Here is a 142,639-nt window from a genome sequence, read left to right as displayed (position 1 = left end):
TTGTTTCTCAGGCTTTTAGCTAAAATCCAGTGTAAAACTTCTCCCACCTTCTATTTCAATTCTATACTGAGGGCTCTCCCCTACTGCACTCCCTTTCACAGCTGTCTGCCTCTGTTTCTCTTTGACACCACTGGTGAGAGGGGAACTCGGTCCAATAGGAAGCCATGACCTCGGAGGAAGGAGGCCCTGGGAATTACCCAAATGGTATGAATCTCTGCCTCCCAGTAAACAGTGGAGGAAGAAGGTAGTGGTGCTCACTAAGCAAAAACCAGCTGAACTGTGCATAAGTTTTCCTTCCCCATTTCAACATATTAAGAGCTCCTTTCCTGAGTACTTTGCAAAGTACTGGGAAATGTGCTAAGCTCTCAATTTACTGCATCTTATGAAATCCTTAGAGCAATTCTTATGAGATAGGTGCCATTATTTTCTTGGAATCGAACCCTCAGGAAGCTTATGAAATTTGCTCAAGGTCACACAGCTCGTAAGTAGCAAACCCAGGTGTCACACTTGGTGTCCCTGTCTCCATGAGCCTTTGCACAGCTGAGATAAAAAGCATGGTAGTATGCACATGAAGGACAGCTTAAACTCCCTGTTTATTCTGGAGGGTTTTCTCTCTGTGGAAGTTAAACTTAGTATGTGTAATCACGAGATGGTCTTACTACAATGATAGCAGCAGCACACATCTCTGTGGTAAAATGCTCAGCCTTATTCCCTCAAAACTGGGTTTCAGGCCCTGAAATGGGTGGTCATTGAACAGAACACAGAACCCTCCCTTCTTCTCTTCATAGAACCTACCTGTCTCTGAAGTGTCATCTACTGTTTGGATCTCACTCTCCAGCTAGAATATCAGCTCCCCATGGGCAAGGATTTTGTCTCTTTTGTTAACCTATCTATCTGCAATGTTTACGACAGTGCTGGGCTCATGGACAGCGCCCAGTAAATATTTGTTCAAAAAAGGAAGAAAGGGGGGGTGCCTGGGTGGCTCAGTCGGTTAAGCCTCCGACTTCGGCTCAGGTCATGATCTCACGGTTCATGGGTTTGAGCCCCACGTCGGGCTCTGTGCTGACGGCTCAGAGCCCGGAGCCTGCTTCAGATTCTGTCTCTCCCTCTCTCTCTGCCCTTCCCCCACTCGCGATCTGTCTCCCTCTCTCTCAAATGTAAACAAATGTTAAAAAAGTTTTTTTTAATTTAAAAAAAGAAAGGAAGGATAGGGAGAGGAAAGGAGAAATAAAGGAGGGAATCTGAACTGGGATTTAGAAATATACTGTCTCTAATTTAATCCCCACCCTCACCTATTTTTAGTATATGTGCTGCCGAAGCGAGCACAATCCCCATCCTCACCTAAACTGAGCAATGAGGGGCTGTGGTCAGCCAGGTGAGGGACTGGCCAGTGGGAGCAGGTCTCTCCACTCCTCGGCCAGGTTGGTGGTGGTGATGGTGGAAGAGAGGCCCAGCTTTGAGAACAGCTCAGATATCGCAGGGTTTGTCAGCCTCAGCACCATTGACATTTGGGGCCAGAAAATTCTTTGTTGCAGACTTTCCTGTGCATTTCAGGTGATTAGCCACATCCCTGGCTTCTGGTAGGAGGTGATGCTGGTAGCACTGCCCCCCAACCCCCACCTCTGAGTTATGACATCCAAAAAAGTCTCTAGACGTTGCCAAATATTTTGGGGTGGGGAGATGGGAGCTGGGGATGGGCGTGGGGATCAAAATTGCCAGGGTCAGGAACCACTGGATCAGAAGATAATGTAAAACCTGGCTACTAACTAAGTAAAAAGGGGTAATGAAACTCCGGTGCTTAAACGGAAGTGGGGGACACTTCAGGCTTTTGGGGGGTACTCAAAGCCATTGCACACACTGTGAAGAGAGCAGGAATCTTGGTATCTGCTAGGATTCCAAACTCCAGAGGCAGAGGGATATTCATCAGCATTGTGACTCAGGAAATGAATTTCCTCATGCACTGCCTGCCGTTTCAGGTAAGAATTTAAGAAATTTAATAAGAACATCGCTCTGTCCACACATGGTGAAAGAGAATCTAATGAGCATCAAGCCAGGCAGATTCAAAAGCCTCAAATTATTCTCTCTCTAATACCGGCACAGCCATCTCTGAACACAATTATGGCCTTGAAACCCCGCAGGGGAATTCAGTGGAAATCATTTAAATATTTATTTGATAGGAAACCTCTGACCCAGACAATTCATAGAGCAATTAAAGAAGGAGGGCCTGGAAGATTTGACGGAACATGGTTTTGAGTTCTGCTGACAAATGGTCAGTGCAAGTAACAATTAGTGGCATCTTAAATTAGATCTGAATGTGACTGAGAATCAAGGGTCCATGGGCCTCAGTGCAGGAAGCTGTATTATCCAATATACGGGGCTCATTAACAACCAGGAGCAAAAAGCAAATCTGACTCTCGATTTAGATTAAATTTGCGGATAATGCAAAATGAGTGACAAATGGCAAATACTAAAAATACATTAAAGTCAAAATCACCAGAGGAACTGGGCATTTGAGAACCCTGGTCAGAGCTAAATAAGATGGTGGTGAAGGGAGACTGGGCTTTCCTCCAAAGTACTTCGGAAGGTTGGCTTCATAACTTAGTGTATTGTGGTTTGTTTGTGTTTTTTTGAGAGAGACAGAGAGACAGAGTGCAAGTGGGGGAGGGGCAGAGAGAGAGAGGGAGACACAGAATCCAAAGCAGGCTCCAGGCTCTGAGCCATCAGCACAGAGCCCCACGCAGGGCTCGAACTCACGAACCACGAGATCATGACCTGAGCAGAAGGTGGACACTTAACCTACTGAGCTACCCTGGGGCTCCTGGTGTATTCTGTTTTAAGGAGATTTTGCAGCAGGAGAAGTGGGAATGGCAGATACAAACCTGCTGTCCCCGTGGTCCGCATTTAAGGGGGTAGAGTTTTGCTAAAGGCAAATGGAACTCTGGTGAAGTCCAGACCCTCATCTAGGTACAAGGTGATCTGGTGACATTCTGTCACCAGCATTGCCATCATCAATGCCATCAACTCTTGGGTTCCTACAGATCACCCAGACTTTGGCAGAAGAGCTTTATTTAGCAAAAATTTGTAACAAAAGGTAGTAAATGTCTATCTGCTACTTTAACACATGCATGCTGAAGAAAAGAGTGCTGGAGAGAACATAGGACAAGAAGATAAAGATTGGTATAATGAAAAAGATTTCTCTTTTCCCAATAACTGAATAACCTAAAAAGCACTTTAAAATGCTTAAGTCATAGAGGACACTTATCCTGATGAGCACTGAGAAATGTGTAGAATTGTTCAATCATTATATTGGACAACTGAAACTACTGTACACCTGTCACACTGCATGTTAATTAAGCTTCAATAAATTAAATAAAATAATATGCTTAAGTCAGGATTTTTTTTTTAAAGGCCCACAACAATCCTTACAAATGAGCAAACAGATGCAGAGCAGACCTGTATTTTGGCCAAAGTTACACATAAATGGGGGAGAAGGGATTAACCACCCATTTTCCTTGGGGGACAAACTGCACCAGGAGGAAATCAGTGAGAAAACCTAGAAGAGTCTTAGCAAATTTGAGAAAAGAATGTGATTCTATTTGTAGGGAAATTCTATTTGTTGGCTCTGGTCAAAAAAACATGACATTTGCCTTAAATATACTCTTATCTCCGTTTTCAGGATCTGACTGTGTTGGCGACCGATGTATCTGGCTGTCAGAAGAACCTTATTAACAGTGGCTTAAACAGATAGGGTTTATTCGTCACATGTAACAAGGAGACAGAGGTGAACAGATGCTGGTGACGACGTCCCATTTCAGCAATGTCAGGGCTGACGTCTCTGTATTTCTGGGCCTTTCCGGTCATGGTTGCAAGATGGCCGCCAGAACTGGGTGGAACAAGGCAGGAAGAAGGTGGAAGATCGGTGCTATCCACATCCGTTCCCTTTCTCATGAAGGCAAAAGATTTCCTACAGCCACAAGCTGACTTCCACGTAAGTCCCATTGGCCAAAATAGGTCACTCCTGCCCCTGGAGAGACTAGGAAAGTAGGAAGCAGTACTGCTATGATTGAGTTAAGCAGCCGAGTTCCATCGAGGAAGGATGGGGATAGCAAGAAAGAAGGAAATGGCCATTGGGAAGTGAGTCAGTGGATCTACAACAGCCTCCTTCTCTCCTCTCTTCTCTTCAGTCAAGCAGCTGGATTCCTACTGTGCCTCGATCTGAGTAGCTGACGTGCTCTAGCTAAAGTGTGAGTCCGTAGGGAGCTAAGCTGTGCCTGTTCACAATAGTTCATTTTCGGTAGAGTGTTTTCGAAGGAACGTAAATCACAAATCTGTAGAAATGGGTTCTAGAAATCCATCCCTTTGCAGGGGCAAACACCCTTGGAGAAGTTTGAGTGTTCACTGGAATAAAGCTCTGGCAGGCATTTATTTCTGGGCAATAAATAAAGTAGAATTAGAGGCACTTCAAACACAAAGGAATAACTTGATGGATCACTCAAACAAGGAGGATTGGCTTTTGTATCAGGAGATGATGCTGGGGAGTTTTATAGAACCTTAAACATATAGTTACCTAGTTACCATACAACCAAGTAATTCCACTCCCAGGTACTTACCCCAGAGAAATCAGAACATATGTCTACTAGACAAAGATAGAAGTGTTCATAGCAGCTTTATTAATTACAGTTAAAAACAAAGAACAGAGCAAACCAAACCAAAACAACCCCCCCCCCCCACATCGGAAACAATCCAAATGTCTGTCAACTGATGAAAAAGGAAACAAATTGAAAGACAACCGCAAGATGGAAGACTATTTATCAGAAGAGAGGAACATCTGATACATGCAACAGTGTGTCTAAATCTCAAAAGCGTTATGGTAAATGAAAGATACCAGATGCAAAAGATTATTGACTGTAGAATGCCATTTATGTGAAATTCTAGAAAAGACAAACTGATCTGTAGTAAGAGAAACTGCAACAGTGATTTACTGAGGCTGGGGGTACATTTGGACTTGATGGGGAAGTTCTTGATTGGGGCAGTCGTACACATCTGTCAAAACTCAACTAAGTGTATCCTCGAAACAGGTGCCTTTTAATATGTCAATGATATGTCAATAAAGTTTGTTTAGGGGTGCCTGGGTGGTCGATTGAGGGTTTGACTCTTGATTTCGGCTCAGGTCATAGTCCTAGGGTCTTGAGACTGAGCCCCACCTCGGGTTTTTCACTGATTATAGAGCCTGTTTAAGATTTTCTTTCTCTCTCCCTCTGCCACTTTCCCCCACTCGTGTGCTCTCGTCTCTCTCTCTCAACTTAAAAAAAGTTGGTTTATATTTTTAAAAAAATCCAATCCAAGTCTCCATTTTCATGTTTTCGTTTTCTTTTTGTTTACTTTGTTTCTAGCCAAGCTCCTTTGGAAAATTCCAACTTTGGCAGAACTCCAGGGGGAGCAGTATTTGCCCAATACCTATAGGAAATGCAGAGTGCCTTCGAGATGACGGTGGCAGTCATGGTAATGGTCCAAATTTGACAAGACAGTATGATGGTTAATTTTATGTGTTAACTTGGCTGAGCCCCAATACCTGGATATTTGGTAAAACATTATTCTAGATGTTTCTCTGAAAGTATTTTTTCAGTAATATTAACACTTTAAATCAGTAGACTCGAAAGTAAAACAGATTGCCCTCCATAATATGGAAGCGTCTTAGCTAATCAGTTGAAGGCCTTAGTAGAAAAAGACTCACCTTCCTTAGGTCAAAGGAATTCTACCTGCAGTCTGCCTTTGGAGCCTGCAGCTCTGCCCTGAGTCTCTAGCCTGCTGGCCTAGGCCATCAGATTTGGGACTTTTAAGTCTCCAGTATTGCTTGAGCTAATTCTTTAAAATCTATAGCTGTTGGTTCATCTCTCTGGAGAACCATGACTAATGCAGACATGTAGAAATTAGATGTGAAATTAGATAAAGTTCTTTACCTAATACTCAAGGTAACACTCTTTAATTTAAAGCTAATACTCTTTAAAGTACAAATTGCTACACCAGGGTCAGCAACAAAGAGCTATGTTTTAACAGGGAGGGCCTGCACCATACAGCCAGGGCTCTAATGCCCGCTACTTGACCGTGGGTGCGTGTCTACATTTTCTAAAACTCTCCCTCCCCAAGAAAGGGAAAAATAAAATCATCTACTTGTTAATAAGAGCTAAGTGAGATATCAATACAAAGCAACTCTTCCTTTACCAAAAATACTATGACTACGAGAGGGTCACACAGAGTTAAGCCTCCTGACGACTTCTGGAGCACTTCTCTTTTCATTGTCTCTGCATACCTATGTAGTGTTCCCTCCTTTGTCTTAGACGACGACCAAAGTGGCCCCACTTTGAACCTTAAGAGGACCAACACTAGTTTAAACTTGAATTTGATGATTGTGGCAGAAAGGATCATCACACTATCATAATATTAGGTGCTGTGATCAATCATTTTAAGAAGCTTCTATCTATTTCATCTGAGCTGATGTTATTCTCCTCACAACTGTCGTCAGCAAGCTTCGAGAAATACCACGCGTGTGGCAAGACCCTGCCACAGTGGGTAGGACCCACTCCTTTGCCAGCATTCCCAAGAGGCCATGTGGTGAGTCTCCATGTGTGCACTTGACCCACCAGGCGCCCTTGTTCCCACTGTAATGTGATATATTGGTCTGAATACCTGGGTGCCGCAGAGCTAGGCGCCATTGAGAAGGAGTGAAAGAGAGACAGATAGATGTACCTTGATTTGATAAGTCAAATCAGATTAAACTAATAGCATTTCAGAGACTTTCCTGAATAATACTTTTCTTAGGAACTCACTACTAAACTCAGTTGCAACTTTGCCTGGCTAGAGTTGGGAGACTATGGCCAAGAGAAGCCAGCTGGCAGGGGCTGGGAGGGAAGTGGTGGGGATGATGATTTAGAGATAACCATGCTTCACATTGATGTGGTCAACTTCTCACATCGTCTAGAAAGTGCTTTCACATTCATGGCCTTTTTATTGCTGTCCTTACAAATTTCCCAGGAGAGAGGCAGGGTGAGGATCATAGCCTCTATAGATAAGTCCTTAAAAGAAAGAGTCGGAGTTGCTCAGGCTCAGAAATATGCCTCCTACAGCCTCAGTGCTCACCTCTGTGCAGCCTGAGGTGTGGGGATAACGTCTGAAGCCTCCCAGCCTTCCAGCCAGAGTTGACCTGAAACAGGCAACAGCCCATACACCGGCTTTCATTTCCCTAGGAAGCCAAGAGACATCAGCATATATCTGTGGAAAGTTCTGGCAAATAGTGCCTCTTGTCCACCACATCCCTTGACCAATGCTCAGTTTCCTCTGGGGGGTGATCGAAGCAAGTGATTCCTTTGTGGTTACCCTCAGCAGTACCTCTGTCTGTCACTTTCTTAAGTTTAAAGGGGACACAGTCACCCTGGAGGATGTCCAGATCAGTAAGGATTAGGAAGAGGAGGAACAACCATCTGAGGTGTACTTATGGCACAGGGAATATCTAGGGTAGAGGAGAATTAGGGCAGACATGATGGGGTTTGTAAGCACGCAAGGGTGTGTCAGATGGACTGGGCAGGGCAGAACAGGACCACGTGATGGGGGAGCTAGAAACCTTCACTCTAAGGAAGAGTTTTCCAATGTCAGGAGAAGCATGAGCTCTCCAGTATTGGAGGTGTTCCAGTGCGAGCACAAATAGCACCAGGTGAGGAAGCAGTTAAGGAGGATGAGCAGTTAGGTTAGGCCAGAGGTTCTCAGCTGGGGATCACTATCCCCTATGAAGGGGATATTTGCAATGTCTGCAGATATTTTGGTTGTCACACTGAGGAATGGTACTAGCATCTCATGGGCATCTTACCATGCCCAGCACAGCCCACGCAACAAAGGGTGATCTGGCCCCGAATCTGAATGGTGCCGAGGTTGGGAAACCCTGGAGCAAATAAACTGTAAGTCTGGAGTCTAGGTTAATGGCCCAATCTGTCCAGTTGCTCGGAAGGCCGCGGAAGATAACCAGTGAAATGCCAGGAATATCTGGATTTCAAGGAAGATCGCTCAGTGGTATGTTCCAGTAGACAAATCTCAGGAACATATTTTCGGTTTCAGACATCATGGGCTATATTTTGAGACTCCGGCCTTCCCTGCTGTAGCCAAAACTCTAAGCCTCTCCAGAAAGCAAATTTGTACGTTCCCACCGCTTCTGCCTACTTCCTCGTGTAAGTTGGAAGGCGATGTGCAAAAATCTAGAGGCCGGGTGTGTGGAGGGAAGGGGGGATGGAGAAGAGCTGACAAGCAGAGGAGTCTGCAGTGAGACTTCACCCAAGGGCCTCTAAAAACTCCCCCCAGGATGTCTTCTAACATTATTTTTAGTATCCTGTTTACGCCTTCTGGGTGGTGAAATTTATCAAACCCCAGGAAAGTTCTGGAACTACACAGAAATCCATTTTTACCAGACTTAGCACACTTAGAGCTTGGGAATCAGATGGATCTGAAGTCGACTCTTGGCTCTGCCAATTACCATCTGGTCATTGAACAAGTCATTTAAGTCTTCTGGACCTCACTTTCCTCATTAAAAATGGGGTAAGTAACATCTCTGTCAGGACAGCTGTGAAGACCACACGAGTCAATGTACATACAGCCAGTCACAATGCCTGGTATATCATAGCTGCTCACTAAGCAGCACCTATTAGTGATAGGATTACCTACCTCCTCAGAGGATTTAAATAGCACAGGACATCGGGTGAGGCACTGAACAAGGAAGTTATGCTACCTCGACGCTCACAATGTAAGCTAAAAATTAGCTTGCCCTAATTATATTTCTCCATTATTAATTAAAATAAATAAGCAGCTGCCAGTTGATAGATACACATGACCTCATTTAATCCCCTTAACAACAACTCAATTTATAGATGAAGAAACCGATATGCAGGTGCTGTTGACTGACCTGAGGTCACGTAGCTGCTCCTACGTGGCTGAGGCTGAATGAGAAGCCACGTACACCGGGCACACAACTGCCCTGTGCGTGGCCATTTCCCCTCTCAGCCTTCTTCCATTTTTCTGTCCTGGGCCTGGACATCTTGGGGCATCTCACCGCAGCACGACATGCCCTCAAAGCCTGCACAGACACCAATATGTAAGTGACCCGTTATAGAGAACATAGCCCTTAAACCTTAAGAAGAGACTCCCAGTGGGACGTCAATGATAGAGATGGGACCTATCTCCATGTTTCCAAAAGTCACCCTAAAAACATACATTGACTCTTGATGAAGCTGAAAAGATTAACTAACAGTCAATGTTGCACTGATTTAAGCTGGAATTACATTGATTCTGTGTGGTAATACTATTTATTTCAACATGATTAGAAATTCTGATGGACGCTTCCTACGTTTTTGATGAGTGAAAATGGGAAGTCTTAACAATATGGTCTGTTTTGCAAGAAAAGCCCATGAAAACCTGAATTCAATGGGAGAAATTAAGAAACAATGCCCATGGTGATGAAATATCTGGGAATCACCAAGCTAAAAGGAAAAAATGCAAATCATAGAATATTAGGCACAAGACAAGGTGTATCTGAGCATCTGGGGAAAAGGGTCGTGGCACATAGCACACTGGGTGCTAATCTTCCCTTCTTTTCAGAGAACACTGCTGCACTCCAAGCAGACACTGCCACATATGCCCCCGTGTGTTCCTAGCCCCTGATGAGAGTTGACTGGACATTCTGGACACAATCACCTATAAGTGGTGTGGCTGGGTCAAAAATAATGAGCCAACTTGATCATATTTCTCTCTTGGAAATCAGGAATTCGCAAACTGAGAGATGGAGTCGGTTTCCAACAGAGGTGGGAGACAGGAGGCCATGTGAAAAGTTGTGCTGGGAGGTGGTGGTGTGGGGAATAACTCCCTCATAGCGGGTGGAAGTTGCATGGGAATGGTGGCCCATGAGCGGGCAGGAATGTCAGTCCAGAGCATGGAGAAAGGAGCAGATGTGGAGAGGAGGAACTACTTCATTGGCAGTGACTCTGGGAGTGGGGTTCGTCCCAGCTCCCATGAGACCTGGATGTATATTCTATCCCCTGCGGAGTAGAGGGCCCACTGGGGGAAAACAGCCATGGAATTTCCTGGAAAATGCCACCTGGGAGTGGAGAGAAGAGCACACAAGGGTGTGGCCCTGGACGTCTCCCGTAGGAATACCAAAGTAAAAATGAACGAACACCATTCCGTTGGGCCAGATTATTTTGCTGGTTATTACTCTTTGTATTATTTTCCCTCTATTCTCTGTACTGTGATAGACTGAAGGATTGGTCCTATGTTTTAATTTTTTCAAGTTTATTTATTTATTTTGAAAGAAAGAAAGAGAGAAAGCAAGGGAGGGGCAGAGAGAGAGGAAGAGAGAGAATCCCAAGCAGGCTCGGCACCATCATCCCAGAGGCCAATGTGGGTCTCGAGCTCACAAACCATGAGATCATGACCTGAGCCGAAACCAAGAGTTGGATGCTGAACTGACTGAGCCACCCAGGCAGCTCTGGTTCCATTCTTTACTGTTCCCTGCATCCGCACTCATACCACTGCCTCATAGGGAGCAAGACTTCCCTGCCTCTGGACCTTGAGCATGGCCATGTGACTTGCTTTGGCCAATGGCGTGAGAGGTACATGAGAGTGTATGAGTTCTAAGTGTAGGCATCAAGAGAGCTTGCATGTTGTGTCTCATCCCCTGCCAGGAGGCGAGCATGCCCTGGTAGCCCGCTGGTATCACAGGGTGAGAAACATGGGGTGGAATTAAATCAAACCTTGGCCGGAAGCCAAGACCAGTAGAGTTGACATGGGGTCAGCAGCGCCACCCCTGCCCACCTGCACACACAAGAAAAATTAACACCACTGAAATGTTCCTGTTGTTTACATAAAACTTTTGCGGAAGTAGCTAAATGGTAAGATCCCTTTACAAAGATTAGATTAAAAGTTCCTAATTTGGGCCCCAGTGATGAGAGTATAGCACCCCATTGAGCCTAAAGGGTGCTGATCACGGTAGATAGCAAGAGATTCCCTAAGGGATATAGATCTTTGGGGCAGAGGAGCAGGGCTGCGGGTCCAATCTTTCCTGTCCACGAAGAGATTCCCGTTTTTTCCAGCCTTGTAGGATTTCATTTTACTTTATTAAACACAGTTGGTAAGGACCTCCTCATGCCTGAGGTACACTGGGCTGGTTCTGATGGCTGTCCACAGAGGTGACCATCAACGCTACAACTCCCTGTCTCTTTTACACTTACCTGCCACCTTGTGGCTGCATTTTTGCTGATGAAACAGGACAGGAAGAGAGAAGCGCTACATTTGGGCCCATGTATTAAGAGAGGGCCATGCCTCCTCACTTTCCCCTTCCTGCCACCTTGACCATGAAGACAAGGACACTTCACTAGACCAGTATAAAGTGTGGTTTGTGCCTCGGCTGCTCATCCTTGACCCTTTTGTTACACATCTACAACACGATAAAGAGCTCGTGCCAGAATGCAAAACAACTACATCACTAACACATTGTTTAGCTTGGCTGACATTTTTTTCCCCCACAGTGAGATGTTCTCCACGAAGGAAGCAGTGCATTGATTTACATTTTGGTGCAAGCTCCTTGTCTCCTTGCAGAACAGCCTTTTGAGGAGCGACACACTAGGGAACGGGAGAGGTACAAGATGTAATAAGCCCGGATTCCTGAATGTCCATGTGGAACAGAGCAGCTTTCCAACGGCCAACACCTGCTCTGGGCTATAACACAAAAGAGAAACAGACCTGTCTTATGAACATGGCGTTGCATTGTGAGATGTCTTTCTCTTTCTCTCAATACCATTTGAGCTAAGCCAGTGGAGTCAATCGTCTCTACTTGGCAGGGCTGTGGTGAGGATTTTCAAAGGCAGAAGAGCAGTTACTCAGCCAAGAACTGTTAGGTCTCATTCAAGACTCACCAAATCAAGTGTGCTACGGTTTCTTTCTCTAACTGGTAACAATCCAGTCTTCTCTGGGCAGGAGATTGGCCTCAGGCTCCTCTACCTGCAGGACAATGCATCTGTTCACGTTTATTGGATCTGCTCTTGTGCCCAGGAGTGGGCCAGACACTGTGGATGCAGCCCTGAGCAAGACTGACACAGTCACTGCCCTTATGAGTGGCAAAGCAAGTCACATGTCCAAGCCCAAGGCTGGGCACAGACAGCCTGTGCACTGGGATGCCTAGCGGAAGGCCAGAAGTGAATGGAGGGACCCAGGTACTTCCTGGCCTGCGGGAGACACAAGCAACAGTAGTTTGGCCGAATCAGCAGAAGAGTTGCACTTTTAGTACCAGCGTTCCTACACTTTAATGTATTTACAGTGTTTTCCCGTGGTCTCATGGGAGAAAAGCATCATTTAAAGATCATTTAAATAATCTTGATTAAATTAAGAAAAGGCCATTTTTCTACAACCTAATCTGGAAAGATGAAAGTTTAATGCTCCCCCACCAAAGATCGAAGATTGTAGAGGGCATTTAGACCTGAACGTTCCTTAGGTTAGTTGTTCATGAACCAAATACATACTGAACACCGCTATGATCCAGCGTCTCTTCAGGAACACAGGGGGATAAAACCAAGTCCCTGTGTTTACGGTAAAGTTCAGAGCCAAGTGGGAGGTAGCAAGTCTATGGATGATCACCTGACAGTCGTACCTCTGCTTACTGATGGGATGAAGAGACTGGGAAGCCAGGAGAGATGGAGTCCTGGCCAAGACCGAGTGTGGACCTTTCCTCCTGATTTTCACTGGCTCGTTCTCTCAGGAGAGTAGTACGTCTTTCCTCCGCTAATCGCTGTGATCTTAAAATTAGCATTTTTTTTTTACGTTATAGCCAGACACATGCATGGAAATACTCTTTCAAGCCCAAGGATGGTCAGTGGTGCAATGTGCACACGTAGCCCTCCAAGAATAGCACAAATATAATGAACCACCGGACAGTGGAGAAAAGTGTAGGATTTCAACTTCAACAGTATCAACACCAGAGCTGAGGAGGGACACCTGCACTTGGTGAGGAGTCACACAAATAACCCCTCAGCTCCTGCAGCCCTAAACGTGGAACAGTATTCTACCAGCTTCTGCCCCCCCCCCCCCCCCCCCCCCCCCCCCCGGGCATCCAGGGCATTGGGACTGGGGAGCGTCGGAGTGCTGCCCTTAACCATCCTTCACATCTGAGACCCTGAGGAGCAGAGTGGAGTTGAGCACCTCTGGAGACGTGTGTGCCTCGCAGTTTAGGGACCCTTTGAGCTTTCTGGTAGATCCAGCCTAGGGACATCGGCGTAAAAGCAGCTTCTTCATGGAAGCAATATGCTCATGAAAGAGGCCAGGTGTATGATAAAATTACTGTTAGCTCGGTTCACGTAACCTATCCTTCCCGCTGCTTCCTGCAGCTCTTCATACAAGCGAGCAAGGGGGGCTCTGAAACCCCAGGTGGGGTGAGGCTATTGCTGGTGGTGGTGAGAAGGGGGGGGGTCTGTAAGAGGGGCTGCGAAGAGGGAGCTGGTCCACGGAGGGGGAAGGGTGTGAGAATCAGAAGTCCCTCGCTCTCCCGGATCCTACCCACTTCCAGTAAAGCATCCTCTGGGCTTACCCCCTCCACCCCAACCCCGCCCCACCCCTGCGACCCGGCCTCGGGGTCGCGGCTCCCCCCCCCCCCGCCCCTGCAGGGTCCGAGGGCAGCTAGCACCGCGCCCCCGGGGGCGCGGGGGAGGAGGCCCGGAAATCGCGGCGGAGCGGGGGCGTCGAATGTGGGCAGAATGACTCCCGTGCGGGCCGGGCGGACGCGACCCCGAGGGGAGGCGGAGAGCGCCGAGTGCACATCGCCCTCCCCCGGCGGGAAGACGGATGGGCTTCGGGGACGGCTGCCCCCGACGCCCCTGCTCGCAGGGACACGTCAGAGCGCCCGGGGCCGCGGCGGCGGAGCCCCCCGCCCCCGCCCGCGCCGCCTATAAAGTCGGGGGCCTGGCGGCGGCGGCGGCGGCGCGCTCCGAGTCCCGGTCCTCGGCCGCTCGCTCCGCGGCCAGCGCGCCCTCCGCCAGCCTCCCCGCGCGCACCATGCGCCGCCGCCAGCTGCCGCTCGTCCTGCTGGCGCTGGTCCTCTGCCAGGCGCCCCGGGGCCCGGCCGCCCCGCTGCCGCCGGGCGCGGGCACCGTGCTGGACAAGATGTACCCGCGCGGCAACCACTGGGCCGTGGGTGAGTGTCCCGCGCGCGGCAGGACCGCGGCCGCCGGGGCCCCGGCTCCCCGGCTCTGCGGGTGGGTCTGCCCCGACCTCTCCAGCCCGGCTCTGCCGAAGCTCCAACCCCCGGCCCCACCGCCCGCCGCGGCCCCGGGAAGACGGCGGTCCCCGAGCGGCCTCCGGGCGGGCCGGGGCCCCTGTCCCGCGCGCCCTTCCCGCTGCCCGCGGGGAGCCGGGCCAGCGCGCCGCCCAGCGCTCCCTCGGCACCCGGCTCACGCCTCCTGCGAGGCGCGCGATCGCGGCCTCGCCTCGCGCGCTTCTGTCCTCGAACGACGTGGGGAGCCGGCTCCCCGAGCGTGTCCCGGGGCCCTGGGGGGACCCCGGCCGCCGCGAGCGGGACGCGGGCTGCGCGCGGGCCCAGAGCACGGCCACAGGTGCGGGAGCGCGTCCCGGGGGCCCCGGCTGCTGGGCGGGCGGGGCCGGAACGCCGCCGCAGGTCTGTGGGTCTCTCCAGTGCCCTCGGTCCGCTCGCCCCGGCCCTTCCTCCTTCCTCCTCCGAGGCTCCGGGCTCCCGCTCCCCGCGCCGATCCTGGCCTCTCCGTCCCCGAGACCCCGCTGGCCTCCGCCTCCCTAGACCGGCGACCTGGCCCTGTCCCCGAACTCCTTCCTCCTTCCCGCTGCCCTCTGGTCCCGGCCTCCGGGTCCGGGCCGGGAGTGCGCTGTCCGGCCCCGGACGCCAGCGGCGAGGACCGGGCGCCACGGTGGGGACGGCGACCTCCGGGGTCGGGCGGCGGGGCGCGCACCCACAGCTTTCCCGCAACCGGCGGGAGGGTAGCGACCCCTCAGCGTCGCGCTGGCCCAGTGTCACCCCGGGGGGGTCTCCGCCGCGCCAACCACAGCGTCCAGCTTTCTCGGGGACGTCCCCCTATGGCCAACTCCGACTTCCCGGGAAGCTGGTCCATCCCGAAGAGATTTAAGGGGTGGTGGTGGTGATGTGCGTTTCCCTACGTCTTTCGCCATCTACTCAGAGTGTGGGAAGGTGTGTTGGAAAGATACTTACTTGCTAATCCAAATATCAGCCGATTCACAGATGGTGTCAGGACCAGGACGAATTTCTGGAAAGAGGTGAGGCTGGAACTGTCACGCCCTCAGCGGCTCTGTTGCATGTGCCCTGTCAGAGAAATCCACAGCCGGGCGTGCAACAGGGCAGTTAGTTTGCACCGTCGCCAGAAGCACAGTTCGCCAAGTTTTGGCAGCCCCGAGGTGAAGGTATTTGTGATCTCTGAGGGACACCCGGAACCCAGCAGGCATGGAGGGGAGAGGTTGGGCCCAGTGAAGATGAAAACCCCTACCCTTGAAGAGGGAAGGATATCTGCAAGGTATTACAGAAGCCAGACCTAGAATGGATACTTTAAAGGGGCTTCTGGGAATTTAGAGGGAGTGGCCATTGTCCAGTCCAGCCACCAGCCAGTGGGCTGGAAAGGTGGAATGAAACTCTCAGATTTCCAGTCTCCTTTTGCTTCCTCCATATTTTTGTACTAAAAGGGTTTATTATTAGGTAACTCTAACCACTAAAAGCAGGACAAAGAGAGTTATCAGGGAGGCTAGAGCCATGTTGTTTCTGATGCAAGCCAACCTCCATGGCTGTAGTTATAGAGCACATCTGCCCCCCCGGGGATTTAGTGAGCCTGGCATTTAAACGCCCTTCCTTCATGGTGGTGCTGGGGCATTCCTAGAGCACACCGACCAGTTGGCAACCCCAAATTTTCTTATTTTCCTATTCGTTCTCGAATTCTCTTTTTTCCCTTTTTCTCTCTTGGCTGGCTGGGCAGAGTTGATGAAGAACAAGAGACAGAGGGAGGTGAAGTAGAAAATCACAGTTGGGTCTAAAATAACATTGTGAATGAGAAAAAGTTTGCTTTGGACAGGCGTGCTCTCTGTGGGGATCTGAGCACTCATGAGCATGAATGATGTTAGATTTTTAAGCCTAGCTCTCCACTACCCTAAATAAACGCCTGGCCTCCTCAACCACTGAAGGCATGCAGTTTCATGTTAATTCCATCAACGGAAGCCTACATATTGCTGTCCATGAGGAAGCTGTCAGCACACATTTGCAGGTTTGTCAAGGGAACTGCTTCTTGCAGCCGAGAGAGGCATGGTGTGGCAATGGAAAGCAAGTTAACAGATGGAAAACTTAAATTCTTCTCTGGCTTGACTTTTATGGAAATGTTTTGTTTGTGCAATGAACACAGAGGTCAACACTGATACTGGTACCTCTCTCTTTTGCTCCCACGAAACGCTGCTGGTAGTGGCTCTAATGTTGATGCCCAAGCATGTCCTGGAAGGTTGAATACTGAAACGCCAATGGTCAGCCCCAGATGCCTTTCATTATGGTGCTGCCCCAGAAACTGTGAAGTATAGCTGACGAATCACTCCCAAACACCCAACTCTTAGAAGTGCTCAACACCTTATGTCTTAACGGATAGTTTCCTAAGTTGAGGTGATCTTCAAATGTGGAGTTCAAGAAAATTGATTTATGTTTCAGATCTGCTCTTTGAGTGGTATTTTTAAGCAATTCAAAGAGACAAAAGCTTTTTTTTTTTTTTAACTTCAGGACAAGGTTGTATTTTTTTCAAGGGCCTGTCTTTTGTCTATGCTGAGATCTCTATTACTGTGATATGGACACATAACAAGTGATGATGGGAGAAGTAGAGGTGGACAGATCATCTGTGTTCATGTCGCCATGGATACGATGATTGTGTTGGTAGTCACTGGCTCCACAGTGAAATAGGACCCAACGAGTGTGTGCTTCCCTGGGATGTTATCGATGGTGCATTTCCAGTCTTACTAAGCAGTCCGTGGATCTGGGGTAGGAGTCTGAACTCCACCCACCCACCAAATATGCAAATGTGCAAATATGCACACTGTCACAAAGATGGATGGTAAATCAATCACAGATGGAAGATTGCTTTATCTTCCCGTTTTAGAAAAGCCCACCGAATTCTTCGGGCCTGACAACAGTGAGGTTCCTATTTGTAAAAACATCTCCATCAGCCCTCTGCTTTGTTGGCAATACCACCTTTCTCATTTCTAGCATCCTCATGAGAGCAATAAGGGAAAGCAAGAGGGCCGGCGGTCAGCACTGGGGCATCAGGTTCTAATCCTGCCCTTCCCATTATCATGATTCAATTTCCTCCATATAAATAAAGCCAAATGCTTCATTGCTTCCTGAGAAGTTGTGCAACATAATCACTGTTAGGGCTAAAAGCCAGGTTATTTTGTGGATATCCAGGCCCCCAGTTGACAAAGCAGGCAGGGGAGGCGTCACTCCTTCAGGACTGCAGTCCCTCAGTTGGGAGCATGTCCCAGCTGTGTGAGGTATCGTGTCATAAGTGACTTGGCAAGGGCTCAGACGGCAATGCAGTAAAAACCCCATGTTAAGGCTCCCCGAGACCCACCGAATTAATTTCTCCGAGTCACATAAGGAGTCACGATATACTGATATATGATCCCTATTCCTCTTTATAACATTAGAAAGCCTTTTGTAGGCCCTTACCCTTATCTCCAGACACCAGAATCATTTCTACCTGCCTTATATTTTCAGGAAGTTCAAAGACACTTCGGAGCAGTGTACTATAGTAGAGCCTGGACTGTGAGCTGGTTTTAATCCCAGGATTTTTGCTGACACGTGGGTGACCTTTGGCAAGTTGCGTTTTCATCCACCTTATTTAGTGGAGTAGATCAAGTGAAACGTCTGTAAACATGCGTCTGCAGTAAGGTCACACAAGAGCTTCCCTGTTGGTGGACGGAGCTCTTGCCATCTTAAGTGACTGAGGTCTGTTAAATATTATTCCAATGCCGTTTGCCTTAAATGCTTCTAAGGCTGGGCAACATGGGAACCACCGAGAGCTTTCCTTGTGACCTTTCCATCAAAGGCATCACTGGTTTACTAGTATTAGGAGTTTAAAAATACAATAAACTCCAATTGCAGAGATGGGGGGGGGGAACCATCTAATGAAATTAAATAAGATAATGTGAGTGTTATTAGCAAGGGGCTAAGGTGTTAAGAGTGCAGACCTTGAATTCCATACCCACATTGGACACTATGGCTATCTCCACGTGCGTCCATGAAGTGCCACATTTTTAGTGGCCTGGTCTCCTTTTATCCATTTATATGGCAGGAACATCATCCCTGGAGCCATTGGTAGGCATTCACTGACTCTGTTAGACATCTAAGAGAAAAATCTGCATTTATGTGGCTGATAAGTGTTGCTCAGAACTTGTTTCAAATCCTTTTCATTACATACACAACAAACGAATGTCTAAGTGACATTCCCTAGATTCAATCTCAGCTAAAATTCTAAGAAAGTTTAAATGAAAAATTCCTTTGGTACATTCATATTAGAGATAAGAGGAAAGAACATCGTTTTCAATCCCATGAGAAAAAGCATCAAGGCTCTTCTTTTCAGCAGCAATTCAGAATCGACTGAGGAGGATGTTTAACCTCCGTCATTCAGTTGGGAATAGCATTCGGCGCACACAGGATTGGTGGTGGCATTTTAGATACGGAAGCTTCCCTAGGTTTCATCTAGTCCAAACTGTTCATTTTATAGTTGAGGAAATTGAGCACCGAGGCGGCTCAGTGGCTTGGCAGAGGTTACCTAGCTGGTTAGCAGAGGTGCGGGGACCAAACCAAGGCCCCCCAAGTTGCAGTTTTAAATTGTGTCCCAATGATTGCACATTTTGAACAGGGGACAGAATACGCCAGTCATTTGGGAACTAACTCCTGATAATAAAATGCTGTTTATCCTGCACTTAGGCGGATGTACTACAAACCTAATGGGTTTTTTTTGAAATGTCTGGTTTCTTCCTTCCCCTGGGCTCAGTTGGTGGCATTCTGCTTTTGTGTTTGTTTTTACAGGGCATCTGATGGGAAAAAAGAGCACGAGAGAGTCCCCGGATGTTTCTGAGGGGGGGAGTCTGAAGCAGCAGCTGCAGTACATTCTTTGGGAAGAAGCTGCAAGGAATTTGCTCAACCTCATTGAAGGAAAGGGGACCGGAAGCCATCAGTCCCCCCGGAGGGAGCTCCTGGCCATGCGACAGTCTGCTTGGGATTCCCAGGATGACAATGACTTTAAAGTTGTAGGTTCAAAAAGTAAAGGTATAATGGGCTGCTGGAGTAGGGGTGGGGCGGGGTGGGGTGGGGTGGAGGTGTTTGGGGAGAGTCAGAAGGAGGTTAGGTGTGAGCAGAGAAGAATAAAATTGTTTTATTTTTATCTTTATTCTGCAGGCCTTCACAGCCACTTAATTAGACAGATACCAATACACGCTGAGAACTGGGCAGACACTTCCATGTTATTTCTTTTCAACATAATAGAGGATTTTTCCTCCTAGCATCTCAAAAGGGTGTTGGTTCCACACTCCAATTTAGGAGTTTTTTTTTTTTTTTTTTTTTTTTTATTTCTAGGAGAGAGAGAGACAGCGTGAGCAGGGGAGGGTCAGAGAGAGAGGGAGTCACAGACTCTGAAACAGGCTCCAGGCTCTGAGCTGGCAGTCAGCACAGAGCCCGATGCGGGGCTCGAACCCACGAACTGCGAGATCATGACCTAAGTGAAAGTCGGACGCTTAACCGACTAAGCCACCCAGGCGCCCCCAATTTAGGAGTTTTATTAGTAACTGGGTTTAATAGCGATTGTGCCTTGATGAGATTTTTTAAAATCTGCCAGGCCCTCCAAGAATATTTTGATGGTGAAGCCAGAGATTATTTGAGTCAATTCCTACGTTTGTTTTTGATGAGCACTAGTGGGAGGGGCGATTCACATATGCTTTTATTTATTTATTTAATTTTATTTTTTAAACTTTTTTAATGTTTATTTATTTTTGAGAGACATGGAGAGACAGAGCATGAGCCAGGGAGGGGCAGAGAGAGGGAGAGAGACACAGAATCTGAAGCAGGCTCCTGACTCTGAGCTGTCAGCACAGAGCTGGATGTGGGGCTCGAATTCACGAACCATGAGATCATGACCTGAGCTGAAGTCAGATGCTCAACCAACTGAGCCACCCAGGAGCCCCCACATATGCTTTTAGAAGAGAGAATTCTGGTTTGTGACCTTTTATGCAAAATAGCACTTCTTTATACTTGTTCTAAGATTACCTAGTTCCAGTCTTCTACTAGTATTTCACAACGTGTTGAACATATCTAATCAACTGATTTGTCCTGTGTGTGGTCTTGTCGAAGAGAAGGACAAATAATTATACCAAATTGGCATTGCTTAGATACAAAGACAGTAAATGGGATGAAAAGGAAAATAAAATTTATAGAAAGAAAGCCAGGCAATTGAAAACGAAGTGATTCCCATTAACCTTTGAGAAGTTTCCATGAAATGTATATAAAAGGCAAAAATAATAACTGCAGTTCTTATAATACTAATGACAGGCCACTTGTATCAAGTCACTACTTTAACTAAGTACTGGCCTAAGCAGTTTGCCTCCATTTTCTCTGTGAATGCTCACAGCTGTCTTAGGAGGAAGATTCAAGAAAATTCTACCATTCTCTCCATTTTAAAGGTGAGGAAACAGAGACAAGTCGTATAGCTCTTCAGCGGCGAGAGGTGGGCAGGTGCTTGCACTGTGTCCCTTGGACAGTGTGCTGCCATGGGAGACGTCTCCTGGGGACCCGCTGGTCCTCGCTGATCTCAAATATGAAGGACACACCTAAAGAGAAATCTGTTCATTCAGAAAGTACATCTGGATTAAATCAACAAATACAGAAATAAGTTGCAGCTTCGCACAAAGTCCTGAGTGATTCCCTTGCTCACATCTGTGGTCTAGGTATCACGACCAGCTTCCTTCTTTGTTGGGGGCTTACATGGCTCTGAGGGCTTGGGGGATTTGTGACTGACTCCTCGGCCCCTGGCTGAGTCCTTTTCTTGGTCAGGTGACTTTATGGACTTCCTGTGGGTGGCTGTCCAACAGCAGTGCCTTCTCCTTTGTCTGAAGAGTAATGACAGTTGCTAACCACAAAACCCTCCAAAGCAATTTTACAAACACTGAAATGGACTTATACTCATAGCTCATTCATTTTTTTAAATTTGATTTTAATGTTTATCTAGTTTTGAGAGAAAGAAACAAACTCTGAGTGGGGGAGGGGTAGAGAGAGAGGCAGACACAGATTCCAAAGCAGGCTCCAGGCTCTGAGATGTCAACACAGAGCCCAAGGTGGGGCTTGAACCCATGAACCATGAGATCATGACCTGAGCTGAAGTTGGACTCTTAACAGACTGAGCCACCCAGGCGCCCCTTACACCTCATTCATTTTTAAAAAATTCTCTTAATGCTTATTTATTTCTGAGAGAGAAAGCAAGAGACAGAGCACGAGTGGGGCAGGAGAACAGAGAAAGAGGGAGATGCAGAATCTGAAGCAGGCTCCAGGTTCTGAGCTGTCAGCACAGAGCACAATGCAGGGCTCGAACCCACAAACAGTGAGATCATGACCTGAGCCAAAGTTGGATATTTAACCGACTGAGCCACTCAGGCGCCTCTTAGCTCATTCATTTTCACAACCCTTTGAATTGCTTTATTCCTCCAAACCTGGCCCTGCATAACCTTAGAATGTTTTCAAAAAATTCGGCTCTTTACTTAAACGTCAAAAATTTCCCATCATATTCAGGAGAACATTCTGTAAGCAGCGAAGCCGATTACAAAAGAACAACTCTGGAGAGATGTCTGAGGGGTCGTAGTATAGGGTGGGTTGAGTGGGCAGCCACAGACCATGAGTGTTTCAAGGGGACAATGTTTATCGGCATTCCTGTGACCGGAGGGAAAAAAGTCATCTTTGTAGAATCAGGCCTCACTTTCCTACTACATCTTTTTATGTTTTGTCTTCTTCTTCTTCTCTTTTTTTTTTTAGTGTTTTATTTATTTCTGAGAGAGAGAGAGGCAGCGTGATCAGGGGAGGGTCAGAGAGAGAGGGAGACACAGCATCTGAAGCAGGCTCCAGGCTCTGAGCTGTCAGCACAGAGCCCAACGCAGGGCTCAAACCCACGAACCGTGAGATCATGACCTGAGCCGAAGTCGGACGCTTAACCAACTGAGCCATCCAGGCGCCCCCTTTTTTACAAGTTTAGAAAGCCCATCCCATTTCATTCCACCTTAGGTTGAATAATTAACTATTGTACACGTGGTACCATTCTTTTGGATACATTTCCCAGCAATATAAAAAAATTCAGTGGTTGGAGTCGTTGTTGCATAGACCGAAAGAGTTCATTACTCTCCTTGCTTTGGAAATTCCATCTTAGTGAAAGAAGGTGAATGTGTAAATTGAAAACACCTTACCATTATCTTATTCACAAAAAGGGAGCACCAAGAGAACAGACCTATTAGGAATCCATACATCTCTCAGTGTTAGAAGGAAGTTTAATAACTAAGCCAAGCATTGCCAGAAAGTAGCAGCAGGAATTTTCAGAGACTGAAGGACTTTAAAAAAAATTTTTTTTAATGTTTATTTTTTGAGAGAGAGAAAGACCAGGGGAGGGGCAGAGAGAGGGAGACACGGAATCTGAAGCAGGCTCCAGGCTCTGAGCTGGCAGTCAGCACAGAGCCCGACGTGGGGCTCGAACCCACGAACCGTGAGATCATGACCTGAGCTGAAGTCAAACGCTTAACCGATAGAGCCACCCAACCTTAATCTTTTAACCGTACCCTTATTTCAAAATATTAATGGAACTTTTACCCTACGGCACGTAGCACATGAAACAACGTTCAGATCAGCCCCAGGGCCTCATCTATAACTCTGGATGTGGCTCTGGGTTGTCCTGGGTTTCAGTGAAGGTTGAAGCTGGCCTTAGAGTTGCTGTCGTAATTTGGACCTACAGCCATGCTCTCCACAGCCTTCGTTTTTTCCTCTTATTTGGCAGACACGAAAGGGCCTGTGAGTGCATTGCCGAGGGCATTATGGGAAGGAAGTAAATGTGCAGGTTTGCCCTTCCTTTTAAGGGATGACTCCCACTGTCCCATCGAATCAACATAGAGAACAGAAAGGTTGTATTTTTCAATATGTGAAACGCTCCAAAGGAAGTTCCAAATACAGGAAAGGCAGCAACATGTCATGAAGAATAACTAGAAATTTTCTGATTACCCCAACAGTTGCTATGAAGGAGCAGAGTGAAGTGACCCCCACCTCAAAGATAGCGCCCCCCACCCCAATAAGGGACCCCCTCCTGCCTCCAGATCATAGATCTTCCTAGGTTACTAATTCCTCTTTTCCTTGCAGCTTTACTTCCGTCCCCTTGAGCCAGACAGCTCAGATTCAATATTTTGAGCCAATGCGGGGGCTTTCTGAACTCTTTCCCACGTCTTCCGCTGGCCCCTTTTATGAGCGGTGCCTCATATTCAAGATGGATGGTAGCATCGTCAGGCAGGCTGGCGAACCCTTAATAGTGCAGCCCGGGCGTGTGGAGAAGAGCGAAACTGATTGGTCTGTGTAGGAATTGAACCCCAGGCCCTGGCCTCATTAACACCTGGTCAAAACAGTTGAGCCACAGCGCAAGTAATAACTGGCCTGAGAATATCAGTAATTCCTTTATTAGAAACAAATGGCTGCTCGAACCACTGGGGAGCCTGAATTGCCAGAGAATCTTGGAAAGTGTAATGAGCTCTACTCCTTTTGAAAAGTGTTTTCTCATCTCAGCATATAGAGGGCGCTAGAGGGGAATAAAGACAGTATTTCAAAATTACAACCACTCATTCCTCCTTCCGTCTAAACTTGAACAGGAGCCACGACAAGCGAACCACAAGAAATTTAGAACTGGCAGAAATCCAACTTAGCTCCCCTTGCCAAGCTGCCCGCACTCCTACCACTTACAGTCATGGCTTTGTAATATGTAATTGTGCAATTCGTAAGCTAGGAGTGGCAATGAGGCACTGCCAAGGTAAGCAAAGTAAGAATTATGATTCCACATTCGCCGATGCCCCCCCTTCCCCCCAGCTGACACTTCAGTAACAAATTCCTGGCGATAATACATTTAATTTCCAACTTTGGCCCAAAGACACCTGACTAGTCCTATCAGGATACAAGTGAAGCTAACAGAACAAAAAGAGCCATAAAGGTAGGGGCCCCAGCAAAAGAGGAAGTGAGTCTCTCTCTTGGAGGGGATGGCTGTCGTTCTCAAGCATGAATGTGCTCAGAAGATTTTGGAAAGCCGAGATCACTGGGCTCCACTCCAAGTTTCTGATTCAGTAGGTCTGGTGTAGACCTGGGAATTTGCTTTTCTAGGATGCTCCCAAGTGATGCCGATGGTGGGTTGGGAATGCCTTTGCTTCCAGCATTAGACTTCAGTATCGTTAACTATGTTTGTTTAACTCTTTTTAATATTTTTTAAGCTGATGGACTCTCTGCTCTAGGTTCTCAACGTGGCGGAAGGGACCCCCAGCTGAACTGACAGACAGCATCAGCCTCTCTCCAAGAAGCAAAGCAAAACTCTTAAGAGACTGCGATCTGCTGGTATCAATGCCACTGGGTCATCAATGAGATTTCCTTTGTGCAAAACACTTAACTATTCCTGTATCTTTCAACCTTGACTAAATTCACAATTTTCAAGTGACATCTTCTGCTTTGAACTTGTTGGCTGTGAATAATGTCCATTAAGAGTCTTCCAAATAATGCTCTTTACGTCTAGGCTATTTGTCCATTAGAGTCTAGCCCCCAACCTGTTACCACTCACAATAAAAATGTAATCACGTTGTCCAAAGGGCAGGTAGTTCTCTTATTTCAATTCTGAATGAAAAGATGTGGCTGTGATTAACAAACAGCTTGGTAATGAACTTGCGTGCTCACTGATGAAGGCAGGCTGGGTTCTTAACTCTCTCCTCGGAAGGCCACTTACTGAATCCTTGTAGTTGGCTGATAGCCTTTCTAGAGGCTTCAACTAGAAGCTCTCATTCCCTGGCCCTTACCATTACATGGGTGAGGCTGAAGGTAGAGGCTTATTGTCCCTTAATAATTCCCATTTCTTCAGCCTTTTCCATGACTGGGTATTTTGCCAGTGTTATCAGTATTCTCTTTATAACACTTTTATAAGCTGAGAAGGAGCATTCTCACTAGATGAAGAAACAGAGTATTAGAGAGGTCAAGTGACTTGGCCAAGGTCACATAGTAGATAGAACTAGGATTCAAACATCTAAAGTCACCAGATTTTCTGCAGCGTTTAACATTGTCCACATTGCCTCATTTTTTAACCTCCCCTTCGGTATATTTAAGCCTGGCAAATGGGGCTCTTTCTTCAAAACTTCATTGCCAATCTAGAGGAAAGTGATCCCCACAGATAGATTTAGTCAGATCCCCAGCAAAAGGAGAGGATGAATTTGAGAGATTCCCTTCCATTTCCAGAGAACATGGCCCGGTGGTTGGTAACACTCACCGGTTCCAAATTTATCATGACATTCACACATGAACAGATTTTAAAGCTCTCTGCCATATGTTTAGATTTCCTTCATTTAGGGAAATCGCATTTGAATCAGTAAAGAGATTTGTCTTGGTCTTGTTTTGATTGTCAAAGAACCACATAAGATGTGATGTTTTCTTTTTAATTCTTTTAAAACCACATTGACTCACAACTTACACAGAGCCAGATCTAGGGGAATACGTGAAGTGTGTTATCAACATCCCGCCACCTTCCTCTTCCTGAGGCTTTTCTGGTGTCTTTCCCAAGAACTTGATCCTAAGCTGTGTCAGCTAAAGTCTGTCGTGCAGCTAATGATCACGGGGTAAAGTCCTGTCACAAGGACTTGCCCTCTGACAGGACTCTCGTGAAGATGAAAACAGTGTTCCAGACCCAGGGGAAACTTTCTGTAATGGTGACCTTTCAGGCAGGGAGAGAAAGGGAATACTCCAGGAACCACCCCGTCTAGACTGTCCCTTCTTTGCTTGTGTCGTCAGAGTAAATGTGATCCTCTGTTTTAGCGGCAATTTTTTTTTTCTCTATGTGTTCTGAGAGACAAGAACAGCTCCCTGAAATCTCCTGACCCTTGCAGGGCTCCTCTGTACCAAGGCCAAGTCAGCATTATAATCCATTTAGTTTAGACATATACTTTGGGGCGCCTGGGTGGTTCAGTTGGTTACGTGTCTGACTTCAGCTCGGGTCATGATCTTGCAGTTCATGAGTTCGAGTCCTGCGTCAGGCTCTGTGCCGACAGCTCGGAGCCTGGACCCTGCTTTGGGTTCTGCGTCTCCCTCCCCCTCTGCCCCTCCCCTGCTCACCTCTGTCAGTCTTTCTCTCAAAAACAAATATACATTAAAAAAAATTTAAAAGAAGATATACTGTACTAGAAAAGCTTTCTCCTCCTCCTCCTCCTTCTTCTTCTTCTTTTCCTTCCTCCTCCTCCTCCTCCTCTTCTTCTTCTTCTTCTTCTTCTTCAAGTTTATGTATTTATTTTGAGGGAGAGAGAGAGAGAGGGAGTAGGAGAGGGGCAGAATGAGAGGGAGAGAGAGAATCCCAAGCAGGCTCCATGCCATTAGCACAGAGCCCTACTGGGGGCTCCATCCCATGAACCGTGAGATCATTACCTGAGCCAAAATCAAATCAAGAGTCAGATGCTTAACAGAATGAGCCACCCAGGTGCCCTTAGAAGAGCCCTTAGAAAACGTTCCTTTGCAAGTACAGTCCTATCACATATCATAGTGTCTGCCTGTTGGGTAGGGTAAGTTTTAGCTGCAAATAACACCATCCTTCTTCTCAATCTGTTTTAGTAGGAAAGGAAATTTAGGAGAAGATAGTAGACAGGGAAGACCAGAGAAATGGGCTCAAGGCTCAACAAGGAGATTCAATGGCCAAAGCCACGCCCCTGATCGAGGTGATGAGGTGGTCAGTGCATGCCCTGCTACCCCTGAAGCCTGCTCAGGAACTGCCTGAGTTTGCACTCTCTTTGCTTGAAGTGATACGTGCCGGCTCCCCAAAGCTTCTTTAAAGCTTTTTGGCTTACTTCCAAGTTAGAGTTTTGCATGTCTGTGTCTGATTGGTGGAACCCAGATCACATGTCTGGATCTAGCCACAAGGGAAACTGGGAAATGTAGTTTTAAAGATTATATTTTGGGAAAATGGGACGAAAACTACGGAACTCTATCAAAGAAAGGAGCGGGTGTTCAAACAATATGGTCAGAAACAGATAACATATCCCCCTTTCCTTTCTTTCTCAAGAAAAAAAGAAAAATAATTTCCTCTTTGATTTCTGCCCAGCCCCTTCTAGAGAACAGTTAATACCTAGCCCGGGAATCTGGGGACACAGGAGCCCGGGGACTGTTTTCTACAGCACACAGACCAAGTGTGTGTGCACAGGGCAAGAAGAGAAGATCGCTTTTAAGAGGTGACAATATTTAAAAGCCCTTGCAGAAAAGCAGGATAAATAGGAGGAAGAATCCTGAAGGGAAGAAAGCAATAATCTCCTTCAAATTTGTTCTTTTAAAAACAGTCTTTTTTTTTTTAAGTGCTACAGGGTAGATTGCTCAGGCAATTTGGTGGTCTTTGCTTATGATCCGAGGTTCAGTAACACACTAAGCAGGCATTTCAAGCTGCGTAGTACAATTTCTAGCTCCACGATGTCCACCTTTCGGCCCCTACTGGGGATACTTAATCATCGCCGAGCATTTTAACCCAGCTCAGATGAGGAGGCAGTAATCCAAGTAAATTGTGGAATTTATGTTATTCACTTCCGCAACCACAGGCTGCTTCATTCAGACCCTGTGAAATAGCTCTTCACAGGAAGCCCACAATGACAGGCCATTGCAATTCCCAAAGCAGACGCACCATGGTCATCACGTGCGCTGAAAGGGCTCTTACCTTTGCCTCTTGGGGCTCTGTGTTTTCCAATGAATCACCTCCTTAATTAGACCCAGATGAAACACAGAACCATCCCTCTGCCTCCTCTCTCATTTTCCTACCACTCTCCCCAGCCCACATAATTTATGGAACATATACCAACAGAGGTGGCTCTACCCACAGGTGGATGGGGACCGTGTCTAAGAATAGAATGAGAATGTTCTCGGTCCTTCCACTCAGCTGCTGTAAGCATGCCCTGCTCTTGCCTTACTCTCCCACCAGAGACCCCAGAGGGGTGGACTCTCCTCCCTGGATAGGACTATGCTCTCGCCCCAGATGCCACTCTTCCACGCTTCTGCAGTGGCTGTGATATTAGGGTACAAAACACACCTGACCTACTATTTGAAATCTTCAGCCTTTGTCCTTCGGTTGGAACTGACCAGTTCTAGGGGCGCCTGGGTGGCTCAGTCGGTTAAGCGTCCGACTTTGGCTCAGATCAAATCTCATGGTTTGTGGGTTTGACCCCGCATCGGGCTCTGTGCTGACAGCTCCGAGCCTGGAGCCTGCTTCGGATTCTGTCTCCCTCTCTCTCTGCCCCTCCCCCACTCATGCTCTGTCCCTGTCTCAAAAAAATAAGTAAACTACTAAAAAATTAAAAAGAAGAAGAAGAAGAAGAAGCACTGACCAGTTCTAGTCACAGAGGAGGCTGAGAAATGTAGTTTTTCCAGCTGGGGACATTGCTACCACCGACCCTACCCACCCACACCTTCCCCACCCCCAGTAGCCACATTTTTCTTAATATTCATAAAGAAAAGAAGAGGAGGGATGTTGGGTAGACAGTGTTGGCCATGTCAGCTATGACGAGATTGAATTCTGGGAAGGAACCAAGCTGGAATTAGTGGGTCGTGACATGACGTGACTGGAAGACTTCTAGACAACAGGTCTCCGGGTTTAAGAGGAGATCACCCTGCCCCGTGTCTCTTTTGAACGTTAACTGCCAGAGATCCATGGTTTCCAGACTGTGTACTTTCTCTGTGGCCCGACCTATATATCCTTCATCTTTGAAAACAAGGGGCTACAATAAGCATCGTGTGTTGTGGATTGGATGTTGCCTTTAATTGCTAACAGTAAACCTAAGATGGGTCCTTTCCAAATACCTATTAGCATGGAAAAGCCCCTTCCAACAGCCTCGCACCTGTCTTTATACATGGATGCGTGTGTCTCTGTGTATGTGGGTGGCAGATTTGCACTCTTCCACCCACATCCCTTCAGGAACAGAAGGACTTGGTAAACAAACGGGAAGAAGGAAGGTCCGTTTGCCTTTTTGTTTGTTTTATGTTTCAGCTTTCTGGGGGTATAACTGACGAATGAAAACTGTGTCTATTTAAGGTATACAATATGATATGTTGATATGCATGTACATTGTGAAATGTTTGCCACGGTCAAGCCAGTTAATACATCCGTCACTTCACATCACCTTTCCTTTTCTTTTTGATGCAGAGTTAAGATTTCCTTTCCGCAAATCTCAAATATCCAATATGGATTTATTAACTAGAGTCACCATGCTGTGCATTAGATCTTTAAATTTTTTTTTTAATGTTTTATTTATTTCTAGGTCTAGGAGAGAGAGAGAGAGAGAGACAGCGTGAGCAGGGGAGGGTCAGAGAGAGAGGGAGTCACAGATTGAAACAGGCTCCAGGCTCTGAGCCAGCAGTCAGCACAGAGCCCGACGCGGGGCTCGAACCCACGAACCACGAGATCATGACCTAAGCGAAAGTCGGATGCTTAACCAACTAAGCCACCCAGGCGCCCCGCGTTAGATCTTTAGAATATTCATCCTGCATAACTGAATGCTATGCCCTTTGACCTACATCTCCCCATTCCCCCTCCAGCTGCTGTCCCTGAGCCCTGACAGCCACCATGCTACTCTGCTTCTTGGAGTTCCACTTTTGTGGGTTCTTCTTCTAAGTGTCCCCATGCAGTTTTTGTCTTTCTGTGTCTGGCTTGTTTCACTTGGCAAACAGACCTCCAGTTTCATCCCTGTCAACCCAAATGATAGGGTTTCCTTCTTTCTAAGGCCGAAGCATATTCCATTGCTTCTAAACGCTGCATTTTCTGTATCCATTCATCCATCGACAGACATTTCAGTTGTGTCCATGTCTTGGCAATTGTGAGTAACACCACAATGAACACGAGAGTGTAGATATCTCTTGGAGATACTGATTTCCCTTCCTATGAGTGCCCAGAAGTAGAATTGCTGGATCACCAGGATCACAGGTTGAAAACCCCGTGGCCAGGCTTTTCTTGGCCCTGTCATCAGACTCATTAAACCAATTAATGGGTGATGAATGAATGATTCCACCCGACTCTAGGTGGAAAAGAGACTTTACCGTAAACCTTTAGGAATGAGCATTGTGCCAGTTAGGCTATGTTGGCTGTTAGTAACAGAAACTCTTTAATCCAGAGTTGCATAGAAGATAAAAAGGTTTATTTTCTCACATACAAGAACTCCACAGGGAGGTGGGATTCAAGGTTGTTTAGTTCAATTTTTTAAAAATTTTTAAATGTTTGTTTTTTGAGACAGAGAGACAGAGCATGAGTGGAGGAGGGACATAGAGAAAGGAAGACACAGAATCCAAAGCAGCTCCAGGCTCCGAGCTGTTGACACAGAGCCCCACGCAGGGCTCAAACTCATCAACCACGAGATCATGACCTGGGCTGAAGTCAGACACTCAACTGACAGAGCCACCCAGGCGCCCCTGTTTAGTTCTATTTAATATAGTGACTCAAACAGATGCCAAGGATGAGGGTTTTTCCATCTTGCCACTCTGCCACAAGCAGTTCAGATTAGTTCGTAAGCTGCCTTCTCCCATGATCACAGGATGGCTGCTAGAGTTCCGGGTGTCACATCCACACATGACAACGTCCCAAGGAAGAAGAGAGGCCATCTCTTTTTAGGCGGCACATTATTAATAGTGATACATCCTTTTCCGGAGGTCTCTAATCCCTCACTCCAGTGACCAACTGGGTCACATGCTTGCTCTAACCCTGCCACTAGTGAAGAGAATCTGACCACTAGGGTTGATCTCCCCTGACTAGGATTTCCCAATGACTCACGTGCCAGGAGGGGCAGGAAAGCTTAACAAAACCAAGACTCGCTCAGTGAGGAAGGAGGATGGACGTGAGTTGGGATGGACTTCCAACAGTATCTGCAACAAGCATGAACTTCACCTCTCATGAACTCACCCAACCCTGGTTGGATCAGTAGAGTGATTTCAGAATGTAGTCACTGCTGTGAAGTACAGACTTGCTGGTTCAGTCCATTCTCAAAATGCTCATGTGAAGTCCTTTCAGTGGCTTTATGACCATGAGTCCTTAAAAGCAGGCAATAGTCCGTCGCTCTTGCTTGAAGCACTGATGTCGTGATTGCGGTTGACAGGCTGCTCCTGGCTTTTGTCTGGGCATCCCTCAGCCTTCACTGCTTGCTTTGCCTGGCAAGAAAAATGGCGATCACAGTAACAACATAATTACTCCTCTGACTCCACCACTGAAATAAACAGAAATGAAAAGGAAATGGGGAGCTTCAAATTGTGGTTCTGCCACTCAGCAGTTTCCCGAGATTCCTCAGCTAGAAGCACAGGCAGGGGGTTGATCTTGGGTTTTTTTTTTAAAAAAAGGAAAGTCCAGACAAGATTGTAGAGAGGGCTCCTTTCTTTCTACTTAACTCCTGGGGTTGAAGGGAGAAAAGAAAAGTGAATAAAGTAAAAAACAATTTAGTTAGTAGTCAGGAACTGGAACTGGCAGCCTGCTAGTCAGATGCTACCAGAGAGGTGCTATCTGCCTGGACAGTGTCTTTAAAAATGAGGATTTGTAGCACAGATTTAAAAATCAAGGAGTTTCATGTATCGATCCAGGTTGCAAGCTCTCGCAAATCCCGCTCTCCCTGAAGACCATCAGCACCTGGTGCTGTCCATGGGGATGGGGCTTGTCCCCTTGGCCACAGTCCCCATCGCACGTTAGTGTCCAGCTTATCTGGACTAAGTACACAGTTTATCTGTGTACGTTACCTGCCTACCCACTCTAGGCATTGAGTTACAGTCCCAGTTTAAGGTGTGCTGGGGGCAAGGGAACTACTGCACGCCTTTTTCAACAATATTGTTCACATTCCTGTCCCTGCTTGGAATTCTCCAGTTGTGTGCACACTGTTTTGAAAAGATTTTAGCGCATAGGATTTGCTCTCCCGACCGATTCTGAAGATTCACTTCCTTCCTAGCTGGTGGCTGGAATAAGTAAAAAAAAAAACCAAAAAACAAACAAAAAAAAAACCACGCCTGTTTAAGAAGAGGCAAAATCAGGGCACCTGGATGGTTTAGCTGGTTGGGTGACCAACTCTTGGCTTTGGCTCAAGTGGTGATGTCATGGTTCATGAGAAGGAGCCCTGCATGGGGCTCCGCTACAGCGTGGAGCCTGCTTGGGGTTCTCTCCCTCTCTCTCTCTCTCTGCCCCTCCCATGCTCATACTTGCTCGCTCGCTCTCTCAAAATAAATACATAAACATAAAAAGAAAAAAAAAAAGAAAAGGTGAAATCAGTAGACGATGCCATTCACTCTGAAACCTACTGGTAAAATGTTCTTGATAAGTAAACCGAGCTGGAAACGAATCTTATGGAGAACTCAGGACTAGGCCACCTAATCCTGGAAATTCTTCTGTGAGGCTCTCAGTGTACCTGGAAACAAACCAAACAGCAGCCCCTACATGGAATCCCGATGAAGAACTATGGTCTGTGCGGCACATGCCTTGTCTCATCTCCCCCTGCTTCACCTAGTCTTGTGGCTCTTCGTAAGTGTGTGAGAGATGGAGGGAGGGAGGGGACAGTCCTCATGGCACCAGCCAGTCATTACTTAGAGAGTTTAGTGCCACGAATAGAACTTATTATTGGGTAAGGAGCCTGAAAGAGGGATTGGATTTGCACAAAGACTGCTAGAGATTCCCTATGATTTTGACAGGTGAAGTGTTAAAAGAGAGAGAGAGAGAGAGAGATAGTCATGTAAAGTGAGAACGTCTCCCCTATTTTGAAGATATCAGTAAGTGTCTACATCCGGCTTCAACACTGGTGGGGGGGGGGCAGTGGAGTGCGCTGACTCCCCTCCATCCCCCCTAACTCGCTGAGAGGCTGAGACCTGGACTCTGCATTTGACTTATTCCTTCTCCTTTGGGCTGACTTTCTTCATTTTGGGATGGCCAAAAGCAAAATATGCTATCTCAACCATCTGCCCCGACACAGGAAACAATGTACTCGTTTACACTTAAAGGAAATGCGTTACAGGCGAACCAGCCAAGGCGGGTGACAGTAAGATCCCGCCTGTGGCCCTGGTGCATTACCAGAGTTACCCCGAGCCTGCTGCATTTCTGGCGCCTCTGGGCAAGCACGTGGCTTCCAGAGTAATCGAGGGACGAAATCTACAGCATCGCCTGGTTGCTGAGGTGACTTAGGGATTTCGTTGCTGGTAGACCCTGGCCAGGATCTGTCAGTAAGTTTTATATATCCTGCTGCACCAGAAGGCTGACACCCCAAAGGAGCCCTTTATCTATTAATAAACCCCACGGTGAGACATAGTTTTCCTCTGCACGGGGCCTCCCAGTGAGCCCAGAATGAACCTCATCCTCCTGAGCCTCCTTCTTAATGGATATTCAAATAGGTTTCCTATTGCCACATGGCCCCCATGGTCTCTCTGTGTGCATCCCAACCCATGTGTATAAATACACAATGACAGCAAGTCCTCAACGCTGTTACCTTTCGTACATCGAAGTCCTGACCCCTCAGTGCCTGAGAACGTGACCTTATTTGGAAATCATGTTAATTATTAATGAGGGAACTCAAGATGAAGTCTTACTAAAGTGAGGCAGGCCCCTAATCCAATATGACTGCGTCCTTATAAAAAGGGGACATTTGGATACAGACAGACACAGACACGCATGCACACACGCATGGAGAGGGCCATCTGAAGATAGGGGTTATGCTCTCAAAGCTAACGAATTATCAGTAGCTAGAGGGGCACCTGGGTGGCTCATTCGGCTAAGAGTCGGACTCTTGATTTCGGCTCAGGTCCTGCTCTCACGATTGGTGGGTTCGAGCCCCATGTCAGGCTCTGTGCTGACAGTGTAGAGCTTGCTTGGGGTTCTCTCTCTCCTTCTCTCTCTGCCCTTCTCCTTGTCTCTCTGTCTCAAAAATAAATACATACATACGTACACAAATAAATAAACCTAAAAAAAAAGAAAGAAAGAAAGAAGGAAAGGAAAAGAATTACCAGAAGTTAGAAAAGAAGCCTGGAAGGGGTCCTTCCCTTGAGCCTTCAGAGAGCATCGTGATCTCAGATTTCTGGCCTCTAGCGAAGTGACAGAATAAATTTCTGTGGTTTAAGCCACACGGTTTGTGGTGCTAACAGCCCAAGCAAACTAATTCAGGTCCTCTGTCAGGGCGCAGGGGAGGGTTGTTTGTACAAGTGAAAAGCCGGTGGTGGTAAATTCACTTTTTGCTCCTGAGGAAAGTTAGTTTCATTTTGGAAAATAAAGAATTGTACTTTAATAAATTTTTGCACATCAGTATTTATTTATTTATTTGGGGGGAAATCAGCATTTTTACTTTTCTAAGATGTTATTAAATTTAGGGGTGGTCTGTTAAGCGTCCGACTTCGACTCAGGTCCTGATCTCACAGTTCATGGGTTCGAGCTCCATGTCAGGCTCTGTGCTGACAGCTCAAAGCCTGGAGCCTGCTTCGGATTCCGTGTCTCCCTCTCTCTTCCCTCCCCAACACGTGCTGTCTCTCTGTCTCTCTTTCTCAAAAATAAACATTAAAAATTTTTTAAAAATAAATTCAAGGTAGTTAACATATAGAGTAGTATTGATTTCAGGAGTGCACATCAGTATTTAAAATTTGTAATTTTGACCCTTCTATGCAAACAACAAATAATTAAATTTTTTTAAATGGCCCTTTTTGCCAGCCCAGTGGGGAAGTAAGCATTGCAGTAGGGAAACTTCTAGTGCATGATCAGCAGGTGAAGTTCTCAAAATGGCCATCAGATGGCACCCTCAGCCAAATTACTGAAATAAGTGTATTAGCCGGGCACGATTTTGCAGCCAGGAGGACAGTGGAGGCCCTGAGGTCTGGTCTCTTTGTTTTACAGCCCAGGAACTCCAGCCAGACTGAGACTACTTTGCCTGAAGCCACACATCAAGTTGGTGGCAGAAAAGAGGCTCCCGTGACCTCCTAACAAGAAATCCAGTCATCTATGATGGTCATCTGAAAGCAGTGCTCCTCACCCCAAATAAAACAAAATATACAAAAGACAGAAGAGGGTCGTCTGAATACTCACACGGCCCTGTGAGTTTGAGTACAAAGCCTTGCAGGCTGACGCTTGAGCCTCGAACAGAGGCTTTTTTGGGTCCAAGGCTAGGCAGTCACATTAACAGAGCTTGTTTTCTTCCTTCCTTCCTTCCTTCCTTCCTTCCTTCCTTCCTTCCTTTCTTTCTTTTCTTTCTTTCTTTCTTCTTTCTTTCTTTTTGTTTAATGTTTTATTTATTTCTGAGAGAGAGACAGCATGAGCAGGGGAGGGTCAGAGAGAGAGGGAGACACAGAATCTGAAAGAGGCTCCAGGCTCTGAGCTGTCAGCACAGAGCCCGACGAGGGGCACGAACCCACGAACCTTGAGATCATGACCTGAGCTTAACCGACTGAGCCACCCAGGTGCCCCAGGGCTTGTTTGCTTTAAAAGGGGGTGGGGGGGGACAAGGGAGGGAAATTCATAGATACAACAAGACAGACTGGTCCTGGGGAGGTAGGAAGACTGTGGCCAGGGAAACCAAAGAGAGATGCCCGGAGGAGATGAGCTTTGAACTAGGGTTAGACCCGAGGAGAGGAGAGAAGGCGACACACAGGACAGGGAGCGTGCACCTGGGTGATAAAGCAGCGGCAGTCCTACACGGCGGCAGGCCTGGCCCTGTGCAAATGGCATGTGACTCGGGTTCCCGTGGGCCACAGGGCTCGCTCTTTTCATGCTTATTCCTCCCAGGAACCCATGGCCCCCTCTCCATCTCGCTGAACTGTCGCGGGCAGAAAAGCTTCTCTCCTGACCAAGCTTTGACATCACAGAATAGATGTAAGGGATTGCTCTTTCCCAGGAGAGCTGGCCTTCTAGGTGGGTCTGTCATCTTGGATGAAAGGGTATCGCCCACCTTGAGTAACAGTGTGGAGAAGGAATCCCTGTCCAGGTGGCTTGTTTCGAGCCAAGGGTCTCTCTCACTGAGAGGGGTCGCTGGGAACGGAAGTGGGTGAGTGGGGCATGCAGGGTGAGCCTTGGCAGGTGGGGGGGTTGGGGGGGGGGAGTTGAGATGGGAAATTACAGGAGCTGTGGGTGGGTGTCACCATGCCTGGGGCAGCGGCAGCGGGCGCTCCCACTGTGTTAGCTGAATGGCTACATCTTTATTGACCCCAAAAAGGCTCACCCGGCAAGGGAGCAGCATAATGAAAATGGCATTTAGGAAAATGATCCCAACACAAGTACCTGAAGTGGATGGAAGCAGCAAGAGCTCGGCTGAGAGATTGTTTTGTGTTTTTTTAAACAACTTCAAGATACAATTCACATACTATACAATTCACCCATTGAAGGTGTGCTGTTCGATAGTTTTTAGTATATTCGAAGACATGCCCAACAATCCATAATCGAAGCCATCTTAGAACATTTCTGTCATTTCAAGAATTCCTTTATCTATCACCCACTCTGTCCCCGTCCCCCAGACCCCCAGCACTAAGCAGCAGCAAATCAATATTCTCTCTATGTAGATTTCCCTGTTGTGACTTTCCTGTGAATTTCCATTTATATGGTATGTGGTGTTTTGTGACTGGCTGCTCTCACTTAACATCATGCCTTCAAAGCCCACCCATGCTGTAGCGTATATGCACAGTATATGCACACCTCATTCCTTTTCATGGCTGGATAATAGTATCACGTGCATATACCACATTTTATTTATCAATTCACCTGTGAAAGGACATGCGGGGTTATTTCCATCTTTGGGCCATTATGAAGTAAGGTTTCTGTAAAGTTTCATGTAAAGTTTCTGTGTGAACATACATTTTCAATTCTCTTGGCCAGAATGGACGGGTCCTATGAAACTCTGTATTTAATAATTTGAAGAACTGCCAGATTGTTCTCCAAAGTGGCTGCACCATTTCAAATTTCCACCAGCATCGTACAAGGGTTCTGATTTCTCCACATTCTCACCAATGCCTCTTGCTACTGTGCTTTTATTTTTTAATGTTTTATGTATTTCTGAGAGAGGGAGAGAGAGCATGAGCAGGGGAGGGTCAGAGAGAGAGGAAGACACAGAATCCAAAACTGGCTCCAGGCTCTGAGCTAGCTGTCAGCACAAAGCCCGACACGGGGCTCAAACCCACAAACTGTGAGATCATGACCTGAGCCGAAGTCGTACACGTAACCGACTGAGCCACCCAGGCACCCCAACTACTGCGTTTTTGATTCTAGCCATCTCAATAGGCATGGTGGGGGGTCTTATTGCACTTTTGTCTTTCATTCCCCTGATGACTCATCATATCAAATATTTTTCATATAATTTTCTCTATTGCTTTCTAGTCTCCATTTCATTAATTTCCCCTCTGATGTGTGTTACTTCCTTCCTTCTCAGGTTTTGTCTGACCTTCTTTTCTAGTGTTTTAAGGTGGATGCTTAGGTTGTAGATTCCAGATCTTTTTTTTTTTTTTTTTAATGTAGGCAATTTGCTGCAAAGCATCATTCAAACCACTGCTTTAGCCTTATTCCAGAAATCTGGGTATATTGCATCTTAATTTTCCTTCATCCTAAAGCATTTTCTATGCGGAAAGACATTCCAGGTAGAAGGAAGAGCTTGGGTAAAGGCAGAGGGGTGGGGAGGCTCAGGACAAGTTCAAGGGAGAGCTGAGTTTGGCAAGAGGAGAAGGCATGTGGAGAAGAGTGTGACAGAGAAAGATAAGTTGGAGCCTTAGGGTAGAAAGGACTAAAAAGTTTATACTCAGTGAGTTTCAGATCATCCGGTACCACCTCTAGGACATCGGGTTATTTCACTTTCTTCCTAGATATGGAACGAACATGCTGGTGAGGGGTTAGCCCCCACCGATTATTTCCCAGGCAGCAGGAAATACTGGCAACATTTGCAAAGTAGCAGCGTCCTGGCCCCCTGTAGGAAGCAGGAATGAGGTCTTATTTTTTTCATCACTGGCTAATTTTCAAGTTTTGAAATTAATAGCAATTTCTTCAAGTTTATTTATTTATTTTTATTTTTATTTTTTTTACAACTAGTTTATTGTCAAGTTGGTTTCCATATAACACCCAGTGTTCATCCCCACAAGTGCCCTCCTCCACGCCCATCACCCCCCTCCACCCCCCACATCCATCAGTCCTCAGTTTATTCTCAGCATTCAACAGTCTCTCATGGTTTGCCTCTCTCCCCTTCCCCCCACCATTTCCTCCCTTCTTCTTCCATACGGTCCTCCGTTAAGTTCCTCCTAATCCTCCTATACGTGCAAACATATGGTATTTGTCCCTCTCTGCCTGACTTATTTCCCTCAGCGTAACTCAAGGTCCATCCATGTTGCTACACATGGCCAGATTTCATTCTTTCTCATTGCCATGTAGTATTCCGTTGAGCCACATCTTCTTGATCCATTCGTCCACTGATGGACACTTAGGCTCTTTCCATGATTTGGCTATTGTTGAGAGTGCTGCTATGAACATTGGGGTCCATGTGCCCCTATGCATCAGCACTCCTGTATCCCTTGGGTAAATTCCTAGCAGGGCTACTGCTGGGTCATAGGGGAGTTCTATTGTTAATTTTACTTATTTATATTTGAGAGAGAGAGAGAGAGTGAGGGAGGGAGGGACAGAGAGAGGGAGACAGAGAATTCCAAGCAGGCTTCAGACTGTCAGCACAGAGCCCGATGTGGGGCTAGAACTCACGAACTGCAAGATCAAGAGCTGAGCCGAAATCAAGATTTGGATGCTTAGCCGAACTGAGCCACCCAGGTGCCCCCAATAATGGCAGTTTTTGTTGCCCATTCTTTCTCTTTTGGAACTCTCTATCCTCAGTTCCCAAAGTCCCCACACTTTCCTTCTGTCACTCCTCTGGTTCCTCCAACACCTCACCAAAGGCTGCGTTTCTCAAGGCTCTGACATAGGTGCCCTCTTGCTACCCCTGGCTCCCTCCCCCTGGGCAACCTCCTGTATGCCCAAGGCTTCAGTTATCTTCTGTTCCCTGATCACAGAGGTCGGATCCTTTCCCTGAGCTCCAAACCAGTACTTGGAAATGTCTTCCCTCAAACTCATTTGACCAAAACTGAAATAAAAACAAAAATCATTTCTCAGCCTTTTGGCTAAGATCAAGTATAGTGTATGTTCTTAGCAGTTTGACATCTGATGGGTCCTGTATCAGAAGACAATATACTCAGTGGATGTGGGGGGCAGGGAGACGGAGTGGGAGTTGCTCTGGCTGCACCCACCAGGACCTGGTATTGCAGGAAAGGTGCACCTCCCCCCTCACACACACACCCCCACCCCCACCAGGGGCAGCAACAACAACAACCTGAACTCACAATCTCCTCATTCAACTTCCAACCTGGCCACCTTGTCATTACATGAGGCGAAGCTTCCGTTTTCCCTCAGTTTCTACTAATAACTTTCTGATTGGTCTTCTAGAATCCTCTCTTACCTCTTTCCAAGCTCTTCTCCACGCTACAGGCAGGATGATCTATAGGACGTGATCATGTCACCACCAGCAGTGGACATGAGTTAGTTTTGGGTTCTCCTACGTTGCAAAATTCCCCTTCTTATGAGTCTTGGTAAGCCCTATACTTTTTCTCGAAGTTGTCCTATGGCTCCCACCAGACCAGCCTAGTTTGAGAAGCTTGGACAAACCCTGTTCCCTCCTCCTTTGCGGGTGTGGTGACCTCCTCTAGCCCTCAGGACCTCCCTGTTTTCCCTTCAAGGTTCAGTTTGTCACTTCCTTAGGGAAGTCTCCCATGATTTCATGATTTTGTGACTTCACAGGCTAAGGCAGCTTTCTTTGTTATAAGCTGTTATAGAATGTGGTGCTTTCTCTGGGGATCACATACCCCTCGTATTAGTTACTGCTCATCAATTACTGGGTGCTTCCACGGGGTCAGGCCCTGAATATGCCGAGAAGAATCTGACAGCTGCCTTTAAGGCCCCTACAGTTTCCCAGGGACGATAGACAACACTATGGGGTAAGTACTCCAGGAGCCCCCTAGCGGACATCAGCAAAGGGCTCTTGGGCATGTGCTACAGAGGGAACAAGGAACTGACTGCTGCAGGAACGCAGGTCAGCTGCACGGAGCGCAGTGGGCATCTGGGCCAGGTCCTCACAGAGCCTGCCAGGAGCGGGAAGGTGGGAAGTCCTTCCAGGCAGAAGGAAAATTGGTGCTCAAAGCCACAAAGTGAATAAGCACATGGTGGGCCAGTGACATGCAGAGTACTCTGGTGTCACTTGAACAGAGGGCAAGAAAGGAAAGAGGGAGAGAGGAGGGCAAGGAGAGGGGAAGAATGCCAGAGAGGAACCTGGGAAGATGGCTCAGGGTCAGATTCAAAAGAGCCTCAGATGCCCTACTCACCAGGAGCTCAGCTTTTGCCCTTTAGGCCTTAAGAAATTGTTTTAAGCAGAGGAATTGTTTGAGATACCTAATTCTGGCTATAGTGTGAAGGATTGATTGAAAATTGAATGACAAGCAGATCCATATGGAAGCCATATCTTTATAGCTCCAGAGTCTAGCAAAGAGAGAGAGAGAGAGAGAGAGAGAGAGAGAGAACTCAATAAATGGTTGTAAATGAATCTGAAGAAACCACCATAACACAGGAGCATATGTGGTCAGTGCCACGAGAGAAACTCTGTACGCCACGAGCAGCCATGCATGAGGGGAGAGATAACACAGCCCTGAATTAGAGCACTGGCAGAGAAAGTCAAGGATAGATAAATTTAGAGGCGTTCTGTAGTAAAATCAATGCGGCTAAGTAATTGCATGTAGGTGTTGAAGGAATGAGTGAATTAGGTCTAGGTGTGGCTGACAGTGACACAAAATAGACTTAAAATAGCCCAGAGAGCAATGCAGAGCTAGTGTGGTGCTCCAGTGTCAGGGATTTAGCACATATGGTCCCTTCTGTCCTGTTACTCGACACCCTCAACACATGGCTTCGTGACATGGTCCAAGATGGGGGGGTCCAACCCCTGCCTTTCACACCTGCCTTGTGGGCAACAGACTGCAGGAGGGGGTTGGCCAGGGCACGCTGGTCACTTTTAAGAACTTGCTTCCTAGAACTGATTTCCCTTCTGTGAAGTTGGTATATATTTAATCATATCTAATTGATAGCGAGGCTGGGAGGTATCTTTCTTCTGGGCAGCTAAGGTTTGGAAGCTATGTGGCTGAGAGAAGAGGCAGAAAGGAAGCGGAAAGTAACTTGTCTCAAGACTTCAAGAATGATTCTCATATCCACTGGGTGGCTAGGAAGGAAGAAAGAGAGAAGGGTGTTAAGGAGGTTTATTGTAAGCCATAGAGTTAAGATGAATGAATCTGTTTTGTTTTGCACGTAATCTATTTTGATTTTTTTAATGTATACTCATTTTTATTTTTGAGAGAGAAAGACAGAGTGTGAGTTGGGGAGGGACAGAGAGAGAGGGAGATACAGAATCCAAAGCAGGCTTCAGGCTCAGCAGAGCCTGACATGGGGCTCAAACTCACTAGCTGTGAGATCATGACCTGAGCTGAATCGGCCACTTAACCAACTGAGCCACCCAGGTGCCCCAAACATAATCTATATTGGATGGCCTATGGAACACCAAATGGAGAAAAACAATAGGTATTTGAAAACATATGTGGAAATGTGTCATTTCCTCTACTTAGACTATGCTCCTTGAGGGCGGAGATCCTTTTTTTCGATCTTTATTTATTATTTTTATCAGAGAGAAGGATCATGTGTGTGGGGCGGGGGTGGGGGGGACAGGAGCAGAGGAAGAGAGAGAATCTCAAGCAGGCCCCACGCTCAGTAGGGAACTCTATGGGGGGCTCAGAACCTGACAGAGCGGAATTACTGGGTGCTCATGAATTACTGGGTGCTTCCCCTATGGGGGGCTGTGACCTGAGTGGAAATCAAGAGTCAGATGCTCAACTGACTGAGCCATCCAAGGGTCGTTGGGAGGGTGGGGACTCCTCTTTGTCCATCGTTATATGCCTGCCGTGCCTTAAAAGTCTCCAGAAGGGATCAAGATTGCAGGAAAATTCAGAAGGTGAAAAAAACGAAGGCTCATTAAAAAAAAATAAAAGTATAAATGGAGAGACTATATATAGAGTCCAGCTACTGTTAGCACTGGAAAGAACTTTCTCAGGTAACTTTTGAAGGAAAGCACCATTGTGTACAATTCATTCAAAATCTAGTGTGAACACACACCCATGTTAAATACTGAGCAGAGGAAAGCTTCTAAAATGAGGTGTTACGTCGCAGGCGTGTTGGGTAGCTGCTGAGGGAGGAGGGGAGATCTTGGAGATCCAGCTCTGTCGTGGGGTTGGGGGGGAAGGTGTTGAAGGTCACGACCAGGCAATGTCACAGCCACGCTGACCCACAGATCGCCCCACTTCCAGGCTGAGGGACGCCGTTGCACCTGCTTTTAAGAAGCCGACCCGCCCAAGCTGGGGGGCACTTGGCGTTCTCCTAGCGTCTTCCAGGGCTGGGAGAGACGTGGCCAAGGATCCAGACGATTTAATCCAGTTTTACGAAAGGGGGTTTACACTGAGTAATTAAGGCACAGTTAAAGAATTAATCACTAATGAGTCATTAACTCTGCCCACTATTGTACAGTTAACAAGCCGAGGCCAGATTATTAGAGCCAGTTCCCAATTAAGGGGACGACTTTGGCCGCAAAGCACACCATCCGCCAGTTGAAGGGTCCGGCGCACCCGCCGGGCGCTGCGGGGCCGCCGCTTTCCCAGGCGAGTTGGGGCGCGGGCGGAGCCCCGCGGCTGGTGCGCGGCTCGCGCTTGCTGTGCAGACAGGAAGTGCCGGCTTTTTCATTATTTTTATCTTCCCCGGAAATCTTTTCCTGCTGGCCTCCTGGAGGCTTGGATTCTATTCGTGTATTAAGGTTCTGTTGGTGGAAAGGAGCGCCTGGGTTGAGACCGAGAAGCGCCAGCGGCGAGGCTGGGGGGGAGGGAGGGGCGGGGCGAGGAGGGGGCGGGGGCCGCGAGGCGTGAAGTCCAAAGTTAAAGTCGCTGGGGCAGCCCAGTCCACACTCGCCGTGTCCCTCCCAGACAGACCCTGCCCGCGGGACTGACGAGTTCCTGGCTGGGGCGTCCTGGGCGGCCCCCGCTTCCAGAATCTGGCCGCAAAGACTTTCAATTAACCGATGAATTTGGCGGAGAGAGCGGAGGATTAGGATTTCCTGCCTTCGCCCTTTGGATTCTGGATTCACTGGAGACGGGAGTGGGGGACGGGCAGGGATTTCCCCTCTCCCAAACTTGAAGTACCTGTTTAAAATAAGTAAATACATCGGGGCCACCCCAGGCCCATTGCTGACCCCTGGCCGAAGCCTGCCGCTCTTAGGGGGCCTCTCCCAGTGCTCCCACCCTGTGTCCCCCACACCGGTCCCGATCACCCTCCTGGGCAGCAGGGGTCGGAACTCGGGCCCGCAGGTCGCAGGGCGGCGCACGCAATCCACCCAATCAGGATGAAAGCGTGGACGCGCCCGCAGCGCGGAGGACACGGACGAGGAGGGCCCCGGGGGCCGCGGCCGCCCCAGGACCCCGTGGCTCCAGACACGGGCGACCCTCAGTCCCCTGCGTCCCTGCGGGAGAGAAAAATCGCCACCCAAAGTCCGGAGACCAGGCGCGCAGTATCAGCACGGCGCTCCCATGGGCAAGAAGAGACTCCTCCAAACTGGGGAAAACCGGAAAACTGAAACGCTCCCAACACTGGGGCGTTGGCCGGGGCGGGAGGCAAGGCTGCGCGCGTCCGGGGTCTCCAGGTTAGCCCAGGGTCTGTGCAGAACTCCCTCCCGGGGGCACCCAGCTCCCCAGGCCGCGCCTGACTCCGCCCTCCTCTCGGAGTGGCCCAATCCGAGGCGCCCTGCCCCGCCCCGCCCCGCCCCCGGCCTGGAGCCCCGCCCCGCGCGGCTCAGAGCCGGGTACCCGGAGCGAGCGGCTACAGATGCACCTGCTTTCCTCTCGCGGCGGGTCACGGCCTAGGTCGCCTTCTGCGGAGGAAGCTCCCAAGGCCCCCCCACTTAGACTGACTGGACGCGTCACCTGAATCCGCGCCTGCCTTGAGATCCGGGTCGCTGTGCTTGGGCAGCAGTGTCTTTCCTCCGCGAACCCTGTAGACTCACTCCCCACTGGTTCTCGCTCCGCTTCAGCGGACACTGGAAGAAGCCCTCCGGGGCCAAACCCACAGCCTCATTACGGAGGACCCGAGAGCCATTTTTCAAGTGCAGGAGACCATTAACCCGAATCCCGGAAAAACCTGCGACCACCCCAAATCACAGCCAGCAGAATCTCGTTTCGGAAGCCACCTTGACCAGCGCCTCTGCTAAGTGCTTTCTGTAGTCATGAGCTTGCGCAGCATCCCTTGCGGCAGGGTCGTCTGGGGCTTAATGTCCTTTAGCGCAAATCATTCTCACCTCCAGCCTGAGTTAAGTCCTGGCTTCCCGCTTCTTCTGCACCTCTACTCCTGGAGCTGGAGTGGGGGGAGAAGGGCGCTGGGGCTGACGGAAGCCCGGGGAAGATGGAAACCCGGGAAAGACCGCTGGCACTTCAGGATCTTAATTCCCAAAGTGGCCTAATGAGTTGTTCCTGGGAACTGAAATAGAGCACTTACTGGGCAAGTGTTTTCCGAACAGCGCCCTAGGGTCGTGAACTGACCAGAGCGTCCGGCTATTCCACTTACAAGCACTATTAATTGGGGCAATCTCTCTGTGCCTCAGTTTCCTCATTTATAAAGTGAGACTAATTGTATCTTCCTGGCACAGTCCCCGTGAGGCTTAACTGAGTCAATAGATGTAAGCTGCTTGCAGGAGAGCCAGCCGGTGACAAGCTTTCAAGGGTCATTAGCTGTTCGTATTTTGATCAGTTTCCAAGGATTTGTCCCTGAAGTCAAGGTATGGCTCGCTCTGTTGGTGTCTCAAGAGAGGGCTTAGAATATTCGTTTTCAGACTAAGTAGTAAAAGAGGAGAGAGAAATGATGGAAAGGTGCGGATGAAAAAAAGCATAGGAGGGAAAATGGCATAAGGAGGCAAAATGAATAATCATGGAAGTGATCTAAGGGAAGCAAGGAAGATGCTTGTGGTAGGCTGGACGGGGTCAGAGGTGCCAAGGCCTGCGGGAAGGAGAGGGAGACAGAGCCAGCACTCACCAGGGAAGTTGGGAGTACTCTGAATAAATCATTCCCGGTTACCCGGGGGCATTAAAGAATGAGGAGAGGATCCTCCACACTGAAAGAAATTTACTGACACATTCATTGTGTTTACCTTTTTTTTTTTTTCATGCCAATGGTTGGTATCGCTTGGCCAATGCATCCATCCTCCCCCATCCCCCCCAAAGTTCAGGTATTACTTCTTAAGTCTTGGGGGGGGGATGCCAGATTCAACAAAACCTTACTGAGCAGCCTGCTGTATGCAAGGCACCACAGGAGGGTCAAGGCGTACCCAGCTCTGATGCTGCTATAGCCTCTCAGGACCCTCGAGGCAAGGCCTGAATCCTGCGACGACACCCCCACCCCCACCCCCGCCCAGGACAGTCATCCGCTCTCCGGGTTGGTTTCAGGAGCCCAAGAGCACGGCTACTGTGGGATCGGAGAAGCGGGTCGCACTGTGTGTCGCCTCTGGTGGGGTCCTCGGCAGTCACCCAGAGCCTTACAGTAGATCTCACTGTACCTTTCCCACCTCCCAGGGCTCATTTCAACAAGGAAAGGCGGCTGGGGTGGCTCACTACCGGGCTAACGAACGACAAACCGCAGTGCGCTGACGGCGCTAGGGCTCCGGCCGCGTCTTCTCGGCGGCGCTCACAGCGAGGAGGCCGGAGGACCCGCGCTCCGGGAATCCGGGTCGTTCCGAGGCGGCCGGCTTCCAGGATCGCCTGCGGAGACCGCGGCTGCTCCGGCGGGGAGTCCCGGGCTCTCCTTCGCGGGGGACTCCCCGAGTGCCGCGGGTGCTTTGGAAGCTGGGCGGGGCGGGGGGGCGGGGGGAGACCTCTGGGTTCCCTCCTGCCCCAGAGCCGGCGCCGAAGGACAGCGGACGCGGCCGGGATGTGCCAGGGACACCGTCCTCGAGCGCCGCAGCTCGCTCCCGGGACGGGCACTAAGCAGAACCGCGGGGGCTGGGGGCTGAGGGGCGACCTGGGGAAGCGAGAGAGGCGCCAGGATCCGGAGAGCAAAAGTCGCTTTGCCCCCAGTCTTTGGAGGACTAATGGCATCAGTCCTGGGTAGCAGGGGCTGGCACCGAGCCCGTGACCCGGACAGCGATCCGAGAGGGGTCCTGGGGGGCGGCGCGCGGAAAAGAGAGAGGCGGGGCCGGCACGGGCTTCGGGACTTTCACCCGTACACCCTGGGAGAGGCGATGTAGACGCCTCTTGGGCGTCGAGCCTTGAAAGGAGCAGCCGCAGCTTGGCTATTGGGCTACAGGTAGAGGCCTAGGAACGCGCCGGGGGTGGAGTCTTGGGCTACGAACACCAGGCACCGCACACACTCGCGGCTCCCGCACGCGCCTGGGCCGGGGGGGCGCTCTGGTGCCCCGCGCCGGGTTTCCCCAGCAGCACAGCGCCCCCGGCAGGGGACGCAGGGGGGAGTCCCAGCGCCTGCGCAGGCCTCCGCTCCGCGACCCACTCGGTGCGTCCCCGCACCCCCCACTCGCACACGCGCCGCGCGCCGCGACCCCGAGGCCTGAGCGCCCTTAACCAGAGTCAAACCAAAACAAGGCAACTTTTAATTCTCCTCCCCAGGACTTCAAACTACGCGTACAAACAGTCCCTCGAACTCTATTTCTCGGCCTTTCCGTCCGCCCAGCTGTCGTTTCCCGGGGGGTAGCCACGTCTAGGTCAGGCGCTTTGAGTCCCCCAAACCCCGAGGGGCCGGGCCGCCTCTACCCCTCCGGCACCAGGGCCAGGTTGGCCATAGGGCCCCTGGGGGCCGGACGGTGAGCCCTCCCCGGTGCGCCGGGGGCCCAGCCTGGCTGCGGCTTCAGACGGCTCGGGAGGGTGACCGAGCGGGGGGGGACCCCAGGGAGGGGAGGGATGCGCGCGTGCGGCTCCGGGGCGGCTCCCGGGACGGTGGTCCGGACCGATGTGGTCTCCGGTGCCCCTACAGAGCCTGCCACGGCTTCCCGATGGCCTGGATGTGCTCCTTGGCCTTGAGGCGCAGCGCCGCGATGCTGCTGTTGCGCGGGTCCGCCTCGTCCAGCGGGAACTTGTCCCCGAAGCCGGGCGCGCACGAGTAGGCGGGCGGCGGCGGCCCGAGGGGCTGCAGGCCGGGGCCCAGCGGCGGAGAGTTCAGGAAGGGCGGCGGCGGCGTGTAGCTGGCGGGCAGGCTCTGCGCCGGCGGCCCGAAGCCCGGCAGGCTCTGCAGCGCCGTGGCGCCCCCGCCCGGCAGCGGCGACCCGAGCCACGACTCGAGCGGCAGGGCGCCCCCCGCCGGCCCGCCGCCGCCGCCCGGGCCCGCCCCAAGGGGCGCCAGAGCCGCGGAGGGCGGCGAGCGGCTGAAGGAGAGGAGGGGCGAGTCTTGCAGCTTCATGGACGACACTTCCAGCTTCTCTTGCCGCCGCCACTTGGCCCGTCGGTTCTGGAACCACACCTGCGGAGGGCAGCACAGCGGCGGTCGGGCTGCGGCGGAGGCTTGGGGACGCATCCCCGCCCTGCGCCAGGCTGGACGACCCCCCTGCCCACCCCGTACCCACGAAAATCTCCACCCCTACGCTCTCCTTTCTTTTGCACCCCGTTTTCTCCTTTTTGCCTCCCCCTCGTCTCTGAGTCCTTGTCCCATCCGTGATCCACTCGTGTCCCTGTTTACCGCACCCATAGCTGTGGCTGTATCTGTTCCCCACTCCTGGCACGGAGCAGGGGCTCGGGGCGAAAAAAAAGTGAAGTTAACCTTGGGAATCGGACCTAGGATTTCGGAAACCACATCGCACCAAATTTTGGTCACCTGCTGGTTGGCACTTTAGTTTAGACTCTGCTTCCTCCCGGACGGCAACTGCTCTCAGTGGCTGGTTTTGGCTCAGGCGTTCTGTGCTTCACCTACCTTTTGTCTCTGTTATAAGCATGTGTATAAACAAATACTCTAAGTGCCCCAACTGGCCACCCTGGGTGTTAAAATACAGCCATTTCCAGGAATTACTGCTTACGGTAACTGGTAGAAGCAAGTGGGGGTTATTTTATCCAGAGCTTATTTGAGTTGCTGCTTTAATAAGATCTTCATTCTTGTTTAATTGATATCCGTTTAGTATTTCTGATGTTTCTTTTAAATGGGTTCCAATGATTACAACAGCTCAAGTTTGTTATATTTACGTTGACTTTTTGGAGTCAATTTTGACATTAAGAGGAGTTCAAGTTTTTCTTTCTCTCTTTCTCCTCCCTCCCTCCCTCCCTTCCTTCCTTCCTTCCCTCCTTCCTTCCTTACTTCTTTCCTTCCTTCCTTTCCATATGGAAAGCCTGCACCAAGAGTGAAATCTGGTGTCTTAATGATAAAATGTCTATTGCTGATTCAGTAAAAGCAAAAGGAAAGGTGTGACAAACATGTCACCACCACGTTACCACCCTTGGACACAAAAGAGAGAATAAGCTGGTCTAGTTTAGTAGAGAATCAGAAAGAACTTTGGCCAAACTGGTGGCTTTAGTGTTATATTTATGGAGGGAAATAGGAGGAAAGCTCGGACCTTAGAAGGGAGAAAGCGCTTTGAGTCAACGGGGGAGGGGTCCTCCTAGAAGCACCGAGGAAACAGTCCCCCAGCACCTGGCCAGAGCAGAGCAAGTGTACACAAGGGTAGGATTTAGGGGGGGAAAGAGAAAAAGAAGAAAACTGTAAGTACCCTGTCCTCTTCCCACAAAGGATTCGTCTACATAACTGAGGCCCTAATTTCCCCCAGAAACAAGAGATATTTGCTGATAATAGAGAGAAGAGAAACATCAGCATGGGGAGGGCTCCCATCCTACTAATTCCCTGCATGCCCTACTCCAGCCCCCAAAACATCCGCTCTAATCTTCCACCCAGTATGCAGAGTCAGAGAGCTAAGGATGGGACAGTCCTTTCTTCTAGGGCTGTATTCCTGCCCTTCACACAGCTGAAGGCCCACAGTAGATAGACCCCCCCCCATCTGATTACATCATAGCCATGTGTTAAGAACCCGCCATATGTTGGGCGCTGTGCTGACCCTGTGGTCCCAGAGAAGTCGCAGACACTGTTCTCAAGAGGCCGATGACTTAGAGGAAGAGCCCAAATCCGTGAACAAATAAAGAGGGAGGCAGGAAGGTAGAACAGAGGTGGTGTCAGATGTGAAGGCGGCCCCTGTGGCTGGAAGGCTTTGTCTCTTCCACTGCGTTCTTTTCTTCCCCCACCCCACCCTCTCTCCCTGAAAAGCAGGTGCTAAAATGTCTACACCTTCAGTGAAACCACTCCAGCATCTAATGTCCCCAAATTAAGAGAAATGGAACGGTCCTTGCCATCCTGAGTCACATGAGGGAACTAGTTTTAAAAACCATGATATTTACTCGTTACTTTAAACTCCTAAATAAGCAGAAGGGACAGAAGGCAAATGCTTGTCCCCTTTTACTTTTAAGGTCAGGCTAAAAGCGCACCCGAACGTCTGAATATCTTCCCTTCCTGGAAATCTAATTCATAGGACACACACACAAGCCTCATCTTAGTTCCACCGCCTTTCAGATGCAATGAAATTTGTTCCCAATGACTCCCTTTCAGGCCTCTGCAGAGTCTCCTAATTTGGAAATCCTCCCAGATTTTTCACAGATGACTAGCAAATATTTAAGGCTTTCAAATATTTTAATGATCAGGGATTAAAGATAATTCAGCTTTAATTAAAGCGAAAACCCCTTTGAGAGAGAGGGTGGGGAGGGAGAGAGAGAGAGAGAGAGAGAGAGAGAGAGAGAGAGAAGTTCTTTGCAGCAGCAGCAGCAGCAGCAGCAGCAAGTTTGGTTGGATGTACACCAAAGAAGCAGAAGTCAGTTTCTTAAATCCACCAAAACCTTCAACTGCAGGCGCCAGGGCCCTTGCGAGAAGACGGGGTTTTCGTTTCTCAACAGGGTGAACGCAGTTAGTGAGCGGCTGGCATCGGGGCCCCAATCCGGCTACCCCCCCACATGCTGCCTACACCCCCTTTCTGCTCACCGCGCACCGCCCCAATCCCAGGGGAGTCTAATGAGCTGCCGGTCTTCCGCTAGCCGGCCGTTTCTAATTCCTCTCTTTAGGTTAGAAGGGGGAGAACCCCCAACCTCCAACAGGAAGATGCTACTACAAATTGGAACCGAATGTCCCGGGGGCGGCCGTGGGGGCACACGGAACATCTGGACGCTCCTTCGAGGTTCTGGGCGAGCTGGGTCGAGGAAGACCAATGGGAAGCCTGTGACCTTAAATGCGTAGACGCCGGGACTCAAGGGGGCACCGGCGGCAGCCTGGGCCTGGGACCCTCCCGGGCCCGATCTGGGCGCTTTACCTGGACCCGGACTTCGGGCAGGTTGACCTTGCCGGCCAGCTCCTCACGGCTGTACACGTCGGGGTAGTGAGACTTCTCGAACGCCCGCTCCAGCTCGTGCAGCTGGTAGGTGGTGAAGGTCGTGCGGTTCCTCCGGTGCTTCTTCTTGGGCTGCTCCTCCTCCGACAGCTTCGCGTCGCTGGTGGCGGGACCGACCGGCAGCCCTGGGCTCGGCCGCGCCTCCCCAGGCTCCTTGGGGCAATAGGGTCGAGGGGCTGGGACGAAGACGCCCCAGAGGTCAGGGACACTCCCCGGAGGACCCGTGGGCCCGCTCCGCCTACCCTCGGGCGCCGACAGCCGGACGCGGGCTCCTGCGGGCGTTGGACCTGGAGGTCGGGGGTGAGGCTGCGCGGGGCCTCTAAGCTTTCTCTGAACGCACATTGGAAGCGCATATACACCCCCAACCCCAACTGCGCGCCCAAACGCCTTAATAAAAATTAAGGTTTGGGGCTCATTCCTCTTGCAGAGCTCCTAAGGTTGGGCACCCCTAAGGGCCCCGCAACGGCCGGCGGGGAGCACTCACCTTCGTACTCGGGAGCAGGCGCCGGGGCGGACGGCGGGGACGGCTCGGCGCCTCCCCCGGGCGCCTTGGGGCAAGCGGCCCGCGCGCCCGGCCTCCTATCCCGCTCCTTGGCGCCCCGAGAGCCCGGCTCCGCCGAGAAGGAACCGAGGATCCCGTCGTCCTTGGTAAATCCCAGGATGGCCTCGATGCTGTGCAGCCGCGAGGTGTTGCCTCCCGCGCTGCGGAGCAGGTGGCCGGCCAGCGAGAAGCTGCCGTCGGCCATGGCGGGGGCGCAGCCGGGCAGGTGCATGGGGAGCGCCCGGAGGCGGGAGGGCGCGGCCCGCGCTCTTGCAGCGCAGCCTGCTCCGGAGACGGGGAGAAGAGGCTCGAGGTCGGCGCTTCCCGGGTGCCGCCGTCCCACCCGCAGGGGCCCGGCCCAAGGTCAAGCTCGGCGGGCGCCGCGGGCCCCGGCTGCGCGCGCCGGCGGTGGGCGAGCGCTCGGGCCGCGGCCGCCGGGGTCGCTGCAGGAGTCTGAAGTTCGGACTCGGGGTAGCCGGGGCGGCGGGTGCTGAAGGCGGCGAGCCCGCTCGCCCTGGCTCCTCCCCCGCCGGCCCCGGGCTCTTCCCTCGGCCCCTCCCCCCGCGGCGAGGCGGGCCTTTCCCCCGCCCAGCCTCGGGGGCCTGGTTCCGCCGCTCCTGGCGGGGCCGGCCCTCGGAACGTTCCACCCTCCACCTCTCGACGGGCTGCAAACACTCCAAACAGAACCCCGAGGGAACAGCGGCGGGTAGTTTGACAGGCCCGGGGCCCCGCCCCTGGGGCCCGCCTCCCCCAGGCTGGCCTCAAAGGGGCCGACGCCCTTTGCCTCGCCTTCCCCCACCGCCCCGTGGGCTTGCCTCGCCGCTCGGACTTACCTCCCCCATCACTTCCCCCGACCCCAGACTCGCCTCTGCCTTCGGGCGCCCTTCCTCCGCCAGGCAGAGTGCCCGGGGCGACTTTGGAAAGAGCGAGCGTACTACGTCCAGGCTCTAAGGCGCAGGAAGGCAGGCCACGCACACTTCTCAGTCTCAATGTTCCCTTCTCTCGCCCTCTTTTTATTCCCAAGGGCACACTCCTCTTTCGTCTCCGTAGGCCCAAGCCTCGGACTTTCGGTTTTGGGTTTATTTTGTTTGTCTATATATTTTTAACTACTTCTTCCTGACCCCTCGGACTCCCTCACTCCATGGCCAAGCCCCAGGAGGCGGTGGGGCCATCTGTGCCTGGACGCCCGGTGACCTCAAGTGCCCCACCGCCCAGCAGGAGGCTGGGAGCCCCCCACTCTGCCCTCCAAGTCAGACCCGCTGCCAGGCTCAGGCCCGGTGGAAGACTTCACCAGGGGTCCCTCACCTTCGTATACTGTTCCTTGAAAACCCTCTCCCCACCAAACGATTTGCAGGCCAAGGAGGTGGGCCAGCCTCAGGCTGGCTGGGAAGGACCCTTGTCTGGGGTGAAGGCCTCTCACGTCCCTGGGAAGGGGGGTAGGTAGGTTATAGGTGGAATCTGCTGTGTGCATGTCTTTCCACTTGAGGAGACCCACGGGCCTTCCGTGGCGCAGAGTGACAGAGCCACAGACTAAGTGGAATGATGGTTCCTGCAGGCAAGCGTTTTTTCACATCCGCCAGGGCTGTTATCAGCTCTGATAAGGCTGTTGTTTCTCAAATCTGATGCCAGACCCAGCGCCCGTCCGCATTCATCAAACTGTTGGCAGGAAACGAGAACCAAAATCTTTTCCTAAAAATCTAAGGACCTAGGGATTCCTTTTCTTTTCCCCAGTTTTATTGCGATATAATTGACACGCAGCTCTGTGTAAGTTTACGGTGTACAGTCTCATGATTTGACTGACCTTTGTTGTGAAATGATTGCCACAGTAAGTTTAATTAACATCCATTGTCTTATATAGACAAAATAGTTTCTTAAAATCTCCTCTGTAATAGGGGCCCCGATCTCCAAGCAGGGGCGTCTCCCCCCGGCCCCCACCCTCACCATTAATTTCTTCTTCCATTCAGAGGAGGGTTTACTGCCTCCCTTCTGAAGGTCCTGCACTGACCTAGGCCATCTAGCACCTCAAAAGAAAGGCCAGCCGGGCTTTGGCCTTGAGGAGTTTAACATCCAGCCTGGGAGATAAGACAGAGGAAGAAACAAGGGGTGGGGGGGAGAGAAACGCATATTTCCCGATCCCCAGCCTTTATTTTATTTTTTAAAATTTATTTAAGTAATCTTGACACCCAGCATGAGCTGCGAGCTCTTCTAAGTGAGTCAGCTAGGGGCCCCCAAAGTCACACTTTTAAATCTGTGTTAGAAGGACATGAAAAAGGATGTGTGACTCCATTAAGAATCGTAGGATGATGAATTCTCTCTGATGGGCATATAGAGGTGCTCATTACACAAATCGCTCTATTTTTTAGTAGACCTATAAAAAGGTAAATTAAAATAGCAAGCAGGGTGACTTTGCAGTAGATAGAAATTGAGCTTCAGATTCAAGTGAGAAGTTGTGGTTTAAGAGAAAGCTACATCAATGATAATTAATATGCACTTTATATACATCAATGATAATTAATATGCACTTTATAGTTTCTGCACAATTCTGTATAGTTGTCAGAGCCTTTTCACACTTCACATCACAGGATCCTTGAAACCTAGTGAGGTGAGGGGGACGAATGTGCTTGCCTCATTTTATTTTATCATTAAAAAATATTTTTAATGTTTATTTTTGAGGGGGGAGGGGCAGAGAGAGAGGCAGACACAAAATCTGAAGCAGGCTCCAGGCTCTGAGCTGTCAGCACAGAGCCTGGTGTGGGGCTCGAACCCAGAAAGCGTGAGATCATGACGGGAAAGAAGTCAGACACTCAACCGACTGAACCACCCAGGTGCCCCTGTCCCCGTTTTATAGAAGAGGAAACTGAGGCTCAACACGATACAGCTATTAAGTGGAGGGGTGGGGACTAGAACTCAGACCACCTGACTCCTTGTCCCGTGTGTTCTGCCTACAGCTCATTTGTAATAAATGTCGGAGGGTGCCATGGTTATGAGAAGAATGAAAGCACACCTTAGCCCACAGTCTCCATCCATCTGTAATCCTTCCTGGAGGCAGCTTAGCCTTCCAGGGAAATGAAGTCAGAGCCTGTAGACAGGCGCTGGTGTCCAGGACTAGCAAACAAACCCTTAGGAGGTTTCCACCACAGTCCAGGCAAAGACCGCCCTGGGGCCCTCAGGCCTTCTAGGCTGCCCAAGGCAGTGCCCTCCCAGTCTGGTGGCCCCCCACAATGACCCACAGGTCAGTTACATAGACCGGGTGGCCGAGGTGCTGATGCCTTGGCGACTAGAGGACAGCCACAGGGATAGGTGATTGGTATTTGCTGCTTCCCCGATGACCACGAACGCTTTTTATGTGAACTCCCCCAATAGTAAATTGATCTCTATAATCGCTGGTAGACAAAGATGGGCAGTGTTTTCTTAAGCTTCTGCCGACACGCTAAGGGGCTTATAGCCTTGTTTTCCAAAGTTAATTCTCTCCGGGACTGCCCAGCTCTCCCTTGTAGGTCCAGGTGAGGTTAGCTTTTATTTACTGTTTATTTCAGAGTCCTGAGAGAAAAGCAGAAAAAGACTTCAACAGCCACTGGTGAGGGACTTCAGGGGAAACAGGGCAAAGCAGGGCAAGGGGAGGTTGGGGCTTCCTTTGTGCAGGACATAAAGAGCTAGTCAATACCATTGTGGGCACGGTGGAGGGTACTCCAAGCAATCAGCCGGGGGTCATTGTTAGGGGCTAATCTACATGTGTGTTTCCCAAGAACTCGATTAGGGAAGATGAATGGACTCGGCCATGTCCCTAATTCTTCTAGCATGAAGCTGCATTTTTCCAGCAGTTACGCCAGCTCAAAATCAGCCCAACTTCAGCAAAAGTAAGGAGGCTGCCTTCTGAACTCCATCGCTGTTTAATTCATTAATTCATTAGGTGGATCAAAGAAAAATCCCTCCTCCCACCTCCCCCCACCCCCCAATACAGACTGGAACTGAAACAGATGATAAAGCCCCTTTAGGCTTGGCATGGCCCGGGGAAACATTTCCAGAAGCGAGGAGAGTGAGGGTGGTCGGGGCTTGGGAGTCTCTTCGGAGCGGAGGTTACGGGTGATGTGGGAAGGACAATATCGAACTATAATTGAAGTGGGAGGGGGGAGATTTTGAGGAGAAAGGGAGTGGGGACAGGCTAGCAGGAAGACAATGACATCTAAACGTAACCAGCAATTATGGGAAGTTGTAGCGCAACGTGGCTCCTTTATTTTGGATGCATGAGGGAAGACTGGTGTCTGGAAGATTCTAGATGGACTGCTTCCCCCGGAACACTCTTCCGAGAGATGAACATTTGTAGAATGGAGTCCCTGTGCGCTGGGTGAACAGAAGGCATGTTCGCAAAGTGAGCCGAGGGCATTTGACAAGAGCCTCTAGCAATTTCACCTTGAAGCCATGTTTTAGGTTTTGGCGGGAAAAAAAAGTTTATTTAAGGGCCTATGTGATAGCACTTTATAAAGTGTATGAAAGCACCTCTATCATCTGAATGCTGACACTTCCCTTAGTGGATGTATTTTTATCCTAGAATAACCCCACTTGACCACACGGGAGGACCATGTCTTCCTGCTTAGCTCATATATCTTTCAGTGAAGGCAACTTCACTTTAATTGTAGCCAAAACTCATATAAACATGAAACACACACATATACGCAACACACACTGAAATTCAACAAATTCAAATATATATATGTATAAATTCTCTCTCTCCCTATATATATGTATATGTATGTATGTATATATATATGTATATATATGTATATATATTTATATATATATAAAACAGTTACTATTTTTTGAATACTATATGCCACTGGACACTCTTCTGAGTACTTTATATGGATTACCTACACAATAACCCTACGAGGTAGACAATATTATTATTTCCATTGTATAGACAAGGCATCTGAAATACAGGTTAAATCACTTGCCAAGGTTGCACAGTTAGTTTTGGGTGGAATCAGGACATAAGTGTGTGTTCAGTAATATGTCCATCTAACCACCGTGTGTACTCCCTCCCAATAGGGTGCGCTTATATGATAAGCACTGCGAATCTTCCCGTGGCTGTAAGAGAACTAGCAGATAAAAAAAGAACATTTCGTAGTCAGAGGACATAAGAATACTATAGTTTGGATGACGTGTGAGTTAAAAAAGTTAAAAAGTTTTGGAGAATTTTCTCTCTGTTCCCATAGTTCCAATTCACTCACAGTGTTTGGTGAACAATATATATTTTATTTTGTTTTGTTTTGTTTTTTTATATTTTTATTTATTTCTAGGAGAGAGAGAGAGAGACAGCGTGAGCAGGGGAGGGTCAGAGAGAGAGGGAGATACAGACTCCGAAATAGGCTCCAGGCTCTGAGCTGGCAGTCAGCACAGAGCCCGACGCGGGGCTCGAACCCACGAACCGTGAGATCATGACCGAAGCGAAAGTCGGACGCTTAACCGACTAAGCCACCCAGGTGCCCCTATATTTTGAGCATCAACCTGTGCCATTTATTTTGTCCGCCTTTGATGTTGAGAACTCTCCTCTGTACAGTACTGTATGTTGTATGTCATGGGCTGCTGACGGCTGAAAAAAAGACAACGACTAAACTCTTTAGCTCTGACGCACTGAGTCAAGGATACACCACACAGTGCTTGTTCCTCTCTCCCTGCCAAATCTTCCTACTCAATGAAATATTTTCCTACCTGAAACACAACAGAAGGAAAGTCAGGAAAGTGTTCTTAGAGGTGCTTATCGGAAAACCCATTTTTACAAGTAGACAACCAATAATGAATATCGTTGGCCACTTTTATCAAATTGGCACAGATGATAAACATGCTTCCCATGTGTCAGTTGACTGCTCAATATGGCGATCTGAATATCTTCCATGATTTTCAGACTACATTGAAATGAATGTTAATATCAGCATCCTGCAGTGAATAATAACTCCTTCATACAATTGTGGCTCAAAGACACACATCAATGAAGAGATGGGCATCATCTAGGCATTTCTGGCTGAATTGAGAGCCACTCAGATGGGCAGATGGAAACAGACATTTTAGGGGCGCCTGGGTGGCTTAGTCGGTTGAGCGTCCGACTTTCGCTTAGGTCATGATCTCGCGGTTTGTGGGTTCGAGCCCTGCGTCGGGCTCTGTGCTGACTGCCAGCTCTGAGCCTGGAGCCTGTTTCAGTCTGTGACTCCCTCTCTCTCTGACCTTCCCCTGCTCACGCTGTCTCTCTCCTAGAAATAAATAAAACATTTAAAAAAAAAAAAAAAGAAACAGACATTTTACCTAATCACAAGATGAAACCAAGGGCAGTTGGGAGCTGTTGAGTTTCCCCGGTGGTAATAGGCTGTTTGAAAGACTTCCTTTTGTGTAGACACAGAGACCCTGGCTCTCTGTAAATCATCCGTTAATTAGCAAGAAGGCTGTCCTTTGCCATTCCCATCGTTTCCCAATTACGATATTTTTAGGACCACCGGTACTTAAAACTAGTCTCGGACCTAGTTTTCTGATATTTCAGAAGATCATATGTTTAAGACCTAGAAGGAAAAGCTTAGTGATTACCTTGTCCCCTCTCTCACTCCTAGCCCCAAAGTTTCCTTTGGAGATGCGGAAATCGGGGCCCAGAGACAGGAATTGATTTGCCCAGGATGAGACAGAATGGTTGTGGCAAGGCTTGGACAGGGGGCCAGTCTCCAGACTCCATGACTCTTCATGACTCTCTAAAGCTCTTAGGGTTCTACGCTAGGAAGTCCCACGCTTATAGTTGAGTAAGCCTGTGCATCAATCCTGGGGGAATATGTTTATTGAACGAATACAAGGAAGTTACTCTTCATACCACTCCCTAATCATTTACCAACCCAATTGCCTTGGCCTTGGTCCTCAGCTTACTTTTGCAGCTGATGCCAATCCAAGTGGCCTCTACATAAGAGAAAAAATTCCCTTGGCAGTCAATTTGCAGGGCATTTGGGCAAACAACTAGCCACTGGTGTGCTGGAATCAGTTCTTAGTGGCTTGTGAGAGCAGATGGTTAGTATCCCTTCCCAGCCCTGAGTTCACTGATGTCATATTAGTGGCTTGAAATGAGTCATAGTGGGAATATTGTCACCGCAGAGATTGGCAAGCACTGAAAATCGGGCATTCTCCCTCTTCCCCCAGCCCCCATTAGTGGTTTAAAAATATTCGCTAACATACCAATGTTCTTACTTCATTAAAAAGTGAAGAAGTCAGAAAGTATTATTAAAGCTATTATATGACCTCTTGGGTAAGAGATGTCCACCTTCTTTTGCCGGCAACATGGGACATTTGCATCATGATCTCAGAATATGTAAATAAAAGAGGATTTTTGGATTTCTGCCAAAGAAGTGGGCCTTTTTTTTTTTTTTTGAGTTGTTAGGAGCAAAGCTATATTAGGATAATTCCTCTTTACTTGTTTTCTAATTAAACTAATTGAATTCAGAGTGTCTAGGGGAAGCACAAGAGACATTTATCTCAAGAGGATGATGGTCTGGGAGCCCATCAATCCTCTTTAGAGTGCTAGGAAGGCAAATCCGAAGATATCCGTTCTGCAGCAGCCTTGACCTACCCCACACACAGATTTTTGTCCGTCTCCAGGATGCTCTTCCCCTCTTCTTTTTGAAAGGACAGTTACCAGGAAGTCAATTCTCATTTCATTTTCACAGCACCCTATGGGGTCAAGATTTACCCCTTCCCCACTTCTTACATGACCTCATCAAACACTTCTGGCCACTCTCCTATCTGCTCTGACTTGCTCATGGAGCTACAGCCACATTGGTCTTTTTCTCCTCTTGAAACCCTCCAAGCCCCTTCCCGCCTCAGGACCCTTGCACTGACTCTTCTCAATGTCTGAAATGCTCTCCCCCAAATGTTCACATGATCCTTCTTGTCATCTTATTTTTGCTCATAGCACCTTCCACTCTCCAAAATGTTCTTATTTATTATTTAATTGTTTGTTACCGTCTCCCCTCATTAGAATCTAAGCTGCATGAGATTAGGGACCTTGTCTATTGGAGTCCTAGCATCTAGAACATGTGCTACACATGGTGGTGGTTGATTTAATGAATAACAGCAAGGAACTATATTTTACAGATGAGGAAACAGGTTAAGAAACTTGTCTGATTTCACACAGCTATTAATTAACATAAGTAGATATTTTTTCACATGCTGATCATCAGTCATTGGAAAATTTTCAAAAGACTAATTATTTCCCAGGTGTTTGGAAAACGTCAAACTGCTTTGCTTTCCTTCCTAAATAGTCCGCAGAAACCATTTGATCGCTTTCAAAAGTCAGTTCAGGCCACTCCAGTCTTGTTAGCATCAGCACGGCTTGGGGTTTCCTCTTCCGCCTTTGATGTGAGAGTTCATCGAATGAGGAGACAGGCTCCATGCAAGGCCACAGCCAACGCAGCCACCACACTCAGAGCCCACCGTCTCCCCGCCCCCCACTCCGGCTTCTCTCTTAGCGGGGTGCACCATCTTAGGAAATGCCATTCTTTTTCCAAATGCTCCTGCAGACGATTAGCTGTACTTTACTTTTACAGACGACCACAATTTCATAGACATTTGTTTGTAAATGTTTATTGTACTTTCTCCTTTGACCCCTGAAGCCCTAAAAATGCTGATCTTATATATCCTGACCAATCTAATTAACCACCAGATGCTTTCAGTAGAGTTTTCAAGATGCTCCCGGAAGTGTCTACGTTCAGATGTCAGAACGCCCTGCACTGCGCTTACTAAAGGGTGTGTGCGTTGTCACTCAAAGGAATGAGATTTAAAGAAACTCAACTTGGAAATCTTTAAAGTTTTCTGAAATGACTTGAGAAAGCAAACAAGCATTGCTTTGGGCGCTTATGCTCTCTTTCTACAGCTCTAGGAATGAGACACCATCTAAGAATGAGGTCTTCAGTTGATAGATGGGGGTGATGCATAGTATTTTGAGGATAGCAGCAGTTTAGTGTAGGGTAAAGAAGCTCAGCTTGGATACGCATGCATTTGGTACACTTGCGATGCTACTTTTGGTTAGGTTTGAGATTTTTCCATCATAAAAGTATTTTACTTTTTATTATTTTTAATTTTTTAAAAATGTTTCTTTATTTTGAGAAAGAGAGAAAGAGTGTGGGCTGGGGAGAGGCAGAGAGGGAGAGGGAGAGAGAGAATCCCAAGCAGGCTCTGTACTATCAGTGCAAAGCCTGACATGGGGCTCGATCCCGTGAACCATGATATCTTGACCCAAGCCAAAATCAAGAGTCAGATGCTTAACCAACTGAGCCACCCAGGCATCCCTGTGTATTATTCATTTTTATTGCTTGGCATTTCGTTGTATGAATATTCCATAGTTGTTTATCCATCCACCTGTTGATGGACACCTGGACTGCTTCCACATTCTTGGACATGTCTTTTTGAGGACAGGTGCTTCCAAATCCTAAGAGTGAAATGCTAAGTCAGAGGATAGTGTAGTTACTTAGACTGTTACCTTCCATATGAAACTGACAGAACTTTTTCCAAAACTAGTTGTGCGATTTCACATTTCCTCCAGCAGTATAGGAGAGCTCCAATTGCCCCACATCCTCACCAACACTTGTCAGTTTTTAAAATGTTGAAGAATCTAGGGACACCTGGGTGGCTCAGTCAGTCAAGCGTCCAACTTTGGCTCAGGTCATGATTTTGTGGTTCATGAGTTTGAGCCCTGTGTCAGGCTCTGTGCTGACAGATCAGAGCCTGGAGCCTGCTTCGGATCCTGTGTCTTCCTTTCTCTCTGCATCTCCTCCGCTCTCTCTCTTTCTCTCTCTCAAAAATAAATAAACATTAAAAAAATATAATGGCAAACAGTCTAGTGGGTCTGTGGTAGTATGTCATTCTGTAATTGCTTTTAATTTTCATTTCCCCGACAATTACATGGAACACTTTTTCATATGCTTGGCCATTTGTGTATCTTCCTTTGAAATCTCTGCTCACTTCTTTTTCCCTCTTTATGTATTTGCTTTAAAAAATTTTTACTATTGAGTTGTGAAGGTTTAAAATATATATTTGTAAGGCGCCTAGGTGGCTTAGTCGGTTAAGCGTCCGACTTTTGCTTAGGTCATGATCTCGCGGTTCGTGGGTTCGGGCCCCGCGTTGGGCTCTGTGCTGACTGCCAGCTCAGAGACTGGAGCCTGTTTCAGAGTCTGTGACTCCCTCTCTCTCTGACCCTCCCCAGCTCATGCTGTCTCTCTCCTAGAAATAAATAAAACATTAAAAAAATAAAATAAAATATATATTTGTGTAAATTCTAGACATATGTTTATATCTAACGAAAGACTGAAATTTGGGATATGTATAAATTTAATTTTCTTGTGGCTAGGATTTTGAGAATTATTTCTGCTTCTTCAATAAACATGGGGTTATTCTATTCATTTTGTGTCAGGATTTGTAAGGTGCATTTTCTTCAAAGAATCTATCAAGTTCAAACTGAGACAATTGAGTTGTCAAATGTGTAGGCAAAAAGTTCTCCATAATGTTCCCTTATTAAAATGTTAACATCTGTAGGAATCTGACGCTGTATGCTGTGTTTTGTTTTTGACGTTGCTAATTTGTGTTCTTTCTTTTTTTTCTCGAGTGATCTATCTAGCACCTATCAATTTTGTTGATCCCCTTAAAGAACTCACATTTGGGCTTTTTAAGAAAAAAATCATTGTTTGCTTTCTATTTCATTGATTTGTGCTCTTGTATTTATGGTTTCCTCCCTTCTACTTACTCTGCTGTGTTATGTTTTCATGAAGAGTATTTTGGGTTGTTTGCTCAGCATTCAACAAACTTGCCGAGATGCAAACCCCAGACTGTTTCCCCTGGGTGGGCACCAATAGAATTCTTAGTTCAGTTGTTTGACCTTAATGGGGCTGCTTGGCGTCCACTAATGGACGCACAGGTCAGGGATTAGCCAGGATTTCAAACAGACTTTACATACAGAATTAGGACCATCCTGCCCTGGTGGCTCTGTCCCTTCTGGGAATCGCACCTTCACTTTATGGCTGCCGAGGGGGGCACCCCAGATTCTGCTGGCTCTTTGAGCCAATACAGCTGCAGCTTTTCTGAGGTTTAGCGGCCACTGGCATCTGCTCTTGGATGAAACTGTAAAACAAAGGAAAACTCACTGGCACTTTTTCCATCTTCCAAGTGTAGGTGCAATTCTCTTCCAGTGTGGACCTGCTTTTGGCTGCTCTCCGGAGCCTTCAGGCTGTTGTCTTTGTATTTGGTCAAGAGTTTAAAGTTGTGATCTGCGGGGGTGGGGGTGGGGGTGAATCCACTAGGAGCTAATCCTTCGTTATCAGAAGCTGCAAGCACACGGTTTGTTCCTCTTTAATCTCACTCCTCTCTCTCCCTGTCTCTGATAGCTCTGTTTGTAAGAGGTGGTTGGGCCAGATTTCTAGTGTCAGGAGCAAAACTGAAGTGCTTCTAGAACTCACAAACTGGATTACGTGACCTCTGAATAACCAAGATGCTATGTCAATATTCCTTCAAAAGGAGAACTGCTGTTTCCTTCTGCTATAGGAGTGTCCGGCTAATTGAAGACTGGAGTAATTCTAGACAAAATTGGAAAGGCCATTTAATTTGTCTTATTGGAATTCATTCTTCGGCACCCTTCCCAAAGGGCCATTCCAGTCCCTTCTACCCAGCTAGACATGCTCCCTGGGCCTCTAGCCTTTTCTTCATGGATAACCCTCTAGAGTGTCTGATTTTTCTCCCTTCTAGAACCTTCCAAAATCCTCTCTCCCCTCTTTACCCCTCGGGCCTGTGGTCTCTCTGCTCATCTGGCATTAGTAAAGGTACAGAGAGCTAGTTCTGCAACAGAAACAACAGGCTAACATGCTCTTTCACAAGAAAAATCTATAGTTGATATTGACCGCTCTGAGACCATAGAATGAATCCCAGAAAGTAAAATAATCCAGCCTCTTCATTTTTACTGTTGAGAAAATGAGTTTCCAGAGGAGAGAAATGATTCATTCAAGGTCACCCACTTGCAGGATTCGAACTAGTATCTTATTTCTTGACTACCCATTGGCTCAAAGGAATGGCTGCAAGCAAGCATCGAGTCCAGTGGCCGCAGAGTGTAGAAGGTGACGGAGTCACAGTTTTGTGCCTGGCTGGCTTTAGTCATGGGCAGTGACAGTCAGAGCAGGATCACCTAGTGGGTTAGCAGTGTCAGTGCTGTGCGGTGTGAGCTGATGCAAAGAACTAAGGACGTCTTAACCTGGAAGAGAGAAAACTGAGTGGGGACATCATCAAAGGCCCGAGTAGAGATTTAGGGATATTTGTGCAGTTCAGTACAACACAACCTTGACAAATGGGTCAAAGATGCAGCCAATTTCATCATAAGACAAAGAAGGGTTGTCTCACAATGAAGGGTGTCCACAAATAGAAGGGTTAGTGGCTGAATTCTCTTGGATGGGTAGGCAGTAAATTCTGTACACTGGAGGTTTTTAGATAAGGCTCAGTTTGGGCTCAGTTCATTTATGGGAGTTTAGAATAGTTTCCCTCCTAGTCCTTTAAAATTACTGGGTTCTCATGGGGCGCCTGGGTGGCTTAGTCGGTTAAGCGTCCGACTTTCGCTTAGGTCATGATCTCGCGGTTAGTGGGTTCGAGCCCCGCGTCGGGCTCTGTGCTGACTGCCAGCTCAGACCCTGGAGCCTGTTTCAGTCTGTGACTCCCTCTCTCTCTGACCCTCCCCTGCTCACGCTGTCTCTCCCTCTCTCTCCTAGAAATAAATAAAACATTTTAAAAAAATAAAATAAAACAAAATTACTGGGTTCTGTTTTTGTGAAAGGAGACCCTTTTGTGACCACTACATGGCACCTAACTCTAGAGGGGAAAAAGCCGTCTGAATCCCTAACACAGGCCCTCCCAGCCCCAGCCCCATACATATGTGGTATGCAGTTTTAAGTTTGTTTAATTTGAGAGAGCGAGAGTGGGGGGTGGCAGAGAGAGAGGAGAGAGAGAATCCCAAGCAGGATCTGCACTGTTAGTGTGGAGCCCAATGAGGAGCTCTATCTCATGACCCTGAGATCATGACCTGAACCAAAATCGAGAGTCAGATGCTTAGCCTACTGAGCCACTCGGGCGCCCCCCGTGTGTGGTACGTATTGCTGGAAGGGGTGTCATTTGGTGTGCTGTGGTGTGGCTTGCCATGGTGTACTGTGGTACGGGTTTGTGTGGGGTCATGTGGTGTGATCTGTCATCCAATCAGATCAAGAGGAATCAGACCTCCATGGTGGAGTCTTCTAGTGATTATGCAGCTCCACTGGGATATGCATCGAAGGGCATTAGAGCCATTTGGATTGTCAAGATGAAATGTCAACTTAGCGATTTCCCTATCTGTGTTGGCTGCGTCTTCTAGGAAAGCAAGTCTTCTGTGTCATCCCGCAGCTAGTGTGTGGAATAATTTGGCAACTACAGTATTTTTTTCTTATTTCTTTTTGGGGGAGAGCACAAGTGAGGGGGGAGCAGAGAGAGGGGGACAGAGGATCCAAAGTGGGCTCTGCACTGACAGCAGGGAGCCCGATGTGGGGCTCGAACTCACAAACTGCAGTTCATGACCTGAGCAGAAGCTGGACACTCAATTGACTGAGCCACCCAGGTGCCCCTAGCAACCACAGTATTTTATGTCACAACGAAGTATATAAACACAGGGTCACATGCATCACTCATTCATCTCACTCACTCCATCAGTCATGGGACAAAGCCGGGCACCGAACTGAAAATAAATTTTATCCATTATTTCATGGCTTTAAAAATTATATTTTAAACTTTCTGCTATAACACAAATCACCACTCACATGTCAGTCTGATAAAAGACAAACATGGTTTGGTTTTGTTTTGAGAGAGAGAAAGAGAGAGAGAGAACACATGCATGCAGTGGGGGTGTGGGTGGGCAGAGGGAAAGGGAGAGAGAGCATCTCAAACAGGGACCACGCCCAGCTCAGAGCCCCACGTGGGGCTCAAACTCATGATGCTATGGCCTAAATTTGTGTCCCCTTAAACTTATATGCTGAACTCTAACCTCCAAAGTGATATTAGTGGAGTCTTTGAGAGGTGATTAGGTCATGAGCAGAGCCCCCACACATGGGATTAGTGTTGTTATAAAAGAGACCCCACATTCGGGGCGCCTGGGTGGCTTAGTCAGTTAAGCGTCCAACTTTCGCTTAGGTCATGATCTTGCGGTTCGTGGGTTCGAGCCCCGCGTCGGGCTCTGTGCTGATTGCCAGCTCAGAGCCTGGAGCCTGTTTCAGAGTCTGTGACTCCCTCTCTCTCTGACCCTCCCCTGCTCATGCTGTCTCTCTCTCTCTCTCCTAGAAATAAATAAAACATTAAAAAAAAAGAGAGAGAGACCCCACATAGTTCCCTTGCCCTTTCCCTAGGGTGAGGATAAAATGAGAATTCTAGAATCTAGAGAAGGGTCCTCAACCAGGTATACTGGCACCCTCATCTCAGCCTTCCAGCCTTCAGAACTATGAGAAATAAACATTTTTTGTTTATAAGTCACCCAATCTATAGTATCTTCTTATGGAAGCCAGGATGGACTATGACAGTGGACTTGAAGACTAATCAGCCGCCGACATTGCACCAATGTTCCCCCAGGGACTTTCAAGAGGGGCTAAATTTTGCCAAAGATCGTAAGTCCTAAAACCCTAATGCTTTGTTTTATTTGCATATTTTTGTAACTTGAAACTCTTCTATAGCACATCCAGGAACTCTGGTTATAGAACAGGTTAGTCCCTAACTTTTCGGTCCTAGTTCCCCTTTCCTCCAATAGAGCAGTTCTTCTTGATAAACGCTCTCTTTGAGCATTATTTACTCAATGAATAGATTCATTGAAAGGCTAGTGTTTTGGTTTGGTTTGGTTGGCTTTAGTTAAAGAGCACTGTTTCCGAGGTAAATGTTCTAAGTCTTTTGAGCAATTTCCATTTGGAAGGGAGCAAGTGTTAAGAGCAAGGAATCCAGGTACCCCCTGGAAGACTGTGACACAGCATGACAGCATGATTTATTGGAAGCTAGTCTGTGGGGGATGGATGGGGAGTGACAGGAGAGGAAAACGAAGGAGGAGATGCAGGGGAGGCAAGAGAAAAGAGGAGAGAGACACACAACATATAGGTTGATTTAACGTCCCAACGCCTTTTATTTGTCCACCACTTTGTTCCCATTACAATCACCAAGTTCAGGCAAAGGGTGATGATGCTGAACGCGGGTGGAAACAGTCATAGCCTTCCCAGTTGCCCCCTGCCTCTCATGTCACTCCCTCAAGTCCACTCTTCACGTGGCCTCTAGAATGATGCAAAGGGCTGGTGAAGTCTATTCTCCTCCTTCATCTCATTACATCCCTGCCACTGCCCCTTGGCCTTGAACTATCCAAATGCCAAACTTGATGGGGAGCATCAACAGGGTCTGGGTGCCTGGGAGTGAGAGGTTGTGTGACCTTTGCTTGCTCCTGAGCCCAGGGGACTCCCTGACCTCCAGCATCGTTTCCGAAGGGGCCTGGAGCCATGCTAATGGTTGGTGAGGGTGAGACCTTCCCCTCTAAGAAAGGAAGTAGGAGAGGACGTGGCATTTGCTTTTGTTTCCTCCCCGCCACCCCGAAGATCTTTAAGCAGATCTCTATTCGGCATCACTCAAGGACGAAACCTCACACTGGACCATATTTATAACTAAAAGGAAAAGTATGTTCCCTAGTGTAAGGTGCTAGCTAAGCACTCTACCAGGAACATGTAGAACATCAAGTTATTGTCTATGGGGTTGTGGAGAGCTTTGTCAACACAGGCTTTTCTGTGTTCACTATATTTACGTATATGCTTCTCGAAATGCTTCGTAGGACAGTGGTCACCTCCCCTTCGACCCACGTCCCTCCCGCCCCCTGCCTCGGCCCTCACATCACAGAACACTTCTGTTCTGCTGTCTGCTTCATTTCCGTGAAGGTGGCCTGGGCTTTCTCTTTTATGGTATCCAAGTCCATGTTCTGTAGATTCTGTAACTGCCCGAGAATAGAATCCTTGTCTTCTTCCTCTTCTTGGTCTTCATCTACCATTTTCCGGAGGTCTTCGGGCAGATCCACATCATCCCCAGCCATCTGGATTTGGTTCTCATCCATTTCACTCTGTGCAAAAAAAAAAAAAAAACAACCAGAGAAACAGATAAGCCACTCTACAACCACCAAACCATCGCACAAAGAGTCAGAGCAGCAGGAAGAGCCTCCACTGGGGATGAATGAAGTGAAGGCCACACTCGCTGTCTCCCCGCAGAGCCTGGGCTTGCCAGCGGTCGTGGAGGCTGCAGGTCCTGGTGGACATGCCCCTCGTTCGCTGCACCTTGGGCCGATCAGGACGCCCCACAACAGTGGTTCTCAAAGTGTGGTCCCGGGGCCCAGTGGCATTTGCATCATCTAGGAACATGTAGAAAGACGAATTCTTGGGCCCATGCCACCCCCCCCACCGCCTCAGGCCAACAGAATCAGAAGCTTTTGCGTGGAGCCCAGCACTGTGGGTGTTAAGAAGCCCTCCTACTTGCTATGCCAGCAAAATGGAGACTCACACAGAGACCTGCAGCCGCTGCCTCAGGGCAGCTTTGCTGGTTTAGCGGTCTGTTGGCCCCGGGCTGCGACTCGGTGGCCCTGACCGATCCCAGCCTGGAGGGTTGGGGCTGGGCTCACTGTGGTGGACAGCGCTTAGTCACCGCAGCAACTTCTGCTTAACCTTAACCTACTAGACAGGGAGCCCTGTGGGGGCGCAGAATCATGTCATATTCAACCTTCCACCCTTCACCCCTGGAAGTACGTCCGTCTGCACGGGGCACTTGTTTATTAAGTGACTTGTCCGTGGCACGGCCACTGTTCGCATCCTGTCGTGCTGTAACTCCAGCCATCACAGTTTGCCCCACATAGTTCATTTTGTGATTCCAGGAGTGTTTGTTCTGGAATTATGTAGTGTGCGCTGCCTGGTCTTAGACATTCCTTTACCCCTTTGGCCACAGCGCCATTGTGTCTTAAGTGGAGAGAAGAATCTAAAGAAGTTTCCCAGGGAAAGGTAAGGGCACTTTATATTCCCAGATGACTGCATCGGATGATTCCTGAGATCGGGTTGTAACAGGAGGCAAATAGGGCTCCAGGGGCCCAGAAGATTATAGAGCATTAGAAAAGCAAATGATAGGAAAGAGCTCAGCGGATTTTGGGGCTCACCCACCTTGATGTGCTGTGACCAAAGTGCATGAAAATCCACATAAAGATAAAGTGATCACTTAGTCCTTTTTTAAAAATATGTATCTATGAGAGAGAGAGAGACCAAGCAAGTAGAGGAGGGGCAGAGTAAGAGGGAGGGAGAGAGTCCCAAGCAGACTCTGCACTGTCAGCGGGCTTGAACTGACGAACCGTAAGATCATGACCTGAGCCGAAATCCAGAGTCAGATGCTAAACCGACTGAGCCACCCACGCGCCCCACGATCACTTAGTCTTAACCGGACTTCACTCTGATTTGATTCTAGAAAGATTTTGACACTGCAGGATTCCCAGATGCAGTCAAAGTCAACACTTGAATTCCCCTTGCCTGGGTGTCGGGAAGAAATGACTGTAGACAGACATCAGTTGTCTCCAGGTACAAAGAGTGAGACGGAGTGAGGTGTACACTCTTACTCCATCTGTAAGGGGGATTTCCCTGGCCTTCTCCAGCTTTAGGGCCCCGTCCCCCCCCACCCCCCCCTCAACCCCCGAGCTCTTTCTCTTGGTTGGTTCTCTGGGCAGAGTGAGAGACAGCAAGCCTGGTTACAGAGACGCTGGAGAGGCTGACTTCGGATGCAGAAGAGATGTGCCCTTTGTGGGGGGGGGGTTCCTTGGAGGCCTCTGGGAAGAGCTACTCTGGCCGCAGCCTCCCAGGGGAGAGAAGCCTCTCCCTGCACTTGGCCGGGCCTTGGCCTCTCAAAGCGCTTAATGGATTAATTAGTTCCTCGTCAAACTGTTGTGGGGATTAATTAGTTAGCTAAGCCGCAGGGGCTCCCAGCCAATCCTCCATTTCTATTTATTTTTTATTTACCTACTCTAGAAGTTGCTTTTCTTGCTGATCATCCTCTGGGCATTTTTGCAAGGAGAAGGGAAAGGCAGGACTCCAGCCTGCCCGTGCTCTGTTCATGTAAATGCACGACATCCCCCCTCTCTTACACGCCCCGAGAAGAAAATATAGTGACTTAAAAAGGCATTCCTGAGACTTCTGGCACTGTCCCCCCCCACCCCGGCTCCGCCCCTCTGGTTGATAATAAGATCTCTGTGGATGTCACCGGAGTCAAAACCAGCTGGAGTAGCCGCCGCCGCCTGGAGGGACAGGTAGCTGGGGGGGGGGGGGGGGGGGGGGGGGGGGGGGGGGGGGGGGGGGGGGCAGGAACAGGTACTAGAGGGGCCAAAGCAGGGTGGGCTGGCCAGTCGGTGCTCAGAGAGCCGGTCCACTCGTGAGGGCAGTGCTCCCTGCCTTCCCTTTCCCTGGCAACCTCGTCATGCTGCCTCTGGGGAGGCTTTGGAACAGATCTTCCTTCAAGGAGGACTTTCAGGTCTACTCTCTCCTCATTCCACTTGCCTGGGGGAGGCCCGGCAGTGGCCTTCAACTTCACCTCACACCTCACAGAGGGGCTCTTGACTGCACATTTGCCCAAGTGTTTCTCAAAGTGGGGTCTCCAGGCCAGCAGCATAGGCAGCCCCTGGGACCTTGTTAGGAATGTCCATCCTCTGCGTGTCTCAGTCAGTTAAGCGTCCGACTTTGGCTCATGATCTCGCAGTTCGTGAGTTCGAGCCCCACATGGGGTTCTCTGCTGTCAGCACAAAGCCCACTTTGGATCCTCTGTCCCCCTCTCTCTGCACCTCCCAAACCTGCACCCTCTCTCTCTCTCAAAACGAAATAAATATTAATAATAATTATAAATGCACATCTCAGGCCTCACCCAGACCTGCCGGGGGGTGGGCCCAGCAATCTTCAACTTTGCAAGCCCTCCTGGTGATTCCGGTGCGGGCTAACATTTAAGAACTCTACTTCCCTTGAAGACAGGACTGTGACTCACTCATCTACAAGTCTCAGAACCCAGCAGCGTCTGGAATGTAGGCACAGACAGTAAATGTTTATTGAATGATTCAATGAACCTCTGGTCGGAGACTACAACAGTCTTAACCCTAACTGCTTTGCTGTAAAGAGCTTTATTTCCATAGCCACTGACTTGGTGTCTTCCACTCCCATTGGGCAGTATGCTGGCAGGTCCATCGTTGGTTTGAGAATCGGATGGCCTGAGCGTGAAGGTTACCACCACCACTTACAGGCTGTGTGACCTTGAGCACCTTACGCAACCTCTCTGAGCCTTACTTTCTTATCTATAAATTGGGATTCTGTTATTTGCCTTAGGATTGTAGAGGATTGATTAGATGACACCTGAATTATTTTTTTCTAAATTTTTTTAATGTTTATTTATTTTTCAGAGGTGGGGGTGCAGAGAGAGAGAGACACACAGAATCCGAAGCAGGCTCCAGGCTCTGAGCTGTCAGCACAGAGCTTGATGCGGGGCTCGAACCCATGAACCGTGAGATCATGACCTGGGCCAAAGTCGGACGCTTAACCGACTGAGCAACTCAGGCGCCCCGACACCTGAATTATTAAGGAGTCACCCACGGGCTATTCACAAACAGGAAAACTCCCAGGGGTGGGCTGCGGATTTGCAGCAGGTGATCGAGACCCCTGCATAGGGTGGTCAGCCTTATCAGAGGCCTCGCTCGCTTTGCACCTTCCCTCTGGCCTAGAAACGGCGCCTGCTCTCGTCCCACAGTCAGGCCAGGCCTATTCATTTCCCTTCTGCACCACATCCTCAGTTCTGGGAGAAAGTTTCCAGGCTTCCCTTACCCTTTGTCAGACCCATGAGAATGTTTGTGGGAGCCCGGGGATGAGCACTAAAAGAGGTTCCAGGCTCGAGACCACCCCCCCACCCTGGCCCCCATGCCTGGCTCCATCGCTCCCTGGGAACCTTATGCCTGCAGGTTCCCAGGCCGCGACCTCCTGCCCCCCTCCTCCGGCTTAGTGGTACCCAGGCCGGCAGCTCACTGCACTCTCCCGGCACAGACCTGGTGAAGGGACCCGAGACGCTGTGAATTACATATAGGCAGGGAATTGGGGGTCCCGGCAGCCCGGGTGTGATCTAAAAGAGAGCTGTGTGCTTTGGGCAGGCCGGTCCCTTTGGCCCTAGAGACTTTTCACCCCATGCGAAAGGATGTGGCCCAAGGGACAGAGGGGAGTCCCCTCAAGCATGGCGCCCAAGGCAGGTGGCTCCAATTATCCAGTCTGAAGGGAGTACTCAGTGTTGTCAACGGCCATGGTCAGAGTCCTACAGTCACCACCCTTCTAGAAGGACAGTCTATCAGCAGCACGGTTGCTTGGAGGACAACCAGGCGGGGCCGGTAGTGGCCAAAGGAAAACACGAAGCCCTTGGGAACCAAACCTGGGCCCCAGCCTCATTGGTGCTGGGTCCTAACCACGTGAGGTGGCCCCAGATCTAGGACAGGCCAGGGGTGAGGGTCCTGTGTGTGAATAGGGGTCGGGGCTTTTCACGGCTTCTGCGGCGGACCCAGGCCATTCCCCCACCGTGGCGGCCTACGGCAGTGAGGTACCTGGGTGCGAGGCGCGGCTTTGTCATTCGCCCACCGCGTGACCTTGGGCAAGTCACCTTACAGTTTCTGATGCCCAGGGGAAGGGCCCTCAGAGGGTTACTGAGCAGATCGAAGGAGTCGTGCCGTGCTGTGGCCTTGGTAGCTTCTAGACCCTGGACAAGGGTGGCTGTAGTTATCAATATTTTTGAGAAAAAAAAAAAAAAGGGCAGCCGGCCATCACAATCCCTACTGAAAGGGTCCCTCCGATAAAGAAGGCATGGACAGTGCCACAGACGGGGGAGACTATCGGCCCTTAAGGGAAAGATCCGGCACAGAGCAAGCCATTAAGAAGAATCAGTGAAATTTATGTGGCGGCAGCCTTGTCCCATGGCTTCCTGAAGCTCCCTGCTGACAGGACCTTGTCTGCAATCTGAGCAACGAGTGTCTTGCTCGAACCTTCTGCTGCCAATGACAAAACAGCCTGGCGAGACCAGGGATATTATGACACATCGAGGAACGACAATAACACCACAGCACTCGCCCGGATGCAAGTGCAGCTACAGACGAATCGAATCAGCTCTAGGCAGGGAAGGAAGCTTAGCCTGAGAACTGCGGTGTGAACTCGTGAGTAACTGAACCAGCAGACGGTTAGGGGGCCGGACAAGCTATGCTTTATTCCTAGAGGTTCTGTCTCAGAGGTCTTCTCGTTTCTAGAAGTCTTATCAATTTGGGGATATCTTTTAATGCAGTTAAGAGCTAATTATTCTTATGCCGGCTGACCAGAAGCGGTTTTAATCTCTTGGTTTTTAACCAGATTTATAATCGTAATTGCCGGCGATGAATGGCCCATTATTTAAATAGCCCCCCACCCTGCACCTGTTACTCCCTGTGACTGATTTCTGACCTTTCCCTGATGGCTCAGCACTGTGCTGGATTCACACGGTCCGTGCCCTAGATTTTGACAAGCTGGTCTTCATCTTGTACCAAACTTGAGATACGCTGACAAACGATCATATCTTTGAGAGTTAATGGTGAAAAAGCTGAGTGTTCACCACTTTTTCCCTCTGATCTAGTCAACCAGGTGCGCTTGGGTGGCTCAGTCATTTAAGTGTCCAATTCTTAATTTTGGCTTAAGTCATGCTCTCACAGTTTGTGAGTTCGGGCCCCATGTCCAGCTCTGTGCTGGCGGCATGGAGCCTGTTTGGGATTCTCATTCTTCCTCTCTCTCTCTCTCTCTCAATATAAACATTAAAAAATAATCTAGTCAATCAAACTTTGTATATAGCAAGTACCTATTTGTTTGATTCCAGGCAGATTTTATTTTGGTTTCAGTTTGTTTATTTATTTGTGGTCTACATGACACCAAACAGCTAGATTAATGGGTTTCTTTGTTGAGTTGATCTAACATGAGATGTTTCCACCTCTATGAGGACCGACGACTGCCAGTCTTTACAAACCGCCTCTTCCTGTCCTGGGTATGAGTTGAGGGGCTGCCCTGGCTCCTAGGCAAGGTGACGGCCACCCCTGGCTCCTGTCCTGCTGTGAGCTGACCCTGGGGGAGTGGGGTAGAGATTAAAGAGCATAGCCAGTCCACAAACGCCTCCATGGAAGGTGAAGGCGAGCACGACCTGCTTGCCAAACATAAAGGCGTATCAGGTCAGACCAGGCGGGAGGCAGGCGGGAGGCCCTGGGGGCCAGGCTCCGGCAGACCCACTCATCCTTGTTCTGAGCACTTGCTGCTGAAGGTCAGAGCCAAGTGTATGTTCTATCCCATGGGACAGTGGGTCTCAACCCTCTCTGGGACCCTGATTCCCTTGCGACACCGAAGCAAATGGCTAGCACCCACCCCCCAGAGAATTGGCTCCAATGGTCTGTGGCAGGGACTTAGGTGACATAATTTTTTAAATAATTTTTTTAATGTTTATTTTTGAGAGAGACAGAGACAGACTGTGAGTGGGGGAGGGGCAGAGAGAGAGAGAGAGAGAGAGGAAGACACAGAATCCGAGTAGGCTCCAGGCTCTGAGCTAGCTGTCAGCACAGAGCCCAATGCGGGGCTAGAACCCATGAACCGGGAGATCATGACCTGAGCTGAAGTCAGATGCTTAACTGACTGAGCCACCCAGGTGCTTCTCGGTGATAAAATTTTTAAAAAGCTTCCCAAGTGTCTGAGCAGCACGGGGAATCTTGTCTGGGGTTTGCTAGCTGCTACATCTGGCTACCCTCAGCCACTTGGACAGAGGCTGTGGATCTGACTTCTTTGCTCGACAGGGTGCATGTGTATAGGACCCATAACGAATGAAAATTTCTAGATACCAGCTGTGTGCCTCTTCCACTTCTTTCCTTTACAAGGGTATTGTAGAGAGGCTTAAGGAGCTCATAGAGGTCACCATCCAAGCCTCTCATTTGACAGAGGAGGACACGGAGGTCCCGAGGGATGAAGAAACTCCTAGAAATGTCCTTCAGCTTGTGATGGCTTAGCGGCCTGCGCTGCTATGGCCAGAGGGGTCAGATCGGCTTGGGGTCTTATCTTGCTTTGCCATTCACAGGCGGTCTGGCCTTGGGAAGCCCCTCTCCCTCTCCCCCTCCCAGCCAGGGCTCTTATCCATGAGGGGGAAATAGAGAGAGTGGTGGCATGGCGAAGTGGCGGGTCCTGCATTCCCTTGGCACCCGTGTCCCCGGGCTCTTTCTCCCCTTCCCCAGGTCCCCACAGGACATTCAGTCCGTGGAGCGCACTGAGCTGGGACAGGATGGGGAGGAGAAGGCAGGGAGGGCCCCTGACCAGGCCTCTGATGGCCTCGGCCCTGCTGCCAGAAACAGCTGCTTGAGCAGGAGATTTCCTGTCCCAGACCTGCTGGGCAGCCCAAGGGCTCCTGACCTAGTGGAGGCGGACAAAGGAAGGTCCTCCAAACCCTCTCTTCCTTTAGAGGCAAATTTTAAATTCCCTTCTAAGGGAGCCTTCAAAGTGCCACGTCTAAACACAACTCCACTGATAGATTTTCTTCTATCTTCACCTTTATTCAAAATGAGTGATGCCCTGAATACAGCAGACAAACACCAGGTGTAACTAAATCATATAGCACAGCAGGGGGCACAACATTATTTTTCAATGACTAACCTAGATTGACAATTCCGTTAATAGGATTAGGGTTCATTGTGGAACTGTTTTCTCTTATTAATTTGGCTTGACTTACATATCCATCTTGAATCGGCTAGGGAGAGGGGCGCGTTTGTTTTTGGAAAGCATCTTGTGGCTTTATTTCAAACGTGTGACTTCCTCTATTTGAAGAAAGATGTCATTGTAATTATAACATAAACTTTGTGCTTTATACAAAGTTATAATGTCTCATCCAGACTTGGGTCTTTCCAGGAGAATTTATTTTAACAGAACTCTGAGGGCCAACACGTTCTTTCTGCTGCTTTTGATACTTTGTTCTTGGAGTGTATTTTTGTTTCCTTTTTCCCAGTAACATCCGACATTCGGCAAACATTTCGTGTGTGTACGTGTGCGCACATGCGCACGTGTGCACACTTTCCACACGGCAGGCACCGTGCAAGGAACTGACGACAAAGATGGATAACTCAGCCCCTTTGTTAAAGAAGCACACAGTCTAGCGGGAGAGAGAGCTCCGGGGGAGTAGGGTCACATAAGAGCCGTGCACTCAGGGATGATGGGAGCGTGACATGAAGGGCAGTGGGGAGAAGAGGGTCCCAGAAGTTTCTATAAGAGGTGGCACTAGACCAAAGTCTTATGGGAAGGAAAGGGGTCGCGGAGAGCACGGCGGAGGGAATGAACAAAGCAGGGGAAAGTCCAGTCCAACCACGGAGTTGTAAGAGCTCAGACCAGAAAGACAGGAGCCGCTCACGGCCTGCAGGGCGAGGGACTGGGACTTGATTCTCACAAGTTATGATAAGCCTTTTTCTTTTTCTTTTTTAAACAGGGGAGAAACAGAATCAGATCTGCATTTTGGAAACCTCACTCTGCAATTTGGGGGAGAGGAGCCACGGACGAGCTGTTGGAGTAAGAGGTGAGAGATGATGGGGCGCCTGGGTGGTTGCGACGGTGAAGCCTCCGACTCCTGGCTTTGGCTCAGGCCTCCGCCTCGCGGCCGGGGGGCCTGAGCCTCGCATCGGGCTTGTGCTGACGGAGTGGAGCCTGCCTGGTGTTCTCTGTCTCCCTCTCTCTCTCTGCCCCTCTCCCACTTACGCTCTCTCTCTCAAAATAAATACACTTAAAAAAAAAAAAAGAAATGACAAGGCCCGTACTTGGACATGAGCTGAGATGAGCTGAGAATTCTGCAGGAGGAGGAGTTAGGGTGACCTGGTGGTTTCTGGATGTGAGACAGGAGGGGGGAAGAGTCGAGGGTGACTTCACGCCGCCGGCCACGGGCCTGGGGGCAGGGATCGGGGGAGATGGGGCCCGCGCAGGAGCAGGCCTGGGGAGAGCTGCCTAGTCCGTTCCGGATATGAGCCACCAGGTGCCCAGCAGAGGCAGATGCAGAGTGAAATTTGCGGAGAAGAGGGGGGCTGGGCTGCAGAAATAGGTTTGAGAGTCGTCCCTGCGCAGACAGGTGGTAGCTGAAGGTCACAGCAAGATGCCACCCCCCTGGGCAGAGTGTGTGGATTTGGGGGGGGGAAGAGCAGACCTGGAATATTCCAAAACTGGGGGGCAGCAGACAGGGGAAGGGTAAGCCAGGAGGAAGACACAGGAGAAAGAGGTGGAGCGCAAAGCCGGGAAGCTGAGGAGGGAGAGGACTTCCGGGGGAAGCGGGGGCTGGTGCAGCAGGGAAGGAAGAGAGCACAGAGTGTCCCGAGAAAATGGCAGAGCCGCTGCCTGCGTCCAGACAGGCTACCAGCATCTGAAGGAGGGGAACGTTTCAGCGGCGCGGTGGGAACGGGTCACTCAGGGAAGGTACCCAGAAAGGAAAGTTTTTGCTCAGCAAGTGCTATTTGCTTGTTTTCCTTGGGAGAGATTCGACCTGCTTTCTGAAGAACAAGGATGGAAATTCAAGGTGAAGATACAGGACAGCGGGTGATCGGCCGAGCGAGACCCAGACCTAACGCGAGCATCATGGATTCCTGTCGGCGCCTGGAATCCTCCAAGTACCTGTGATTTGAAAGCCGGGGGACAGGGACACAGAGCAGACATGTGTACAGTTTCCTGTGTACTTCGGATTCCTGCAATTTGATCACTGCACTTATTTGCATATGTGATTCCTGTAATTAAAAGGGTCATCCAGGGTGCCTGGGTGGCTTATCGGGTTAAGCGTCCGACTTCAGCTCAGGTCATGATCTCGCGGCTTGTGGGTTCGAGCCTGGCACAGGGTTCTGTGCTGACAGCTCGGAGCCCGGAGCCTGCTCTGGATTCTGTGTCTCCCTCTCTCTCTGCCCCTCCCCCACTCACGCTCTGTGTCTCTTTCTCAAAAATAAATAAACATTTAAAAAATAACAAAAGGGGGGCGCCTGGGTGGCTTAGTCGGTAAGCGTCCGACTTTCGCTTGGGTCATGATCTCGCGGTTCGTGAGTTCGAGCCCCGCGTCGGGCTCTGTGCTGGCTGCCAGCTCGGAGCCTGGAGCCTATTTCAGAGTCCGTGTCTCCCTCTCTCTCTGACCCTCCCCTGCTCACGCTGTCTCTCTCTCTCCTAGAAATAAAAATAAAAATATTTAAAAATAAATAAATAAATAAAAAATAACAAAAGGGGTCATCCAATAAATGGTATTGTCACTAGCGGTGAATGATAAACCGGGAGAGGAGGCTTTTACTGTTCCCTGGGGGGCTGAGCCCAAATTCCTCCATCTCCCAGTCCAAATTTCCTTCCCCCCAGTCAGCAATCAGTGAGACTCTTTCACGGGAAACACCAGCCAAATAGTTTCTTTAGAAAATACGGTTCTAATTCCAAAATGTGACATAGTTATCCTCATTAGATGTGACAGCTCCCGGGAAGGCATTTTCCTCAAATCTGCTCTCCGTTGGGCCTTGGTGAGGGGAAGGGCCCAGAGCCGCCTCCTGCTGGCTGTGTGGCTCCTGGGCCGGTGACCCTGGGGAATTGTGAATGAGGCACCCGGGGGTCCTCTCTCGTTAGCGGGGGGACATGGCGAGTGCGGCCAGCTCCCTGCCGGCTGCTAATACTATTAGTACGGCTGCTTACCCAATATGGACTTTATAAGACAACACGGGGCTTAGAAGTCTGCACCTCGAGGGGAGGGAAAGGTTGTCATTAGGAGCCCAGTCAGGCCCTGGTGACTCTTGTGTTCTGCCCAGCGCCGTGTTCTTGTTGGACAGTTGTGTTCATTCCCAAGTCTACCCTCCTGGGTGGAGACACGGCTTAGAGACGGTGGAGGGAGCATGGGGTGTAGGAGGCACTGGGTGATGAATAAGGACACCAGAGGTCCGTTTGGCACAGTAAGCTGTGTGACCTTGGGCACGTCCCTTGATTTAAACGAGTTTTATGATTATGCAGTGACATGTGGTTTTTCTATATACATAAAAAATAAGTTTAATAAAAATAGAAATACCGTTCAGCCACCGGGGTCGAGGAGCCCCCACCTGCTTCAGGCGGAGAGCTTGCAGCGGCGGGAGGAGGGGCGGTGGGTGTGCGCCTCAGGTGACCCCGTCTGTCCTGACGTTATGGCTAATTGTTAACGACAATTAGTAACATCGTACAATTGGTAGGATTTGTCCTACCAATGTCTTTTGATGTTTGTCTGTTTTTATAGTCACCATGCCCTGCCTTCCACCCCCAGGACTTATTTATCTTATAGCTGGGAAGTCTGTGTCCTTTGACCCACCATCACCTGTTCACCTGCCCCACCCCCACCTCTGCCCATCTCTGGCAACCACCAATCTCTTCTCTGTATCTGAGTTCTTTTTTTTTATTCTATTAAAAAAATTTTTTTACTGTTTATTCATTTTTGAGAGAGAGAGAAAGAGAGAGCACGAGTAGGGGAGGGGCAGAGAGAGAGGGAGACACAGAATCAGAAGCAGGCTCCAGGCTCTGAGCTGTCAGCACAGAGCCCAACGTGGGGCTCCAACCCATGAACTGAGAGATCATGACCTGGGCTGCAGTCAGACGTTTAACTGACTGAGTCACTCAGGGACCTTGAGTTTTTGTTTTTTTCTTTTTTTCCCCAAAGATTCCACATACAAAGGAGATCATACAGTATTGTCTTTCTCTGTCTGACTTATTTCACTTAGGATAGCACCCTCAAGGTCTGTCTGTGTTGTTGGAGCTGAATAATATATATGTATACACACACACACACACACGCACACACACACACACACACACAGAGCAGGCTGGCTATTTTTAATTGCAGTAATCAGATAAGTAATTAGTTAAGTGAAGTGATCAAGATGCCAAGCCCCACAAAGACAGACATAACATGAGGGACTTTGTGGCCCGGTCTCCAGCCCCGCAGCCCCTGGTTGGCCCGGGCTTCCGTTAGCCCTCCCCTGCTGCTCCAAGGGTGTGGCCCTGGCCCCTGTCCCGTCATGCCTTTCCCTGGAGTCCCCAGACATACTGCGGTGACCTTGAGCTTTCCCAATCACAGCGATGCCTATTGGCACCGCCTGACGTTCCAGGGCCTCCCTGCTGCTCATGGGAACATCTAGGAGATGAAGACCTGCAGCTTCAGTCCCCATCATGGTTTTGGATGGCACTCTAAGGGTTCCGCTGGGAGAAGTCTTTCTGGACAATCCACGGAACACCTAAGGGTTATATGTAGTTCTGGGTAGCGAGCAGCCCTGGCCGTCCAGATATGTTGGCCTGGTCCAGTGTGAGAATCAAAGCGTGGCTTTCAAGGCCCAGGGAAGGACTGTTCCCCATAGCTGTCATTTCCCCAAAGTCATCCATCCCCTGTCGGGGCTGAGTAAACTCCAACTCCTTCTCACCCTCGGTCATGGTCACAGGCATTTCCAAATCCCTTTTCCATCCTGCTTCCTGCAGAGACCGCTGACACCAGTTTGTCTTCTGGCTCTTGGTCCTGGCACACCATGGGAGGATCCCGCTGCTCGGACACTCCCCTCCCAGCCTGTCCCCACCCCGGGCCCCTCACGGGCGCTGCCACCTCCTGTTTTGTGACAGCTGCTCCTAGGAGAGCCTTCCAGGCCGTTCCAGGCGCGCCAGCACAGCCACCGCTTCACAATACAATGCACAATCTGGTTCTCAGTGGCAACCGAATAGACTTCCAAAAAAAAAAAAAAAAAAAGTCACGTCCATATATTTATTTCTGTTCTTCCCCCGCGCCAGTGTCCCTGCTACAACCACAAGTCCCCACGGAAGAACGGACAAGAGCGGCGGGGGGCGGTCCCGCGAGCGAGCTCTCCTTGGGTTCCCTGCGGCTGCCACGCGCGCTGCGCTGGGGACACCAGGGGGCGCGAGGGGCCCGGCTCCCGTCGGGGAAGCCAGGGCGGGAGTGGCCGCTCTGCACCGACGGGAAGCTGCGGCCAGAGGCTGATCCTCGCTTGGGAAATGCGTCTGTCCCCCGAGCCCCAGGGGTGGGGGTGCTCCCAAGGCCCGCTGCGCCCCCAGCCCAGATGGGGCGGGTGGGAGGGGAGTGTGTGGCCTGTAACAGCCCCAGGGGGCGGCGGGAGGGAGGGGGGCGCGGGGGTGTCCAAGGGGCTGGACTTCACAGGCAAGGACGTTGCAGCCACATCTGGGGATAACGGACAAAGCGGACAAAGCGGAATTGGAGAGCGTCGGAGTTGTGTGATCTACGGGACTTCCACGTGCTGTACGGAAAGCAGGCAATTGTATTACGAGTTATTTTTAGCATTTTTTCACACCACAGGCCTGTCCTTGCTGTGTAGCATCAATCCGTTTTCACAAAATGCAGCCATAATATCAAAGAACCCCAGGGAGGCCCCCATCTGAAAGCAAACTGCAGGGAAAGATGAAGTGTAGGACGCTTCCAAGGGGTAGTTTCATCTATTTCTTTGGATCGTATTTGGAATTTAGTAGTGACTCTCAGGTCTGCGGTGAGGCCATCAGACCACGCAGGAGCGGGAAAGGCCGGGTGTCTGCTGGGCCTTGGGTAGGATTCACTGAAATCTTGGGCAGTACGGGTTGCCCCCAAAGTCTTCATGCAGGTTGAAGCCACCAAGAGCTCAAAGCTGCACTAAAACTTCTGGGACACCTTGAACCCTAGGTAGAGATTGCCCAGTCCTTGGGACCAGAGGGAGCTGTGCTCAAACTCTTTTGTAAGCCATGCTTTTCTGTGGTTGAGAGGCCAACATTCCCAATCTGAGCCTCAGTTTCCTCATCTGTAAAATGGAAACAATGACACCTGCTTCGTTGTGGATTTTTGCCAAGCTACCTGACCCCGCCGAGGCTGTAGTCTCCTCATGTCTAAAAAGAGGCAGTGGCATTAGATTCTTAGGTGAGCTCAAAGGTCTTTTTCAGGGTCCAAGAAAAAACATCAGGCGGGGTCTCACACACATTATACATTTGAAGCAACTATGGAAAGGCGGGCATGTGAGCATTGGTAAATCATGCAATAAAAGATATTGGGCTCCACTGGTAACAATTGATTGACTGTTTGACGCTCCTGCACCCCTACCCCCAGCTGGTGTCAGGGAACACCAGAAGCCTGTGCAGATATAGTCACTGTCGCTCCCCCGGGCCTGACCCTCTCCAGAGAGGGTACATCTTGTGGCTATAATTCTTGCTGCTTTTTATAGCTTTTGTTAGAAAGGCTCTTGTCCCAAAGCATAGCTCGACTCAGAGACTTGGGGATTATTTTTTCTCTGAAGCCCATCAAGGCCATGCTCCTGAGTAGGTGTTCATCCCCAAGGCTCTGGAAATGAGCAAGACCATCGAGACCTCATTAAGGAGAAAGCGATCAAGAGCTCAGATTCTTGACCTTGAGATGTTGCACTGCTTACACGTATCTGTGTGCTTATGCAAGGTCTTCGAGACCCCTGGCTCTTATTATGAAGAAATAAGACTTCTGAGCATCGAGATCATTACAGCAAAAATAAGAGCTGTCCTCTGTTGAGCTCTTTCTCTTAGGCAGGCGCTGTACTAGCTCTTTTATATGACGTTAGCTCAGGCTTTGCAAAGCAGGTGCCACTGCCATTTTACAGATGAGGAAGCTGAGGCTCAGATATTTTAAAAAGCCATCTGAGGTTGCACCAGAATTGGAACCCAGGTCTCCTACAGACGGCCAGTGCTATCCCTGGAAGCTCCGGGGAATCCACCAGACAATGGGAGTGGCGGGGACCGTGTGTCTACTGCACTCTTCCAAAATGCAAGCACAATGCCAAAAAGCATGAAACCAGAATGATGGAGGCATTCTTTGCAAAATTCATCGGTTGCAGTGAAAATGTTTAAATTTCACTGTGAGTTTTCCTTCCCTCTGGGAGAGCAGGCCTGGTTCCTGGGGCATCCTAGGGGTCAGTCTCTCCTGCAAGGTGGGGCTAAATTTAACTCTCTGGTGACTTCAGCACTGCCCTTGCAGGGACAGCCAAGCTTGCTCTCTCTCTTTGATCAATGCTTCCGAAGTCAGCTTTCGGGGGACCCTCAGGGGACCCACGGGAGCGGTGCATCTGAGCTGCCATAACATGTCCACACAATTCTCTTCCCAACCGTGAACCAGGACTTGACCAGAGCCCACGGGTGTTCGTTCTCACCACCAGCACCGAGATGGATAGACGCATAGTGCTGGGTGATGACCATCACCTCTATAAAGAAGGAACGGATTGTTCCTTTGAAATACAGGCAGAATAGGGTAGAAGATTCTGGGCTCTGCCTTTCCTGGCCGTGTGGCCTGTGGCAGGAGGGACTTACTTTCTCATGCTTCTGCTTCCTCTACCATAAAATGGAGGTGATAATAGAACCACCCTAGAGGCCTGTTTGAGGATTGAGTTGATATGTACGCGGCCTGTAGAACATTATTATGTGACACACTATTATGTATTATTAAACGCCAGCTGTGATTATTTCCTTACATACAGAAGTTTTATAATCTTTACACAGATTTACATAAAAACAGCATTCGTAGGTTTTAGCTCCATTTTGTTGAGACAAAATGGGTGTATAGAGGTTAAATGATTGGAATCTACTTTTTATGAACTCCAAGTTCAATGCTCTTTTCACTGCATCAGACACCTCAATGAAGACACATAAATGTGTGTGTGTGTGTGTGTGTGTGTGTATTCATGAATGTGACCCTTTGCTGATAATCAAACACACACACACACACACACATCTAAGAAATTCTAAGAAATTATTGGATGTTTACTGGGCAAAGAGCATCTCACCTTTGGGAGTCTGTACTTCTCTCTGAGATGAACTCTGAGGCACGCCCTCTCTGCCTTTTTTTGTGTGAATGCAGCATCTCTTTCCATCCTAAAAGTAAAAGAATAGAATAAGCGATCAAAGGATATAGGGAGCTAAGGACATTCCAACCAGACGCTGGGATAAACCTTCCTATGTCCCCAAACGTCCACCTCTCTTTCTATCGTTCTACTATCATAACTCACTGCAGACCTCTACATCCCAAAGGCAGCTTGGTTCTGGGAATTTCTTTAGGATGTAGCCCAGAGAGGGTTATTCCTAGTGTATGGCTGACGTCAAGGGGTTGCTCTAGATACAACTTGGGACCACAAACATCAGAATCACCTAAGTGCCTGTTAAGAATGCAGCTTCCCAGGTCTGATCTCACACTGACTCATCAGAATCCCTGAGGCCAGATGAGGGGAAGCTATGCTTTTAACAAGCTCCCTGAATGATCTTATTCAAGTGAAAACAGCCTCACAATATCCAGGGCTGGGGGTCCTTAGAGGCACATTGCTATTTAGGGGTATATAAAAAGCCATTTCCCTTCATTGTCACCCCTTCTTGACCCCAATTTTGGTACAGTGTTCCCTTTCCTATTTGGAAGGAGGCACCCCCAAACAAGGTAGGGGAGATTTCCATAATGCCCTGGGACCCACCTAATTGAATTCAGGATTATGCGGGTTTGAAATGGACTCCCTTTGGGTGCCTAGGTGGCTCAGTCGGTTAAGTGTCCGACTTTGGCTCAGGTCATGATCTCACAGTTTGTGGGTTTGAGCCCCGTGTCGGGTTCTGGGCTGACAGCTAGAGCCTGGAGCCTCCTTTGGATTCTGTGTCTCCCTCTCGCTCTGCCCCTCCCCCACTTGTGCTCTGTCTTTCTCTGTCTCAAAAATGAATAAGCTACAAAAAAATTTTTTAAAAATAAACAAAAAATAATAAATGTAGGCCTTTGTCCTTTCTTAGGTTCCTCCAAGTCATTAACCTTTCACCTATAATCATCTTAGCAAGAGGACTTAGGCAACTATTATGTAAGTGATGGTTAGCAAAAGAGCCATGATGGCAACAAGAAATACTCTTACTAAATGAGGAGTTCTTGTTTTTGTTTTTTAAAAGTAGGCTCCATGCCCAAGGTGGGGCTTGAACTCACGACCCTGAGATCAAGAGTCGCATGCTTTACCAACTGAGCCAGCTAGGCACCTGAGAAATACTTTTACTAAACGCTTTTATTAAAAAATGATGGACATTTAACTTCAAGCTTGAGGCTTCAATTTTTCGTTGTTAAGAGTCTTAAATGGATTCTACCTTAAAATCTAAAACATTACATGCAGATTATACTAAAAGATCTGTCTGCAGCAGTGAAAAATTGTTGGCAGTATTCACGTTCCATAATGCCCAGCTACAATGTTACTGATGTTTCATTTTTATTTTTTATTTTTATTTTATATAGCCAGGAGAATGTGATTATGTTCTGGAAGTACATGGCTGAAGTATTTAGGGTTAAAGCATTTGAGGTTGGCAATTTACTTTAAAAATGGTTCTGTCTAGGGGCGCCTGGGTATCTCAGTCGGTTAAGAGTCTGACTTCAGCTCAGATCATGATCTCTCAGTTTGTGAGTTCCAACCCCGAATTGGACTCTGTGCTGGCAGCTTGGAGCCTGGAGCCTGCTTGGGATTTTGTGTCTCCCTCTCTCCCTCTCTCTCTGCCCCTCCCCCACTTGTGCTCTGTCTCTGTCTCTCAAAAATAAACATGAAAAAAAAATAAAAACATTGAAAAATTTAAAATATGGTTCTATCTATCCAACTAATCATCTATAAGTAAATACAAGAAAATGCTGACTGTTGACCTTTTCATAGGTTTATATGGGTATTCATTATACTGTTCTGCTTTTCTGTTGCTTTAAAATATAATAAACAGGGGAGCCTGGGTGGCTCAGTTAGTTGAGCATCCGACTTTGGCTCAGGTCATGATCTCACGGTTTGTGGGTTCAAGCCCCGTGTCGGGCTCTGTGCTGACAGCCAGCTCAGAGCCTGGAGCCTGCTTCAGATTCTGTGTCTCCCTCTCTCTCTGCCCCTCCCCTGCTTATGCTGTCTCTCTCTCTCAGAAATAAAAACATTAAAAAAATTTTTTTAAGTATAAAAAAATAAATAAAATACAATAAACAGTCTTCAAGTTTACTCACAGTCTTGGAGGAGCCAAGTCTTAGGACATAATCCCCATGTTGTGCTTTCTAGGGTTTAAAAAAGGTTAAAAAAAAAAAAAAAAGATTGCACTGCGTGTTCCTCTTCCAGGAGCAAAGCTTTCGTACAATTTGAAAGCTTTTCCATGTGCTAGTCAGGCAAGGCTGCGCAAACTGTGGGGACAGGTTCACAGGTTTTCATCTGAGCACTTTGGCTGAGGCTAATTAAAAGGAACCTTGACCAGAATGTTAAGCCACTTGAAGAATGACACATAGATTCATTTATTATTTTTCACTGTCATCCTTGCAGGTAGGACATCGTAACTGCGGAGGCTAGGAAATCGTTCCTTGAGCAGAACATTCTTTCATAAGGTCAGGGGCAAATGGCACGGAGAAAAGGCATCTAAAAAGCAGAGAGGAAGAAATCGGGGAGCCCTGGGAGGTCTGGCCAGAATTCATTGCTTTGGGCTCTTAAAGGGAAACGAAGCCACGTGTACTCACTTCTCCTCAATCATTTGCTTTTGATACTCCTCATACTCCTCTCTAGTCATGCCTTGAGCTGCTGCAGGATCAGATGTCCCTCCTTCTTCTTTCTTTTCTTCAGACCCGCCACCAAATCCTAAATTCTTTACCTGGTTGCTTATCATAGTTTTCACAAAGAAAGCCATTGTGTCTGCTCCACAAAAATAAAACCAACGCTCAGAACTTGAAGGAAAAACAAACGAAAACAAAAGACAGAATCTCCAAATATCCTCAACGACGGCCACACGTTCAAGAGCGAAGGACTTTGCGCGGCCTCATCCACTCAAGGGCAGGATGACAGAGAAGAGTGGTTTGCGGCTGTAAAGCTGGATTAAAGAGATGAACTCCTTAATAGAGGGAGGCAGATGGTTCAGATTACTAAGGCATACGATCAGATGCAACCGACTTCTTTCTGAATTAATACACTAAGCTAATTTCAGAAGCAAAAAGTCCCTCATGTTATCTACTCTTCGCCCTACCCATTTCTAAATTTGAAATTATGAAGCGCAGTAGGGCTCCAGTGAGAGTCCCGTTTCAGTTAATCAGAGCTGACTGATTACGTGGCTGTAATGGAATTTCCAAATTCCAGCCCAGGAGCACATCATGTTGAAAACGGAGTGCAGTGAGACTCAAACCCCGAATGCTTCATTAAGCAAAAATAATCCTTTGATCCATCATTTTATCTCATTGGAGTCTAAGTACGATGCAAGGATTTGCCTTTTGGTTTGTTTGAATTCTGTACTGCCTTGGTGACTACTGGGTCCCCTGCGGAAGGACTCAAATGAGGCAAGTCTAAAGGGTCCTTCGCTGGAAGAAAGACCTGAAAGATCATCTTAGCCTTCTCCTGCACTGTTGCCCTTCTGCTTGGAAATGATGCACCACGTTCAGTGCTTGAGCCCAGGATGGAAGCACAGTGTGAGTTAAATCATCCCTGTGTGAGGGGGTCACCTCTCCCCCTTACATAGAGCCCACCTCCTGGGTGCTCTATTTATACTTACTGGTGGAAGTGGGTAAAACTTTTGACAAGGTTTTCTAACACACAGCAGATAGATTCTCAATGGGCATGGTTTTCTTCAGGTCAAGGGAGGACTTGAATATGGCTAAGACTTTAATCGGTTAGTATCTTTCTAATTAAAGCGCTCCAGGACAAGGTGGTGTGGAGGAAGAGATGAGGCTATTTGTAAACTGTGCTTATTATTTTATCTGTAGGCATGGGCCCTCTCAGGAAATGGGTCTCTCGCGTTGTACAGAACTGTAGAATCTGGATTTTTGCCTAAAATGCTTGCTTTTATGTATTCTAAGATGTTTTGCCTTTTACTGACCTATTTAAAGATGTTGCTAAAATGGTCTCAATTTGAAAGCCTGACAAAGATTTGGGATGAAACAGGAACGAATCGTAAGGAGTGCTTGGCTTCAGAACGTGCGTTCATATCGGCTCTACTTTCACTTAAAAAAATTTTTTTTAATGTTTATTTTATTTTTGAAAGAGAGGGAGACAGAGTGTGAGCGGAGGAGGGGCAGAGAGGGAGACAGAATCCGAAGCAGGTTCCAGGCTCTGAGCTGTCAGCACAGAGCCCGACGCGGTGCTCGAACTCATGGAACTGTGAGATCATGACCAGGGTCAAAGTCAGCTGCCCAACCAAGAGAGCCCCCCAGGCGCCCCCACTTTCACTTTTAGATGCACTGCTTGGAACTTTACACACTAGGGCCATTGCCTCTACATTTCCATTTCTAACCATTTCTTCTCTTCACTGCACTGAGGGGGGTATTCGGACATGTCAGCTGACAGAGTAAAAATCCAAATTCTTTTGTGGGCGGGGGAGGGGTAATGGAGCCACACAGAGACCCTTAGGTAGCAGCTACAACCATGTGAACTATTCAGTACCTACTTCCTGGTACTGCTGTTTTACGAAATCAAGTCTCTCACAGTCTCTGCAGTAGCTAATTCCATTGAAAATGGGATCATGTCTTTAAAATCCTTTTATTCTTCAGCTTATTACACCAGCCCTTCCACTTGGACGTTGAATAAACTATTTGCTGTTGTGTCAAATCTCTGGTTCCTGCAGAAATATCCCAAGATTTGTGACAGGCCAGTGTAGGGCGTCCAAAGGCTTCTCATCACAGTTGAGTAAAATCCCCAAGGCAAGGTGGGCAAGGCGTGTCCCCAGTGTCCCAAGCGGCCTCTGCAGCTTCCGACTGGGGTTTATCTGTGCATCTCCACCAGCAGGCGCACTGATCAGGCATGAACGTCGTTTCCTCTGATTTCTTTCAAACCCATCGAATGTATTTAAACCACTTATTTTACTCTACCCAGTATTTGTGTTACAGCAGAAGAGGGTCCCCACTTCCTGAGACCGCTGCGAAAGCCTCTTTTACAACGCTTCCAACCAGGGAGACAAGGATAAAGAAACTGAAGGTCATGTTTAGTAAGTGGCAGAGCCAAGATTTAAACCCAGTTTTGTCTGACACCAAAGCCCTATTCTTTCCTTTTAATACTACATGGGCTCTCAAAATTGGAGTTACTTGGCTAAATAAATTGTGCTTGCCAAGGAGATTAAAGTACTTTTTTTAAAACCACCATTACTAATGATTAAGAGTTCCAGCTTAACTACTCTTTCACCAGTATTTGCTTATTAGAGGTGAAAACATCAAATGCACTGTTCTAATGAGTTTGTGTTTTTCATTACCAGCAAGGGTAAGCTGTACCCATTTCCATCTCTACTTCTCTTTCTACGCTTCCATGCGTTGATTCTGCATGTGGCTACAGTGCAGAGCAAAAGATAAACATGATCACAATCGGGGCCTACTTGGAAAATAAAGAACTACTTATTACCCGAGATCAAGGATGGAGAAACGTAAATTTACTAAAATATTTCTTTATTTGAATAAGGTCAATGTCATTTCTTGAATTTCAGCTAGCATCAAATATCAGAAAAAAACACTTGACAAAATGTTACCCAATTTCATGAAATGAACAGTGGATAGAAAACCCTTTTAAATTTTAAAAGAAAAATATTAAACAGGCAAACATACAGGTCTAAAAAGTTGCAAGTGGTGATTTTACATTAGGCCTTATAAATAAAAAAAAAAACAACAAACCACCCCATATAGTCGTTTGTTCACTATCTCCCTGCAGTGAGCACATGAACAGGAAAAGATAATCACATCTTAATATTCACAACTGCTATTTAAATTCTTTACAAAGATTGTATCTCTGCAATGCATTGGGTCAGGCAATCCCTTATTCAAGTAATTTGTTTTCCCCAAGTTACCAAAAAGTATAATTGTCTGAGATAAAATGCCACAAAAATTGCAATCAGGAAAGCAAAGAGCTTTAGCAGGCGTACTTTGAGATGGGAGTTTCCACGGCTTGTTTTATAAGTTTAAAAACCATCAAACAAAGTACCAAAAGCTATGGGCAACAATCTGGGCTTAATGTGTGATTATTAATAAACCCAGAGTTTTAGTAAAAAGAACATTAATTATGAAGTATAAAAGAATCAGGGCGCATTTACTGATGTCACTGACGATGAAAATGTCACATTATGCTCCCAGCTCAGCTTTAAACCAACAAAAGACTTCTACTTTCGCATTCCTCATCTTAGTGGTTCTCAGGTGTGCTCAGAATCCCGAGGTGCTTGCTGAAAACGACTTTCGGAAGCCTCGCCCCTGAATTCTGGTTCAGGCGACTTAGAACGGAGCCCTGGACTCTGTCTTCTTCACAAGCACACCAGGACCCGGATGGTCCCCGGACCACACTTTGAGAAATGCTGACGTCCCTTTAATACCTAACAGAACACCGCTTACTGTCTGTGGCTTCACAGGGAAGTTTTGAGCTGAATAAAACATTAGAATAATCAGAACACAAGCAGACACACTAAATAAAAGCATCAGCCATTAGGTAATTAATTTCTTTTTAAAAGTGGCATCAGAAGCACAAGGAGTTATACACTAAAAATTTAAAATCAATTTTGTTTTCATCCAAGGCACCTGGAAAATAGTTGCTGGTGTGAGAGAAGTCAACAAATTCAATTCTACAAAACAGTATAGAAATGAAAGGGTCCTGGCAGTGACGGATTTCTCCGCAGAGCAAATATTTTTCTTCAGAAATGAAGCCACCTAAGGTCTGTGATTTTGAGGAAAAGAAACCGCATTTCAACCAATATGACGAAGGGCCTGTGCGAACTGCTTTACTAAGGGATTTTCAAGTCAATGAAATGACTAAGTAAGAGAGAAAAAGATGCACGTGCTCCCGTGGCCGCCGCCTCCCCGGGTCAGGGCGGATGTACATCTGGTTTTCCTGCTGGACATTCGGGCACGTGTGACCACGGGTTTTGTAACACTGGACAGTCTGCAGCCTTTTACCTCAAGAGGACTTCCCGACTTTCACAGTCCACAACTTAAATATTCTTCCGGAGGTTTTCTGTTTGTGTCTTTCAGATTAAGAGCAGACTGTGTGAGGTCTCTGAAACACGGATTTCAGAATGTTACTACTACCACCCAGGCAGACCACAGAAACATGTTCTCTGGGAAAGCGACCGGAGCGGAGCAGGACGTCACTAGAATATTCTCGTTCAGTGTTCCAGGATGAACGGGAATCTAGAAAGCAAGGCTAGGGCTGTGCATGCGCACAGCACGGAGCTCCTCCCGGGCTCCACAGAGACTTTAGGTGGTTAGCCCAATCTGTGAATGACATTTGAGAGCAAATTCATGAAGGTCTGGAAGAATCAAACAGTACTGTTTTATAACACAGTATTATTTTGGCTTCTGTGACAAAGGACAGATAACTACTTAAAGAGTATTTGGAAGCCAGTAAGAAACAGGTCTACGTCAGCTGTGAAAACAGGTCTGAATTTTAAAATGACCTTTACCAACTGTTTCTAGAATACCTAGAACAACTATGTACAAAGACTACAATAACCCCTTCCAGTGTGACATTTCAGGATTGAGCTTCCTAGTAACTGCTTCGCAATACCCTCAGTTCTGGCATTACAAAAAAAGAAATCAGAACTAGTAATTCTATTCTGCAAATGTTGCCTTCAAAATCTTAACATGGCTTCTACTATATAGCCTGCTTGATTTAAACACCACCAGATTATATCACGTAATGTTAACCAAAATGCAATAGGTTTTGTGAGCATTATCCTCAAGACAGGCAGTCGGAGCTGGACTTACACACTATACAACATGGGAGAAATAAGTTCCTTAAGCTACAAATAAACCCCAAGATCATTTTCATAATCTTGAACTGACACTGATGCAATGGAGGCATTCGAGAACGTGCGCAACAGTCATGAAATGAACACATTACCAGGCAGAAGACGACCTCTAAAAACGAGTATGAGAGGAACAAACGTCTTCACCTAAACGGGTTTTCAGGCAAAGAGCAGCTCTTCATTTTCTTCCGAAACTCCCTTTAAAAGTGAAATGTATCCTGGATAATAGGAGGGCAAAATACTTCAACATTCCAAAGCCTATTTTCTAGATCCTAAAGCTCTCAGACAAAATATTCTTTGATTTCAAAGGGGAACTGCATTAAAGGCCTGCAGGACTGAGTCACAGAGTAGGAAACTTGACCTCTAAGAGAAGAGTCTGGTCACAAAATGGACATGATGGGGAGCTCTCAGATCACAGAGTTTGGGGGTCAGGAGGGCAAGTGTATTTACGTTAAATAAAGAAACCTTCCAACACTGGAGACGTAGGGGTAACTTTCACATCTGGGGGGCCCCCCAGTTTCTATTATTTACCATCTTCTTTTTTTAATCAATATTCTGTTCAGTGGTTGTATTCTACTGGCCAGAAATTCACTGAAATTTAAATAGATTTATGTACTATGCACAAATTTACATGTGGTTGTCTTTGTTTTAAGGTTTATTCTTACTGCAAATCAACGTTTAAAGTTATTTTATACAAAATTTAATAATTTAGACTATGAAGCAATTTAAATACTTAAATTCCCTCAAAAAGACAACATTTTGTACACACATACATGATGTACACATATGAAAATCGTGGTCAAAAGAATTTTTTGGCAGCTGCTTCTTGCTGAGTCCTAAGGAAAAAGAGAAAGAAAGAAAAACTGAAAGTTCTGTATATTTTACTTCAGAAAGGAGTGCTTAAAATTGAAAATATACATCATCTTTTGAGATAGAAGATGCATTAAGATAAGCATACATTCTACAAATGCACTCCCACGTGACTGAAATAGACTAGAAATAATATTTGCTTTGTGTAAACCGAATTTTATAACTACCAAAGGCTCTGTTATGCGCATTGATAACTTTGAGTATTGAAAATTGAACAAACACAGAAAAATGTTGAGTTACATTTTAGAGACTTACCTATACATGATATAACCAATGAATAACACGGTCTGTACCACTACAAATATAACAAAGTGTATCGTAGATAAACATGATGGAAATGGTGGTAGTTCTGGGCATTTTGGTCTTTCGTTTGATGGCTGTAAGGCAAAGAACTTCTGTTACTCAAACTGGTATTTTAGAAAAAGAAGTAAATGTGCAATCTTGATAAAATTCATGGTTAACTACATAAACTCAAGTCTTCCATCTCATAAAGATCTTCTGCCCCCTTAACTTCTACTACCTTTATAAGTTCATTTATATATTTCTATTTTAGCAATCTCTACACCCATCGTGGAGCTCAAACTCATGACCCAAGATCAAGGGTCGCATGCTCTTCTGACCAAGCCAGCCAGACGCCCCTACCTCCTAACTTTCTGAGAGAGTAGCTGACACTGGAAGGCCTCCACCATCATGGTCCAGTCACTAACTCATTGCCATCGGGCTCAAATCTTCCTCAAAGTGACAATGAATTTTTTGGGTTCCTGATGGTCACAAACCACGCATTCCCTGGACACATCCAGTCTATACTTCCTGTACAAGAGTAATTATCAATAGTATCCCCTTTATTCTCAAAAATGTTCTGGTCCAGGCAATTACATGGTTACCCCACCTGACAAATACAATGGCTTTTCCTTAGTCCTCATCCTCCCCGATCTCTTAGCAATCAATATTATCAATTAGTACTTTGAAAAATGTTTCTATTTCCATGGGTATTCCTTCTATTTTCAGGGGATCATTAAATACCAGGGACAAAGATTTGATCAAGGTATCCAGACAGATGGCTTCTAGGATTAGTTCTCACTATGTTTACGTCTGTACACATGTATCTACAGCATCAACCTGGCCACTGCAACACAGGCTGAAGTTGGGAGAAAATAACCTCAAACGAAACTAAGGGAATAGACGATAATGCTTTGGATGAGAGGTAATGATCAGTAAGAAAACTATTAAGTCATATTTGAAAAATATGTATATCTGAGACGTATATAAAAATATAGTTAACACAGACAGTATCTAAAAATACAAAGGAGATGAGATTACATGTGAAAGACCTAAGTTCTTCCCTTCTACCACGTACTAGCTAATGACCTCAGACAAGTTATTTAACATATTTTCTTTCCTGAAGAAAAAAAGTATTTTTTAAAAATCTGGTATTAGGACTTCTGGGAAGGTAAACCACATAGTACAGACCATCTGCCTCGCAGAAGACAACCAGCAGACCCAGAAACAAGTCTGCTCTAAGACGAACATCTGCCTGTGGATGCCTCAGGTGAGCGCCCACCTCTTGCTTTCAGCTTAGGTCACGATCCCAAGATCGTGGGATCAAGCCCCATGTCAGGTTCCATGTGGAGTACGGATTCTGCCTGAGATTCTCTTTCTTTCCCTCTGCTCCTCTCCCTGCTCACATGTGCTCTCTCTTTAAAAAAAAAAAAAAAAAAGAAAAAGACCCAAACAAACAAAACCCCACCTATCTGCATGCAAAGGCAGCAAACAAGATAGTAAGAAATTATGGGATCAGCATTTTAGGGGGGAAAAAAGGCCAAAGAAAGACAACTAGAGATCAGGGGGCGCCTGGGTGGCTCAGTCAGTTAAGCGTCTGACTTCGGCTCAGGTCATGATCTCACAGTTTGTGGGTTCGAGCCCCACGTCAGGCTCTGTGCAGACAGCTCAGAGCCTGGAGTCTGCTTCGGATTCTGTCTCTCCCTCTCTCTCTTTGCCCCTCCCCTGCTTGTGCTCTTTCTTAAAAATAAACATTAAATTATTTTTAATTAAAAAGAAAATAAACCCATGGATCAGAGAAGACATTAAAATGGAAATTAAAAAGTTTATCGGAAGATTAATGTAAATACTCCATATAAAAAATTATGGGATAGGAGGAACATTTTCTGTTTCTACCTCTGAAGGGCTGACTAGGAACAGCTCTCTCACCTTGAACAAGTAGAAAACAGGATAAAGTATGTGACACCCGTTTACAAACACTGGCCACAGCCAGTGGCCTGGAGGTAGATTCTGCAGCACAGGCAGGGCCCCCAGAGAGAAGCGAGTAGCCCTGCTGAGTTGAGAAGTCCGAGGCTGAGGCCGCAGTTTGGGGAGGTTACAGAGGCGCTATGGGACAGACTATGAAAAGGGGTAACAACAGAGACAGAAATCTCTGAAGTTTGCAGAAGTGTCCCTCAAATCTTTGGCTGAATCTAATCTGCACATGTGTGGTGTAAAACTCCACAGAGCTAGGAAAGAACTACTCAAAGCAAGAGGCCAAACAATTCCCAGAGCTCACGGGCAGCGCTAGGAACAGTCTGTTTCCCCAGCAGCCAGCCAGAGAAACCACTGCAGGGGGGAGAAACACACCCTTAGACCAGCGGTTCTCAACCAGCGGCAGTTTTATTCGGCCAGAGAACATCTGGCCATGTCTGAAGACACCTCACCTGGATTGTCGTGCCTGGGAAGTGGCACTGGCACCCAGTAGGTAGAGGCCAATAACACACAGAACAGTCTCCCACAAAAAAAAGTACATGGTGCAAAATATCAATGTTGCTGAGACTGAGAAATCCTAACCAGACCCTCAAAGCTTAAAAAGCGTACCTTGTAGAGATCAAACTAATACCCTAAATTTAACTATAGATCACAACAAAGTCAAATACTATTTAAAGGAAGACAACAAAATCCAACAATCGGTAACATAAAAGGAGAAATGTTTAGCATCCAATGAAAAATTACCAGGTGTGCAAAGAAGAAAAATTGACCCAGTCTTAGGAGAAAAATTAATCAGTAAAAATAAGACCCAGAAATGACAGAGATGATGGAATTACCCAAGAAAGACCTTAAAACATACTGTAAACCTGATCTCTGGGCTTACGAATGTAGAGAAAAATATAAACATGATGAGGAAATGGAAGATATAAAAAAGGGACCTAAATGGAATTTCCAGAGACTAACACACAAAAAGATACTTTGGAGGAGATTAACAGTACATTGGACACTGCAGAAGAAAACCTCAATAAACCTGAAGACACAGCAACAGAAGTGATTCACAACTAGAAGTCTAAGAGAGCCGCGCTTGAGCAGCTCAGTTGGTTAAACGTCTGACACTCTCAGAATAAATAAACAAACATTAAAAGAAAACAGAAAGTCTAATAGAAAAAAACTGAAAGAAACATGGCTAAAAATGTTCCATATTAAAGACAACTATTAATGCACAGAACCAAGATATTGAGCCCCACCCAAGTGGAAGAAAAACAAAAGCAAAGCATATCATAATCAAACTGTTGAAAATCAGTATTAGATTAAAATCTTAGAAGCAGAGAAAAACACATTAGGCATAGAAAAAAAAGGCAGACTTCTCATTAGAAATTGTATTATAAATGATTACACAGTCACATAATGGGGGGCATATGGCTATAAAAGCAGTGAGGAAGGTCCGTATACTACAATGGCCGTGTGAAGAAGGGAAAAAAACCAGGGAGAAGATAAATACGTACACCATGCTACCATCTATAAAAGAAAGGGGAGATTTCATAACTGTTTCTGCTTATATTAAAAAAGAAAGAAACAATGGATGGATAAACTACAGCCACCCCCCCCCCCATTCATTTCTCTCATGATAGAAGTAGCTTAAGCATGTTTTCATATATGGTATAAGCTTTTCCTTTTTTCTCTTATAATTAAAAACAAATGTTTATTTATTTTGTCAGAGAGGGCGACAGCATGAGCAAGGGAGGGGCAGAGAGAGAGAATCCCAAGTAAGTTCTGCACTGTCAGTGCAGAGTCTGATGTGGGGCTCGAACTCCCAAACGGTGAGATCTTGACCTGAGGTGAAATCCAAGAGTCAGATGTTTCAGTGACTGAGGCACCCAGGTGCCCCAGTACAAGCTTTTCCCATGAATGCCATTCATTTCTCCAGCACATTTTTAATCGGGTTGTTACACAGTGAATTTTTAGTTTTGGTCATTTTAAGGAGACTGGATCACAAGAGGAAGAGGCAAGTGCTACAAGCACTTGTGAATTTGATAAGGGGTCTGAACACCAGTAAGTAAGTTAAGGAACAACAAGCACCGCAGGCCCACTGTCTAGTGTCGTCTCTTATGCACATCAAACTCGGAAAACGGGTTACCTACTTTTTTTTTCAATTTTTTAAAATGTTTTATTTATTTCTGAGAGAGAGAGAGAGAGAAAGAGAAAGAGAGAGACAGCATGAGCAGGAAAGGGGCAGAGAGAGAGGGAGACACAGAATCCGAAACAGGCTATAGGCTCTGAGCTGTCAGCACGGAGCCCAACACAGAGCTCGAACCCACAAACCATGAGATCATGACCTGAGCCGAAGTCGGACGCTTAACCGACTGAGCCACTCAGGCGCCCCCACGTGTTACCTACTTTTATAGTTACGGGCAATCTCTAAACACATACCTGGGCTTATACTTAAAAATCAGGCCTAATAAAGTATATTAACCCCCTACCCGGCCCCCACAAAAGACAAAAGAATTTTTAAAAAGTGCATCAAGTAAGACAGGACAAGCTGCTGGACAAAAGAAGAGTGTGGCTGAAAGAAAGGCCACCAGCCAGTCCAGGCCTGCGCTTCCTCACAGCCCATGGTGAGACACGGGGGCCGCCCAGCAGCCGTCTGTCTCAGAGAAGGGTCAAGAGACAGTCGCCTTTTTAAAGCTGTTTATCTGATATGATTGCTGAAAATAAGAACTTTCTTGCAGAAAGAATCTAGAAAAAAAGTCAGAAATTGTGACGGCTCCAATGATAGGAATAGCAAGTATTTTTTAAAACATTCTACTCAATAGGGTATGGGAGCATGGGACATATAGACATTTGCATCATATGGAATAATTTCACCTTGAATATTAAAAATGAACTTTAGTATTAATTAAAAAGTTAAAATATTTTCAATAGAATATGTATTCTTCCTGGGGCGCCTGGGTGGCTCAGTTGGTTAAGCGTCCGACTTCATGATCTCACCATCCATGGGTTTGAGCCCCGTGTCAGGCCCCGTGCTGACAGCTCGGAGCCTGGAGCCTGCTTCGGATTCTGTGTCTCCCTCTCTCTCTCTGCCCCTCCCCTGCTTGTGCTCTGTCTCTGTCTCTCAAAAATAAATGTTTAAAAAAAACTTTATAAAAAAATTAAATAAAAAAGAGTATGTGTTCTTCCTTTTCTAGCTAAGGAAGGGTAACAATTATAAAAGTAAATGGAAAAGAGCTTACCATACTTCGCTGCACTAAGTTATCGATGTCCCGCTTTACTATGTGAAGGTGCTCTTTGATGTCGTTGAAGTGCTGGGTGGACTCATAAACTCCCCCCACAGATCCGGGATGCTGCAGGCCACTGACCAGTCTGACGGTGTCACTCATGGAATTCCTGAAACAGAAAATCCCTTTAGACAAGGAAACTGCTAGAAAAATGATTTTTTTGGTCACATATTTCGAGTGGTTAAATATATTCCTAAGCCTAATATGGTAGATTTTTTTTTTTAAATCAGTATTTAGAATTACTGAGCTATCTTCAAGATTGGAAAATTTACAAAACTACAACTTAACATTATGCCCTTCATTTACTACACAGATCATCTAAAATTAGCCACACAGGGAATACTGCTAAATAATTTGTGTTTAAACCAATATCATAAATTGATACTGAATAACATAATAGGTGATACTCTTTTTTCTTAAAATGTTTATTGATTTTGAGAGAGTGTGTGAACAGGGGGAGGAGCAGAGAACGAGGGAGGGAGAGAATCCCAAGCAGGCTCCGCACTGTCAGTGCAGAGCCCGATGCGGGGCTCGATTGCATGAACCATGACATCATGACCTGAGCTGAAATCAGTGAGTCAGATGCTTAACTGACTGAGCCCCAGTGACAGGTGATCCTCTGAATGGACTTAAATCCAAGGGTTTAATGTTGTGCAATAAAGGATTAAGTTATCAGGCCTGGGCTGCACAAACTCTGCACGTTCCAAAGGTTTTTAGGACTGGCCCTTAAAATATGTTACCTAATATGGGTACCCTTGTCTACCTGGGGCCTTGGGCCATGCCTGATGGTTTATGCTAACAATGTGATTTATGTTTTTGTTTGCAGGGGGCCCTAGGCTGAGGTATCAGTTTGACCTCTAGGGGGACTGGAGACTGAGGGGTAAGGTCAGTTACACGGGTGGTAACCCCTAAATCCTTGACACTGAGGCCTGGGTGAGCTCCTTGGGCACTGCTCATGCGACTCTACTGGGGCAGACACCTGGCTTCTCCTGGGCTCCACGCCAGGCATACGCCTCCCATCCTGGCTGATTTTATTTTATATCCTCTCATTATAGTAAGTCACAACCGTGAGCACTTCTAGGAAATCACAGCTGGGGGGTCGCCTTAGGGACCCCTAAGACAAAGGTACTTCTACCTCTTTCTCCATGCAGTTCCATTTTCCAGCACTTTATACAAACCTAGGACTTCAACTAGAACCCAACTAAAGCAGCACCCATTTCAAATATGAAGGGGGAGCTAGCTGTCTGGCATACCAGTGTGGCAGTCTCTGACATAGTGTCTTTAGGAAGAGTAATTTAAAAAAAAATTTTTTTTAATGCTTTATTTTTGAGAGAGAAATAGAGATAGTGTTAGCGGGGGGGAGGGGGGGGGCTAGAGAGAGAGGGAGATACAGAATCGGAAGCAGGCTCCAGGCTCTGAGCTAGCTGTCAGTACAGAGCCCGACATGGGGCTCGAACACATGAACCGTGAGATCATGACCTGAACTGAAGTCGGACGTTTAGCCGACTGAGCCACCCAGGCGCCCCTAGGAAGAGTAATTTTTACCTTACAGAATGTTTTACTTGACACAATGACATCAAATACAATCTCCCAGTAAGATGTGCCTCCACTAGTAAATGTAAGATAGAGTTCGAACACTGAGTGTGACCTTTGGTTATGAGTTTGAACATCATAGTAACAGACTACAAAGTGTTGTTTTTCTTTTTTTAATAATGGAAGAAATATAACAAAACTATTAACTAAGAGAGGAAAATTTATGAATTTCAAGTCACTTGAAAATGTCAGGTTATTTTACTTAAAAAGCTCTATAGATGCCAAGTAGTTTATGTCATTAACATTTGTATTATGATATCTCCCCAAGTCAAGGGGGTTTTGGCGTGGTAGATGAAGTAAGACTGGGTGGGCAAGAGGATGGATACGCAGGGCTTCACTACGCTAATCTCTCTACTTCTGTGTTACGTTTGAAAACGACCACAGTCTTTAAAAATCCTTAAAGGTCTCCATGACCTCTTTGTAGCTCATCTTTCTAACTCTGTCTCCTAATGCTCTATTTTATGTCTAGGCTCCTGTTGTTCCCTGAAGATATCTTTCACTTTAAGCCTCTGGTCCATGATGCGTTTGTTAGTTCTGACCCCTCCCTCCAAGAGCAATATCCTCAAATGGGAAGGCTAGTTCAGATGGCTGCCTTCCTCTATATTCTCCTTCCCATGAGCCTTCAGTGCCAAATGCAAACATACCCTAAACACACACACACACACACACACACACACACACACACACACACACACACTTTTCATCCTCCTTCCTAATCCTAGTGGATTATCTTCCTCATTGAGCATGTGATCCCCCAGAATAGGGGGCATGTCTCTGGTTTCCTGACAATGCCTTTGACAGTTATAGTTTAATTTGGATAAATGAATAAATAAGTTATCTTTCCCTGCAGTAAAATATAGTTTAAAAACTAAAAGCTTTTCCAGTTAAAAAATGGGGAGCAGACATGACCAGGCACTCTTCCAAAGAAGACATGGAGATGGCTAACACACTCATGAGAAGATGCCCAACACCACTCATCGTCATGGAAATACCAATCAAAACCACAATGAGATATCACCTCACACCTGTCAGAGTGGCTAAAATTAACAACACAGGAAACAACAGATGGTGAGGATGTGGAGAAAGGGGAACCCTCTTATGCTGCTGGTGGGGATGTAAATGTAAACTGGTACAGCCACTCTGGAAAACAGAATAGAGGTTCCATAAGAACTTAATATTAAAACTACCCAATGACCTAGCGATTGTACTACTAGGTATTTGCCCAAAGGATATTAACATACTGATTTAAAGGAATACATGTACCCTGATTTTTATAGCAGCATTATTGGCAATAGCCACGTTATGGAAAGAGCCTAAATATCCATGGAATGATGAATGGGTAAAGAAGATGTGGGGTTTATGTATATATATGTGTATGTGTATACAGACACAGACACAGACACACACACACACACACTGGAGTAGTATTCAGCCATAAAAAAGAATGAAATCTTGCCATTTGCAATGATGTGGACGGAGATAAAGTATTATGCTAAATGCAGTAAGTCAGAGAAAGACAAATACCATGTAATTTCACTCCTATGTGGAATTAAGAAACAAAACAGGGAAGGGAGGGAAAAAAGGAGAAGACAGCAAATCATAAGAAACTGAACCATGGAGAACGAACTGAGGGTTACAGGAAGGGGGGTGAGGGGCGGATGGGCTAGATGGGTACTAAGGAGGGCACTGGGTGTGATGAGCACTGGGTGTTACATGTAAGTGATGAATCACTAAATTCTACTCTTGAAACCAACATTAGAATTTAAATAAAACTTTGGAGAAATAAAAAAATTTAATAAATAGAGGAATACACATGTAAAGTATAAAAACATAAAAAAAAATAAAAATAAAAAGCTTTGCTGGAAGAAAACAAAAAAGAGGAACTCAAATCTCAGAATTACTTAGAAATAACAGTATGTCAGGCTGAATGTTAAGTATAATTGATCTCCAAACATTACGTTCGAGTCATATGAACAATGAAGACTTTAAAACTTGCTATAAAATAATTTCTCAAGTGCTTTCTGAATGAATGTCATGTGTTGATTAAAATTTCTTAATGACACACATGCTTGAGAAAACTCCTGTGAGTCTAAGCTCTTCCACTAAAACCCAAATTAAGGATTGTATGTTAATATACCTAAATACGTAGCAAGCACAAAGTATCCCAAAATACAGAACTTCCTTCCGTATCTGCATTTAAGAATACTGCTTCCCAGGAGCACGCACTTGCTTACACGTAGACGTCTTTTCTTTTTAATATACGAAAACTGAGTCACTTAACGTGTTCCCATCCAGTCATTCATTCATTCGCCTGTTGACTGTGCTAACACAGATTCAGCACGTGTGATGAGCCAGGCAACTTTTAGGGACAGAAATGGAGAGAGAAGTGGAGTTCCTGCCCTGCTGACACTGGCGGTCTGGCCGGAGGGCAACGTGATGGAGGTGTGTATAGAGCTCAGAGCTCCATGAAGAAGGGGCGTTCGTCTCCGCGGGGCCCTGAGAGTGGAGTGCTGGAGGATAAGGAGGGTTCCGTGGAGGTGGGCCTGGTGGAGGGAGGGGACAGGTCACGTCCCTGACGTGAGAGAGGGCTGGAGAACCCTAGAGAAAAACAGCCTTTGAGGGATGGTGTAAGGAGGAGCTGCAAGTGAAGAAGGCTGAACTAGCAGAGGGGCCAGAGAGTAGGTGCTACACGGGAAGTCTTGAAACATGTCCGATGAAAGGGGTGGGCGAGTCCCGGCTGCCACAGGAAGCCCTTCTCGGGGACAGAAGGTGATCAGGAGTGGTCTGATGGCAAACTACCGGGGCAAACTACTGTGGTTTGGAAGTGATGATAGGTAGTTTGGTCTACTCTTTTAGAAACTTGGATAAAAGGGAAGCAAAAAGAGAAGCATCAGTTAAAAAAGTCAATTAAAGATTTGTTTTATTTTCATTAGTTTTAAATACTGGAAAAGCAAACGCTTTTATAAATGGAAGCAGTAGCACTGAGGAAAAGTTAAAGGTAGAAGACACAGAGGATCACTGACGGAACAAGGGTCAGCAGTGGCAGAGAGAAGGGGACCCAGAGCTAAGGAAGGGCTTGGACTACCCTGTGTGTCAGGGGTGGAGCAGAGAAAAAGACTAGAGGAAGCAAAGGAGAGCGGGGCGGGGGGGCGCCTGGGTTACAGGCCTGAGGAGAGGGTGAGTATCCTGAGTGAGATAATGTGATGATCAGGAATGAATAAAGGTTGCTAAGCACCATTAAGTATTGTATTACAGGGACAGGTTGAAGGTATAGAAAAGGGTAATTAAGAGCAAGGTCCCAGAGAATATGTGAGAATATTTATACAAGGGGCGCCTGGGTGGCTCAGTCAGTTAACCATCTGACTCCTGATCTCGGCTCAGGTCACCATCCCATTGTTGACGAGTTCATGTCCCATGTAGGGCTCCGCATTGACAGTATAGGATCTGCTTGGGATCCTTTCTCTCCATCTTTTTCTGCCCTTCCCCTGCTTGTGCTCACTCTTTCTCAAAAAAAAAAAAAAAAAAAAAAAGCCTAGCACAGTACCTAAAATGTAAAAGGGACTCAATAAACTAGGTAAAAGTAAACATGAAATGTTCAACATTGCCTACTCACTGAAAAGAGCATTTATATTTTGAATTAAACATTTAAAAAATATAACTAATTAACAAATGACGCAAACCAACACACACAAATGGTAGAGCTTGAAAAACATTTGTAATTCTGTTCACTGAAAAGGTCTAGAAGTGGGGCACCTGGCTGGCTCAGTCAGTAAAGCATGTGACTCTTGATACCTGAGCTGTGAGTTTGAGTCCCACTTTGAGGGTAGACTTTACCACTAAAAAAAAAAAAAAAAAAAAAAAAAAAAAAAAAAAAAAAAAAAAAAAAAAAAAAAAAAAAAAAAAAAAAAAAAAAAAAAAAAAAAGGCCTAGAAGCAATGACAACCCAGTAGCAATAAACACTAGACTGTCTATATAATACACACTATGTCCCATTAAAAGACAAGGGATCCAAGGGCTCCTGGGTAGCTCAGTCAGTTAAGCATCCAACTCTTGATTTCAGCTCAGGTCATGATCTCACAGTTTGTGAGTTCAAGCCCGGACAGTGCAGAGCCTGCTTGGGATGCTCTCTCCGCCCCTCCCCTGCTCATGTGAGCATTTTCTTTCACTAAATAAACTTTTAAAAAGACAAGGGATCCAAAGAAAAATGCCTTTTGTCACATGTGGGATGGAAATGTACAAGAGAAATCTGGAAAGTCTTTTTTATTTATTTTTTTAAAGTAGGCTCCATGCCCAATGGGAGGCTTGAGCCCATGACCCTGAGATCAAGAGTCACAAGCTCTACGGACAGAGCCAGCCAGGTGCTCTGAAACGTGGAAAGTCTTACATCTTAAAGAAAAGAAGCTATCAAAGACTACTGAGTTCTGGGGTTATGTCAAAAGGACACGGGAGCTGACTGGGGTTGCTAGTGACCAAAGATGAGACCCTTTGAATATCAATTGTAAAGACTAATGAATCATAATGGCAAAATATGTTAAAATCCAGGTGTTGAAAGGAAAAAAAAAAAACCACTGCTCACGACCTCATAATTTAGCCCGGCAGGTTGCCAGGGCGCCAACTCATGATTTTGAAAAATGGTAAGGAAAAAAGAGTGAAGTACTTATTCTGCTTTTCTTGGAGTATTTCAGGATAACAAACAAGTGATGGGAGAAATCCTTTTAACCAGACTGGGAACCTGAGGAGACAGTGCCACCTTCCAACGACCTCTAAGGAAATGAGGGATTTAGGCTGCAGCCACCACTGCCACTAAAATGCGGCAAAGCCGATGAGGGGAATGCATGATGAAGGGCTCAGGCTGACAACAACCAGCTGTTAATAACTGTTGAGCCTGGGGGCATGGGGATACAACGGAAGGCTTTTATGCTCAACTTCTCTGTGTGTTTGAAAATTTCTAACGTGAAAATAACAAATGGCAAGGCTTTCCAGAATGCTAGAAATAGCACTTCAGAGTAAGGAGATAAGGAAACCAGTTCTGACTGTTTCCATATTGTGACCTCCTATCATTCAGGGCCTTTTTTTTCTTTTTCTGTAAATTGAAGGGGACTGTACTGCATGCTTCTGCTCAAAAAAATCTGTAATTCTCTCAAAGGATATGAAACTCCCTAATGACACAGCTCACCCTTTCCATAAGATGCTAGCATTTCCTGTCTCTTTACATTTTTTTTCCTGAAGCTTAATCCAGAAGGAAAGAAACTGTAGAGGACAAATTTAGAAACTCAAGTTCAGGTTTTACACTAACTTATGGTATGCGTGCCATTTGTTGTCAACTGGTGAGTGAGAGTTTACAAGGGTTGCTAACTGCCCTAAATATGTCCTTCACGGATAATACTTACTAGGATTTACTGACCACTAACTGAATCTTCAGATGTTCAAGTACTACTGTTAAGGGAAACAAGCAAAGCACAAAAGAGTATCTAGAATATGCTACCATTCACATAAGAAAGTAGGGGAGCTAAGAAAATACACACGTGCAGAAGAAATACAGGACGAACAAACTAGAAACTAATGGGACAGGTTACCAACAGGTTCCCAATCTGGTGGGTGGGAAAAGGCTGGAAAGAAGGGGACAGGTGGGAATGGGGTGACAGTGGTGAAGAGGGAGTGATACTTCAGTGAACACATACATTTCTACTCTTAGAACCTCACAGAACATAGTATTTACATACCCTTCATATACCCAAAATACACACAATGAAAATCAACCAGGATGTGGGAAGAATACAAACACTAACAAAGAAATCTAACTATATGCTAACTGCGTATCGCAACCACACTGAAGAGAGTGGGGCAGAGGAGAATTGAACTCAGTAACTGTCTGGAAAATAGGGTCTGCATTACAAACGTAAGGCTAGAGGCAAAAGGAAATTTACATAAATCCATCAGTAAATGTCTCTCTCAGTGACAGAAGTTAACAGTTTGAAACCATTTTATGCGTATATTATGTGCACACTAAAATAAGTAAATACGTCAGAGATAAGAAGAACCAGGTTTCTCCAGCTTGGAGAAAGGATTTTCAAATAAGGAAAGGACGAGGTAAAAATCAACTCTGTCCTATTCAGTCCAGCCTGGTCCAACAAGAATCCAAAGTGTGTGGATAATCTCAGGGTTTTCTTTTAAATACAAATGTAGAGTGATAGGTACAAAAATAAAGATACACGTAGCATGTGGATTATTAAACATTCACATAATCCGCAGCTCTGTCCACTGAGATGGCCCAGAAGCAGTAGCAGCACAGAGGTAATAAGCACACCTAGTGCCCAGATCTAGGGTTTCTGAATACCTTTCTCCAATAAAAGGAACCAGGGCTCATTGAAGAAGTGGTGGATTCTAGAGCTGGGACAGAGAAAACACAAGATGAGCCTGAAACACAGTATAGCTTACCAGAAAGTAAAGAAATGCTTTAAAAAAAAGGATGGGGCTTGTTGAAAGAACACAGAAGTCAACCTGAAGGAGTTCTGAGTTATCAAAGTTGAACAATTTGAGCAACAAATAATGCTAGTATTGGATCATAATCCACAGAATGTCCATGAGTCCATCTGGCATAAATAATTGATTGAATAAATAAATGGAGGAGAATAGAGAGCTGGTCCTTACAGAATTCCCAAAAATACATGGGAAGGAATGGTGAAAACAGGAAAACAATTAGCATTTGGGAGACATCTCATTCTTGTTTCAGGCAAGACATCAATGGATGCTACAACTAGCAAGTAAAAGTTTAAACTAAAACAGGATATTACATATTTACATTGTCTCAAAGTATCTTTTCCAAAATATAATTAATCACCAAGGGAAAAATAGTAACTTGAAAGTAGAGAAAGCAAGAAATAACCACCAGAACCAAGTGATCACAGCAACAGCAATAAGACACACCAACTTCACGAACATGATACGATGTTGTATTCTTCTCAAAACTGCAGAACCACCATCCAATCATGAGTAAACACCAGACAAACCCAAACTGAGAGACAGTAGACCAAATAAATAACTGCTGAATGCAGAAACTGGTCATGAAAGACACGGGAAGGTGAACTACTTCAGACTGCAGAAGTCTCAAGAGAAATAACTAAATGTAATGTGCGTTGCTGGGTAGGACCCTGGACCAGAAAAAAAAAAAAAAGGCATTCATGGAGAATGGGCGAAATTTGAATAAAATCATTATTTTAGTTAACAGTGCTGTACCAATGCTAATTTCTTGGTTCAGACAACTGTGCTATGGTTATGTAAGGTGTAAACATCAGGGGAAGGTGGGTGAAGGATATATGGAAATGATACTATTTTTGCAATGTTCAAAGTCTAAAATTGTATCAAAATAAAGACTTTTAAAAATAACGTTACATGATCCAATCTATTTCTAAAAGACTTTAACTATTCATTTAGGGTGATAAATATTCTAGTCATGAGTTCGCAACTTAAAGATTTTTCTTAAATGCCTAATCGTACAAGGGAATGAAGTACAAATTTGCAGTTTTAAATTGGGTTGCCTTTAATCTCTAGCTGTAGATATTATCACCTCCTGTTTAACCCAATACTGTTTAATTTTCCAGCGCTAAAGAACTCACCTCAACATTCTTGTTTGTCAAGGGCTGCATTCGCTGGGGGAGTGCTCTAAAGGGCTAGCTTATGGAACGGAACATTTCGGCTATTTCTAGGCATCAAAAGCTATTAATTACCTGCATAAGTGAATACTTTTTAGAAACTTATCAAAGTTCTCCAGACACAATACCTCCACTCTGCCCCAACTCTGCGTCCAGTCACTCTTAAGGTCCAAGATGTAATGAAAGAGATATGGTCACATATAGCATGCTTCCTTCCAAATGGCTTTATTCCATCAAAAAGTTACTGCGTCAGGTATGCCTGCACTGTAGCCCTACGATGCTATACATGTTTACTCTTCTAGTACCTTTCTGTAGAACTTTTATATATTACATATGTTCTTTTTATTTTAGAAATGTATGAATAGCCCTGGCTGTCAAGGAGCTGTGACAAACATATTTTCTTACAAGACGCTAAAGCATTTTTCCTTTTCTGGCTTAGAACAATTTGACAATTTAGCGGTGCTGGTAGTTTTTAAATATCGAAGTTACTGTACTTTACATTCCCCTATTTATAAAATGAATCAAGGAAAAAACAATTTAGAACACGATTCTTATCCTCATGCAGAATCCTTACAATAATCATGCGCTTGCATATATACAGAACAATGTTATGAATTTTGGATAAATTTATCACTTAACACTCAGGCATTGCTTTTGTGGACTTACTTCACTTCATTTACTTGTCTCAGAATCTCTTGCTGAGAGTTCACCACAGTATCCAGCTCTTGCTGAGTGATCTGGAGGGGAAACAAAAGAATCCGATTCTGTACAAACATACTGCACAGCAGCCTTTCGTTTTTACTTCTCCATCAGAGGCTGCCTAGGGCCCATACATGTATCTGGAAAGCTTACCTGTCCATGCTGTCCTGGGATTCCGACTCCTCTTTTAGAGACCTCCTCCGTCAAGGAAGAGACATATCGTCTCTGTTCATCAAGAATCATATCTAACTGTCGGTTCAGCTGTTTGATCTCAAGATGGATACGATTCTGTCCTTCAAAGATTTGTCTCAGCTCACGATCTCCTACACTCTCAAATATTTCATCTGCTGAAATGGAAATGGCAAATTAAAAATATTATTAAACTCACCAACACATATAGTTTTTGAAATACCGTACCTAAAGTATCAATATATAGTAAAATTAGGGGCGCCTGGGTAGTTCAGTTGGTTGAGCGTCCGACTCATGATTTAGGCTCAGGCATTGCATGATCCCAGCGTCGTGGGATTAAGCCCCATGTCAGGCTCTGCACGGAGCATGGAAGCTGAGATTCTCTCTCTCTACCCGTCTCCCCTACTCTCATCTCTCTCTCTAAAATAAATAATAGTAATAAAAAAATATATAAAATTAGGACATCACCACTGTGTTCTACTCCAGTGGTATGACCTCCCCAACAGTAAACCTACAGATCATCAATTCAATCATGACAAAATTACTATTTGTTTTTTGCCATCTCTGCTGGTTGAATACTACTATAAATTAGTTCTGAATTTTTTTTTCCACCTAAAAGTAAATCTTTCAAATATACTGTATAATTCTACATAACGAAAGGGTAAAACTAATCTATGTTACTAGGAACTAGAACAGCGGTGGCCTCTGTGGAGTGGGGGCTGGCTTGAGAGAGGCATGAGCAAACTTCTCAGGGAGATAAAAATATTCTATGTGCTGATTTGAGTGTCGGTTACGTGTGTATGCATATTTGTCGAATTTCATCACACTACACTCTTAAAATCTGTGTATTAAATTTATTTTTAAATTACTTACATAATAAATTAAAAAATGGAGTTGAGAACAGTGGATTTTCCTTTTATACCTGACTATGCTGAAAATAAGATTTTTTCATTCGAACACTTTTTACAAAAGGACATACTCACAAACCACAGGTGGTATTTAAAACAAATCCAAGAAAAGAATTAAATTTATCTTTCATTTTTAGCTGCATGAAGTCTGATTCACATCATTGATCATTTAGAGAATCACATACTACCTGGGGTACAAAAGCTAGCTGTGAGCTTTATTATACAGCTTTGATCATCCGTGCTGGTGGGAACAATCCAAATAAAAATTAGCAGATAATATAAAGCCACGCTATTTGGACCTGTCATGTTTAATTTTGGACAGCTAGCACACTTAAGTTCTTACTTACGCTGGCTTAGACTAATTGTTTTAAAATTTGCAAAATTCAAGGTCCAGAGTTCTGTCGAGCAGTAAAAGGGAAGGAGAGCCAGGGAATCACTTCACTTTACTTCCGCAAGCCTCCTGACATTTTTCCCGTAGTATTTCTGTAATAAGGTAACGTGTGCCACTCAAAAAGGAAAGGCATAAACCTTAGGTGATTTCATTCCATAAATATTTACTGAGTCTCAACAACTAGCTCAGCAATGGGGCTTTTTTTTTTTTTTTTTAGGTTTAGGGGGCAGAGCAGTAAACACACAAACAGAATCCCTGTGCTCACAGAGCCTGCCCTCCGGTGGATGGGCACCCCCGGCATCTCACTGCGCGCTCTCCTAAGCCACACTCTCCTACTGGGGGAGGAGCATCAACCTCCACGCCTTGTGACGGCACATCTACTCGTATGCTGCCCCCGGAAACTACTGGGACGTGCAAGGCGAGAGCTGGACGATGAGATGGATGCAGGCGCCGCCAGCTCCGTGCGGTCTGAGCACAGCCTCCTCCGACTCACCAGGATGCCCCTGAAGGTCCGGGTGGCCCTTCTGGAATTCCTCCTTTTTTTTATCCAATTCTTGTTGAAAGTGCTCAAATTCCTCTTGATACTTTTCTTTTTCTTTTTCTGAAATTTCTTTATCTGGTGTAGGCTTTTTCGGAATTTAGAATCATTAAAAAAAATTAAAAGGGTAAGAAAATAATAAACCTCAATATACTTTTCTCCCCTTCATTTTAACTATCCCACCACTAGTTGAAAGGTTCACATAAAAATGTCATTTTCTTATTTATATCATAGCCAAATGACTCTCGCTACGAAAACTCACAACAGAACAATAATGCTGGGCACTACCATTTACTGCGTGCCTGCTAGCAGTGCACGGTCTGATTTAATGCTCACAACAGCACAAATGTCTCCATTTAACCAGGAGGAAACGGGGTGGTAATGGAAGTTGAGTAATGTTAATAAGGTCATACAGCGATAACAGGCAGGAACAAGACCCAAACCTAAGCTGGGCTTCCCAAGTTTTCACCTACAAGGAGCTACCGACAAAGCAAAAATAAACTTTTTGAAAAGATTATACTGGGGCACCTGGGTGGCTCAGCTGGTTAAGCGTCTGACTTCGGCTCAGGTCATGATCTCACAGTTCGTGGGTTGGAGCCCTGTGTCGGGCCTGTGCTGACAGGTCAGAGCCTGGAGCCTGCTTCAGATTCTGTGTGTCCCCGTCTCTCTAACCCTCCCCTGCTCATGCTGTCTCTCTCTATCTTTCTCAGAAAAAAAAAAGAATACATTGAAAAGATTATACTTACCGGCTCTTTCCCCGGCTCGGTCAATTGGAAAGTCAGAAAAGAAAGGACATCATGGTCATCTACAAATTAAAAGAAAACAAAAACAAAACTGAAAAAGTTCCATAATAGATTATTTTTATGATTGTGTAATTACTGTAGAGAGATCTGTTGCTTTAAAAATAATTTATATGAAAAATAACAAATATCCGCTCTAATCTAGTAAAGGGAATGATGCTCTATGAGCTTAGAGATAAAAATTCACCAAAAACATTTACATCAGAAATAAACTAAAATTCACGTTCTTTTATTCTAAACCAGAACATCTAACCCTGCTTAATAAATAACACATGTTTAATACAAGGAGATATGGGTGCCTGGGTGGCTCAGTCGGTTAAAGTGTCCAACTTCAGCTCAGACCATGATCTCATGGTTCATGAGTTCGGGCCCTGCATTGAGCTCTGTGCTGACAGCCTGAAGCCTGCAGCCTGCTTGGGATTCTGTGTCTCCTTCTCTCTCTGCCTCTCCTATACTCAGACTCTGCCTCTTTCTCTCAAAAATAAAAATAAACATTAAAAAAATAAAATAAGGGGATAAAGGATAATAATAAATAAGGGATAAGGGAATGAACAAACAAACGAAAGGTCAAAACAAGCCCAAACTCTTAAAACTGGCACCAAGATGCTCCCATATTTTCCCACAAATCTCCTTCATGGGCTGTGCCCCAGCCAAATGATACAAAATTCTGTCCTTCATGTAATCCCATACCTGTCTCTGAACCTTTCTTATAGTACTTACCACTTCGTGTCTTACTTTCTTGTTATGAACTTGACATTGCTTTGTCCTGGCCTGCTGGGATAGCCCTGACTTATCCCTGTTGTCCTGGTATTACTATAATAGCATCTTTTAATCTCAGAGCTTTCCAATTTAGAGAATATCATCATTCTATCTAAATATCATTCATACTTGTTTCCCTCACATGGCAGATATTAACAATTTTACTTTATCTAAAATCATATTTTAAAAATCAAATCAATTTCAGGCTGTTTAAGCTGAAAATGGGGACTTAGCAGATCATACCTCATAACGCTGACCTAAATTACCAATCCTGGCTAGGATACCAGTCATGTCCACAAAGTAAGAGCAATTAATTTCAACTGGCAATCTCTATGCTTTCTGCCAGTATTATGGAGATGGAGTTAGGCAGCCAGATTAAAGAGAACATTATAACACTATGGTTAAGTTATGTAACTTTGGGAGAGGCTGTACTGTGTGATACAGCACTGGACCCGCAAGTCAGAAATCCAAACCAGGCCTTGCCTGGGTCTGGCCATTACCGGCCGTGTAATATTTATAACATCCTTTAAGCTAAGCTTTGGCAAACTTAACTAAAAATAGGGTAGATATAATCTATCTGCTCTCTCTTCCCTGTGATGAGGAAAGAACAATCACATACCTGAAAATAATAAAAAGTTAACAATGTACCATGTGAACCCAAGATGGTACTGACGTCCAATAAGAAGTTCATTTGTCACCGAATGTAGGGGAAACAACAGTAAAAATGGTAAATGTATCTTGTTGACACTTGAGTCCCCAATATTTCCTCAGGCTACCAAATTCACTTAAATATGCTGAGACAGCTTTCAGGATCCTAAACCACTTGGCAATGACCCCTTTACAGCCCTGACTTTGAGTACATCTCCTTCAGTATACAGCAGCACCCAAGCGGATGGGCCATGCACGTAACTGGATGCAGCCCAGGCAGCCATGCGCTTCGAGCACAGGAGTGGAAAGAGTGGCACATCCAAGAAGCCAAGATACCAGAGGACAGGCCCCGCGGTCCATGGAAAGGTCACAGCCAGTCTTAAAAGGCAGACAGTAAACAAGTCTACATGTCTCGACAACACACTATCCCCAAGGGCACTCAATTCGCAAACTTTTAACGTTAAAAGACGGCAAGATTTACCTGCAAGCCCTCCAGTTGCAGCAGATATTCCAAAATGTCCTTGAGGAGGGATAACCATATTTTCCACTTTGGCACAAAATTCATAATCATTTTTATCTGGTGTGAAGCCATTGTTGATCATTACCTAAAAAGAGACTACAGCTGTAGCTTTCATAACAGGCACTGTAAAATGAATTTCAAATAGCCAATTTATGACTAACTGATCTTTATATTTGGTCTAAGAGCCCACTGTCAAAAAGGTATCAGTTTTCTCTCATTATTAAAAAGGGTAAAAAAAAAAAAATTAAAAAGGGTAATCCCCTGTCCATTAACCAACCTTACTTATTTGGTTTCATCATACAAGGTACTTCACTTTAAATATTTTAACCCTACTATGTGTCAAAGGCTTAAAGAGAACTTGTCGGTAACATTCCACGAAAATCTTTCTAAAATCAAAGACTTCGGGAACCATGACTACTTTCTTTGAATGGTTTGTACAGAAGAGGGATCAGAGTTATTCTGAACACCCAGGGACAGCCAAAACGAACAGGATGAATTTACAATTTCTACTACAGCTGACTGAGAATTAAATAGATTAACTTAGCAAGTCATGAGCTTCTCTTCATTAAATTGGGGCAGGGGATGTGGCTGGACAGTCGTAAGTCAGCAGAGAGACAAGTGACAGAAGCCGTATTAACAAAAAGGCCAGGCATAAAACGGAAATACTGAAAGGAGGCCTCAGTTTCTATTCGGGAGAATGTATTTTTAAAAGTTTATTTATTTTTGAAAGAGAAAGAGAGAGAATGAATGAAAGTGGGGGAGGGGCGGGGTGTGGAGACAATCCCAAGCAGGCTCCATGCTGTCAGCACAGAGTCCAGCGTGGGGCTTGAACCCACAGACAGTGAGACCATGACCTGAGCAGAAATCAAGAGCTGGATGCTTAACCAACTGAGTCACTCAGGTGTCCCTGTGCAGAATGTATTTTGGAAGTAATAACCCAAAATGTCTTAAAAGAATCTTGGAATCCCAAGAAAGCAAAGAACCCAGGAGACACACAGATACTGATCTGATCCCAATCAAGCAGTGGCCAAGCCTTTCACTCCCAGCAACCCAACGTCAGAGGGGCTGAGAGTGGAGGGAGGAGGCAGAGGGATGTGGCAATCTTTCACTAAGAAAGGAAGACAGTCGTCAATACAAAGGGCAAATCCTGTATCATATAGAGTGGAACCATGTGAACGCCTACCAATTTTTTAGAACCACCTGCCATTTAGTTGACTAATATTTATATTCTGTTCCCTCTGATCAGTATGCTCCTATTTCAGTTTCCACCATTTACAAACAGTTCTCCTCTACAGTTTTTTAAATCGGAATCAAGAATCAGGTAAGACCTCTACAGTTTTTTAAATCGGAATCAAGAATCAGGTAAGACATTTGTCTTTGAGAGATAAAAAACAAAAGGTGTTAAGTTAATCACATTCTAATTCTAACCCTAAATATGTTCGACTGTTTGGTATTTTTCCCTTAAACCTCAACAAACTGAAAATCCAACAGGAGTCTCTACTGTCTAGTACTATTTCTTTAAAAAAAGAGAGAGAGAGAGAGAAAAATATATTCACTGTACTAGAAGTCTGGAAGAACGATGGGTCCAGGACTATACAGGTACCATATGTATGCTTTCTTCACTTACCATTTCAACCCACTGTTAACTACACTAGCAGTATTTAGTTTTCAATTAGCAGTAATCGCACCTCAGATAAACCTCACTGGCTACGATCCTGCCACAGTGCAAAGCTGCACTGGCTGTGTTTAAAAATCACTTGTTGTGACTATGTTCTTCTTCTAATAGTGTTTCTTACTCCCCTTACTCTGTTTTCCCATCTGAAGTTCAAACAACTGGGCCAAGATAAATGTATAAGTACCAATTCAACAAACATCTCTTGAGTTACTACAATGAGCATGATATTAGGGACTATACAGGATACAGGATATAATGTCTGTACTTGACAAGTTTACAACCATACTGATGAGAAAAACATACGAACCAGAGTTAACTGGTAATTCAAGGCAACATATTTCAAAGGACAAACATGCACTAGAGAAAAAAACCCAGAGTTTTGGAGACAAAGATCATTATCTCTCTGCCAATAATGGAACAGGGATCTGACCTAGCCTGTTCAAGACTGAGCAGGACTCTGCCACAGAGAGAGAAGTGGGGAGTGCATTACAGGAAGAGATAAGAGACTGAGCAAACATAAAGGCTAGAACCGTTCAGTCAGTCATGTGTCTTGGCAAGTCTCTCTTGAAAGTATTCTTCGCAGCACTAGCTCTACAGACATTCGCAGATGTGAGGTGAAAAGGCAATTCTGAGGCACGTAGAGTTTAATGAAAGTTTATTTCAAGACTTCCTAGAAGTCTTTAATGTGCTAACATGCACAGCCATGCCCGATCTCTTCTGAACATGAACCCTCCTGGGAGGACACTTTGGGTACTGTCGATGGGTTCGGTGCACTGTGTTGTGTAGGCAGCCCCCCCACCCCCCAGGGCAATCTGTGAACTAAAGTGTGTGCCTGCCCTCCCTGTGGTTGGTGGTTGGGTTCTGCCACATGAAGGTGACACAGCTTACTGATGACCCTAATGAAACTGTAACGGGTGTGTAACAGTTATAGTGGCACTCAGGTCCAAGTCCATAATGACAGACCGGGCACCTCAACTACTCTGAGATCTCTAAATTGGTTTGGAATTTAAGACTGAGCCAATACAAAGTTCTCTAAAGAACAGCCTGTGCAAGGCTAGCTCATGAAAGAGCAAAATTTGGGAGAGAGCAAAGTTTAAACAAGATTTTTTTTATTTACAAGTATTATATAACCAGGTATTGATAAACCTTTATCAAGCAAAGTTCACAATACTAGTAATCGTGGAACTGCTAACTAGATATACGCACTTAAGAGGTACCCTGGACTCAATGTGTCTACAGTTGAATGCTCACCACCACTCTGTCTTCACTCCTCACTCAAACACAAACAAATGCTTAGTTGCACAACTGGCCAGAAACCCAAGAACTAGCTTTGACTCCGCAGCTGTGCACAGCCTCCCCCCACCCAAGCAAACCAGTATTAAGTCCTGCAGTCTCTCCCTCCTAATCACTTCCCCTCTCTTCCTTCCTCTCCCTTGGTTCACACCACAGGTGGAGTTAGATGGAGTCTTACAGCTTAGGGAGCGCTCTGTTCAAATCACCCAGCTGTGCTACTTACGGCGTAGGACACGAAGCTACTTAACATTTCCATATTCAATCTCCCCGCGTACAAGACGGGGATGCCCACCCCACAGGGCTGCTGGAAAATAAGTGAGAAACTGTGAAGTACCGAGCACAGGGAGTGGCCCTTTAAGAGCTGGAGTTTCCTTCCACAGACACCGTTGTAAGAACACAGCTGCCTAAGTCATCCTCCCAAACTGCAAATCTGATTTCACTTTCCTGCTCAGAACTTTAAACAGTTCCTAACAGGGTAAACTACCTGAGGCCCGCAAGGGGCCTGGCTATCACCACCATTTCAACCCCACTTCCCACGGTCTCCTCTATCCTCCAGCCAAACTACATGCCTTTCCCAAATCTTTCAAGAGTCCCTATGCCCGCTTTCTCTGCCTGGCATATGCACCCCATTTAGGAAATTTCTACTTCCCTTTTCGGGTGCGGCTCAACTCTGAGAAACTGTTCCTGACCCTCCCGGCTCACACCTGGCAGTCTGGAAGATTCTATCCCCTTGATTACTTAAGGGTATGCGTGTTGCAGCACGAATCAAATAGCGTCGCAATGTTACATAAGTGTTTCCACTCCAGGGGACTACAGGCTCTTCGGAGAATATGGCCTTTATCTTCCTCATTTTTGTATCTTGCTGGCTGGCATATATACGTATACACTGTGTGGGACATAGTAAGTAGGATGTTTAAACACATACTGACTAACTGCAAACCCACGGGCAAGGCTGTACAACACGTCACCACTCACACCAAGCTTTGCAGCCGCTTCTGCTCTCTCACAGTAATGCTCAGTGTGTAAACAATATCCAAATTCACAGGCCTTTAATTTCTACCAAAGATTCAAAATGAAAAGTCACGCGAGAATATTGTCCATTTGATCATCTCTAAGCACGTTACTTACTGTCAGTGTTTTCTGGTAGTAGGTAATCTTTGCCCGGACGGGATAGGGCTTATTACGAAAGTCCCTCTGGCAACTTGCTAAAGCTTGACTGGCACCATCGCTACGGTATGAAGAAAGGGAAAACAAATGAAAACCATAACAGAGCTTCCCAGTATTTAAAAACTCACTATTTAAAATGATCGCTGTCCCGAAAGATAAAGTTACATCAAGTTATGGCAGAGTCTTGGGATATCTGAAGTTATTTACTCAGAAGACGCAAAGTTAAGGCACAAGTTTTTTCCTGTGATTCCTGTCAGAACTGTGGACAACATCAGAAGCCAGTGTTTCCAAGTGCTGACATCAAGCGGAAAGTCACCCCTTCCTATGTGACACTAGAGCCATAGTCCTGTACGGCACAATCTAATACACATGGAGCTTTTAAAACTGCCAATTCCCAGATTCCCCTCGGAGTGACCTGAAGCAGACTCCCAAGGAGTGGCCTGGGCACCCTCTACTTTAAATCGCTCCACAGGGGGTCATGATGAGCCAGGAGGGTTAGAAATCACTAAGGTAGGACACAGTAAAAGAAGTGCAGGTAAGTAATTTTTCTTATCGTTTACGGACTGGCTCACAGGTCATCCTTCCCACAACAAACATGCAAAAATAAAAAATGTCCATACATAATTCACACACAGTGTAAATATACTAAACACTTACAAGTTTTGTAGCCTACTAAGAATCTTTAAATACAGCAACACAAAAGATGAATGAGGTGGCACTGGCTACCTTATGTCTTGGCCATTAGTCCGGTCAAGACTCTGAACTTTACTTTTTAAAGATAAAGCTGAAAGAAACATGACTAACTGCATTACTGAGAACTAGGAATATTTTATAAACCTTTCAACGTATTATATAACTTTAGATTGAATAAAACAACACATTTTTTTTTGTTTGAAATCTGAGGTGGTCCACAGAATGAAGTTTAAAACAGAGGCAAATTAAAATAAGATCTTTCCACCAAGTTACAAAATATATCAAGAAAAAGAATAATCTTATCTCATCCGGAAAATGCTCAGTCTACTGCCATAGCACCCAAAACGCACCCGATCTCGGAAGCTAAGCAGGGTCAGGCCTGGTTAGTACTTGGATGGAAAATGTTCAGATTTGAACAGTATATTTTCCAAAGTTTTCAAAAAGGAGCTGAAATCAAATTAAGATATAAAGCACACACTTACTTTTGATGGTCATAATGGATTTGTCCATTGTTGCCTATGATCACTATAGCAGGATTATTTTTCTAAAAATAAAAAGAACACATTTGTTTTAAAGTCCTTTGGTCAAAGAATTCTAGATTATTCTAGAAGTACTATAAGGCCTCTTACATTTCTAAAATTCTAGGACTCAGAATGGTAAAATAACTAATAGAAAAGACTTCTCCTTATTTAGAAAAAAAATGAGTAAACTCTTTTAATCATTCAAAAAAGGTCTCTTAATACCTCAATAAAGACTGATGATGTGCCCTGTGTGAATAAATCACCTACAACACAGATGTGAGGAGCCACTGTGAGCGTGGGACAACTGCGACCCAGGGGGGTTACTAACTAGGGGACTGACACGCCTCAGTGTTCAGGAAGTTATTATTAAAGTTCTCCTTTAGGGGCGCCTGGGTGGCTTAGTCGGTTAAGCATCCGCGACTTTCGCTTAGGTCATGATCTCGCGGTTCGTGGGTTCGAGCCCCACGTCGGGCTCTGTGCTGACTGCCAGCTCAGAGCCTGGAGCCTGTTTCAGTCTGTGACCCTCTCTCTCTGACCCTCTCCTGCTCATGCTGTCTCTCTCTCTCTCTCCTAGAAATAAATAAAACATTTAAAAAAAAATGAAATAGAAAGTACCAAAACTAATTAAATATAAAAAGTTAACATTTAAATTATTTCCTCTGGGAATAATTTTATATATTAATATGTTTAATATAATAATANCCACGTCGGGCTCTGTGCTGACTGCCAGCTCAGAGCCTGGAGCCTGTTTCAGTCTGTGACTCCCTCTCTCTCTGACCCTCCCCTGCTCACACTGTCTCTCTCTCTCTCCTAGAAATAAATAAAATAATAAAAAATAAATAAATAAATAAAATAAAGTTCTCCTTTAAAGTGTTAATAAGGACTTCTGACAATCAGCAGAGAAACTACCAGCTGAAACAAAGATCATGAATCTTAAGGCCGCTAACACACAAGTGAATGTTTCCAATTCACAAGTACATTTGGTTCTGTTTCAGGCCCTCCTAAAGACAGCACTGGAAAAACTGATCAAAAAGTGACTGAAGTAGGAAAAAGTATTACTATGTGAGCTAGCAGTAGTAACGCACGTGGACATTTTCCTGAAAACAAACTGTAACAGTCTTCTAAACACTACTGGTTTCACGGCCTGTACCTCAATGATACATGCTTATCCGTCAGCATTACTGAGCACATACAGGGGGCCGGGGAGGGAGGTCACTGCGAAGTTCTCAGAGTCAGAGCTCCATTATACCTCTAGTTGGTGTACAACAAATCATGAGCTCACAGCTTTACATTTCTAAACTCCTGGCTCTATAAAGACTAATCATCATAATTTAAACTATAATTTAGAGATTTCTCTACTACTAACCTGACAAAAGTCTTAAATAAACTAATTTCTCACAGCCTTTGTTAGCAAGTACACTCACGTAGCTAACCGTCCTGACAACAAGCATACCTTCCCATCGTTGTCAAAAGAATCGAAAAATATTCCAACACCGTTCCACATATCAGCTGATCCAAACACAGGCCCCTCCAAGCCTTGATTTTCTGTGTACCAAACTGCCTGTAGATATAAATAACAGGAGGCATTTAGAGGCTAGTGGCAAATGCGTTGATACACACTTTCTAAGCTAAAGAAATTCTCATACCAGGCCGTCAGCTCCAATTCGACCTCTTCCAGTCACGCGAAATGTCACCTCAACTTCCCAGTTTTCAAAGGCCGCTTTTGTCTTTGTCCACACTGATCCTCTCTGGCTTTTTAAAGATGGCGCTATTCGAATTTGATCTGAACTCGGAATAGCATCTAAAACAAAAATCAGGGAAGAAAAGCTTTAAGTTATAATTAGGTCGAACTCAATGAACCATCACCGAACTGTTCCATATACCTATCAAGATCTGATTTTAACTCAGTAACCTGCACAAAAATTTTGTTAGGAAAAAAATTACACGTTGATACTTTCAACTTTAAAATTTTAGAGGCTTCTAACAGTTCTCCTGCCATCTTTTGAACAGTGAAATACCTCTGCAAAAAAAAAAAAATTAAAGCTGCAACCATACACTAAAAATTCAAGGGGCAGGAGGAGAGAAATTATGACTTAAAAAGCAAACCTTCTATTTGATTCCCATAATATTCTTTTTCAAGTACCTCAAAAACTTCCATGCTATTTTTTTTAAACTGCGAAGTATTTTACCAGTTTACAAATATTAGGAAGCTCAAACAGTGTGAAAGGAACATACCACTAGGAATCAAGAGACTTATTCCTAGTCTCAGTTCAGCTGTGTGACTCTGAGCAAATAATTCTCTTACTGTCTTGGGTTCACCGTATGTTCACCTGTAAAATGAAGGGGCTGGGCTCAATCACTTCCAGAAACACCCCAAAAGTTATATGCAAAATTCTGTGCATATATACATTCTTCTAGGGAGAGGGTCAACTGATTTTCAAGGCAATGAACAGTTTTGTTTTGTTTTGTTTTGTTTTTAGCAACAGCAGATTCGCAAAGAAAATTATGATCCCCAAAATGGTGGTCTGCATCTCCAAGCTAGGCTCAAGTCCCAGCCACCACTTACTAGCTATTTGATTGTAGGAAAGTTACTCCATTTCTCTAACAACTTCATAGGCATAGAAGTATTTCAATAAATGTTAGCTAGTCCTGTTATAGAACTAGATATTATTATTAAAGTACCTATTGGGCCTAAGTTCAAACAATTCTAACACACCGTCTTAGATATTAGCCAGTTCTGACATCCATGCTTGGAAATAACTGTATTACGTCTTTACGTTAGGAGAAACTGACAAAAAGACAAGTTGAGCTACTTTAGTAAGATCAGTTACTATGACTTTCAAATGCTTAATGGGTGGGACAGGGATCAGGGATAGAGTACTGGACACAGTATCAGAAGACCTTGGCCTTGGTTTGTGCTCTGATCTACTGACACTGCCTATGTAACCTTTTCCAAGAACCTTAACCTTTCTGAGCAGCAGTTTTTTCATCTATGAAGCAGCTAACACCTGCCTTGCTTACAAACGATCAGCTCAGAGAATGAAGGGAAAGAGCTCTGAGAGCTACAAAGGGTTACAAATTATTGTGATAATTTTTGTGCCCTTACGAACGGAGGATGTGTACTAACAGTACAAAAGGACATTAGAGTTCAAAAAAGAAACACTATCGATTTGGTCTTCATTTGAGGATGAATGTAATGGGCCATGTTTAAACTAAATCTTAAATTTCTCTATTTGAAAAAACTGCATTAAGTAATGGCTCTCCGGGTAAAATGAAAAGGGGAAAAAAATGATCAATGGAGTTAAGAAGACAGTGAGACTGTAAAAATTACAGTGATCATGAAAGCAAGTATTCACAGCAGGGACTCCCCGATTCAGGATGTAGAAAAAAATCATGACTAAAACCTGAATCCATTTATTTCGAATTCAGTCTAGTCATCAACTTAAATCACCCAGGTACTCTCTATGACATTTCTGCAGCAGACAAGTATGGTTAGGGATAGGCTCTGTAGAGAAAGTCAAGGTAACTAGTTTGGGTAGTTGATTAACATTCCTACACTTGATCTTAGCCAAAAGGCTGAGAAGCGATTGATTAACAGTCCTAATTGGCTGATGGATGTGGTGTTAAGTGTGAAAAGACAGAACAAGGGAGAGAGGTGGAAGTAAAAACGTGGGAACAAATTCATCACCACTACTGAAAACTTTACCATCGTTCTGAATCAAACAAAAACTTGTGTTTGGTGCACCTGCATCAACTTTATGTACTAAAAACAATATTACCTCGATCACAAAAGCCCACCAATATACCCTTGACGAGCGGGCACACAGTAAATGCCTGTGGAGTAACAAAATTATTGCACTCTACTTCAAATACTTCATGACTTGGTCATCAAGTCAAACTGAAATTTTATACCTTTGAATTATACATTCATTTCAGTGAAATGGTTTTTACTAAACGTGTTTCTAATTCAGTGATTACGCTCTAGAAGTGGGGTATTTTATCTCAAGCACTGGACAATCTAAAACGATGTATACAAACCTTATATAAATAATTGTTTAATGACACATAAAGAAGGAACTCAAAATGCCAGACTGCTCACCCCATATCAAGGCATCTGCCCCTTGGTTCAAAGGGTACGTCTGATGGTCACTGGACAGAGCTCACAGCATGCCAAGTGTTACGGCTGGTTCCTTAGTCAGCAGTGACACATCAGCAACAGAAGGTACAAATACGTTTCCTTTCACATATGTAAATGTGTAGCAAGGCTCTCTTATCTACTAACAGTGACAAACAGCCAGCGTGAGTAAAACTCGGAGCACGGATTACTTCCAATTTTCAAAAAAGCTAAGAATAACTTTTAAAAGGCTGTATCTATGTTATCCTCCAGTGTCACGTGCAGAAACAATCCATACCAAAACATATATATCCCTTTTACCACAGGGACGAGTGTGACTCTTGCTACCTGGTATGAGAGAAAAGATCAAAGACCGCACCAAGTCACCAGGAGGCAAATTCAAGGTGTTCCAATAACGTAACGTCCTCAGACATAAAAAACAAAAAAACAGAAAACAAAATAACCCCAAACAAACTTAAGACCTACTCTAAAACGAACACATGCCCTCCCCGGAGGCGTCAGTGGCTCCGGGGTACAACCTGGAGCATTAACCATTGCTGGCACCGGAGAAAAGACCGCAGGGGAGGCCCAGGCCCAGCGGGAAAGGAGGGAGGGGAAGCTGCCTGAGCAGGTCTCGGGATGGGACGGCCGGGGGTGGGGCCGCAGGACGGTCCCGGCGAGACGTGGCATGGTGAAAGGTGATGCTCAGAAGACAGTCTGAGTGCCTGTAAGCGTAGGAAAGTAACAAAACACCTCCACACCGAACGGAAAGAGCGGACGACGTCAAAGAAGAGAGGACAGGAAGACGAGGGGTGGCAGAAGGGGGTTGGGGGGAGAGTTAGGGGGCAGGCGAAGAGAGCCCTGCGGACCAGAGCCGACCTGCAGGAGGGGCTGCTGAGAAGGGCCCGCCGCGCCAGTGGAGTGCAGCGGGGAAAGGGTGAAGAGGAGGAGACGCAAGGCGAGGAGGGGACCCCGGCCCCCCGCCCTCCTTCCCGGCTTACTCCCCGCGTGGGCCCAGAAGGGCACTGTCCCGTCGCTCTGCACCAGGTGCGGCCCCTTGAAGCTGTATTTGTACTCGAAACGGCGGTGTGGCGATGCGGCTGCGGTGCCCGCCGCACCAGCGGCCGCGGGGTCGCCTCCCATGCCGTCGCCCCCGGCGAAACGACTAAGCGACAGCAGCAGGGCGCAGAAAAGAGGCCGAACTCTGGCCTGGGGACCCCTCTGCCTGGATCCCGCCATCTTGGATTCTGGGAAGCGGAGGCCGGCGGGAGGAGGAGGGGCGCGGGAGCTGCAGACGGCCAACAGGGCGATCGCTGATTGGCGGAGCCCGAGGGACCCAGAGGGCAAGGGTGAGCCCCGCCCCCGGCCTCCGCTAGCCCGGCGGCAGCGAGACTCGGAGCATCTGTGGGCGGGGCCCCGCGGGAGGGGGCGGGGCCTGGGGCGGGGCCTGGGGCGGGGCTGTCTACGCGCCCCTGGTCTTCTCCCGGTCGGCAAAGGGTCTCCAACGTTACTTTCCCACGCGACGCGGAGTGTTGGGGGAACACCCCACACGCTACCCTGCAAGAAGCTTTCTCCTGCCTCGCAACACAGGTTAGAGATGGAACTCGCGAGCCCTAACACCTGTTGTCCTCCCTGCCTACAAGAAGCCGTTCCAGTATCATCAAGTCATTTTTTTGATGTGATACCAAGTGTTCAGTAGCTGGTTTTCATTAGGTGGACTTTGCAAAAACAAGTCCTTCCAGAAACAAAGCATAGTTACTAATATGATGGTCCCAGCCCACTGAGGTCCATCAATCTGTGTTGGGGCATTTTAAACAGGAACCATGAATATTACCTTAGGGAGTTTGGATATTGCCATTAAAAGTAGGAAGTGTCTAGGGGCGCCTGAGTGGCTTAGTCGGTTAAGCGTCCGACTTTCGCTTAGGTCATGATCTCGCGGTTCGTGGGTTCGAGCCCCGCGTCGGGCTCTGTGCTGACTGCCGGCTCAGAGCCTGGAGCCTGTTTCAGTCTGTGACTCCCTCTCTCTCTGACCCTCTCCTGCTCACGCTGTCTCTCTCTCTCCTAGAAAGAAATAAAACATTAAAAAAAAAAGAAAATGTATTAAAAAAAATTAAAAAAATAAAAGTAGGAAGTGTCTGTAATGGTCTTAAAGGAGAAAAAACTGAAAGGTTCTTGTTGAAAGAGAACAACTAGATGAAGTTACTTGTTTGTGGCGTGAGACGGGAGTAGGGCAATAGAAACAAGAGGCAGGAGAACTTGACTGAATAACTTCAAAAGGTAAGACTACCTGTTTCTCCCCTGATCCCATCTCGACACACCCTCCACCTTGTATTTCCTTAGGCTTGCCTTTCAGTTGAAGTAATGATAGCCTGGGTGGATATTACTAAATACCTGCACACTATCTGTTCCTTCTTCTGTCCTGATTAACGCAATGCCATTTTGTTCAGGGTGGCAATATACCCAGCTGAAATACTCCATTTCTCCAACCTGCGGGGCGTCTAATGAAAGGTAGGTAGAAATGTCTGAGGAGGGACTCTCACTTACCAAGTAAAAAGGTAAAACCTCACTAGATGAAGGGATTCCTTTTCCCTGTTTGTGCTTCCTGCTTGGAATGTGCATGCAATGTCCAGAGAGCAGCAGCCATCTTGTGGCCACTAAAGATGATGGCAAGAGAAGCCAGGGGGTCCCCTATCTTTAATGATTGTCCTGAGCTCCCTGGCAGACCAAGTCTGCCATCCAGACTTCTGTCTTCTGAGCTAAGACTCTCACTCGTTTAAGCTATGATTTCCAGGTTTTATTACCTGCAATCCTAACTGATATCATAGCTCACATGTACTATGTATCAGGCACTTTTCAGGTGATAAACGTACATTCACTCATTTAGGAGGGAACGAACCCAATATTTTCATTTAACATCAAGTTCTTACCCTAGCTGTTTCATTAATAGAAAATAGACCTCTTTCTCAAACTATGTCTTTCCTAAAATAACATGTTGAACATGTGAAAAGCCCTTCTTTGAGTTTCACCAATTATAAATCAGTCATGAATGGGAAGGCTTGTTTACAATAGGTTGATGTTTTACATTAAGGTCAATATCATAAGTTTTTAAAAAAATATATATATAAGTTTTGTTAAATATAACAAGAAGGGATTTCCTACTATTCTCCAATATCTGAGGAAATTTCCAAAACTGAAGCTTCAATTTTTAAGTCAAAAGGGGGATATAAATTATGGAAGTCCTTCCCCAGCCTACAGAGCCCAGCACAATGCTGAGAAATGAACTCACTTTGGTAACTGATTCCTTGTAACTCTTTCCTGGTAAGAGCAGTGTCTAATTGTATGCCTCTTAGTTCTAAAGTATCTTGGATGCCAGAAGATTGACAGGACTATCCCATTTATAAAACCTATGGTGATTGTAGGGGCTCCTGGGTGGCTCCATTGGTTAAGTGTCTGACTCTTGATTCTGTCTCAGGTCATGATCTCATGGTTTGTGAATTTGAGCCCTACAAGGGGCTCTGTGCTGATAGTGCAGAGCCTGCCGCCTGCGATTCTCTCTCTCTCTCTCTCCCCCACCTCCCACTTGCTCCCTCTGCCTCTCTTTCTCTCTCAAACATAAAATAAACTTAAAACCTATGGTGATGCTTTGCTCTTAAATGAGTAAAAAGACTAGGAGCAGATTGGGACTGTCTTTTCTTCCTGGTCTTTCCACGCACTGAGGTAGCCTTGCAGATCAATGTGGTTTTTTTTTTCTTTCATAATTGTTGGTTAATTTCAATTTTTTTAAATCCATCTACATTCCCCTTACCAGTGACACTCATTCTTGTTGGCTGGCGTCAGGGATAAAAGTCTATGGTTCATAAACAAAAAAAGGTCTTCTATGGTCCATAAGACCCTTCAGTAACCTTATAATAGACCCTCATTTTCACCTAAGCTGGCTGGAAAAAATTTCACTAAGTTGCAGCAAATATAGTGTTAAAACTAAGACTACATGACAATTCATTATTTGCATGAATGGCTTAACTACTTTGGGGGCCTCATAATGACTTTAAATCAATCATACTTGATAAGAGTAATGAACATGATATTATCTGCTTGATCCTTCAGTGTGTGATCATTCATTCATTCATGCATGTGTTCATTTGTATTCACGTTAAGCGTAACTGGGTACTCCACTATCCTAGAGGCAAGGTAATAAGCATACAACCTCAACAGAGAATTCAGACTTAATCTTAAACAATGGGAAAATTATTATACATGTGCATTTTTTTAAGATTTTATTTTTAAACAGCCTATACAACCAACATGGGGCTCAAGCTTACAACCCTGAGATCAAGAGTCACACGCTCTACTGACTGAGCCATCCAGGTGCCCCTAGAATATATCGTACTACACGAGATGCTTTGGGCTACAGAAACAAACATAACTCAGTTGAAAGTGGCCGAAACCATAAGGAAAACCATCATCTCACAGAACTGTAAGTTAGAGGTAGGACTGGGTGCAGGAAGTTACATGGCTCTGCTGTGCATCTTTGAAAGTTGCTTGGCTCTACTTTGTATTGACTTTGTCCTTGGGCTTCTCCCCAACTTCTAAGATGGCAGTTTCTTCATCATATTCCATGGGAGAGAGAAAGAAAAAAAATATCCCTTCCAAAATTGGAATGAAACTTCTGTTCTTTATTCAACTCAGATTCTATACCGATCTTTGGAACCTTGACATTAACCAAGGGAAGACCACGCACTGAATCAATCACTGATAAAGAGTATAGGATTATTAGATTTGATTAAGAACAGTGGCCCTCAACTCTTACTGTGATTCAGAATTACCTGTGGAGCTCTGCCCCCAACATTCACAGTTTAGTAGGTCAAGGATGGGGCCTAAATGCTGCTTGTTTGGGGTCCGTACTTTGAGAATAACTGGCTTAGATAAATCATGGTCTACCTCAGGAACTGGGGATGGAGTCAGCTCCCCTGAGCCATGGGAGGTGGGCTATGTGTGGGAGGGGTGGATATCAGACCAAAGCTGGGGTTCTGTTTAGAAAGAAGGTTGAAATGAAAGACCAGAAGACAATGAGCAGCATCTCCTACACATGTTTAAGCAAAAACATGATAATGTCCTAGATCTTATAGATTATTAAGGATGCAAGATGAAAGTATGATCTAGGAGGGCATGATAACTGGTTATAAGAACAAAGAGTTTTCAATATTATACCATAGTTCAAATAATCAGTTCCTTTTAATCAACAGGGATACAAGATGTAAGATTTCTAAGGAAGATGAACACAGAGTCGGATCTAGTCTCTACATTGAACAGTTGCTCTCCTCTTTGGATCGCCTCGTGGAGTCATTATTGCCTCCGCAAGGCCAGTGTGTAACCGCTAGGGCAAGGCCATAAGCAGTTGGCTGAAATCCTTCTCAGGACGGCTTTTAATTAGGATATCTTTTTAGAGGAGAATGTGATAATGGAATGTTTGAGTGGTCCATCTTTTTATCAGTTGTATCTGCACCCATTTGCCAAAGCAGAGCAAGAGAAACAAAAAGGTTTTTCCCAGAATGTGCTCCTTAAAACTCCCTGGTGCCAAGAGATGCTATGGGATACTGTGAGGATATACAATGAAGATAAGAGTTTTATAATTAAGTGTAGGAGACATGAATGTTCATATGCACATTAAAGTGTTAAGGGCACATAGAAATCCTCTAGTGGTGAGACCCAGTTGATTTTGTTTTCGCACATTTCTCAAAGTTATTTGATTATAGGAGCCTTTTTGCACAACACTTGTTAACATACTGAAGGACTTCCATCTTGTGGAACACACTTTTGGAAATGCTGAACAAAATGACTTTATTTTTATTTTTATTTTTTTTTAATGTTTTATTTATTTCTAGGAGAGAGAGTGAGACAGCGTGAGCAGGGGAGGGTCAGAGAGAGAGGGAATCACAGACTCTGAAGCAGGCTCCAGGCTCTGAGCTGGCAGTCAGCACAGAGCCCGACGCGGGGCTCGAACCCACAAACCGCGAGATCATGACCTAAGCGAAAGTCAGACGCTTAACCGACTAAGCCACCCAGGCGCCCCAAAATGACTTTAAAACACCATCAAGTCAAAGAAAATCTCAGTTTGTTGCCATTAATCACCACTCCAAGATTTACCAGACTTTTTTTTTTTTTTTTTTTTATTTCTAGGAGAGAGAGAGAGAGAGCGTGAGCAGGGGAGGGTCAGAGAGAGAGGGAGTCACAGTCTCTGAAACAGGCTCCAGGCTCTGAGCTGGCAGTCAGCACAGAGCCCGATGCGGGCCTTGAACCCACGAACCGCGAGATCATGACCTAAGCGAAAGTCGGATGCTTAACCGACTAAGCCACCCAGGCGCCCCCAGACTTCTCTCTAAAAGCAGTTCACTCCAATGGCTAATCTGAGCGTACCATAGACAAAATCAATATCTGAATGTTTCACACACACCATGATTAAACTATGATCAAATGTAATAAAATGATTTTCATAGAACTTCTCTACTAATTTCTCCTTTGACCACTTCAGGTGGACAAAATGAGGGCTTCTGATTGCCTTATACACAACAGATTCTTAAATATTCTTAAAGGTGGTACACAGCTGAGAAACATAATCATGAACACACAAGGCTTTATGTGTCATGAGTTGAGCATTCTAATTGAATAGGATTTTAGCAATTTGCCAACAACTCTTTTAAAAGTCTGAATGAACATTAAGTGTCCAATCACAAATGGTGTTTATTTCTAACACCTTCAATTCCGTACAGTTTCCTAAGCCCTTCCTGGACAGATATCTGTGAGATCCCAGGGTCTCTACTATTTCTAGTTTGTTACTTTTATGTGGAGAACTATTTATAATATTTAAAGTTTTAAGACAGTTCCTTTTCTAGAAGTTAAACTTCTAGAACTACAGCCAATGGTTTCATTGTAGTCTAGATGAATAAACACCTAGTAATCCTAAGTGTATGCTGTCATGATCATTCTCATTCAATACCTGATTTTTCTTATATTTTGCTTCCAAAAACCATCTGAAGAGGCATCTTATTAGGTGCATTCTAATGGTCCCTCCTTCCACTGATCTCCCTTTGAGGACTACATAATGTAAGGGAGGGCATGCGAGTGCCCCATTTTTTCCCGCCAAAGTTTACTCTCTGTTTTTTAAAATAGTTTCTTCCGTTCCGTTGCTTGTCCCAAATTGGTACATGAAACTTGGTAATTGCACAGATTAAATGCATAGAGTAGAACCCTGCAATTATGGTAAAAATATGTGCTTACATTTGAAGCAGTTAGTTATCAAAGACAAATGGATGCAGGATCCTGCACCAGAATGAGTCTGCTCAATATTGACATAGTGAATTGTCCTGAGAAGATTAAACCACAACTAGAAAAGCAGGCGGAGGAACAGTGAGTGACAGGGGCTTTATAGGGGGGGTAGTGCCTCCCAGGGGGAGAGTTCATCTTCTTGCTCAAAGAGACGCCTTCAGGGATCATGTAACTTGAATTCCCTGTGAATTCAGTGTCATCTTGGCTTGACCAGCTCTGGAAGAACATATTAACCTCCGCTTGTGATTTTCAGAAAACCATTCTAATTTAGCAAGTAATTAAGGGTCACATGCAGGATAAAGAGCTAGATAATCTTGGATTACCCACAGGAAGCTTTGTCTCCAAGGCAACCCCCGGTGGAGGGGCTGTTAATGCAAAGGCCAGTCGGTTAATGAACTGGGAATGGTAACTGGCTCCCAGACCCGTTTGAGCCGGGGAAATAGAAATAACAATTATATTGTTATTGAATGATTCAATGATAGAAAATAAATGTTTCAGAAGCCATCACAGGCCAAACATTTAGAGAAAGGATAGAATTGTCACTATTCTGCTAGATCAAGCCTATGGATCTAAAATTAGCTTCTCTTGAATTCAAGCTACGCCAATCTTTATTTATGAATTTTAGCCTCGTCTCTGGCTGAATCCTCCAGTTTCAGTGCTTCCTATGACCTAATTACCCCACAGCCTAGTTTCTCCAGAGGGGCAGCCTCAATAACCACACCAAGGCTGGGAGATTGGCCCAAGGGACCTTTGGAAGAGAAGACAAAGGTGGCATTGTCCATCAGAGGCTTTGATATCTCACGCTGGGCTAAAAAATAAGATAAGGTTGCACAGATAATCACCATAAGAGGATTTCTGACCAGGTTGGTAGAGTTGGAAGGGGAGGGTGGCCAGGACCTAATGAGGAAATACTGCCGTAAAGTGGGGACGCACAGGCAGTCCCATAAGGAAACCTAAGTGGGACAGGGTGGAGACCTCAAGCACCCGGCTGACTCCTTCAGGAGTCTTTTTCCCCAGTGGCCAACGCTGGGTCTCACATGAACTCCATAAAGCTTTCTATAACCCCACAAACGCTTGTTCACATCCCTCCTTTAAAAGCTTACTGAAATGCTTTTCATTCTCAACTGTATGTCCTGTGTGAGCATTCCCGAGCAGCCTCGCCTGCCTTGCTGTTGGGTCCTTTTGCTTGTGGGTCATGGTGTAGTCGGTATTCTATAAACATTTACTGAGAACCAGTTGTGAGCTGGGCACTGTCTTGGATGTTGGAGATTTATGCTCTAAGCACAAATAAGATATGGTGTCCCACAGACCAGTGAAAGAACCAGGTGAGGAAACCAGAAATGTGCCATAAACTCTGAGATAAGTCCACCTGGATGGACATGGGATGCTGTACATTCTCAGATATTCAGTAATGAGAAAGAGAGGTAGTAACGAGAAGGGTGATTTATCGTGAAGGCCAATGGCGTGGTGGACTGAAGCACAGCACGTGAGGAAAGGCTTTTAGGAAACACTGGCATTGAAAATAATTAGCTCATAATCACTAAATCAAGGCACAGATGAAAAGCAATGGTGATGAAATTCTGGGTTAAGGAAGAAACGGGTGAAGGGCAAGGAAGATGTTTTGGCAGATTGACTCCGTCCAGCTTCCTTAACCAGGACAATCTGTCTAGGATGATGTGTGTGTGGCATCACGTTTTTGAGCAAATGCCACCATCAGGACAGATTTGGGTACATGAGAGAAGAAAGTGATCCAAAACTTATCAGGTTGACATGACAAGAAATGGAAGGAGACAGTTCAGTTTAACATGAAGCTAAATCGGACAAGGACTCATATCACAGTCTGAGGGAACCAGTCCTAAGATTCCATGAAACAGAGATATAAAGGCTGATGGGATTTGCGAAGGTTGTGTCTTCATTTAAGAAACTGTTCTCGGGGCGCCTGGGTGGCTTAGTCGGTTAAGCGTCCGACTTTCGCTTAGGTCATGATCTCGTGGTTCGTGGGTTCGAGCCCCGCGTCGGGCTCTGTGCTGACTGCCAGCTCAGAGCCTGGAGCCTCTTTCGGTCTGTGACTCCCTCTCTCTCTGACCCTCCCCTGCTCACGCTGTCTCTCTCTCTCCTAGAAATAAAAAAAAAAAAAAAAGAAACTGTTCTCATGACAAAGGAAGGAATGCCCAGTGTTGATCAAAAAACGAGAAAGACAAAAGGAAACCTATGCTCTGGACAGTGGAGACCCAAGTAAGATAGCTCCATGAGAGGCGGGGCCCCAAAGAAGGTCCAAAGAATTTCAGAGTCTTTAGGCCCAAAGGCAAAAGAGAAGACAGGATACCAGCTCTGCTGAGGGAAATGGAAAACACTTCATTGCTCAGTGGAGACATTCAAATGAGGAAGACATGCTGGCTTATTAGATGGAGCTGGAGAAATCTCCTAATGGAGGCAGAGGACATTTTCAGGGGGAATGTTCACCCTGCCAAATGGGATGGTCCGAGGTAAGGGGGCATTATATTTTCCATTCTGTATTTGGGAAGCACTGGGGAGGGAAGAATATTTGAGAGCAGAAACAATGAGCCCTTTGGGAGGTAGAAATAAACTGAAGCCATAAATGGTCTGGAAGCATGCAGATAGGTGCTCTGTGCCTATAATTACGGTCATGATTTATAACCTCTGAGTTCAATTTCGGATATGCATGGCCACATCTAAAAACCACAACAAGGGCCTAAAACCTGCCATCAACTCATTAACTCATTTAATTAGCATTTATAGTTGTCTGTGTGCTGAGCCCTGCTCCAAGCAGGAATAGAAAAATGAGCCAGGCAGAGGAGGCCCTGGTCTCAGTGTTACATGCTCATAACAGGAGATGCACAATCAAACTATCAACAGACTTTTTAAAAAGGAAATCTCAAATTGTGATATTGATAAATGCCCCAAACCCCATCCACAACAACAATACCAAAAACAGAAAGGGATTGAGAGCGATCCCCGGGATTGGGTGAGCAGGTGAGCGCTGTGGGAAGGCCTTGCCGCTGGGAGACATTTAATCAGAGGACGAAGGGAGGCAGCTAAGTGAGGATCAGGGGACAGAGTGTCCCAGGCATAAGGGACAGAACGCGTAAAGTCCATGGGGCAGGAAAGCTGTGGCTTGTTCAAGGAGCAGAAGGGAAACCAAGAATGACTGGGATATGGTCAGAAGTTGGAAAAGGGTAGGAGAAGTTGCTGGAAGATTACAAGGGCTTCCTGAACATGGTGTGGAATTTGAATCTTTTTCAAATTGCTGCAGGAAGCTACTGAAGTGTTTCCAGCAAGGGGCTACTGTAATCTTCCTCTGTGATCTTCGCCAGTAAATGAATCTCATGGACCAATAGCACCAGTATCATGTGGAAGTTTGTTGGAAACGCAGATCTCAGATCCCACCCCAGACCAAGGGAATTGGAACCTATCTATCTATCATTTATCTATATTTAAAAGTTCTGTTTATTTATTTTGAAAAAGTGCGTGCGCACTGCGTGTGGGCGCCGTCTGTGCATGCACATGTGCGCGTGCATGCGCCAGTGGGGGAGGGGCAAAGAGAGGGAGAGAGAATCCCAAGCCGGCTCTGCAATGACAGGGCAGGGCTCTATCTCATGAACCATGAGGTCATGACCTGACGCTCAACCAAGCCACCCAGGTGCCCCCACAGTCTATATTTTAACAAGACCACCAGGTGCTGCACATGTACGTAAAACTTTGAGAAGCACTGCTATGATCATATTTGTGCTTTTAAAAGACCCTAAGGCACACCTACTAAGATGGTTATAATTAAAAAAAAACAACGGCGGGGGGGGGAAGTGTTGGTGAGGTTGTAGAGACGTAGGAATGGTAGGACATTGCCGGTGGGAATGTGAAATGGTGCGGTCGTTATGGAAACCAGTTTGGCTACCGCTTGATAACTCAAACATAAGCCAGCATATGACCGGGCAGTTCCACTCCTGAGTATGCACACCCGAAAGAATTACAAACAGGTGTTCAAAGAAAAACTTGTCGATAGATGTTGGTAATGACACTTATAATAGCCCAAAGGTGGAAACAACTCAAATGTCCGTTGATTGATGAAACACAAACAAAAGGTGGTTTATCCATACAACGGGATATTATCCAGCTATGAAAGGGGTGAAGAACTGATATGGGCTATAATACAACTGACTCTTGAAAATGTTATGCATGCTAAGTGAAAAAAGCCAGGCACCATAGGTCATGTACTATATGATTCCATTTATATGAAGTATTCAAAATAGGCAAATCTACGGGGACAGAAAGCAGACAGGTGGTTATCAGGGGCCGGGGCCGGGGGTGGGGAGTGGGGGTGGGAGGATGGAGAGCAAATGCTTAATGGGTGTAGGATTTCCTGCTAGAAGTGGTGACAGTGTTCAGGAACTAGATAGTGGTGATGGTCATACAACACTGTAAATGTACTGTTGCTAATCGTAAGTTGTATGTTTTATGTATTGTACCATAATTTTTTTAAAAAGGACTGTAAAGAATGAGAGTGGAAGACACATTAGATTGTATTTCCTCAAGGGCCACTTGTGGGTGTAGCGCGTGGTTGCTGAACTGTGTTTTGATTTTGTAACATTTTATTAATGGCCAGAACAGTAAAACTTTATTTTTTTAAGTTTATTTATTTATTTTGAGACAGAGAGAGAGAGAACAAACAAATGGGGGCAGGGCAAAGAGCAAGGGAGAGAGAGAGACAGAGAATCTCACACAGGCTCCATACTGTCAGTCCAGAGCCAGATGCTGGGCTTGAACTCACAAACTGTGAGATCATAACCTGAGCCAAAATCAAGAGTCTGACGCTTATCTGACCGAGCCACCTAGGTGCCCCAGGATAGTAAAACGTTAAAAGGCACATACATTGCTTTGAGAAAACATCAAGCTACTAGACCTAGTAGTAACTTGCTGGAAGCTACTAGACCTAGTAGTAACTTGCTGGAAGCTAAAATTAGAATGTTCTTGCCTAAATTAGATCTGAATCGGGTCGAAAGTAGTTCAACAAGGTCAAGCAAAGGAACTGAAAATAGGTACAAGAGGTAAAACAAAACAAAACATCGGGGAGTTAGAAGTCACAGCCAGAGGGAGCTCTGGGGACAGAAACTCAGTTTTGGTAACTGGATTCATGTATGGGGTGGGTAAACTACAGATCACATAGAAACCATCTGGTTCTATTGCCATTGTGTTCAGTATCACTCAGACACATGTTCATATTGTGTTTCCAGCTCTGGGGCTGGTAGCGTGGGAAGCGTAAGAGAACCAGACACTGGTTAGACTTAGATTAGGAACACCTGTGAAGAGAAGTTTCGCAAATCCGTTCACTTATTTGTTCTCCATCCTTGTCCAGTCTCCTGGCCACGTACCACTGCTCCATGTCCTGAGGGGCAGTAGAGCATGAGAGCTCTGGGTCTAGAGTGGTCTTGAGTCATACCACCGCCATTTATTGTGTGTGATATTGGGCAAGTCACTTAAACTTCTATGCCTCTGTTTTCTCAGCTGTAAAACGGGGGTCCTGGTTCAGAGCTGTGAGAATGAACTGAGTCAATACATGGAAAAGACTCGGAGCAATGCTTGGAACCCTAGAGTCACTCGATCCCATTAGCTGCCAATTACCTCTACTCAGCAGGGCACCGGGATCGTGGAGAGGGTTAGATGTTCCCTCTGCTGTGAGCTCACATCTGGTAGGAAATCAACCACAGTGCTGCCTGCCTGCCTTCCGTAAAGGAAGAGGTGGGCACAAAGTGCTCTGGGGTCCCGGAAGGACTTTAGTTTTTGTCCAGGAGGAAAATGGGAGGGTTCCAAGACCAGGGGACACCTGAGTAGATGGGAGAGGGGTGACAGTGGTTGTAGCCAGAGGTGACAATATGCACAGAGGTCAGAGGTGTGCAAGACCTAGCGTCCGGGAGGAGTTGTGATCGGTGTGGCGCAGCTGGCACAGGGTGTGAGCGAGTCATCCCTGCGGAAGAGCAGGAAAGCCATTCCTCCCTGCCTCTGGTGGTTGCCAGTGATTTTTTGGCATTTCTTGGCTTGTGGTTATATCACTCCAGTTTTAGTCTCTGTTCACATGGCCAACTTCTCTATGCGTTTCTGTGTCTAAATTTGATTCTTTTTATAAGGCACTAGTCATTGATTAAAGTTCACCCTGGGGCGCCTAGGGGGCTCAGCCGGTTGAGCATCCTACTCTTAATTTGCACTCAGGTCATGATCTCATGGTTTCGTGAGTTTGAGCCCCGCATGGGCTCTGTGCTGACGGAGTGGAGCCTGCTTGAGATTCTCCTTCTTTCTTTGCCCCTCCCCCACTCACACCCTCTCTGTTGCTTTCAAAATAAATAAATAAACTTAGGGGCGCCTGGGTGGCTTGGCGGGTTAAATCTCCAACTGTGGCTCAGGTCATGGTCTCGTGGTTCATGAGTTTGAGCCCCGCATTGGGCTCTGTGCTGACAGCTCAGAGCCTGGAGCCTGCTTCAGATTCTCTGTCTCCCTCTCTACCCCTCCCCTGCTCATGCTCTGTCTCTCTCTCTCTCTCAAACATAAATGTTAAAAAAAAATTCTTTTTAATAAAATAAACTTAAAACCAAGTCCACCCCAATCCAGGATGACCTAATTTTAACTTGATTACATCTGAAAAGACCCTGTTTCCAAATGAGGTCACATTCAGAGGTCCTGGGGGGTAGGACCAGAGCACATCTTTCATTGTAGGTGGGGGAGATACAATTCAACCTACGGCAGGCACTGGCCTGTTAGACCAGGGGAGAGACACGCCTAAATACATATGTTACATGCATTGCTCTGGGGGTCTGAGATGAGGAGATTGGAGGAGGGCCAGGAGATGCTGGAGGACCACGTACGGGTTTATTGCAACACAGCGAGAACTGCTGAGGCCCACACAAAGGTCATCTTTAAGAACGCTGAGCCAGAAGCACACCCAGTCTCGCTGGAATGCGGGGCAAGAGTAGTTCATAGGCAGTGAGGAATGTGTCCTTTTATCGGGAGATGAATGGTGTCTGGTTCTGAGCAGCCACTGACAGTTATTTCCTCCACCCCCATCCATTGCTTCCTCGGGTTTGATAAGACGGTGATATTTCTTTTTTTTTTTTTTTTTTTTTTTTTTAAATTTTAATTTGTTAACATAGATCATATTGTGGTGTAATTTTTTTTTTTTAATGTTTTTATTTATTTCTAGGAGAGAGAGAGACAGCGTGAGCAGGGGAGGGTCAGAGAGAGAGGGAGTCACAGACTGAAACAGGCTCCAGGCTCCGAGCTGGCAGTCAGCACAGAGCCCGACGCGGGGCTCGAACCCACGAACCGCGAGATCATGACCTAAGCGAAAGTCGGACGCTCAACCGACTAAGCCACCCAGGCGCCCCAAGACGGTGATATTTCTGTTGGCACATACAATATATTTAATAAATATTTTGATCAAAATTAAACTAAGAAAAAAACCAAACCACGAATAAATGGTAAGTAATGCTACCAAAACAACCTCGAAGAAAGATGAAATATGACAACAGCGAGACCATGAAAACGATGCCCAGGTAAGATGGCCGTGTGGGGAGCTCCCTGTGTGTCCAAGCCTACCGGTTAACCTCGCCAACTTGCCCAAGTTCTGTGGTCTCCGGGAAGCTTGCCCATCACTCTCGGTGTGCGCTGGGTCCAGAACAGGGTTAATTCCTTCTACCATTGCCCACAGGTCCTCCTGTAAACCCTTTGGCCTTATGATTCTCTTCCTTCAGCTTAATTCCCAAATAGCACTAGTATCCTTTTGACAGACAGCCCTCTACCAACCTCCTGCTCCCGACTCCTTTCCATTCCTGCTGGTACATTTACCTCCAGGCTGCCACCGCTCTCCAGTCCCTGCCACCTGCCAGACTTTGCTCTCCAAACCTGCGTTCCCCTGCCCCCTTTCTTAACATGAGCTGGTCAGATCCTATCTTTCCCCTCCTCTGATGCCTACAGAGCACAGCCGACGCTCCAAAAAGGATTGAAATTCCAGGGCAATACCTGATTCTCAACTGACCTCAGCTCTGGGGTCCTTGTCTTCTTCCCTGCTGCGCCCAATGCTGCCCTTCGGGTCAGGCCTGGCTCAGCAAAGCTTTTCTCTGATCAGGTTTCCTCTCACGGTGCTCCTCTTGCATACTCTGTGATTCCACCGATCGTTGGGTCCTCTCCGTTAGAGCGCCACCCCCTGCACACCAGGACTGCCGGACTGGACTTCTCACATGCCCCCAGCACCCACCGCGGTGCCAGAAAACCGTCCGCTCTCAACAGGTACTTGGAGCAGGAGTCAGTAATGAAGGGGGACCGTCAGTGTCATTTTCGTTGGCAGCAATATCTTACATTTGGTACATTCTGAGAGAGAGCGATATTCTAATTCCATCATTTCTATGTCATTTATTAGTTGGATAGTTCTAAGAAAACAAACTTCTCATCAACCATTTAATTTGATCTACTATTCTTTTTAAAAAAAATTTAACGTTTATTTATTTATTTTTAACGTTTATTTATTTTTGAAAGACAGAGGGACAGAGCATGAGCAGGGAAGGGGCAGAAAGAGAGGGAGACACAGAATCCGAAGCAGGCTCCAGGCTCTGAGCTGTCAGCACAGAGTCCGACGTGTGGCTCGAACTCAAGAACTGTGGGATCATGACCTGAGCCGAAGTTGGCTGCCCAACCGACTGAGCCACCCAGGCGCCCCTGATCTACTGTTCTTATAAGGGCAGGGAAAACTCTTGATTCTTTCCTTTCTTTCTTTTTTTTAAAGTTTATTTTATTTATTTTGAGAGAGAGAGAGAGAAGGAGGGAGAGAATCCCAAGGAGGCTTCATGCTGAGCCCAGCACGGGGCTGGATCCCACAAACTGTGAGATCACGACTTGAGCTGAAATCAATAGTTGGACGCTTAACCAACGAAGCCACCCGGGCACCTCTCCTCCTCCTTCTCCTCCTCTCCTTCCTTCCTCTTCTCCTTCTTCTTCTTCAACAGTTCCAAACTGAAGGGTTAGTTCCCAGGCATCATCCGGAAGTGACCTGTATGTTTTTGTTATTCTTGACATTGTTTGATGACATCATTTTGAACCCACGGCTTTTAATGTATTTGATGCACTTTAATCCACTCCAGTTATTATCCAGGAGCCCTGTTCTCTAATCCTGCCATTGGCATGACCTGTGAGGAAGTCACTTTCCTTTCTGGATCTTCCTTTCTTCCTTACCAAATTGGGAGTTTTGTGGGGCACCTGGGTGGCTCAGCCTGTTAAGCGTCTGACTTCGGCTCAGGCCATGATCTCACAGTTCGTGGGTTCAAGCCCTGCGTCAGGCTCTGTGTTGACAGCCAGCTCGGAGCCTGGAGCCTGCTTCTGATTCTGTGTCTCCCTCTCTCTCTGACCCTCCCCTGCTCATGCTGTCTCTTTCTCTCTCTCTGAAATAAATAAAACATTAAAAAAATTGGGACATGTGTCTCTACTTTCTGGCTCTCCTGTGTCTCAGACCTCATGCTAAGATTTTTTTTTCCAACAAAGCCAATGAAATAATTGTATAGCTAAGTTCAATTTCATTTTTGTCTGTGCAACTTATTTTATGAAATTAATTTGTAAATCATAAACATCATCAAGTACACGCTCTGTTTTTTTTTAACTATTAAAAATATGGTCACTGAACTGATCGAGGCCACACTGATTGACCCTTCTGTTTGCTCTTTCAGAAGCTGCAGTCAGCTGTCAAATAGCTTCCCCAGCCTCCTGGAGAAGCAGCTGCTGGGGCTTTGCAGACTGCGGTGTGTCCTCCCTCCCGCACACACACCCCACCCCGCCTACTCGCCCCCCATCCTCAGCTACTCATTAACTCATTAGAAGCTGCTTTAAGAGCAGCTGAGGGGAGAGTTTGCTGTCTGCTGAGTGTAGCTCCAAGCACCTGACTCAGTGTCACCTGGAGACCTTGGTAAACGCGTCCTGCACGATCCATACTCTGGCATCACACACTGCTTTCCCTCCATAGCATTTGTGACAACATCAGGGATCAGAACGTTTCCCGCATCAGTCTTGGTGCAAAGCCTGCCTCTGTCCTGGATGAGAAGGTCCATGAGGTCAGGCTGTCTTGGGTTTTGCTCACCTTCATAGCCCCTGTCCTCGGCTCAGGGTACAGGGCTTTGCAGGCAATCCCCGGACTTGTTTGCTGCTTGAATGCACCAGCGCACGAGTGACCCAAATGTGCTGGTCGGCTGGAGAGCCACTCAGACACACAGAGACCTTCCTCTTGATGTTCGAATTGTCCACGTACAATTAAAGAAGGATTTCCCCCCAGCGGGGGCTGCCACATAGGCCTAGGTGTCAGAACATGTGTGCGGATCCACGTGTGTGTATACGATGGACAGCAGGGCTCTCCCATTCCAATCTAACATCCTCAGGAGAGGAGGAGACTGGCCAGTTTCTGGTCCTGTGGGGCTGCGTGTTATTAGAAAAAGCAAACAAACCAACAAACATTGACCTACTAGGTTGATGATCTAGAATCTGGTGCAGGCTCAGCCGCTCCCGGTGACCTGGGTGACTGTGAGCTCATCACTTGGTCTGCAGAACAGAGTCACCTGTAGGGATCTCCCTAGCGTCAACAATCCTGAGGTTCTCCACGCGAGGAGCGTGTTCTCACCGATGTAGAGCCGGGGGACCAGAAGGCTGCCTTCTCAGCCTACGGCGGACATAAATGATGTTCATTCCAAGTATCTCCCCCTAAACCAAACCTTCCTTAGATTTACGGTTTTCAGACCAGATGCTGCACAATCGTTGTTGCCTTTTACGACCCTATCTGCCTCCTTGGGTTTCTGTCTCTCACTCTGTCTCCTTGTGTTGGCTTTAAATTATTGACAGCCGACTTAGGTGCCAGGCACTGTTCCGAGCACTTGACGTGTGTCAACTCATTTCTCAAGGATAAAGTGCAGTCGCCCTAGGGTCTGCTCACGTCAGATGCTCATACTACCAGCTGAGTTGTGGCTTGTCGACTTCGTATTCCTTTGACTGATGGCTATGGCGTGGCTAGATTTGACATTGAGGCAGCATGGAAAGGTAACTTAAGCACTTGAGTACTTAGGTGGGAACAGAAGACAAAGTGCAGGGTCAGCTCCCTAAAGCGAGTTACAACGGGAAATCAGCCTGCATGAAGTGTTTGACGACGGTGAGAGAGAATCTATAAAGCGCTAAGTCCCTTGGCATACTTTCTAAATCCTCCGAGAGGTCAGGGAAGGGAGAGTGAAACAGCAGTCTGTGCAGCCCACGTGCTCGATCCTGATCTCCGGGTCCACCTGGCATCCTTCCTACGGGGTCCTGTTACACAGGGAGAGCAAGCAAGCCGGGCGCCCTGCCTGCCAGAAGGTGTTTCTGAAAGTCCCCCTGCTCCACAGCGCGCCTCTCCTCCCTGCAACACCCTCTGCTCTCTTCTTTGCTACCTAAAAATGTAAGCAGTCATCTTGACTGAAGATATTGAGCTGCTAGTGTTCTGATGGTGCAAGTTATACGGGCTCATGCTAAAGACTTGGGAAGCAGAGAAAAGTACAAAGAAGAAGCAAAAAAAAAAAATTCAATCCATTCAACTCTCAGAGGCACTGTCGGTAAGTCAGTTCTACCTTCCTTTCACCAATTCCTATTTCCTGAAGACAAATTTTCAGGACCACGTATCACCCCACGCCTGGGCAGGTCTGAGATGAAGACTCTTCTAGGGACCAAGAGGAAGTGGCAAATCACATCCAACTGGCCCAGGGAAAAAAAAACTGTTTTCTCTCTGAGAAGAGGGACAAAGGTCCGGATGATGCATGCCTGTCTCCATACAGTCTTTCCCTGCGGTTTTGAAAGGGAGCCAGGGAGCTGGAACATAAAGGTTTTAGCCCGAAATTCAGCCCAGTATGGGAATGAAGGGGATTGGGAAGGGGGGTGGGGGTGGGGAGGACACAGCCCGACTAACCAGATGATTCCTGTTCTGGCTAACCTGGGAAGACGTTCTGGAAAGATCTGAAAATCAAATCTCCGGTGCGTCTCTTTCTCCCCCACTGAACCTTTCCTTTCACCCCCCCCCCCCGCCCCCCGGCCCTGGACACGCACACAAAAAGCTTTATTCGTACTCAGGCTACACTTTATAATTCTCCCTTTTTTTTTTTCCTTTTTTTTGGGTCTCATTAACTCCACTCCCTCAGTCTCCCCAGATTTTCCAATGATTAAAGTAGTGGGCTTTTAAAAAAGGCCTCCAATTAGCACCTCATCAGCTCCAATTAGAGGAGACAAAAGCAGTGTAAAGATAACTCAATGAGAGAGGCCGGCACAACCTCACGTAATCACTTAAGACAAGCATTGAGCATTCTCTTTGCTGACCACGCTGGGCCTATTCACCTTCCTTTCTTCCTTTTGGATGCATTTAAGACTGTTTTGCTGGGAAGACAGGCCTCCTGGGAGTCTCATAATTCCTTATTCAGAGGCTACCTGTTTACAGCTCCCAGCGCCCGGACCTAAACAATCCTATATTGTCCGCCTGGTGCTTCCCTAAACTCCAGCCTTCCTAATGGCGAGTTCCCTGGGAGCAGCGGAATCAGTGAAAGCCTGGCTTTATGCTCACAGAGGGTTCTCCTTGCAGTGTCTTCTAATTACACGGGAGGGCAACAATGTATTTTTTTTTTTCAATGAGAGTTCTTTGGAGCAGTTAATTTGGTGCCTGTACTAAATGCCCCCAAACATTAATTAGGGTGGAAGGAACCCTAATTTCCTCCGCAGCTTTGCCTCTGCACTTACTTCCCTCGCTTTCACAGAGGACTCGATGAGTCTCCGTAATGAAATTACCTCATTAATGCCTTTATTCTTCACAGTAACTCATTCAAAACCGACCATTTAGCTTTAATTTAATGCTGTCAAAAGGAAAAAGGTGCATTCATGGCTTTGATTAGCAAAAAAATTTTCCCCCCTAAGGGGCGGACAGATTTAAATTATGAAGATGGTAAGTAGTGAGTTATAATTGGGGACAAGCAGCACTACAGAGGAGCTTAAATGCTTTCAAAGCCGGGCCTGGCCGGTCTGCAGACTATTAACTGTGTCCAGTGCCTTGTTCCCTCTATTTGAATTGATGGCAAGTTAACTATAAAAAAGAAAATGGGGTTTAATTTTTGTTTAATACACAGTGGGGTTGTATTTACCCACAGAGCAATAGCTTTTCGATGAGCTCAGTCTTTGTTCTCTTAATAATTTATTATCCGTGCTTTCTAGCAGGAGTTTTGAGGGACGCCACGCATGCCTCTGTTTCCAGGGAAAAACAAACCCTTAAGTACACGGACCGAGCAAGCGGGTGGTTGACCTAACACCTCGGCGGAGCACCAGAGCCTCGAGCTCTAGTAACATGCTTCATAATGGTTTTTAAAGTTACAGCGCTGTGGGGATTTCACCTTTAAAAACCTCTTTCCTTGACATGTTCTCATTTGCTACAACAGTCCTAGGAAAGAAGGCTTAGGTCTTAAAATGCCTGGTGAAAAAGCAGAGGTTCAGGGAG

The 142,639-nt window shown here is 46.5% G+C and overlaps 4 protein-coding genes and 2 pseudogenes across 7 annotated transcripts; 2 read left to right on the top strand and 4 right to left on the bottom strand.

The window, feature by feature from the left end:
* Positions 1 to 14,020: 14,020 nt before the first annotated feature.
* Positions 14,021 to 24,931, top strand: LOC120230800 (gastrin releasing peptide). Of its 3 annotated transcripts, none has more exons than XM_039230541.1 (3): positions 14,021 to 14,215; positions 19,121 to 19,341; positions 24,601 to 24,931. In XM_039230541.1, exons 1-3 carry the CDS (start codon positions 14,077 to 14,079, stop codon positions 24,631 to 24,633), a joined length of 393 nt encoding a protein of 130 aa, XP_039086472.1. In that variant the 5' UTR covers positions 14,021 to 14,076; the 3' UTR covers positions 24,634 to 24,931. The 3 variants fall into 3 exon arrangements, with proteins under 3 accessions (XP_039086472.1, XP_039086471.1, XP_039086473.1); XM_039230540.1 differs by having other exon boundaries at positions 19,121 to 19,360; XM_039230542.1 differs by having other exon boundaries at positions 24,580 to 24,635.
* Positions 24,932 to 39,413: 14,482 nt separating this feature from the next.
* On the top strand, positions 39,414 to 39,593 carry LOC120230807 (annotated as a pseudogene).
* A 7,815-nt stretch (positions 39,594 to 47,408) lies between these two features.
* Positions 47,409 to 51,620, bottom strand: RAX (retina and anterior neural fold homeobox). The gene is made up of 3 exons (XM_039230489.1): positions 51,332 to 51,620; positions 50,770 to 51,023; positions 47,409 to 47,897 (listed from the first exon to the last, which is right to left on the bottom strand). The coding sequence occupies exons 1-3, from the start codon at positions 51,618 to 51,620 to the stop codon at positions 47,409 to 47,411; spliced, it is 1,032 nt and encodes a 343-aa protein (XP_039086420.1).
* Positions 51,621 to 67,310: 15,690 nt separating this feature from the next.
* CPLX4 (complexin 4) lies at positions 67,311 to 86,157 on the bottom strand. Its single transcript, XM_039230488.1, has 3 exons — positions 85,991 to 86,157; positions 83,298 to 83,385; positions 67,311 to 67,538 (listed from the first exon to the last, which is right to left on the bottom strand). The coding sequence occupies exons 1-3, from the start codon at positions 86,155 to 86,157 to the stop codon at positions 67,311 to 67,313; spliced, it is 483 nt and encodes a 160-aa protein (XP_039086419.1).
* A 2,714-nt stretch (positions 86,158 to 88,871) lies between these two features.
* LMAN1 (lectin, mannose binding 1) lies at positions 88,872 to 123,071 on the bottom strand. Of its 2 annotated transcripts, none has more exons than XM_039230519.1 (13): positions 122,787 to 123,071; positions 119,318 to 119,472; positions 119,125 to 119,232; positions 117,633 to 117,694; positions 116,419 to 116,518; positions 112,284 to 112,407; positions 110,342 to 110,400; positions 109,551 to 109,683; positions 107,723 to 107,916; positions 107,537 to 107,607; positions 97,581 to 97,734; positions 92,353 to 92,474; positions 88,872 to 92,063 (listed from the first exon to the last, which is right to left on the bottom strand). In XM_039230519.1, the coding sequence occupies exons 1-13, from the start codon at positions 123,022 to 123,024 to the stop codon at positions 92,027 to 92,029; spliced, it is 1,557 nt and encodes a 518-aa protein (XP_039086450.1). In that variant the 5' UTR covers positions 123,025 to 123,071; the 3' UTR covers positions 88,872 to 92,026. The 2 variants fall into 2 exon arrangements, with proteins under 2 accessions (XP_039086450.1, XP_039086451.1); XM_039230520.1 differs by having other exon boundaries at positions 107,723 to 107,913.
* On the bottom strand, positions 113,926 to 114,055 carry LOC120230808 (annotated as a pseudogene).
* Positions 123,072 to 142,639: the final 19,568 nt, after the last annotated feature.

The sequence above is a fragment of the Hyaena hyaena genome, unplaced genomic scaffold, assembly GCF_003009895.1.
Source record: "Hyaena hyaena isolate Hyena2069 unplaced genomic scaffold, ASM300989v1 scaffold_47, whole genome shotgun sequence".
NCBI classification, from domain to species: Eukaryota; Metazoa; Chordata; class Mammalia; order Carnivora; family Hyaenidae; genus Hyaena; species Hyaena hyaena.
Note: the sequence above shows the minus strand (reverse complement) of the source record. Positions and strands in the feature narration are given on the sequence as shown.

Coding starts and splice junctions, on each gene's coding strand:
- LOC120230800 (XM_039230540.1), top strand. CDS start 14,077: ATGCGCCGCCGCCAGCTGCCGCTCGTCCTGCTGGCGCTGGTCCTCTGC. Junction 14,216..19,120: donor CGGCAACCACTGGGCCGTGG/GTGAGTGTCCCG, acceptor TTGTTTTTACAG/GGCATCTGATGGGAAAAAAG. Junction 19,361..24,600: donor TGTAGGTTCAAAAAGTAAAG/GTATAATGGGCT, acceptor TCTCTGCTCTAG/GTTCTCAACGTGGCGGAAGG.
- RAX (XM_039230489.1), bottom strand. CDS start 51,620: ATGCACCTGCCCGGCTGCGCCCCCGCCATGGCCGACGGCAGCTTCTCG. Junction 51,024..51,331: donor GCCTGCTCCCGAGTACGAAG/GTGAGTGCTCCC, acceptor TCTTCGTCCCAG/CCCCTCGACCCTATTGCCCC. Junction 47,898..50,769: donor TGCCCGAAGTCCGGGTCCAG/GTAAAGCGCCCA, acceptor TGCCCTCCGCAG/GTGTGGTTCCAGAACCGACG.
- CPLX4 (XM_039230488.1), bottom strand. CDS start 86,157: ATGGCTTTCTTTGTGAAAACTATGATAAGCAACCAGGTAAAGAATTTA. Junction 83,386..85,990: donor AAGCAAATGATTGAGGAGAA/GTGAGTACACGT, acceptor TTTTACTTTTAG/GATGGAAAGAGATGCTGCAT. Junction 67,539..83,297: donor AGAAGTACAGACTCCCAAAG/GTGAGATGCTCT, acceptor TTTTTTGCACAG/AGTGAAATGGATGAGAACCA.
- LMAN1 (XM_039230519.1), bottom strand. CDS start 123,024: ATGGCGGGATCCAGGCAGAGGGGTCCCCAGGCCAGAGTTCGGCCTCTT. Junction 116,519..117,632: donor ATCCATTATGACCATCAAAA/GTAAGTGTGTGC, acceptor TTCATACCGTAG/CGATGGTGCCAGTCAAGCTT. Junction 110,401..112,283: donor TGCAACTGGAGGGCTTGCAG/GTAAATCTTGCC, acceptor TTTAATTTGTAG/ATGACCATGATGTCCTTTCT.